The sequence below is a fragment of the Betta splendens genome, chromosome 17 (assembly GCF_900634795.4).
Source record: "Betta splendens chromosome 17, fBetSpl5.4, whole genome shotgun sequence".
Classification (NCBI taxonomy): domain Eukaryota; kingdom Metazoa; phylum Chordata; class Actinopteri; order Anabantiformes; family Osphronemidae; genus Betta; species Betta splendens.
In genome coordinates this window covers 2,497-115,754 of record NC_040897.2, presented here as the reverse complement: position 1 = coordinate 115,754, position 113,258 = coordinate 2,497, and the positions used below count along the sequence as shown (strand labels likewise).

At 46.8% G+C, this 113,258-nt stretch overlaps 28 non-coding genes across 28 annotated transcripts; 17 read left to right on the top strand and 11 right to left on the bottom strand.

Moving 5' to 3' along the window:
- Positions 1–20,295: 20,295 nt before the first annotated feature.
- trnaf-gaa (transfer RNA phenylalanine (anticodon GAA)) lies at positions 20,296–20,368 on the bottom strand. Its single transcript has one exon. It is a non-coding gene; the product is annotated as a tRNA-Phe (tRNA).
- A 1,997-nt stretch (positions 20,369–22,365) lies between these two features.
- Positions 22,366–22,438, bottom strand: trnaf-gaa (transfer RNA phenylalanine (anticodon GAA)). Its single transcript has one exon. It is a non-coding gene; the product is annotated as a tRNA-Phe (tRNA).
- A 1,477-nt stretch (positions 22,439–23,915) lies between these two features.
- On the bottom strand, positions 23,916–23,988 carry trnav-aac (transfer RNA valine (anticodon AAC)). Its single transcript has one exon. It is a non-coding gene; the product is annotated as a tRNA-Val (tRNA).
- Positions 23,989–35,903: 11,915 nt separating this feature from the next.
- trnav-cac (transfer RNA valine (anticodon CAC)) lies at positions 35,904–35,976 on the top strand. Its single transcript has one exon. It is a non-coding gene; the product is annotated as a tRNA-Val (tRNA).
- Positions 35,977–38,711: 2,735 nt separating this feature from the next.
- On the top strand, positions 38,712–38,784 carry trnav-aac (transfer RNA valine (anticodon AAC)). Its single transcript has one exon. It is a non-coding gene; the product is annotated as a tRNA-Val (tRNA).
- Positions 38,785–40,136: 1,352 nt separating this feature from the next.
- Positions 40,137–40,209, top strand: trnav-aac (transfer RNA valine (anticodon AAC)). Its single transcript has one exon. It is a non-coding gene; the product is annotated as a tRNA-Val (tRNA).
- Positions 40,210–41,560: 1,351 nt separating this feature from the next.
- Positions 41,561–41,636, top strand: trnav-aac (transfer RNA valine (anticodon AAC)). Its single transcript has one exon. It is a non-coding gene; the product is annotated as a tRNA-Val (tRNA).
- A 3,931-nt stretch (positions 41,637–45,567) lies between these two features.
- trnav-aac (transfer RNA valine (anticodon AAC)) lies at positions 45,568–45,640 on the top strand. Its single transcript has one exon. It is a non-coding gene; the product is annotated as a tRNA-Val (tRNA).
- Positions 45,641–46,987: 1,347 nt separating this feature from the next.
- trnav-aac (transfer RNA valine (anticodon AAC)) lies at positions 46,988–47,060 on the top strand. The gene has a single exon. It is a non-coding gene; the product is annotated as a tRNA-Val (tRNA).
- Positions 47,061–49,459: 2,399 nt separating this feature from the next.
- Positions 49,460–49,532, bottom strand: trnaf-gaa (transfer RNA phenylalanine (anticodon GAA)). The gene has a single exon. It is a non-coding gene; the product is annotated as a tRNA-Phe (tRNA).
- A 1,480-nt stretch (positions 49,533–51,012) lies between these two features.
- trnav-aac (transfer RNA valine (anticodon AAC)) lies at positions 51,013–51,085 on the bottom strand. Its single transcript has one exon. It is a non-coding gene; the product is annotated as a tRNA-Val (tRNA).
- Positions 51,086–63,807: 12,722 nt separating this feature from the next.
- trnav-cac (transfer RNA valine (anticodon CAC)) lies at positions 63,808–63,880 on the top strand. The gene has a single exon. It is a non-coding gene; the product is annotated as a tRNA-Val (tRNA).
- A 1,035-nt stretch (positions 63,881–64,915) lies between these two features.
- trnaf-gaa (transfer RNA phenylalanine (anticodon GAA)) lies at positions 64,916–64,988 on the bottom strand. The gene has a single exon. It is a non-coding gene; the product is annotated as a tRNA-Phe (tRNA).
- An 898-nt stretch (positions 64,989–65,886) lies between these two features.
- On the top strand, positions 65,887–65,959 carry trnal-caa (transfer RNA leucine (anticodon CAA)). Its single transcript has one exon. It is a non-coding gene; the product is annotated as a tRNA-Leu (tRNA).
- Positions 65,960–67,455: 1,496 nt separating this feature from the next.
- Positions 67,456–67,528, top strand: trnav-aac (transfer RNA valine (anticodon AAC)). The gene has a single exon. It is a non-coding gene; the product is annotated as a tRNA-Val (tRNA).
- A 1,030-nt stretch (positions 67,529–68,558) lies between these two features.
- Positions 68,559–68,630, bottom strand: trnad-guc (transfer RNA aspartic acid (anticodon GUC)). The gene has a single exon. It is a non-coding gene; the product is annotated as a tRNA-Asp (tRNA).
- A 235-nt stretch (positions 68,631–68,865) lies between these two features.
- On the top strand, positions 68,866–68,938 carry trnav-aac (transfer RNA valine (anticodon AAC)). Its single transcript has one exon. It is a non-coding gene; the product is annotated as a tRNA-Val (tRNA).
- A 4,526-nt stretch (positions 68,939–73,464) lies between these two features.
- trnav-aac (transfer RNA valine (anticodon AAC)) lies at positions 73,465–73,537 on the top strand. The gene has a single exon. It is a non-coding gene; the product is annotated as a tRNA-Val (tRNA).
- Positions 73,538–75,471: 1,934 nt separating this feature from the next.
- trnaf-gaa (transfer RNA phenylalanine (anticodon GAA)) lies at positions 75,472–75,544 on the top strand. The gene has a single exon. It is a non-coding gene; the product is annotated as a tRNA-Phe (tRNA).
- A 14,018-nt stretch (positions 75,545–89,562) lies between these two features.
- On the bottom strand, positions 89,563–89,634 carry trnad-guc (transfer RNA aspartic acid (anticodon GUC)). Its single transcript has one exon. It is a non-coding gene; the product is annotated as a tRNA-Asp (tRNA).
- A 245-nt stretch (positions 89,635–89,879) lies between these two features.
- On the top strand, positions 89,880–89,952 carry trnav-aac (transfer RNA valine (anticodon AAC)). The gene has a single exon. It is a non-coding gene; the product is annotated as a tRNA-Val (tRNA).
- A 1,030-nt stretch (positions 89,953–90,982) lies between these two features.
- trnad-guc (transfer RNA aspartic acid (anticodon GUC)) lies at positions 90,983–91,054 on the bottom strand. The gene has a single exon. It is a non-coding gene; the product is annotated as a tRNA-Asp (tRNA).
- Positions 91,055–92,045: 991 nt separating this feature from the next.
- Positions 92,046–92,118, top strand: trnav-aac (transfer RNA valine (anticodon AAC)). Its single transcript has one exon. It is a non-coding gene; the product is annotated as a tRNA-Val (tRNA).
- Positions 92,119–93,150: 1,032 nt separating this feature from the next.
- On the bottom strand, positions 93,151–93,222 carry trnad-guc (transfer RNA aspartic acid (anticodon GUC)). Its single transcript has one exon. It is a non-coding gene; the product is annotated as a tRNA-Asp (tRNA).
- A 244-nt stretch (positions 93,223–93,466) lies between these two features.
- On the top strand, positions 93,467–93,539 carry trnav-aac (transfer RNA valine (anticodon AAC)). Its single transcript has one exon. It is a non-coding gene; the product is annotated as a tRNA-Val (tRNA).
- Positions 93,540–95,619: 2,080 nt separating this feature from the next.
- Positions 95,620–95,692, top strand: trnaf-gaa (transfer RNA phenylalanine (anticodon GAA)). The gene has a single exon. It is a non-coding gene; the product is annotated as a tRNA-Phe (tRNA).
- A 2,007-nt stretch (positions 95,693–97,699) lies between these two features.
- Positions 97,700–97,772, top strand: trnaf-gaa (transfer RNA phenylalanine (anticodon GAA)). Its single transcript has one exon. It is a non-coding gene; the product is annotated as a tRNA-Phe (tRNA).
- Positions 97,773–98,808: 1,036 nt separating this feature from the next.
- Positions 98,809–98,881, bottom strand: trnav-cac (transfer RNA valine (anticodon CAC)). Its single transcript has one exon. It is a non-coding gene; the product is annotated as a tRNA-Val (tRNA).
- Between the last annotated feature and the right edge of the window lie 14,377 nt (positions 98,882–113,258).

Genomic DNA, 113,258 nt, shown 5'->3' with positions numbered 1-113,258 from the left:
AATACTGTGTTACTGATGCCCTGCTGACCTGTCCAGGTGGCCCCGTATTTTGTTCCGATTGACAGCTGGGCCCATGACCCTAAGCAACAAAATGTTCACACTAACTTTTATAATCGTCGACTAATGTTTTAGCTGCGGGTCCGAGTGGATGTTCAGATAACACCTGCACTGAAGCAGGGTAAAATAAAGATGAAGGAAAGCCTGAACCTTATCCCGTTTAAACATTTAAGGCTTTTAAGATGACTATCAGTAACTGTATTTCAGCATTCATTCATATCCACAAATGTATTCTGACTTGGCAGAAGTAGAGTTTTAGGGTCCGTGCATGAAGTGCAATTCATTATTCATGTGTAAAATGAAAATTGAATAACGACTTTTATGCTGTGTTTTGTTTCCCTAAGTCGGTAAAACACATTTGCGATATACTGATCTCCACTTTCAAAACGAAATAAGAAAAAGGGAAACCGGGGGCGGGGCCAGTCGCCGGACATTCACAATAAAACGCCCAACAGCATTTGAAGTGCAACATCGACAAATATTTGTAACTCTTGAAGGATTGCGGTCGTGTTTTGACACACAATGAGACCCACATTGTTAACATTAATCAACGTAACAATTATTTATTTAGCCCGTCTCAGTGCTGACAACTGTCGATTACGTTACGACTCATGGCGTTTGCTAAAGGAATGACAGGTCCGTCAGCTCGCCACCGTCGGGCTACTTACACAATCACTTGCCAACAAAGCTAAGATCCAGCTTCATTAGACTGCAGTGACATCACGACCTTGTCGACACCTGATGAGGAAGGATTTAGCGCATCTGTTCCGGTGATTTTCAGTTTATGATGAGACTGAAATCATGTCCTCCTGCTTGGAGGCCCAGGAAGACGCTCTAATGTTGTGCCGATCTTTGCAAGTATTCTAAACAGTGATTTATTACAGTTTATTGTGGCTGTTTAGATGTGCTCCATCATTGGACTTCCTGTCTCAGAGCCTGCTTTACCTGCGGGAGAATAACAGCCACTCAACCTGCCTCACAATAACTGAACTCATTGTGAGCCATGACTGCCCTAATGTGCATTGCATCATCTTTGTGAGGCAGATTCTGTGGCAAAGTGTGTGTGATCAGATGATACGTCACGCAACATCAAGGTGTTACTGTATGTACAGAGCAGATGAGTGCCTGCAGAGGATCTTTTTATTTTCCACCACCTACCTTCGGTATTGGTTTAGTAGTCATCATACCTTGCATTGAACATCATGTGCAGATGACAGATGAATCAGAAACAACAGTGCATCCTGGAACACTGTGGGTTCACCTCTTGTAATGCAGTCCCAAATCATAGCAGAGATAATATAGCCCACTTTCGAACAACTCGGGTTTTGAAAGCTCTAGGTCAAAGGTCACTGGATCTTTTCACCCGTGAACTTGCCATGTCTGAGTGCACTTGATCTTTAACCCAGAGTGTCAGAGTGCACTTGATCTTTAACCCCGAAAGTCAAAGTGTACCTGTATTTTGACCCCGAATGTCAAAGTGTACCTGTTCTTTGACCCCGAGAGTCATAGGTCCGCCGAACTTTAATCCACCGTGTTAAAGGGCGATGCGAATATTGGAACGTTGTTATGTATGCAGATATTTTATATATATATATGAGCCACCGGTGCTTTCTGTGTATCCTCCTTTAGGCTGTGCTCTCTGTATCACTGGGGTCTCGCATTCCTCTGCGTGTGTATCTGAGTTCACAGTCCTGCGGTGGCCTGGTATCCTTCTACAGTCCTCCTTCCCCCCGTCTGGGTTTATGCGTCAAGTCGGCCCTGTGTCGTTTTAGAAAGAGCAGATTTTGAAACAATTGCAACATCTGCAACTTGCAATGCATATACCCTTTCATCGTTGATAGTCCTCTGTGTTGTTGGTCTGCAGTCATATGGCATTTTTGGCAGACACACACACACACACACACACACACACACACACACACACACACACACACACACACACATACACACACACACACACACACGGCGTGGATTTTTCCCAATTTCAGGACCTGCTGGACGGCGCTGTTCACTCCAATATGGAAGTGTTGACGGACAGCAGCTTGGAGCTGGTGATTCAGGTGGCGCGCAACCCCTGAGGGGGTGGTAAAAGGCTGTTGGCAAAGACCCTAGACTGCGAAATTGTTCAAAAGAAGCAGAGGTTCATGTACATCAACAATCGTAATAATAAGCTCTGTTTTGCCATCAACCTGGCGCATCTGCTCTATCCAGGAATCACAGACGCCGAGGCTGAAAGGAGGGGGCACGATCTTCAGCAACGGGCAACAGCGCAGACGCCGGTGTGTTTCACGGACGTGGAGAAGTTTGAAGAGCTTGTTCAGCGTCGGATTGTAATCTTTTACAGAACAGATTTGAAGCGCCTCAACACGTTTCACACTGCAAAGCCGCGGCCTGGTAAACCTTTATACATGTTTCTTTTCGAGAATCATTATTACGGTCTAAAGAACGCCTGCGCTTTCATAGGAACGAAATAATTGTGCAGTCATTGCTACACCGGTTATGATGGGTTGCTGAATCATAAATGCGAGTGGCGTTGTAACGTGTGTCTTGATGCCGCGTGTGCGCCGGTGGGGGCGTAGTGTGTGAATATTGTAACCACTGGTGTGCCTCGGCCTTTTGTCTTGCAAAACACAGGGAGAAGGTGTGGCGCCCCGTGGCTCAGAAGCACGCGAGCATTTGTGACATGCACAAGAAATGTCACCGCTGCGGCCTCTTGTATTACGTCTCACTGATTAAAATACCAAAACCGCACGAATGCCCGTACGTTAAATGCTGCATCTGTGGCGGGGTCAAATATGCAGGGGCGACCGAGCCTCACCGGTGCTACATACAAAGTCTACCGACTCCTGAAACCACCACAGACGTTATTCCAGATAAGAAGTTGTTGTTCTATGACTTTGAGACGTATCCTGATGAGAATGGCACACACGTGCCCTTTTACGTCTGCGTGATGAGGGGCAATAATAGCCGCCCGTGGGGCTGTTACAGGCCCGACTGCGCCGTAAAGCTTCTCAGGCGCTACAGGGCTAAAAAGTACAAAGATTCAGTGTTTTTGGCTCACAATGCGAAAGGTTTTGATGGGCATATGATGGGCGCCATGGTGTCGCTGGGGATTAGCCCTCACGTTGTAATGCAGGGGTCTAAACTGGTATTGTTTACAGAGCCTCATTATAATCTCAAATTTATAGATTCCATGAGCTTTCTACCTTTCCCTTTGGCCTCCCTGCCAAAAGCTCTGGGCTTTGAGGATGCTGAAAAGGGTCACTTCCCTCACAAGTTCAGCTCTAAGGAGAATCTGAATTATGTTGGGCCATACTCAGCTCCTGAATATTACGGTTGTCAGCAAATGACTCCAAAGAAATGCGAGGATTTCATGGCGTGGTACACCCTAGTCTCCGGCGGGTCGTTTAATTTTAAAGCGGAGGCAAAGCGCTACTGCCAAAATGACACAGAGATTCTCATGAAAGCGTGCTTTGTATTTAGAGAGTGTCTTGTGAACAAGACGGCTCTAGACCCCTTTAAGCGAGCAACCATCGCCTCCACGTGTATGTTTGTTTTCAGAACATGTTTTCTTAAAGAAAACACTCTCGCCATTCCCTGTCCGTACGACGCTTGTCCGTACAAGCGCTTCTCAAACGCCTCTGTGCAATGGTTAGAATGGGTGATGTTCAGAGACGGAGTGTTTATCCAGCACACTCTAAACAGAGGTGAATGGAGCTTTGGACGCTTCCGGGTGGACGGCTATTGTGAGTCAGGCGGGGTGAAGGTCGCGTATGAATTTCTGGGCTGCTTCTAACAGGGCTGCTTGGAGTGTTTCACAGGTAGCCGCGTTCACGCCTTAACGGGGACAACTTTTAAAAGAATGCACGTTGAGACGCAGGAGAGATTGACAGAGTTGAGTTCAGAGTATGGGCTTTGTGTGATTACCATGAAGGAGCACGACTGGGATCTGCTGAAAACGTCGCACCAGGGTGTGAAAGCGTTCCTGAAAGCTTACAAGGCCCCCTGAGCCTCTAGCCCCATGCGATGCTCTGTACGGGGGATGCACATGCCCCGTGATGTTGAGATACTCTGCAGGAGAAGATGAGGTTGTGAGATACGTTGATTTTACATCCCTGTATCCTTACATCAACTACACGTGTCCTTATCCTCTTGGACACCCGGAGATCATATTCAGAGATTTCCAGTATCTGGAATCTTATTTCGGGCTCATTAAGGCGACCTTGTATCCTCCCCGCGGCCTGTTTTTCCCTGTGCTTCCTTACAGATCCGGCAAAGGGCCCTAGTGTTTACCCTATGCAGAAGTTGTGCTGAGCTGAACCGTCAGGACGGCCCCTGTGACCATAGTAACGCGGAGCGGGCTCTGACAGGAGTCTGGCCTTCCCCCGAGATTCTGAAAGCGCTGGAGAAGGGTTACAGAGTAACGGAGGTCATAGAAGTGTGGCATTTCAAAGAGCAGAGTACCTCTCTCTTTAAAGAATACATCTCAACCTTTCTCAAGGGGGAAGCAGGAAGCCAGCGGCTATCCTGCGGATGCTACGCACTGCGTAAACAACAACACTGCAGCAGCAAGCGGGTCGTAGCTCGTCGCAATCGGTCAGACAACGTATTTGTCGCCGCTTTGACCACTTGTTACGCCCGGCTGAAATTGTACAGCTGCCTGGAGCGGCTTGAGAGGCGCGTTCTGTATTATGACACCAATAGCGTAATCTACTGTTCAAAACCTGGCGAAACCGAGCTCCTGCTGGGTAATTACCTGCGTGATTTGACGGATGAGCTAAAGTCTGACTCTATTAAAGAATTTGTCTCTGCAGGACCTAAAAGCTACGAGTATCAGACGCGTGGAGGCAGAGTGACGGTTAAAGTCAAGGGCATCACACAGACGACGACAAGTGTTGTAAGAGCATCAATTTTGACTGTTAAAAACCTGGTGGAGAACTATATTGAAACGGGCGAGAGTGGGATTCTGACGACTCCTCAATACAACATTGCCCGCGACAAAAAGAGCTTTGATTTAAAAAAACATCTCGGTCGACAAGAAATTCAGAGTGGTGTTTGACAAGCGCCGACTGCTTCCCGGAGGGTCCAGCGTCCCTTTTGGTTATTAGGGCCATGCAGGAGGTGGAGGAGGGATTTGTCCCGGGCCTGAAAGCCCCGTTCTCCTGCCTTATAGCGGGCCCTAGTGGCGCGGGTAAAACGTTTTTTGTGAAAAGTTTATTGGAGAATTGTAAACATGTAACCGATAATGTGCCTGATAACATTGTGTGGATATATACGTCTTTTCAACCCATGTACGAGGAATTGCGGAGGATGAATAAAGGAATAAAATTTGTGGAAGGACTGCCTGATTCTTTCAACGACGAGACGCTGTTTCCGCGAGGGCAGAGTCATTTAATCATTTTGGACGATGTGTTGTTTCAAGCTCTGGAGCACCCCTAAGTGGTTAAAATCTTTACCCAATACAGACATCATCGAAACATGTCCGTAATGTTTTTAACTCAAAATGTTTTTCAAAAGGGTAAACACGGGCGAACGCTGAGTCTAAACAGCACGCAAATTATTTTATTTAAAAATCCCTGCGATAAACTGCAAACGGCGACGCTGGCTCAGCAGATATTTCCTTGGCAGAAGCCGTATTTTATGGAAAGTTTTGAAGACGCCACCAGGCAGCCGCACGGATACTTACTGGTTGACCTGACGGCCGGCTGCCCAGACGAGTTCAGGCTGAGGACGGGTGTGCAAGGTGCCTGTCTTGACCGGAGGCAGAGCTCCCCCCTTCTCCTCCAGGGCCACGTTGAACGCGTAAAGCGTATAACCTTGCTCATAATCTCTTCTATTAACGGAATGGAGAATGTTTTAACATTGACGCGCGAGAGCGGGTACAAAGGGCTGCCCTTGGTCAGTGCGGATGAGTGTCCTATGCGCACAGCGGGGGACACGGTCACTTTCTTTACAAACAGAGAGGCGCCCAGCACATGCAGCTTAAAATCGGCGTTTGCCGCGTGCATCAGTCAAAAGGCGTTGCTGGCTCTTGTGAGTTTAACTCTCAAATCGACAGAATTTAAGAGCAGCCTCTCGCAGAAAAAGATATCCGCGTATAGGGGGCCCAGGAGATGGAATTTGCGCGACTGAGCACTGAACCTGGCCCTCGCAACAAAGCCGCTGTTTGGCCCGTTATTCACCACGTGAGAGTCCAAGGCACCTGCCGTGTCCTGATAAAACAGGCCGACGCTGAACTGACTTTCAGAGATTCTGGGGAGTAATTCAGCAAAGCCTCAATCAGGGATCTGTAAGCGTGAGTGGCGCTTGACTGGGAGATCAGCCGATCCCCCAGAGTCACGTCGCATTGGCTAAATATTGTATTCAGAGGGTAATTGATGATGCCCACATCCGCGCCCGCCGCTAAATCGGTTCCATCCGCGTTCGTAATTTTCAGCCTTAAAAACAGCCGAGTGTCGTTGAGATCCATGTAACGCCCCCCCTCCGCCGCTACATAAAATTCAATAGGACCGCTGTCGGTGATGGAGGAGATTGGAGAAATCTCCACATATTGTTTGTCCTCTATGCTCAGTTGTGAAAACGGACAAAAAAACAAATCCAACTCTGACATGACGCATTCCGACGACTCATGTAAAAGAGCCATGCTGTTCAGAAAATATCCCCGCTCTTTACAGAAGACCTCCGCTTTTTACGACCGCCGGGATGACTGAATTTTTATTATGAGCGGGAGGGAGACGCTGCGGGGGGCGTTTCCTGGCTCTACAGGCTAAAACCATAATACCGTAGCCCTCCTGCGGCTCTTCAGACCGGCCGCCGGTGAACCTCCTAACAGCTTTCCTCACGACGTCGGTGGCTATGTTTTTAGCGGCCGTTGCTAGTTGGGGCTTGGCCACTCTAAATCCACTTTTTACCAGAGGCATTACAAAACGAAACAGTTTGGAAAACATTGAGCCTATGCCTCTACCGTACTGCGCGGGGGCTCTGGCAAAGCCTGAAAGGGCGGACCCCACCTGATCGTCATAATACCTGACAAATCTATACGGGTCCGCGTTATAACTCCGGCGCATCATGTTTTTACCGGCCTAAATTGCAGCGTGAGTATCGTCTTGCCGTACACAAATTTGACGGGATTGTTTTAATCGTTTTTAATTTCCACGTAGACGTTGTCTATATGATGCTTGGACAGTGGCAGGTAGTGCGGAGGATTGAACGTCTTTGTGATGACATCTCCGTATTGACCCTCGATCGTCACGCAGCGCAGGAGAGGAGCGAACAAGTCACCAACCACCTGGTGCCTCACTATATCCGAATAACAGTATAAATGGTAAAATCCGCACTTTAAAAAACTCTCGATTCACCTCGTGGTTTGCCTCGGCATCGGTGGCGGGGTGCTCTGGGTTCTCTGAGGGTTCAAGCGGGGCTGTATCTATCCAGTTAAAATAGGCGCAGCCGTGAGTTATTGTCGACCATGTATGCATGTATGACAGGTCTGTCAGAGCAACTTCCCAAGCTCCTTTTAAATCTATATGCTGCGCCAGATTGGCACGAAATACAGAGGGGGTGTTGTCCGGGAACAGCTCAACACCTGCGTTGGACGGCAGGATGATGTAAAAACCATCCTTGTCCATATTTGATACGTTTACAATCTCCGACGCCTTTATATAACTGTTAAACTTTTCGGGCCAGTTCAACCATTTAACCAGAATGTGCTACACCCCTCCAATTTTGCGTTTGCCCAGAATTTTCTCCACCTTGAACGCCTTGGCGCCGGACACCGTCACTTTTTGCAATTCTGCCTCATAAAAGGATCCTTCGACGGGCTCGCCGTCGTAATCGCATAGTTTGTAGACCGGCGGTATCCTAGGAACGCATTCTGCTATCTTAAAAAGCTCGTCGGTGAACCCCTGGGTATATTTCTCGTCAAAAACGCCTCTCAGCTTCGATATGCGCACAATATCACCGACTTTAAAATTCAACTTTAAGGCCTTCTCTTGTCTCAAAGGAAAGGAAACCTCCACATATCTTAGGGTGTTTTTACCCGTAAAGTAGCGGTACAATTTATATTTTAAGGTTTTATTATAGCGCTCCACGACCGACGCTTTGACCTTGCTGGATGTACTGAAATGCGTGATTTCATGTTTTTTCATCACAGCCATAGCTTGTTGTAAAACTCTTTTCCCTGATCCGTCTGATCACGTTTAGGGATTCCACTCTCGGCAAGAACGGATTTAAAAGTCAACTCAACTCCCCCGTGGGGTAGCAAAACACATAGCCGAGAGAGCCCGACGCTAGCTTAAGCTCGCCCTTGAGAGACGCGGGAAGCGCTCTCTGCACTCTGCACAACCGCAACTCCGTTTTCTTAGGAGCGACCGCTCTGAAACCGGTTCTCCACCGCAACCCCAACGTTCATGCTGTCAGAATCCTCTACCGCTGGAGAATCGGCCATTTTCCTGTTTTTCTCCCACACACTACAGTCTCTGATCACTACAAAACCCCCCATAGCAACATCTTTATAAAGCCGCACGTTCGAGGAGGCGGCTGATAGAGGACGTGTCACACAACTGTTGCGTTCCGATGATCACAACGCCCCTTTAACACGGAGGATGGAAGATCAACGGACCTATGACTCTCGGGGTCAAAGACCAGGTACACTTTGACACACGGGGTCAAAGAACAGGTACACTTTGACACTCAGGGTTAAAGATCAAGTCCACTCTGACACTCGGGGTTAAAGATCAAGTGCCCTCTGAACCTCGGGGTTAAAGATCAAGTGCACTCTGACATGGCAAGTTTACGGGTGAAAAGATCAAGTGACCTTTGACCTAGAGCTGTCAAAACCCGAGTTGATCGAAAGTGGGCTATATTATCTCTCTCATAGCTCTGCATGCTGTTGTTCTTCTGGGGTGTGGAAGGGATTTTGGCCAAAAGAGGACATTCGTGTCAATGATGACTGTCTCTCAGCCTCATATAGGTCATAGGACTGCATTACAAGAGGTGAAACCACAGTGTTCCGGGATGCACTGTTGTTTCTGATTCATCGGTCATCCTGATCTGAGGAAAACAGTCTGTAGCTCTTTTAGCAACATGTTTTCAAATAATTAGGCCATTGTTTTATATATTTCTATGCTGATAGATAATATTACATTTTACATGTTCTATAAAGTTCAACCTTGAAGATGTTATTTTGTGAGTTGGCAGATTTAAAATTGGTAAATAAACATTGGTTAAAAAAAACATATGGGCAGTTCTGACTACAAATGTTTTGTGAAAAAAAAAGGACTGCTGCTTTACTTGTCAGGCTTTTGCAGATATCGGACCCACATGCACAGCGCGGACAGGTTGGTGGTTTAAGAGGTGACAGTCTTTATGTAACTTAAGGCAAGGCAAGCAGAGTTATACACAGGTGCTCTCAGACGTGAGCACCAAAGGATCAGGCTCTAATCTTGGTCAAACGGTCAGGTACGTTACCAGTCTTTCCACGGCAATAGTACAGGCAAGGAGCAGGCAGGAATCCGAAGTCAAGGTATGAAACAAGATCACTGACAAGGTAAGCTATATGATACTGCTGGCAAGTGGTGAGTACACGCGTAACAATCTGGCGTCTAAATGGTGTGTGAGGTGGTGGCTAAATACTGGTGCTTGATTTCGAGATAACTGTCAGGTGTGCGTGATTAACTGGGAATGACATGGAAACAGCTGAGACGTGGGTGGGACAAGAAGTGCTTCAAATTAAAACCGGAAACAGGACTAAGACATGACATTACTATCATAGGAACATGCACATTAGATATTAAAGTGACTGGTGCAATTGCTCTGGAGATGTAGCGTGTGTGTGGCAGTGTGGTAGAAGTGTGCACCATGTTATAATTGTTCATTATAAAGTCTGACAGCAGCAGGAAGGAAAGATCTGCGGAATCTCTCCTTCCCACAGCGAGGGTGGATCAGTCTGTCACTGCATCTGCTCTCCAGGGCAGACAGTGTGTCCTGCTGTGGGTGAGACTCGTGGTCCACCATAGATGTGAATTTTGCCAGAACCCTTCTGTTTCCCACCTCCCTCACTGACTCCAGAGTGCAGCCCAGGACAGAGCTGGACTTCTTAATGACCTGATCCAGCTTCTTCCTCTCCCTCTCTGTGATGCTGCTGCTTCAGCAGACCACACTGTACAGGATGGCTGATGACACCACAGAGTCAAAGAGAGTCCTCAGGAGTGTCTCCTTCAGTCAGATTACGTTACGACACATGGCGTTTGCTAAAGGAATGACAGGTCAGTCAGCTCCCACCGTCGGGTCACTTACAGAATCACATGCCAACAAATCTAAGTTTTCGGGTTAGATTATTACATTAGACTGCAGCGATATCACGACCTTGTCGACACCTGATGAGGAAGAATTTAGCGCATCTGCAGTGTTCCGGTGATTTTCGTGATTTTTCTGAAATCGCGTCCTTCTGCTTGGCCGGTTGATGCTCTTATGCCCAGGAAGACGCTCTAATGTTGTGGCGATCTTTGCAAGTATTCTAAACAGTGATTTATTACACTTTATTGTGGCTGTTTAGACATGCTCTATCATTGGACCTCCTGTCTCAGAGCCTGCTTTACCTGCGGGAGAATAACAGCCACTCAACCTGCCTCACAATAACTGAACTTATTGTGAGCCATGACTGCCCTAATGTGCATCGCATCATCTTTGTAAAACACTCTGACCTGCATTGTGGGAGCCCCCCAGGGGACTGTCCTGGCCCCCTTCCTCTTCACCCTCTACACTGCAGACTTCATACACAACTCATCTGGCTGTGTTCTGCAGAAGTTCTCAGATGACTCTGCAATTGTTGGACCTATCACTGACAATGATGACGCAGAGTACAGAGAACTGACACAGAACTTTGTGGACTGGTGTCAGCAGAACCACCTTCTAATCAATGCAGGGAAGACAAAGGAGATGGTGGTGGACTTCCGCAGATGTCAGTCTACACCCCCTCCTCCAGTGAACATTCAGGGAATGAACATCCAGACAGTACCTGGGTTTTCACCTTAACAACAAACTAGACTGGACTAACAACACAGATGCACTATACAGGAAGGGTCAGAGCAGACTCTACCTACTAAGAAGGCTGAGGTCGTTTGAAGTGAAGGGGTCACTCCTGAGTATTTTCTATGACTCTGTGGTGTCATCAGCCATCCTGTACAGTGTGGTCTGCTGAAGCAGCAGCATCACAGAGAGGGAGAGGAAGAAGCTGGATAAGGTCATTAAGAAGTCCAGCTCTGTCCTGGGCTGCACTCTGGAGTCAGTGAGGGAGGTGGGAAACAGAAGGGTTCTGGCAAAATTCACATCTATGGTGGACCACGAGTCTCACCCACAGCAGGACACACTGTCTGCCCTGGAGAGCAGATGCAGTGACAGACTGATCCACCCTCGCTGTGGGAAGGAGAGATTCCGCAGATCTTTCCTTCCTGCTGCTGTCAGACTTTATAATGAACAATTATAACATGGTGCACACTTCTACCACACTGCCACACACACGCTACATCTCCAGAGCAATTGCACCAGTCACTTTAATATCTCACTCACTTTGTTTGGTGCAGTCACCTTATCTCATTGTTATATGTACATGATGTTGATAACCTGTGGAGTTCTAAGTTCTAATTTCTTATAATTATTATTGTGTTACTTCTTCTGTATATATGTCTATATGTGTCTGTGCTGTTGCAACATGGTAATTTCCCCATCGCGGGACAATAAAGGTATTCTATCTATCTATCTATCTACCTTGCATTGAATATCTTATGTGCATGTTCCTATGATAGTAATGTCATGTCTTAGTCCTTTTTTCGGGTTTTATTTTGAAGCACTTCTTGTCTCACTCACGTCTCAGCTGTTTCCATGTCATTCCCAGTCAATCACGCACACCTGACAGTTATCTCGAAATCAAGCACCAGTATTTAGCCGCCACCTCACACACCAGTCAGACCCAGATTGTTATGCGTGTACTCACCGCTTTCCAGCAATACCGTATAGCTTACCTTGTCAGTGATCTTGTTTCATACCTTGACTTCGGATTCCTGCCTGTTCCTTGCCTGTACTTTTGCCGTGGAAAGACTGGTAACGTACCTGACCGTTTGACCAAGATTAGAGCCTGATCCTTTGGTGCTCACGTCTGAGAGCACCTGTGTATAACTCTGCTTGCCTTGCCTTAAGTTACGTAATAAAGACTGTCACCTCTTAAACCACCAACCTGTCCGCGCTGTGCATGTGGGTCCGATATCTGCAAAAGCCTGACAAGTAAAGCAGCAGTCCTTTTTTTTTTCACTAAACATTTGTAGTCAGAACTGCCTTTATGTTTTTTAACCAATGTTTATTTACCAAGTTTAATTCTGCCAACTCACAAAATCTTCAACATCTTCAAGGCTGAACTTTATAGAACATGTAAAATGTAATATTATCTATCAGCATAGAAACATATAAAACAATGGCCTAATTATTTGAAAACTCTTTTGCTAAAAGAGCTACAGACTGTTTTCCTCAGATCAGGATGACAGATGAATCAGAAACAACAGTGCATCCTGGAACACTGTGGGTTCACCTCTTGTAATGCAGTCCTATGACCTATATGAGGCAGAGAGACAGTCATCATTGACACGAATGTCCTCTTTCGTGCGGAAATCAATTTCTGGCAGACAGTCACTTTTTGGCACGACACCTGTCTTTGGAAGTATTCTAAACAGTGATTTATTACAATTTATTGCTACTGCTGTTTGTTGCGTGACGGATCATCTGATCACACACACGCCACAGAATCTGCCTCACAAAGATGATGCGATGCACATTAGGGCAGTGATGGCTCACAATAAGTTCAGTTATTGTGAGGCAGGTTGAGTGGCTGTTATTCTCCCGCAGGTAAAGCAGGCTCTGAGACAGGAAGTCCAATGATGGAGCATGTCTAAACAGCCACAATAAAGTGTAATAAATCACTGTTTAGAATACTTGCAAAGATCGGCACAACATTAGCACTAGTGTAGTAAAATTGATCATTGCTTATGAGAGAAATACATAGAGTAGATGGGTTCGTGTGTTTGCTTAAACTGAGTTCACAGAGTCTGTGTTCGCAGAATCTGTTGTCTAACAATAGTTATCTGAGTTATTCAAAATGTCACGCCGACCTGGGAAAGGAACTGAGAGGTTGAAGCTGGGCCAGATCTGGGAGCCGGACAGATAACACGGCCCAGCGCCAGGACCTTCCAAGTAGCCTTATTTGGACATGTGGAAAGACTTTAGGTGGTGGTTATAAGCAGGCCTTCACAGGCTGGGGTTTTCAGAGCGCTTCGCAGAGGGTCCGCTGGTAGCACACAGCGGACCTTTTCCGACCTCTCAGTTCTCTCTGCAGAGGAACAAGCAGGTGAATTCGGTCTCTGCCTCTCTTGTTATTACTCTTTTGTACTCATTATCTGATTGTGTTAATTTGTCATATAATAAACCTGTATGCTATTGGATTAAACTTCAAAGTTGTGTTCGTGTGAAATCTCTGCCGTGATTGAAGAAAAGAAAATACACGACACTAGAACTACTAAAGGACGTACACCTTTACATATACCTCTACCAACGGCTGGGTGTTCACTTGTCCAGCACGCTCCAGCTGGCACCCTGCCAAGAGCCGCTTTTGTTACGTAAAGAGGGCCATCACCGACGCACTCTGTGGGGTGGGACGCATGGGCTTGCTGACCCTGCTACATCAACAATACAATAAGACAGTTTTGCTGCTTTGCTTATTTACAAAAAAAAACCTAAATAAAGCTCACACATTATTGCACTGTAACGTTGCCAAAAATTACAGAAAAGACGACAGTACACTGCTCACCCATCTAGTTTTAACATATGTGCAATTAAAAATATATTATAAACCAAAAACGCTTGAAAGCGTTTCGGTTTTATATTCCGTTTATTTCGTTATTTCCCCTTTCACCTGTACCACATAATAAGTCATTGTAGAGCTACAGCCATGTTTCACCAGCCGCTTTCGGCAGTGAGTCATAGACGGACGTTGTTCTGCCCGCTTTCATGTAGACACGGAACTCTTCAAAGTTTTTTTCAAACGTAGATTTTGTTAATTTTGTTATTCATATATGTGACCTCTGATGTCATGTCTTCTGTCTGTCTTTTTTCTTTGCTTTGTGAATGACCACTCGGAGCTGCTCTAGATGTTGGTAACAGCAGGTTTATTCAGCAACTGTAGTTTCACAAGGGAAAAGGGAAAAAGGCAAAACAGGATCATGTGCTGTGGGCACTCTGCTTGTACACGCTCCGTCTCTGGGGAAATCCTTCGCGCTTCTCCAGATTATCCATACATAGTTCACAACTGTCTATAATGAAATCATATAGTGGACTGTGTGTTTATGAATAAGATAAAAATAAATAAACAAAAATGATCCTAACCTTACAGCAGTAAAGAATAATTAATACGAAATAAAACATACCTACAGTGTAGCTTACACTGTACTGTTACCCTTCTTATATTTTCATACAATATAAAACACTTAACAACAAATTACAGCTCCAATTAAAACATGTAACTGGGCCAGATAACAAATATAATATCTAGCAATAATGACATACCTGTAGTTTCACAAGGGAAAAGGGAAAAAGGCAAAACAGGATCATGTGCTGTGGGCACTCTGCTTGTACACGCTCCGTCTGGAGAGACAGCACCACTAGAGTTAGCTAGCTAGCTAGCTTAAAGCTTCAACATTTTAAGCCCAAACACAGCCAAAATGGTTCATAAGTTAACAAAACCATGGCGAACACAATTAACATACAGCTACCATCAGCCTCATAGTACCGGTAAAACTTTCATACATATATTTTTTATAAAGTTTACACACTTTGCCCACGGGCACATTCACAGGCACGTTACCTCTGGGGAAATCCTTCGCGCTTCTGAAGATTACCCATAATCCCTTGTACATACATTTGGTATTAAATACAACACTTTACCAGCAGGTGGCGAATTGCCCTTTTTATTGGATGCCCCTGGATTTAACCAGCATACACTTTAACTATGTTACATATACAACAACATGCAAATGCTAAAAATTACTGAAAAGATGACAGTACACCCATCAAGTTTGGGTGAACAGAAAACGCTTGAAAGCGTTTCCGTTTTATATTCCGTTTATTTCGTTATTACTCCTTTCACCTGTACCACATAAAGTCTTTGCAGAGCTACAGCCGTGTTCCTACGAAGTTAACCAGCTGTTTATTTCGTTATTCCCTCTTTCAGGTCCGTCTGGTAAATGAAAGTGGGCGTGGCCATCCACGTCCCAGAGCGGTGACACTGGGGGAAGGGGAAACACGCATCAACACGCAGGACAAAGATCTGCGTTTCTCTGCCTGCTACAGCCTCGGCTGCTTTGGGTTGTTAGCGTCCCTTTCACCTCTACCATATGAAATGTGTTCCTATAAAGTTGATCAGCTGCTTTCAGAATCAGAATCGTTTTTATTCCCCAGGTTTGAACAGGGCAAACATGTTCCTATGAGTCTATGAGTGACATCCACTGTTACAATGTTCCACCGCTATGTGCTTGGATTTACAACGTGAAAGGACGAATATCATTGTTGCGGTCTCACGGAAGGAAGCAATAAAAAACATCAACAATACAATAAGACAGTTTTGCTACTTTGCTTATTCACAAAAAAACTAAATAACAGCACAGGTTCGAACAGGATTCGAACCTGTGCGGGGAAACCCCATTGGATTTTGTGTATTTTTTTCTTCAACCACGGCAGAGATTTCACACAAACTCAACATTAAAGTTTAAATCAATAGCATACAGGTTTATTATATATGACAAATTAATACAATTAGATAATGATTTCAAAAGAGTAATAGCAAGAGAGGCAGAGACCGAATTCACCTGCTTGTTCCTCTGCAGAGAGAACTGAGAGGTTGGAAAAGGTCAGCTGTGTGCTACCAGCGGACCCTCTGCGAAGCGCTCTGAAAAACCCAGCTTGTGAAGGCCTGCTTTTAACCACCACCTAAAATCTTTCCACATGTCCAAATAAGGACGTGTAGATGTTTTTCTCGGCTACTCGGAAAGTCCTGGCACTGGACCGTGTTATCTGTCCAGCTCCCTGATCCATCTGGCCCACCATCAACCTCCTAGTTCCTTTCCCAGGTGGGCGTGACATTTTGAATATTTCCTTAAGAACAGCTCGGATAAACATTGTTAGGCAACACCAGATTCTGCGAACCCAGTTTAAGCAAACTCTTTAACCCCAGTCACTGAGGACACACGAACCCAGCTACTCTCTGTATTTCTCTCATAAGCAATGATTAACTTTACTGCTAAAAGTAAATGTAAATGTCTGTTTCCTGGAGTCTATGCCAGATGCTCCCCAGACAACGACCCTGCCAAATTACAAGGGTTGCGGAACAGTCACTGCATCTTAACCTGACCAGAACAGATTGTTCACTACCTATATGATAATATATGATATGATACATAAATACACTACACTGGCACCCTGCCAAGGGCCGCTTTTGTTACGTAAAGAGGGCCATCACCGACCCACTCTGTGGGGTGGGACGCATGGGCTTGTTGACACTGCTGCTGCCTGCAAGGCAGAGCAGGGTTCCTACTCATGTTCCTATGAGTCTATGAGTGCCATCCACTGTTACAATGTTCCACCGCTATGTGCTTGGATTTACAACGTGAAAGGACGAGTATCATTGCTGCGGTCTCACCGAAGGAAGCAATAAAAAACATCAACAATACAATAAGACAGTTTTTTTTTTTACACTGTAACGTTACCAAAAATTACAGAAAAGACTACATCTAGTTTTAACAAATGTGCAATTAAAAATATAATATTCAATTCAATTTTCAATTCAATTTTATTCATATAGCGCCAAATCACAAGTTATTTCAAGGCACTTTACAAAGTAAGGTTTAAAACCTCACAACTAAACCCAACAAATCCCACATACAGCAAGCATTTAATTGACAGCAACAGTGGAGAGGAAAAACTCCCTCTCTAACGAGGAAGAAACCTCCAGCTGAACCAGACTGGATGTGGGCGGCCATCTGCCTCGACCAGTTAGGGTGAGAGGATAGAGAGAGAGAAAAGCACAGCAACAGCAACAAGCAACAACAGAGCACAGGCAGGATGGTAGGACCAGGGACTGGATGCAGGCAGGATTGGTTGGATCCGCAGCTGCCCATCACAGACACCAAACTTTGAGTCCAATGATACCTGTAGGTGAGGACAGAGAGAGAGAGAGAGAGAGAGAGAGAGAGAGAGAGAGAGAGAGAGAGAGAGAGAGAGAGAGAGAGAGAGAGAGAGAGAGAGAGGAGAGAAGCACAACTACTGGAGAGAAAGAGACAAGGTTAGTTAAACATGGGACAATGATGGGAGGTTATTGGATAGAAGAGGTAGAAGGAAACAGAGGAGCTCAGTGTATAAATTAAGTCCCCCAGCAGTCTATGTCTATTGCAGCTTAACTAAGAGATGGTTCCTGTGACTAACAATCAGTGCCAGTGACCTGAACCATCTCTAACTATAAGCTTTATAAAAAAGGAAGGTTTTAAGCCTAATCTTTAAGGTGGGGAGTGTCTCCCTCTTTCAGGTCCGTCTGGTAAATGAAAGTGGGCGTGGCCATCCACGTCCCAGAGCGGGGACACTGGGGGGAAAGGGAAAATGCGCATCAACACGCAGGACAAAGATCTGCGTTTCTCTGCCTGCTACAGCCTTGGCTGCGTTGGGTTGTTAGTGTCCCTTTCACCTGTACCATATGAAATGTGTTCCTGCGAAATTGATCAGCCGCTTTGAGAATCAGAATCATTTTTATTTCCCAGGTTTAAACGGGGCAAACACTATTTTTATTTACAAAAGAAAAAGTTCACATATGGTTTGCACTGTAACATCACCAAAATTACAAAAAACGACAGTACAGCCATGTAGTTTGAACAAATGTGCAAAAAAATATAAAGAGAAAACGCTTGAAAGTGTTTCCGTTTTATATTTCCGTTTATTTCGTTATTTTCCCTTTCACCTGTACCACATAAAGTCAGTCAAACGGAAACGGAAACCTCGGTTTGACAGCTTGGGTCCGGGCTGCTTGGAATGCAGGCTCTTGGTCCAGATTGGTTGTCTCTGGTAAAGTGAAAGCATTAGAATACAGAGTGAGTAAATAGATCAGAGAAATACTTGGAGAACATTGTAGTTGAATTTACCGTTGCTCATCTCCTGGTTCCCTCGTCTCCTTCTCATTATAAACCTGAATGTGAAGAAAGATGATTAATTTGTAGGATCACTTTAAATTTCAATGTAATACAAACATATTTTACTCAACTAATTTCTTTAAAATCAATTGTTGGACTAATAAGACCACAAGAGCAAATGACTGAATATAGCAATTATTCTGCAAAAACAACAGATCAATTAATGTTTACATTCAGCAGGAGCTGATTCTGGTTTGGTGTTGGCCTCAAACCTCCTCTCCTCTTTTAAGCCTACATGTAATAAAAAGCTCATTCATATTTAATCTCACATAAAATTTAACATAATAAAAATATATGTATTTCTATTCAACTACTTCCTTTTAAACTGTTAACCAATCCAAATCTTGTACTCACCTTTTGTCCACTGGACAGATAGACGTAATGGTCAGTAGCCATCAGTCACTGCTCCCTGTAGTGTGGAGCAGGATGAGGACTGCAGACAGCCATGTGCCCCCTCCATAACACATGACACTGCAGTCATCTGCCACCGAGGAGCTTCAGTAGGAGTTAACATGCGTCCCCAGTGCCACTGTGACTGAGCTGACCTTTTATTGCTGTGGAGGAAACATGATAGTTACCCTGCCAGACGCTAGGGCATCTTGCATGGGGGGGATCGACGGCCCTGCCAGGCGCTGAACTCAGCCTTCAGGGTGAAAGAAAAGTCCATCCAACCTCCATGCTAAAATATAAAAAACAGTAAAAACTGGCCCCATTGCCAGACACTACCTGGGACCTGACAACCGCCCAGCCAGACGCGAAAGCTAGTTCTCAGGGTAAAAATTAACATTTAAACTTGTGTTCATCCAGGAAAGAAAGAAAGGTCCTAGCGCCAGATGCTACCTGGGACCTGAAAACTGCCCAGCCAGACGCAAAAGCTAGTTCTCAAAGTTGGAATAAACATTTAAACTTATGATATAGAAATAAAACTAAAAAAACGGTGCCCTGGGGTCAAATCCAAGACTGGTTTTACTGTAGGAAACAGTGTCCCACAGTAGAGTCTTCCCAGAGCAGCCCCCTCCTCATCACTGTCTTCCTTACCTCTGCTGATGAGCTGCTGGATGAGCTCCTTCACTCTCTCCATCACAGGAGAGGGTAAAGGAGAATAAGGAAGGGCGTCAGAGCAACAAAGACAAGAGTAAGCAAAAGAGGGTGAGGAAGAAGAAGAAGAAGGAGTAGGAGAGGGTGAAGGAGAAAAAGAAAGGACATCAAAGGAAGTAGGAACAGGAGAGGGTGAAGGAGAAAAGGGAAAGGACAGCAGAGCAACTAGGATCAGGAGAGGGTGAAGGAGAAAAAGGAAGGACAGCAGAGCAACAAGTACCAGAGTAAGCAGAGGAGGGCGAGGAAGAATAAAAATGGGGAGTAGAAGCGGGGTAAGGAGAAAAAGGAGAGATGTCAGAGCACAGAGAAGCAGAGTAAGCGGAATAGAGAGAGGACGAAGAAGAAGAAAAAGAAGGAGTAGAAGAAGAAGCAGGATAAGGAGAAAAAGGAAAGATGTCAGAGCACCAAGTACCAGCAGAAGCACAAGAGAGTGAGGAAGAAGAAGAAGAAGAAGAAGAAGAAGAAGAAGAAGAAGAAGAAGAAGAAGAAGAAGAAGAAGAAGAAGAAGAAGAAGAAAAAGAAGGAGTAGGAGAGGGTGAAGGAGAAAAAAGCAAGGACATCAAAGCAACAAGGAACAGGAGAGGGTGAAGGATAAATAGAAGAACCAGCAGACCAAAAAAGAAGAAAGCGTGGAGGAGAAGGTGGATGGGGTGTGTATGAGTGACCCACCTGAGGAGTGGGTGAAGCATGGACGTGGACGGGGTTAGGCCCAAGCTTCCTCTGGTCCACCCTGGGTGGGACTTGCACTCAAAATGCCTGTCTTAAGAGGCCAGTGCCTTACAGATTGTGTCTCCATGGTATGTGTCGCCCCGCCTCCTCCTGTAAAGGTTTTCTTTTAAAGGATAAAGCAAAGAACAGGGGAATTACCTGCTGAAACCCGGGATTGAACCAGGGACCTTTAGATCTTCAGTCTAACGCTCTCCCAGCTGAGCTATTTCAGCACAAGCAAGCCACATGATGGTGGCAAAGAGTTTCAAATTTCAGGTTTTTAGACAAAACCTTGTAAAAGTTTTTCTTCCTGTGGCTTGATAACAAATAAAACCATTCCCGTTAAGGGAATTTACAGAGTCAAAGAACCTGAGAACAAGGCAAATAGCGAAACAGCGTCGTAACAGCTGCTGAATTTTCTACAATGTTGATTGGAGGATGAATCCAAAAGGAAAACGCATGTTTTTGGAGCCAACATCTATCAAGTGACTCCATATCAGATTGTGTGTGCTGTCCACTGTAACTAGTCATTGACACACAGCAATCAACTCTTGCTTTTTCTTGCAAAATTTACCGTGGTTACGAGGGTAAGCTGAGAAAATTCAAAAGCTCCCAGCTACAAGTAGCATTAGGTAGAAACCACTGGCTTTGGTTGTTGAGGTGTGTTACTGCTTCATGCAACAAAAAGGAATCTTTGAGTAGGCTTTAAGCAGCGCTAAAACATGTTTGTGTTTCCAGCAACTTGATTGAAATTGATTTTGGCAGATTCTGCTGTGCTACGCCAGGGCTGACCTGGAAAGATACCAAAACCTCCAGGCCTCTCCACTCCACTCAATCCTAACATGCTCAGGGGCAGCAATTTGTACTTGAGGAAGAATGTGGCTTAAGTTGGTAAATGGTTTTGAAAAGAGAGCAAATAACTTGAGGGCTGCAATGTTGGTGTGTCTGGCCAGAGCAGCTTTTGTTGGATTGCGTCTTATATTTTTGTCAGAGATTTAGGCTACAACAAATAATTTTCAAGGAACCATTAAATCTTTCTGATAAAGCAACAGCGAGTTTAAGTACTAGCTTTGACGAGGTGAGATACTGTACCAACTCTGCCATAACCAAAGCCCTAATCAGATCAAAGTTTCTGTAGTGTACCGGTTATCATGTTTGCTTCACACTCAAAAGGTCCCTGGTTCAATGCCAGGCAGAAACAGAGGATGTCCTTTTCTCTCACATTTGTACAAGCAGCACTAGTTTTTTTCTTTTTTTCAGTATTGCAACACACATGGTTGTGGTAGGGAGCGGGACATTGGTCGTTGAAACCCTGGATATGACCTGTAATCCCTGTCTTCAGAAGCCAGTGAACGCCTGTGAAAGTTGAATGGATTGAAATCAGAGAAGCAAGACTCACCATCAACCTGCAGCCTGAAATGGGACAATAATAAGTCTGAGCCCTGTTTGTGTGTTCATTTGGACTGTTGTCCTGTCTGTCACGCAGTCTGATCAGACACCCCAAGGTTTTAAGGGACAGTGAACCCAGCTGTGATTCCTGGGATTCCAAAGACATGCCGGGCCTTTAGGCCACTGCTCAGCCGCCACTGAGCATCATGGCCAAGCATTGGTGTCAGCCTTTCATCGTATGGAGCAGTTTTGTCGAGTGACATAACGTGGCCCCAGAGGGCACCAAACTTTTACCAAGAGCCCCCTGACCTTATCACTCATATGTAGACAAATGTATTTATTTGTAGCCTGGCTAGCTCAGCCAGATACGCTTAAAGCTGTCAATCTCAGGGTTCGAGCCCAACGTTGGTCAAGGTTCCTTTATTTTGGCTGGTGTGCTTTCACAGGTCTCTCTGTTAACAGTGATGGAACTCAAAGTCACACAGCTTTGAAAGTTGTTGCCTGGTATGTTCTTATCAGACTGTGTTTCTTTGCTGTAAAATTCTTATCAGAGCAATGAGTGTGTTCAGTCATTTATGCCTAGGATCAGCTACAGGCTCAAAGTTGATGACAACATAGGTGCTGATGGAAAAACTCTAGCAGAGGAGGGTTTTAATCCATCGACCTCTGGGTTATGGGCCCAGCAAGCTTCCTCTGCTCCACCCTGGGCGGGACTCGCAGTGAAAATGCCTGTCTTAAGAGGCCAGTGCCTTACAGATTGTGTTTCCATGGTATATCTCGCCCCGCCTCCTCCTGTAAAGGTTTTCTTTTATAGGATAAAGCAAAGAACAAGGGAATTACCTGCTGAAACCCCGGATTGAACCAGGGACCTTTAGATCTTCAGTCTAACGCTCTCCCAGCTGAGCTATTTCAGCACAAGCAAGCCACATGATGGTGGCAAAGAGTTTCAAATTTCAGGTTTTTAGACAAAACCTTGTAAAAGTTTTCCTTCCTGTGGCTTGATAACAAAGAAAACCATTCCCGTTAAGGGAATTTACAGAGTCAAAGAACCTGAGAACAAGGCAAATAGCAAAACAGCGTCGTAACAGCTGCTGAATTTTCTACAATGTTGATTGGAGGATGAATCCAAAAGGAAAACGCATGTTTTTGGAGCCAACATCTATCAAGTGACTCCATATCAGATTATGTGTGCTGTCCACTGTAACTAGTCATTGACACACAGCAATCAACTCTTGCTTTTTGTGTGTGTGTGACTTGGTGGCCTACAGACCACAAAATGGCAAATTTGGTCCTCGTCAGTATAGTGGCCAGTATCTCTGCTTGTCACGCGGAAGACCAGGGTTCGATTCCCTGACGTGGAGTGTTTTTCTTTGTCATCCCACCACATGACGCATGAATTTACTTTCTTTTATTAAAAAAAACAGCTGAGGATTGCTGCTTTTGACTACCACAAGGTAACTCTTTTTTGCTGGAGTAGCTCAGGCGGGAGAGTGTTAGACTGAAGATCTGCATCCTTCGGTTCATCCCAGGTTTCAGCAACAGATGTCCAAACTCTGAGATGCAAAACGCAACCATGTCCTCACGTTTGATTTGTTGCTTTTTAGAAGAATCGACAGATCATGTGCCATGCATTTCTACTATATAGATATTTTGAACATGGCTACAGTGGCATAAAAATTGCCCCTGCATGGAGAAAGTTGAAAGAAAAACGTATCTTTTTCTGCCTGGCATCAAACAAGGGACCTTTTGCGTGTGAAGCAAACGTGATAACCACTACATGACAGAAACCCATACCATGTTGCACATTGACTTCCTCTTTAAGCAGTATCTTCAACTCACTTTTTGAACAACATGACTTTGTGTTGCTCGTGCCTTGTCAGCAAGACGTGAAGGTTCCTGGACAGAAAATGGTCTAGTGCAGCCTTAAACCCTAACAGCTCTATGATCTGCATTCCAACACACACTGCTCTGGCCAGACACACCAACAATGGCAGCCACCCAAGATGGCTGCAACAGCTGACTGCTCTTTTCTCAAGACCCTTTTGCCCCCTTAATTATAGATTCTTCTCAAGTCCAATTTAGTGCGTCAGAGCATGCTAGCAAAAAGTGGAGCCATTGACAACCCTCCTCTGCAGTGTCTCTAGGAGCTTTGGAGTTCTGCCAGGTAAGCATTTTGTGTTCCGGTGCGTTTAAAAGTGAAAAGCAACCAATGATAGCCTGTCTTTTTGAAATGATAAGAGGACAGTCCTTTAGTGAACATAGACTTGCCAGTGCACTTTGCCATATCCTGGGGCTCTTTCACAGGAAATGCAGTTCCGACTGGCCATCTTGTGAACGCTCATGGACTGTCACGCACATTGATTATCTACATCGGACAAAACATTACGTGAAAGTTTCTGCCTGGTTTCGAACCAGGGGCCTTTTGCGTGTTAGGCAAACGTGACAACCACTACTCTACAGAAACCTGACAAGGCCTTGAGAGGCAGTTCTTGAGGAAGGAGAGTTCCAAAAAAACTTGTTGCAAGTGCCGACTATGCTTTCCATGGGTACATGTGAATCATTGGAGCTAAAGCAGAGCCTCCAAATGTTTTTGGTCACTTTGGAAAATACTTGAACCACAAACTTGCTTTGTTGCAGCTAAAATTCCACACAAAAATTGTGTGTCAAGTGTGACTTGGTGTCCCACAGACTACTAAATGGCAACTTTGGTCCTTTCAGTATAGTGGCCAGTTTCTCCGCTTGTCACGCGGAAGACCAGGGTTCGATTCCCTGACGGGGAGTGTTTTTCTTTGTCATCCCTCCACATGACGCATGAATTTAGTGTCTTTTATAAAAAAAAACAGCTGAGGATTGCTGCTTTTGACTACCACAAGGTAACTCTTTTTTGCTGGAGTAGCTCAGGCGGGAGAGTGTTAGACTGAAGATCTGCATACTTCGGTCCATCCCAGGTTTCAGCAACAGATGTCCAAACTCTGAGATGCAAAACGCAACCATGTCCTCGCGTTTGATTTGTTGCTTTTTAGAAGAATCGACAGATCATGTGCCATGCATTTCTACTATATAGATATTTTAAAATGGCTACAGTGGCACGAAAATTGCCCCTGCGTGGAGAAAGTTGAAAGAAAAACTTACCTTTTTCTGCCTGGCATCAAACAAGGGACCTTTTGCGTGTGAAGCAAACGTGATAACCACTACATGACAGAAACCCATACCATGTTGCACATTGACTTCCTCTTTAACCCTCACGCAGCCTTCGAGTGTATCAGTCTGACCCCACGAGACAAACTATGAAACTTTTGATTCTTTTTACTTTTTTTGGCCACAAGGCACCTAGCGTCGCAGGATCCGCGGCGGCTCGGTCACCCCTCCCTTCTTCTTCGTCACAGGCCCGTCCCTCGTCTTCTCGGGGTCCGGCGCGAGCCCGGCCCACGGAACGTGGGCGTTACCCCAGCTCCCTGTACCTCTCCGTCAGGTGTCCTCCCGGGGTCCGGCGCGACCCCAGCCCCCTGTACCTCCCCGTCCCGCATCCTCCCGGGGTCAGGCGCGACCCCAGCCCCCTGTACCTCCCTGCCCCTCGTCCTGCCGGGGTCAGGCGCGACCCCTGCCCAAAGAACCTCCCCGTCAGGCGTCCTCCCGGGGTCCGGCGTGACCCCAGCCCCCTGTACCTCCCTGTCCCTCGTCCTGCCGTGGTCCGGTGCGACCCCAGCCCACGAAACCTCCCCGTCAGGCGTCCTGCCGGGGTCCGGCGTGACCCCAGCTCCCTGTACCTCTCCGTCAGGTGTCCTCCCGGGGTCCGGCGCGACCCCAGCTCCCTGTACCTCCCCGTCCCGCATCCTCCTGGGGTCAGGCGCGACCCCTGCCCCCTGTACCTCCCCGTCCCTCGTCCTGCCGGGGTCCGGCGCGACCCCAGTCCACGGAACCTCCCCGTCAGGTGTCCTCCCGGGGTCTGGCGCGACTCCAGCCCCCTGTACCTCCCCGTCCCTCGTCCTCCCGGGGTCAGGCACGACCCCATTTTCTTTGTTTTTTATTTTTCCTTCTCCTTTCCTCCCTTCTACCTCCACCCGTGCCACAGGCCCACTGATGATGAACATGATGATGATGATGATGAACATGATGATGAACATGATGATGATGATGATGCAAGCAGACAGCTGCGTGCAAGGGCTGACCATTTTAAACGAAAAATAAAACAGACCAAACAGGCAAAACATTTGATTAAATGCCAAAAGTTTATTTAATAATATAAAACAGTTATGAAAGAAAGGAGTACAAGGCGCATTTCGTACAGTATAATTTAATTGGTACGCGTAAAGCAACAGAGGCAGGCGTAGAAAGAAATTGAATAGGGCCCTTTTTTTTTTAATCTTCATCAACGGTATTCTTGGCTCATCAAAACTTGACGCGAAGCAACTTTTGCCGCAGCGCCAGCATCAGCGTCCCGCAGCCGACATAGCCTTCCACGGCCTCCTTCAGCATCAACTTGGGGAACGCCACGTAGCCCCTTCTGTAACGCTCCTTGCCTATCATTTATTTCCGGACGCTTTCTTTGCCAGAGAACTTTTTCGCCAGGAAGTCGCACTCCTCCACTCCGGCAACGTGCACATGATACACATGCTCTCTCAGCATGTTGTTACCCGCTACGAAACGGGAAAGCCTGACGCCGCACGCATCACACACGTGAGTGTCTACGGTGTCCAGCTCATACGACATGCCCTCACGGCTGCCCAGCTCCCTGAACAGGTTGTCCGCAGTGCGAGGGCCGACCACGCTCCTCTCGCTCGGCATTTTCGTGTACAGCAGAGGCTTGCGCCTGTAGTCGTCGTCCAGCTGGGTGTCGGTCAGATACGCCGTGAATCTCTCGCAAACTTCTTTGCATCTGTCGCGGTGTCGTCTCCCTGCGCCAGCATAGATGACGCATCGCTTTACGTTTAGCAGGTGACATTTGCCCACCATGCCTTGGGCGAACCTGAGTTCGCCCAGGTCCAAGGCCAATTGATCCGTTGGCAGGTGGCGGTGTTTGTAATGAGCCTTGACACGAGCACACCGTCCGTCGCTGGCCAGGATGTGTTTGTCCAACAAGGCCCTCAAGGCACCCTCAGCGGCCAGAGCGTTCCCACACAAACAGTCGCACTCCAGACCTTCGTCTAGGCCTCCTTCCAGGTCTGGGAATCCGCTATGATCCAACAGCACGGGGTTCCCTCTTCTTCTACGCGAAGGCGCAGACAGTCTGTGGTCCGCTCGAGCCGCAGCTCGAACACAGCGCAGCCGTCGGTTTGCAGGTCACCTTCTTGAGAGGCCATAGCGTTGGAACCTTTCGACGAGACTGTGGATAAACGCTCGTTCCAAGCTTGTCAGGTGAAGTGGTACTGCGATGTATTCTCTCTGCGACTTTTAAGGTTCGCCGCACCTCCCTCCCCCGCACACAGGCACCCAACCCAAAATCTGGACCAGCGAGGGATCCTCCAATCGGCTCATCGTCATCTCACCGCCAGACAACTCCTCCTGAACCGTTCTCCACTTTGTCCAACGTGGAAAAAGTCCTCCGACCCGGGCAATTTATTCCCACCAGGAGGATCCTCCAACTCGGAAAAATCCTGGGAAACCTGGGAAATCGAGGGAAAACTTGTGTAAACTTGTGTAAAATTGGAAATGAGGCGGCGACTGGTCAATAGGTTCCACCGCAGCGCTCCTCACATTGAGACTGGTGGAATAGCGTTGACACAATAACGCAGACCTCCGTGCCCGCAGCAGCCACGCTCCCCATACATGTAAAAAAAAATATATACATTTCACCACCCCGTGAACACCGCGTCCTCCCGGGGTGTCTGACGCGACCCCACGCGCGCACACACACACACACACACACACACACACACACACACACACACACACACACACACACACACACACACACACATTATTTGAATATTATCATATTATGAGGGAGAAAATAAAGACCAAATAAGCAAAACTTTTGATTAAATACTAAATATTTATTAAATATAAAACAGTAATCAAAGAAAGGGGTACACAATGCATTCATATGCACTCATATTCATAATCATATTAAAACCTCAGAGAGACCGAAATCATCTCACCACCAGAGAACTCGGGAACCGTTCTCCACTTTATCCAACGTGAAAAATCCTCCAACGTGGCAGTTTATCCCACCGGAAGGATTCCTCCAACGTGGTGAAGATCCCTCCAACTTGGAAACTTGGTGTTTGTGTGTGTGCTTTCACCTGCAAATTATTTCACCACCACCCTCACGGCCCCCCTAGGTCCAACACGACCCCATGCGCCGCACACACACACACACACACACACACACACACACACACACACACACACACACACACACACACACACACACACACACACACACACACACACACACACACACACATATAGGTGCTGGATTTGGGGTGGAACCCTCCACGCATGGTGAGGAGCTTTCGTGTCTTAACATCTGTGGTCTGTATCTCTTCCTTTGGCCACCTTATTATTCCCGCAGGGTATCTGATCACTGGCAGGGCGTAGCTGTTTATTGCCCGGGATTTGTTCTTGCCATTGAGCTGGCTTCTTAGGACTTGCCTTACTCGTTGGAGGTATTTGGCTGTTGCCGCATTCCTTGTTGCCTGCTCAAGGTTGCCGTTTGCCTGTGGTATTTCAAGGTACTTGTAATTGTCCTCAATGTCTGCTATTGTTCCTTCTGGGAGTGAGACCCCTTCTGTGTGGATTACCTTGCCTCTCTTTGTCACCATCCTCCCACATTTCTCGAGCCCGAATGACATCCCGATGTCTGAGCTGTAGATCCTGGTGGTGTGGATCAACGAGTCGATGTCTCGCTCACTCTTGGCGTACAGCTTGATGTCATCCATGTAGAGGAGGTGACTTATGGTGGCCCCGTTCCGGAGTCGGTATCCATAGCCAGTCTTGTTTACTATTTGGCTGAGGGGGTTCAGACCTATGCAGAACAGCAGTGGGGACAGTGCATCTCCTTGGTATATGCCACATTTGATGGATACTTGGGCAAGTGGCTTCCCATTGGCTTCAAGGGTGGTTCTCCACAACCTCATCGAGTTTGCAATGAAGGCCCTTAGAGTTCTGTTGATGTTGTACAGCTCTTATTGTCAAATAAAACTTATTTAATCAAAGGTGTGTAATTGTGTTTCTCTCTGGATAATAATGTATAAGTGGCCTTGATGTGGCAAACATGTTTGATGTCCGATGTTATTAGAGCTGTATTTGTTCTTCTGCAACTCTGTTTATTACTACATTGAAGAGACATGTTTGTCAGTTAGTTTAATCAAAGACCTTTATTTCATTTTATTTTTCCACAGAACATGACTTTAATCACATTCTCTTTGGAGAAGAGCCGTTTGCACGGCCCTGATGTCTGACTAATAAAGATATTTGTATTGGAATTGCGACTTGTCAAAATGTAGTTTTAGTCTTTAATTACATTTTGAACTTGTCATAAATACATTACAGATGTCTGTAATGTGAAACCTGTGTATCTTACAGATCATCTATCATCTTATAGATCATCTCCGGACCGCTTGCCACGTTTATAAAGCTCTGCCATATTAAAACAACCGTCCGTTCAAAGTGCACTTAAGCCGCTCGGCAGTCACGTGACGTATCGACAACTCTCGCTCTCATTGGTCACGTGATTCGGAACGCGTTCGAGATTCTGCTTGACGACACTTCCGCTTCAAAAGATCGACGCTGAGTCGAGTGGGAGGTCTCGAGTTGGACATCTCTACCACCAGCCACTGTGCATCGTTGTTGTGTGATGCCTCCCTCTCCCATATCTTTTTCCAGAACTGTTCAGTTTCCAGCCTTGGTGGGTCTGCTCTGCTGTTATTACCCTGCCATTGAGAGTACACTTTCGCAGGTTGTGTTGCGAACAGCCGGTTTATTCGTCTGGTCTCGTTATCTCTGGTGTATCTCTTTAGGCAGCTGGCCAAGGCTTGTAGCCTTTGCTTGGCAGTCTCGAGTGCTTCAGGTATGGTCATCTGGCTGTACCTCTTAGGCATTGGTCTTTTCATTGCACTTCTCTGGGCCTCTGTCATTTAGGCTCCCTCCGAGCTGCCTTGATTTTTGCCTCCAACCTTCGTTTCCATGGTGGGTATTGTTTCTCATGGCTCCCATGGTTGCTCTTATATCCAAGCACCTCTAGGATCACTGATGCTGAAGCGTATATCAGCTCATTGGTTTCTGTGATTGTTGTGGTAGAGATCGCTCTCAATGCTGCATTCACATCTTCCATGAGACTTTCTGATGGTACTTCACTTAGCCGTTGTAGTGGGGTTCAGGGTTGCCTGTTCAATCTCGCCATGATCTTATCTTTCAGGTCAGTCTCTGTGCTCATTGGGGCTTCATACCCAATTTCCGGTTGGGGAGATGGTGAAATGTCCCTTCTGACCTGGCGTCCTGGCTCCCCCTTGCCGTAGCATTTGTGTTGTATCTCGTCAATCTCAAGTTGTGATAGCAGTTACTTGAGTGGTAGCATTCCAACCGAGCCTTGTTCTCGCATCTCAGCCATTTCTTTCTTGTTCCAGTAGCCCACTTCTCGCCAAGGTGCTCTGGTTCCCCAACACCTGACGCAGACCTTGTTAGACCGGGCGACGTCTGAGCTGTATCTCATGTGGTTCATTGTCTGGATCTTCATTGACTAGATGCTTATTCGCCCTAACGGGGATTCGAACCAAGAGCCAAGATATACATATATATATATATATATATATATGCCAAGGCATATATGCCAAGGCATATATCTTCTCCGTTAGGACCTCCATTTTCTCCCAGGTGGCGTTCAGGAGCGCCCAATTTCCCACGGGTCTGCGTTGCGAGACGTCAGGATGCGTGTCTCGCCAGACAGCGAACTTGTCATTGTCTCTCGCTTTTCCAGTGCCTTTAGAGAAGGTCTCTAAGATCTGAGCGACGGCGACAAGCTCAAACACACACACAGACACACACACAAAATTTTTCCACTTTATCCAACGTGAAAAATCCTCCAACACGGCAGTTTATCCCACCAGAAGGATTCCTCCAACATGGTGGGAAAAAAATCATCTAACCTGGGTTCGTCCAACGTGAAAATTCTCCAACCTGGCAGTTTATCCCACCAGAAGGATTCCTCCAACGTGGTGGGAAAAAAAATATCTAACCTAGGTTCGTCCAATGTGAAAAATCCTCCAACGCGGCAGTTTATCCCACCAGAAGGATTCCTCCAACGTGGTGGGAAAAAAATCATCTAACCTGGGTTCGTCCAACGTGAAAATTCTCCAACCTGGCAGTTTATTCCACCAGAAGGATTCCTCCAACGTGGTGGGGAAAAAATCATCTAACCTGGGTTCGTCCAATGTGAAAAATCCTCCAACGGGGCAGTTTATCCCACCAGAAGGATTCCTCCAACGTGGTGGAGATTCCTCCAACTTGGAAACAAGACCCCACACGCACGCACCCACACGCACACACACACACAAACACACACACAAACACACACACACACTTTCTCCACTTTATCCAACGTGAAAAATCCTCCAACACGGCAGTTTATCCCACCAGAAGGATTCCTCCAGCGTGGTGGGAAAAAATCATCTAACCTGGGGGGAGAGTCGGGACCTGTCACCGGTTCGTCCAACGTGAAAAATCCTCCAAAGCGGCAGTTTATCCCACCAGAAGGATTCCTCCAACGTGGTGGAGATTCCTCCAACTTGGAAACAAGACCCCAGACGCATGCACACACAAACACACACACACACACACTTTCTCCACTTTATCCAACGTGAAAAATCCTCCAACACGGCAGTTTATCCCACCAGAAGGATTCCTCCAACGTGGTGGAGATTCCTCCAACTTGGAAACTTGTGTTTGTGTGTGCTTTCACCTGCAAATTATTCACCACCCTCACGTAGCTTGGACTAAAAACAAACAAAAAAAGAGAAAACTGGTTGGTGTTAGGGAGACGCTTGCGTGCCCACGTTTCCTGCATGCTTGCGTGCCTGACCCCCTGCTCATTGGCCTGCCTGCCAGCTTGCCTGCCTGCCAGCTTGCCTGCCTGCCAGCTTGCCTGCCTGCCAGCTTGCCTGCCTGCCAGCTTGCCTGCCTGCCAGCTTGCCTGCCTGCCTGCCTGCCTGCCTGCCTGCCTGCCTGCCTGCCTGCCTGCCTGACAGCTTGCCTGCCTGACAGCTTGCCTGCCTGCCAGCTTGTCTGCCAGCTTTGCGCTCTCTCTTCATGGCCGCTGCTCGTTTCACCGCCGCACAGGTTCTAGAGCAGATTTTTTTAAGCAAATCAAATGACGACTCTGAACCAGAAGAGGAATCTGAGGAAGATGTGTCAAGTGAAGAAGAGAAAGAAAAATGAGAAGCAGAAGTAGCAGATACAGCAGGACCAGAAACAGATGAAGGACAAGAAGACAGCGAGGGATGGGATCTAAGGCTGGACTTCAGATGAAGAAGTTGATGATAAAGAATATAATGATGATGATGATGTTGATGATGAAGATGATGATGAAATAATAGAAAATGTACAAAGACTGGAGCAAAAAGAACTCGAGGAGGAGGAGGGGGAGGAGGAAGAGGATGAAGAAGAAGAAAAAGAAGAAGAAGAAGATAAAACTTTTATCTCTAAAGACGGGAAAATAAAATGGTCCTCCGCTGCATTTCGCAATGGCGAGGAAGCGAGGAACGTCCCTCTTACTCCTCTTTCTGCCCAGGGACCCACAGAGTACGCGGCGGCTCAGGCGGTCGACTTGGAATCGACCTTCCACATGTTTGTGACCCCGGCGGTGGAGAACACCAACCTGGAGGGCTCTCAAAAGCTCCTGAGCACCTGGAAGGGCATGGACGAAGTCGACCTGCGAGCCTATTTGGGCCTCCTGATTTTGTCCGGCGTCTACAGGTCCCGAGGGGAGGCCGTGGCCAGCCTGTGGGACGCCGAGAGCGGCGGGGCCATTTTTTGCGCCACGATGTCGCTCAAGGTGTTTCACGCTTACTCGAAGCTGTTGCGTTTCGACGATCGCCAAACTAGACCCGCCAGGCAAGCAACGGACAAACTGGCAGCCTTGAAAGAGGTCTGGGACGCGTGGGTGGAGCGGCTGCCCAGCCTCTACGGCCCGGGTCCTAACGTGACGGTGGACGAGCAACTGGTACCTTTCAGAATTAAAGCAAAAAAAAAAAAAAAAAAAACTACATCTCACACACGCAGACATGCAGACACAGACACAGACACACACTTGCAGGCACACACATACACACACACACACCCATACACACACACCCATACACACACACGCAGACATGCAGACACAGGCACACACACACACACACACACACACGCAGACATGCAGAAAACACGTAGCACGCAGGCTTTCTTTTTTTACCTCTGTAAAAAAATATATTTTTAGAAATCTCACCTTTATTTTTTGTAGGTCGTTGCTCTTTCAGACAGTACATGCCTAGCAAGCCAGCAAAATACGGCCTCAAGTTTTGGGTGGCGTGCGACGCCAAGTCCAGCTACGCTTGGAAGATGCAGCTTTACACAGGCAAGCCAGGAGGAGGAGGAGGAGGAGAAAAGACAGCTTCTGAAAAAAAGCAGGGCCAGCGGGTTGTGCTGGACGTCACAGAAGGGCTCGCCGGGCCTCGCAACGTGACGTGCGACAACTTTTTCACTTCCTACGAACTGGGCCAGCGGCTCCTGCGCAGGGAGCTCACCATGCTTGGTACGGTTTGCAAGAACAAGCCGGAATTGCCGCCGGCGCTCCTCTCGGTCAAAGGCAGGAGCGCCTTCTCCTCCGTGTTTGCCTTCACTCCCAGCACCGTCCTGGTGTCCTACGTGCCCAAGAAAAACAAAAACGTGATCCTGATAAGCACGCTACACTCGGCCGCCACGGCCGCCGACGATGTCCTCCTCGTCGACGCAGGACGGCACGACGGCAGGACAAAAAGCCCTTTGCCGTCCTAGACTACAACGCCACCAAGGGAGGCGTAGACAACCTGGACAAGGTGATAGGAACCTACAGCTGCAGGAGAAAGACGGCGCGCTGGCCCGTGGCGGTGTTTCACAACGTCCTAGACGTGTCTTGCTACAACGCTTTCGTCGTGTGGCGGGAGGCCCACCCGGACTGGATGCCCGGCAACCGCAGCAAGAGGAGGGTGTTTCTAGAGCAGCTGGGCAAGGCGCTCGTGACTCCTCTCATGCGCAGAAGGCGCCATCCGCCTCGCGGCGAACCGTCCGCCTCGCTCGTGCGGACGCTTCAGAAGGGGGTTCGGGACCCCCGTGCGGGTCTTCGTCCCGCTCCCTGTCCTGCTCTTCCGGACTCGGGGCAGCAGCAGCAGCAGCAGCAGCAGCAGCAGGAGCAGCAGCAGTAGCAGCAGTGGCAGCAGCAGCAGCAGCAGCAGGCCCTCACTGCAGACCTCGTCTGGGGTGAAGACGGGGACGATGAGGGTGACGGAGGAGAACACGACGGCCTCGGTTCCGCCGCTAGCAACCGGGCGCAAAAGGGCAAGAGGAAAAGGTGTCAAATTTGTCCGCGCGCGAGGGACCGCAAAACAAACAACGTTTGCCATCGGTGCGAGAGATATATCTGCAACAGACATTTGCTCTTCTGCTGCTCAGACTGTGCCCCTCGCTCCTGAAGATAATTTGTTTGTTCATTAGAAAATGAAATAATAATAATAATAATAATAACAATAATAACAATAATAATAATAATAATAATAATAATAATAATAATAATAATAATAATAATAATAATAATAATAATAATAATAATAATAATAATATTCTGTGTGTTTTATACGATTGTTGATGTTTTTGTTGTTGTCAGTGTAGTAACACTATTTACAAACAAAGTGTAATATGTAAAAGAAAAATAATTAATAAAATTAAGCAAAAGCATTTAATTTTTGGGTATTTTTTTGGGAAACACACAACGTCACGGCCCTCCTTATTCCCACACACACACACACACACACACACACACACACACACACACACACACACACACACACACACACACACACACACACACACACACACACAAATTCTCCAGACAGAGATTCTCCATCCTCCAACCTGTGGATCCTCCTAACCTGCACTTTCTGTGTCCTCGTGGGGTCCAGCGTGACCCACACCTCTCTCCTCCTAACCTGCACTTTCGGTGTCCTTGTGGGGTCCAGCGTGACCCCCTCCTCCTAACCTGCACTTTCGATGTCCTCGTGGGGTCCGGCATGACCCCCACCTCCCTCCTTCTAACCTGCACGTTCGCTTTCCTCCTGGGGTCCAGCGTGACCCCACCTCCCTCCTCCTAACCTGCACGTTCGCTTTCCTCCTGGGGTCCAGTGTGACCCCCACCTCCCTCCTCCTAACCTGCACTTTCGGAGTCCTTGTGGCGTCCGGCGTGACCCCCACCTCTCTCCTCCTAACCTGCACTTTCTGTGTCCTCGTGGAGTCTGGCGTGACCCCCTGTTCCCTCCTCCTAACCTGCACGTTCGCTTTCCTCCTGGGGTCCAGCGTGACCCCCTCTTCCCTCCTCCTAACCTGCACGTTCGCTTTCCTCCTGGGGTCCAGCGTGACCCCCACCTCCCTCCTCCTAACCTGCACTTTCGGTGTCCTCGTGGGGTCCGGCGTGACCCCCACCTCTCTCCTCCTAACCTGCACGTTCGCTTTCCTCCTGTGGTCCAGCGTGACCCCCACCTCCCTCCTCCTAACCTGCACTTTCGGTGTCCTCGTGGGGTCGGGCGTGACCCCCACCTCTCTCCTCCTAACCTGCACTTTCTGTGTCCTTGTGGGGTCAAGCATGACCCCCACCTCTCTCCTCCTAACCTGCACTTTCTGTGTCCTCGTGGGGTCTGGCGTGACCCCCTCCTCCCTCCTCCCAACCTGCACTTTCTGTGTCCTCGTGGGGTCCAGCGTGACCCAAACCACCACCCCCCACTGCACATCCTCACCCACTTGTGGGGTCAGATGTAAAACCCTCCTCCGTTGCCCTCGTGGGGTCTAAAAATGAAAGCTGCGTGAGGGTTAAAGCAAAAGCGAGTTTAAGTATTAGCTTTGAAGAGGTGAGATACTGTACCAACTCTGCTCAGGGGCAGCAATTTGTACTTGGAGAAGAATGTGGCTTAAGTTGGTTAATGGTTTTGAAAAGAGAGCAAATAACTTGAGTGGCTGCAATTGTTGGTGTGTCTGGCCAGAGCAGCTTTTGTTGGATTGCGTCTTATATTTTTGTCAGAGATTTAGGCTACAACAAATAATTTTCAAGGAACCATTAAATCTTTCTGATAAAGCAACAGCGAGTTTAAGTATTAGCTTTGAAGAGGCGAGATACTGTACCAACTCTGCCATAACCAAAGCCCGAATCAGATCAAAGTTTCTGTAGTGTAGCGGTTATCACGTTTGCTTCACACGCAAAAGGTCCCTGGTTCAATGCCAGGCAGAAACAGAGGATGTCCTTTTCTCACACATTTGTACAAGCAGCACTAGTTTTTTTCTTTTCTTCAGTATTGCAACACACGTGGTTGTGGTAGGGAGCGGGACATTGGTCGTTGAAACCCTGGATATGACCTGTACTCCCTGTCTTCAGAAGCCAGTGCACGTCTGTGAAAGTTGAATGGATTGAAATCAGAGAAGCAAGACTCACCATCAACCTGCAGCCTGAAATGGGACAATAATAAGTCTGAGCCCTGTTTGTGTGTTCATTTGGACCGTTGTCCTGTACGTCACGCAGTCTGATCAGGCACCCCAAAGTTTTTGAGGGACAGTGAACCCAGCTGTGATTCCTGGGATTCCAAAGACATGCCGGGCCTTTAGGCCACTGCTCAGCCGCCACTGAGCATCATGGCCAAGCATTGGTGTCAGCCTTTCATCGTATGGAGCAGTTTTGTCGAGTGACATAACGTGGCCCCAGAGGGCACCAAACTTTTACCAAGAGCCGCCTGACCTTATCACTCATATGTAGATATTTGTATTTATTTGTAGCCTGGCTAGCTCAGCCAGATACGCCTAAAGCTGTCAATCTCAGGGTTCGAGCCCAACGTTGGTCAAGGTTCCTTTATTTTGGCTGGTGTGCTTTCACAGGTCTCTCTGTTACCAGTGATGGAACTCAAAGTCACACAGCTTTGAAAGTTGTTGCCTGGTATGTTCTTATCAGACTAACGACTGTGTTTCTTTGCTGTAAAATTCTTATCAGAGCAATGAGTGTGTTCAGTCATTTATGCCTAGGATCAGCTACAGGCTCAAAGTTGATGACAACATAGGTGCTGATGGAAAACCTCTAGCAGAGGAGGGTTTTAATCCATCGACCTCTGGGTTATGGGCCCAGCAAGCTTCCTCTGCTCCAGCCTGGGCGGGACTCGCACTCAAAATACCTGTTTTAAGAGGCCAGTGCCTTACAGATTGTGTTTCCATGGTATGTCTCGCCCCGCCTCCTCCTGTATGTCTATGTTCACTGAAGGACTGTCCTGTCGAGGTACCTCCACCTCTTGCTGACAAGGCAAGAGCAACCCAAAGTCATGTTGTTCAAAGTTTGTGGTTCAAGTATTTTCCAAAGTGACCAAAAACATTTGGAGCTTTAGCTCCATTGATTCACATGTACCCATGGAAAGCATAGTCGGCACTTGCATCAAGTTTTTTTAGAACGCTCCTTCCTCAAGAAATGTTTCTCAAAGCCTTGTCAGGTTTCTGTAGTGTAGTGTTTATCACGTTTGCCTAACACGCAAAAGGCCCCTTGTTTGATGCCAGGCAGAAAAAGGTAAGTTTTTCTTTCAACTTTCTCCATGCAGGGGCAATTTTTTTGCCACTGTAGCCATGTTCAAAATATCTATATAGTAGAAATGCATGGCACATGATCTGTCGATTCTTCTAAAAAGCAACAAATCAAACGTGAGGACATGGTTGCGTTTTGCATCTCAGAGTTTGGACATCTGTTGCTGAAACCTGGGATGAACCGAAGGATGCAGATCTTCACTAAAGGACTGTCCTGTCAACATTTCAAAAAGACAGGCTATCATTGGTTGCTTTTCACTTTTAAACGCACCTGAACACAAAATGCTTACCTGGCAGAACTCCAAAGCTCCTAGAGACACTGCAGAGGAAGGTTGTCAATGGCTCCACTTTTTGCTAGCATGCTCTGGCGCACTAATTTGGACTTGAGAAGAATCTATAATTAAGCGGGCAAAAGGGTCTTGAGAAGAGAGCAGTCAGCTGTTGCAGCCATCTTGGGTGACTGCCATTGTTGGTGTGTCTGGCCAGAGCAGTGTGTGTTGCAATGCAGATCATAGAGCTGTTAGGGTTTAAGGCTGCACTAGACCATTTTCTGTCCAGGAACCTCCACGTCTTGCTGACAAGGCAAGAGCAACCCAAAGTCATGTTGTTCAAGAAGTGAATCGAAGATTCTGCTTAAAGAGGAAGTCAATGTGCAACATGGTATGGGTTTCTGTCATGTAGTGGTTATCACGTTTGCTTCACACGCAAAAGGTCCGTTGTTTGATGCCAGGCAGAAAAAGGTAAGTTTTTCTTTCAACTTTCTCCATGCAGGGGCAATTTTTATGCCACTGTAGCCATGTTCAAAATATCTATATAGTAGAAATGCATGGCACATGATCTGTCGATTCTTCTAAAAAGCAACAAATCAAACGTGAGGACATGGTTGCGTTTTGCATCTCAGAGTTTGGACATCTGTTGCTGAAACCTGGGATGAACCGAAGGATGCAGATCTTCAGTCTAACACTCTCCCGTCTGAGCTACTCCAGCAAAAAAGAGTTACCTTGTGGTAGTCAAAAGCAGCAATCCTCAGCTGTTTTTTTTTTTTTTTTATAAAAGAAAGTAAATTCATGCGTCATGTGGTGGGATGACAAAGAAAAACAGTCCCCGTCAGGGAATCGAAACCTGGTCTTCCGCGTGACAAGCGGAGATACTGACCACTATACTAAAAGGACCAAAGTTGCCATTTAGTAGTCTGTGGGACACCAAGTCACACTTGAAACACAATTTTGTGTGGAATTTAAGCTGCAACAAAGCAAGTTTGTGGTTCAAGTGTTTTCCAAAGTGACCAAAAACATTTGGAGGCTCCCATATCTCTATTGATTCACATGTACCCATGGAAAGCATAGTCGGCACTTGCATCAAGTTTTTTTGGAACGCTCCTTCCTCAAGAACTGTCTCTCAATGCCTTGTCAGGTTTCTGTAGTGTAGTGGTTATCACGTTTGCCTAACACGCAAAAGGCCCCTGGTTTGAAACCAGGCAGAAACTTTCACGTAATGTTTTGTCCGATGTAGATAATCAATGTGTGTGACAGTCCATGAGCCTTCACAAGATGGCCAGTCGGAACTGCATTTCCTGTGAACGAGTCCCGGGATATGGCAAAGTGCACTGGCAAGTCTATGTTCACTAAAGGACTGTCCTGTCAACATTTCAAAAAGACAGGCTATCATTGGTTGCTTTTCACTTTTAAACGCACCTGAACACAAAATGCTTACCTGGCAGAACTCCAAAGCTCCTAGAGACACTGCAGAGGAAGGTTGTCAATGGCTCCACTTTTTGCTAGCATGCTGTGGCGCACTAATTTGGACTTGAGAAGAATCTATGATTAAGGGGGCAAAAGGGTCTTGAGAAGAGAGCAGTCAGCTGTTGCAGCCATCTTGGGTGGCTGCCATTGTTGGTGTGTGTGGCCAGAGCAGTGTGTGTTGGAATGCAGATCATAGAGCTGTTAGGGTTTAAGGCTGCACTAGACCATTTTCTGTCCAGGAACCTCCACGTCTTGCTGACAAGGCACGAGCAACACAAAGTCATGTTGTTCAAAAAGTGAGTCGAAGATTCTGCTTAAAGAGGAAGTCAATGTGCAACATGGTATGGGTTTCTGTCATGTAGTGGTTATCACGTTTGCTTCACACGCAAAAGGTCCCTTGTTTGATGCCAGGCAGAAAAAGGTAAGTTTTTCTTTCAACTTTCTCCATGCAGGGGCAATTTTTATGCCACTATAGCCATGTTCAAAATATCTATATAGTAGAAATGCATGGCACATGATCTGTCGATTCTTCTAAAAAGCAACAAATCAAACGTGAGGACATGGTTGCGTTTTGCATCTCAGAGTTTGGACATCTGTTGCTGAAACCTGGGATGAACCGAAGGATGCAGATCTTCAGTCTAACACTCTCCCGCCTGAGCTACTCCAGCAAAAAAGAGTTACCTTTTGGTAGTCAAAATCAGCAATCCTCAGCTAGTTTTTTTTTTTTTATAAAAGAAAGTAAATTCATGCGTCATGTGGTGGGATGACAAAGAAAAACACTCCCCGTCAGGGAATCGAAGCCTGTTATTCAACGTGACAAGCGGAGGTACTGGCCACTATACTAACGAGGACCAAATTTGCCATTTTGTGGTCTGTAGGACACCAAGTATCACTTGACACACAATATTTGTGTGGAGTTTAAGCTGCAACAAAGCAAGTTTGTGGTTCAAGTATTTTCCAAAGTGACCAAAAACATTTGGAGGCTCCGCTTTAGCTCCATTGATTCACATGTACCCTTGGAAAGCAAAGTCGGCACTTGCATCAAGTTTTTTTGGAACGCTCCTTCCTCAAGAAATGTCTCTCGAAGCCTTGTCAGGTTTCTGTAGTGTAGTGGTTATCACGTTTGCCTAACACGCAAAAGGCCCCTGGTTCGAAACCAGGCAGAAACTTTCACGTAATGTTTTGTCCGATGTAGATAATCAATGTGTGTGACAGTCCATGAGCGTTCACAAGATGGCCAGTCGGTACTGCATTTCCTGTGAACGAGTCCCGGGATATGGCAAAGTGCACTGGCAAGTCTATGTTCACTAAAGGACTGTCCTGTCAACATTTCAAAAAGACAGGCTATCATTGTTTGCTTTTCACTTTTAAACGCACCTGAACACAAAATGCTTACCTGGCAGAACTCCAAAGCTCCTAGAGACACTGCAGAGGAGGGTTGTCAATGGCTCCACTTTTTGCTAGCATGCTCTGACGCACCAAATTGGACTTGAGAAGAATCTATAATTAAGGGGGCAAAAGGGTCTTGAGAAAAGAGCAGTCAGCTGTTGCAGCCATCTTGGGTGGCTGCCATTGTTGGTGTGTCTGGCCAGAGCAGTGTGTGTTGGAATGCAGATCATAGAGCTGTTAGGGTTTAAGGCTGCACTAGACCATTTCCTGTCGAGGAACCTCCACGTCTTGCTGACAAGGCACGAGCAACACAAAGTCATGTTGTTCAAAAAGTGAGTCGAAGATTCTGCTTAAAGAGGAAGTCAATGTGCAACATGGTATGGGTTTCTGTCATGTAGTGGTTATCACGTTTGCTTCACACGCAAAAGGTCCCTTGTTTGATGCCAGGCAGAAAAAGGTAAGTTTTTCTTTCAACTTTCTCCATGCAGGGGCAATTTTTATGCCACTATAGCCATGTTCAAAATATCTATATAGTAGAAATGCATGGCACATGATCTGTCGATTCTTCTAAAAAGCAACAAATCAAACGTGAGGACATGGTTGCGTTTTGCATCTCAGAGTTTGGACATCTGTTGCTGAAACCTGGGATGAACCGAAGGATGCAGATCTTCAGTCTAACACTCTCCCGCCTGAGCTACTCCAGCAAAAAAGAGTTACCTTTTGGTAGTCAAAATCAGCAATCCTCAGCTAGTTTTTTTTTTTTATAAAAGAAAGTAAATTCATGCGTCATGTGGTGGGATGACAAAGAAAAACACTCCCCGTCAGGGAATCGAAGCCTGTTATTCAACGTGACAAGCGGAGATACTGGCCACTATACTAACGAGGACCAAATTTGCCATTTTGTGGTCTGTAGGACACCAAGTATCACTTGACACACAATATTTGTGTGGAATTTAAGCTGCAACAAAGCAAGTTTGTGGTTCAAGTATTTTCCAAAGTGACCAAAAACATTTGGAGGCTCCGCTTTAGCTCCATTGATTCACATGTACCCTTGGAAAGCATAGTCGGCACTTGCATCAAGTTTTTTTGGAACGCTCCTTCCTCAAGAAATGTCTCTCGAAGCCTTGTCAGGTTTCTGTAGTGTAGTGGTTATCACGTTTGCCTAACACGCAAAAGGCCCCTGGTTCGAAACCAGGCAGAAGAAACTTTCACGAAATGTTTTGTCCGATGTAGATAATCAATGTGTGTGACAGTCCATGAGCGTTCACAAGATGGCCAGTCGGTACTGCATTTCCTGTGAACGAGTCCCGGGATATGGCAAAGTGCACTGGCAAGTCTATGTTCACTAAAGGACTGTCCTGTCAACATTTCAAAAAGACAGGCTATCATTGGTTGCTTTTCACTTTTAAACGCACCTGAACACAAAATGCTTACCTGGCAGAACTCCAAGCTCCTAGAGACACTGCAGAGGAGGGTTGTCAATGGCTCCACTTTTTGCTAGCATGCTCTGACGCACCAAATTGGACTTGAGAAGAATCTATAATTAAGGGGCAAAGGGTCTTGAGAAAAGAGCAGTCAGCTGTTGCAGCCATCTTGGGTGGCTGCCATTGTTGGTGTGTCTGGCCAGAGCAGTGTGTGTTGGAATGCAGATCATAGAGCTGTTAGGGTTTAAGGCTGCACTAGACCATTTCCTGTCGAGGAACCTTCACGTCTTGCTGACAAGGCACGAGCAACACAAAGTCATGTTGTTCAAAAAGTGAGTCGAAGATTCTGCTTAAAGAGGAAGTCAATGTGCAACATGGTATGGGTTTCTGTCATGTAGTGGTTATCACATTTGCTTCACATGCAAAAGGTCCGTTGTTTGATGCCAGGCAGAAAAAGGTAAGTTTTTCTTTCAACTTTCTCCATGCAGGGGCAATTTTTATGCCACTGTAGCCATGTTCAAAATATCTATATAGTAGAAATGCATGGCACATGATCTGTCGATTCTTCTAAAAAGCAACAAATCAAACGTGAGGACATGGTTGCGTTTTGCATCTCAGAGTTTGGACATCTATTCAATTCAATTCAATTTTATTTATATAGCGCCAAATCACAACAAAGTTATTTCAAGGCACTTTACAAAGTAAGGTTTAAAACCTCACACAACTAAACCCAACAAATCCCACATACAGCAAGCATTTAATTTGACAGCAACAGTGGAGAGGAAAAACTCCCTCTCTAACGAGGAAGAAACCTCCAGCAGAACCAGACTGGATGTGGGCGGCCATCTGCCTCGACCGGTTGGGGTGAGAGGATAGAGAGATAGAAAAGCACAGCAACAGCAACAAGCAACAACAAGCAACAACAGAGCACAGGCAGGATGGTAGGACCAGGGACTGGATGCAGGCAGGATGGTTGGATCCGCAGCTGCCCATCACAGACACCAAACTTTGAGTCCAATGATACCTGTGGGTGAGGACAGAGAGGGAGAAAGAGTGGGGGTGGGGGGGGGGGGGGGAGGAGAGAAGCACAACTACTGGACAGAAAGAGACAAGGTTAGTTAAACATGGGACAATGATGGGAGGTTATGGGACAGAGAAGGTAGAAGGAAACAGAGGAGCTCAGTGTATAAATTAAGTCCCCCAGCAGTCTATGTCTATTGCAGCTTAACTAAGAGATGGTTCCTGTGACTAACAATAATTGCCAGTGACCTGAACCATCTCTAACTATAAGCTTTATCAAAAAGGAAGGTTTTAAGCCTAATCTTAAAGGTGGAGAGTGTGTCAGCTTCTCGAACCTGAAGAGGGAGCTGGTTCCAGAGGAGAGGAGCTTGGTAGCTAAAAGCTCTGCCCCCTTTTCTACATTTAAACACTCTAGGAACCGCAAGTAGCCCAGCGCTCTGAGAACGAAGTGTTCTGCTGGGAGCATAAGGAACTATAAGGTCTTTAAGATAAGAAGGAGCTTTATCATTGAGTACTTTGTATGTGAGTAGGAGAATTTTAAATTCTATCCTACATTTTACAGGCAGCCAGTGCAGAGAAGCTAATGTAGGAGAAATGTGATCTCTCTTTCTAAGTCCTGTCAGAACTCTGGCTGCAGCATTTTGAATGAGCTGTAGGCTTTTTAAGGAGCTGTTAGGACATCCTATGAGTAAGGAGTTACAGTAGTCCAGCCTAGAGGTAACAAATGCATGGATCAGTTTCTCTGCATCGCTCTGAGAGAGGATGCTTCTGATTTTAACTATATTTCTAAGGTGGAAGTAGGCGGTTCTGGAGATTTGTTTAATGTATGATGTAAAAGAGAGATCCTGGTCAAACATGACACCAAGGTTCCTCACAGTAGAATCTGAAGCTAATGTTATGCCATCCAGGGTGGCTATCTGACTCAATAGTGTCTCTCTCAGATTTTTAGGCCCAACAATAAGAATCTCGGTTTTATCTGAGTTTAGTTGAAGGAAGTTTTGGGACATCCAGGATTTGATGTCTTTTAAACAACCCTGAATTTTGACTAGTTGATCTGTTTCATTTGGTTCCAAGGACATGTATAGATGAGTATCATCTGCGTAAAAATGAAAACTAATAGAATGCTTTCTAATAATCTCACCTAGAGGAGACATGTATAAGCTAAACAAAATTGGACCCAGCACAGAACCCTGTGGAACTCCATAGCTAATCCTTGTGCGTGTGGAGAATTTATCATTAACATGAACAAACTGGAATCTGTTCAACAAATAGGATTTAAACCATCCCAATGCTGTTCCATTAATCCCGATTCTATGTTCTAGTGTCTGTAATAGAATGTGATGATCAATTGTATCAAATGCAGCACTAAGATCTAACAGGACAAGGACAGAAACTAGACCATTGTCCGAAGCTAATAGAAGATCATTAGTGACTCTAACCAGAGCTGTTTCTGTGCTATGATGTTTTCTAAATCCTGACTGAAAATCTTCATACAGGTTATTCCCACTAAGGTGGTCAGATAATTGTTTAGCCACGATTTTTTCCAGAATCTTGGAAATAAAGGGTAAATTTGAAATGGGCCTATAGTTGGCTAGTTGTCCAGGGTCAAGGGTTGGTTTTTTCAATAGAGGTTTGACCACAGCCACCTTAAAAGCCTGTGGTACATAGCCTAGTTGTAAAGATTGGTTGATTTGATTTAATATGGTTGAGCTGATTAAAGGTAGAACTTCTTTGAGTAATCTGGTTGGGATTGGATCTAAAAGACAAGTGGACGACTTGGAAGAGTTAATTATTGAGGTTAACTCCATATGAGTCATGGGGGAGAAGCTGTCTAGGTAAGACAGAGGATTTAATAAATTTAAAGTTGATGGATCTAGACAGTGCTTTCTGTCATTTGGAAGAAGTCGCTGCTGAATGTTTTTTCTAATGATGATAATTTTATTAGTAAAGTAGTTCATAAAGTCATTGCTGCTGAGATTTAAGGGGATAGTAGACTCAATACAGCTATGACTCTTTGTCAGCCTGGCTACAGTGCTGAAAAGAAACCTGGGGTTGTTTTTGTTTTCCTCAATTAGGGAGGAATAATATGTTTTTCTAGCAGCACAAAGTGCTTTTTTATATTTCATTAGACTGTCCTTCCATGCAATGCAGTTTACATTTATTTTGTTGGAACGCCACTGTCTTTCTAGTTGTCTAGTCTTTTGCTTTAGACTGCGGATGTCTGAGTTATACCACGGAGCTAACCTCCTCTGATTCACTGTCTTCTTCTTCAGAGGAGCCACTGTGTCTAACATTGTACGTAGAGAAGCTGCAGCATCATCTACAAGACAGTCAACCTGTTCATAAGGATTAAGGTGACTGTTCTCTGTGTATCTGCAAGACATTGAGGCAAAAGATGATAGAATCATCTGCTTGAATCTGGCAACAGCATTGTCAGATAAACATCTGCTATAGTAACATTTCTTTCCAGCTGTTATAGGGTCAGTTGTGCTAAATTCAAAAGTTAATAAGAAATGGTCAGATAACAGAGGGTTTTGGGGAAGAACTATTAAATTATCAATTTCAACTCCATATGTCAGGACAAGATCTAGGGTGTGGTTAAAACGATGAGTGGGTTCATTTACCTGCTGTGTAAAACCAATAGCGTTTTTGGAACGCTCCTTCCTCAAGAAATGTCTCTCACAGCCTTGTCAGGTTTCTGTAGTGTAGTGGTTATCACGTTTGCCTAACATGCAAAAGGCCCCTGGTTCGAAACCAGGCAGAAACTTTCAAGTAATGTTTTGTCCGATGTAGATAATCAATGTGTGTGACAGTCCATGAGCCTTCACAAGATGGCCAGTCGGTACTGCATTTCCTGTGAACGAGTCCCGGGATATGGCAAAGTGCACTGGCAAGTCTATGTTCACTAAAAGACTGTCCTGTCAACATTTCAAAAAGACAGGCTATCATTGGTTGCTTTTCACTTTTAAACGCACCTGAACACAAAATGCTTACCTGGCAGAACTCCAAAGCTCCTAGAGACACTGCAGAGGAAGGTTGTCAATGGCTCCACTTTTTGCTAGCATGCTCTGACGCACCAAATTGGACTTGAGAAGAATCTATAATTAAGGGGGCAAAAGGGTCTTGAGAAAAGAGCAGTCAGCTGTTGCAGCCATCTTGGGTGGCTGCCATTGTTGGTGTGTCTGGCCAGAGCAGTGTGTGTTGGAATGCAGATCATAGAGCTGTTAGGGTTTAAGGCTGCACTAGACCATTTTCTGTCCAGGAACCTTCACGTCTTGCTGACAAGGCACGAGCAACACAAAGTCATGTTGTTCAAAAAGTGAGTCCAAGATACTGCTTAAAGAGGAAGTCAATGTGCAACATGGTATGGGTTTCTGTCATGTAGTGGTTATCACGTTTGCTTCACACGCAAAAGGTCCCTTGTTTGATGCCAGGCAGAAAAAGGTAAGTTTTTCTTTCAACTTTCTCTATGCAGGGGCAATTTTTATGCCACTATAGCCATGTTCAAAATATCTATATAGTAGAAATGCATGGCACATGATCTGTCGATTTTTCTAAAAAGCAACAAATCAAACGTGAGGACATGGTTGCGTTTTGCATATCAGAGTTTGGACATCTGTTGCTGAAACCTGGGATGAACCGAAGGATGCAGATCTTCAGTCTAACACTCTCCCGTCTGAGCTACTCCAGTAAAAAAGAGTTACCTTGTGGTAGTCAAAAGCAGCAATCCTCAGCTGTTTTTTTTTTATAAAAGAAAGTAAATTCATGCGTCATGTGGTGGGATGACAAAGAAAAACACTTCCTGTCAGGGAATCGAACCCTGGTCTTCCGCGTGACAAGCGGAGATACCGGCCACTATACTAACGAAGACCAAATTTGCCATTTTGTGGTCTGTAGGACACCAAGTCACAGTTGACACACAATTTTTGTCTGGAATTTAAGCTGCAACAAAGCAAGTTTGTGGTTCAAGTGTTTTCCAAAGTGACCAAAAACATTTGGAGGCTCCGCTTATCTCCATTGATTCACATGTACCTATGGAAAGCATAGTCGGCACTTGCATCAAGTTTTTTTGGAACGCTCCTTCCTCAAGAACTGTCTCTCAATGCCTTGTCAGGTTTCTGTAGTGTAGTGGTTATCACGTTTGCCTAACACGCAAAAGGCCCCTGGTTCGAAACCAGGCAGAAACTTTCACGTAATGTTTTGTCCGATGTAGATAATCAATGTGTGTGACAGTCCATGAGCGTTCACAAGATGGCCAGTCGGAACTGCATTTCCTGTGAACGAGTCCCGGGATATGGCAAAGTGCACTGGCAAGTCTATGTTCACTAAAGGACTGTCCTGTCAACATTTCAAAAAGACAGGCTATCATTGGTTGCTTTTCACTTTTAAACGCACCTGAACACAAAATGCTTACCTAGCAGAACTCCAAAGCTCCTAGAGACACTGCAGAGGAAGGTTGTCAATGGCTCCACTTTTTGCTAGCATGCTGTGGCGCACTAATTTGGACTTGAGAAGAATCTATGATTAAGGGGGCAAAAGGGTCTTGAGAAGAGAGCAGTCAGCTGTTGCAGCCATCTTGGGTGGCTGCCATTGTTGGTGTGTGTGGCCAGAGCAGTGTGTGTTGGAATGCAGATCATAGAGCTGTTAGGGTTTAAGGCTGCACTAGACCATTTCCTGTCGAGGAACCTCCACGTCTTGCTGACAAGGCAAGAGCAACCCAAAGTCATGTTGTTCAAGAAGTGAGTCGAAGATTCTGCTTAAAGAGGAAGTCAATGTGCAACATGGTATTGGTTTCTGTCATGTAGTGGTTATCACGTTTGCTTCACACGCAAAAGGTCCGTTGTTTGATGCCAGGCAGAAAAAGGTAAGTTTTTCTTTCAACTTTCTCCATGCAGGGGCAATTTTTATGCCACTGTAGCCATGTTCAAAATATCTATATAGTAGAAATGCATGGCACATGATCTGTCGATTCTTCTAAAAAGCAACAAATCAAACGTGAGGACATGGTTGCGTTTTGCATCTCAGAGTTTGGACATCTGTTGCTGAAACCTGGGATGAACCGAAGGATGCAGATCTTCAGTCTAACACTTTCCCGTCTGAGCTACTCCAGCAAAAAAGAGTTACCTTGTGGTAGTCAAAAGCAGCAATCCTCAGCTGTTTTTTTTTTTATAAAAGAAAGTAAATTCATGCGTCATGTGCTGGGATGACAAAGAAAAACACTCCACGTCAGGGAATCGAACCCTGGTCTTCCACGTGACAAGCGGAGATACTGGCCACTATACTAACGAGGACCAAATTTGCCATTTTGTGGTCTGTAGGACACCAAGTCACACTCGACACAGAATAATGGCGGATAGTTTGTCGCGCTGTTGTTTACTACCGGTGTCGCGCCGCCTTGTTGAATTTCTCGTGCTGTTCTCGCAGAGTCTCGCGTTCTCTCACAGCATCGTGTCTCTCAAAGCCTTAATCAGATCAAACTTTCTCTAGTGTAGCGGTTATCACGTTTGCTTCACACACAAAAGGTTCCTGGTTCAATGCCAGGCAGAAACAGAGGATGTCATTTTCTCTCACATTTGTACAAGCAGCACTAGTTTTTTTCTTTTCTTCAGTATTGCAACACACGTGGTTGTGGTAGGGAGCGGGACATTGGTTGTTGAAACCCTGGATATGACCTGTAATCCCTGTCTTCAGAAGCCAGTGCACGCCTGTGAAAGTTGAATGGATTGAAATCAGAGAAGCAAGACTCACCATCAACCTGCAGCCTGAAATGGGACAATAATAAGTCTGAGCCCTGTTTGTGTGTTCATTTGGACCGTTGTCCTGTACGTCACGCAGTCTGATCAGGCACCCTAAGGTTTTGAGGGACAGTGAACCCAGCTGTGATTCCTGGGATTCCAAAGACATGCCGGGCCAATAGGCCACTGCTCAGCCGCCACTGAGCATCATGGCCAAGCATTGGTGTCAGCCTTTCATCGTATGGAGCAGTTTTGTCGAGTGACATAACGTGGCCCCAGAGGGCACCAAACTTTTACCAAGAGCCCCCTGACCTTATCACTCATATGTAGACAATTGTATTTATTTGTAGCCTGGCTAGCTCAGCCAGATACGCCTAAAGCTGTCAATCTCAGGGTTCGAGCCCAACGTTGGTCAAGGTCCCTTTATTTTGGCTGGTGTGCTTTCACAGGTCTGTCTGTTAACAGTGATGGAACTCAAAGTCACACAGCTTTGAAAGTTGTTGCCTGGTATGTTCTTATCAGACTAACGACTGTGTTTCTTTGCTGTAAAATTCTTATCAGAGCAATGAGTGTGTTCAGTCATTTATGCCTAGGATCAGCTACAGGCTCAAAGTTGATGACAACATAGGTGCTGATGGAAAAACTCTAGCAGAGAAGGGTTTTAATCCATCGACCTCTGGGTTATGGGCCCAGCAAGCTTCCTCTGCTCCACCCTGGGCGGGACTCGCACTCAAAATGCCTGTCTTAAGAGGCCAGTGCCTTACAGATTGTGTTTCCATGGTATGTCTCACCCCGCCTCCTCCTGTAAAGGTTTTCTTTTATAGGATAAAGCAGAGAACAGGGGAATTACCTGCTGAAACCCGGGATTGAACCAGGGACCTTTAGATCTTCAGTGTAACGCTCTCCCAGCTGAGCTATTTCAGCACAAGCAAACCACATGATGGTGGCAAATAGTTTCAAATTTCAGGTTTTTAGACAAAACCTTGTAAAAGTTTTCCTTCCTGTGGCTTGATAACAAAGAAAACCATTCCCGTTAAGGGAATTTACAGAGTCAAAGAACCTGAGAACAAGGCAAATATCAAAACAGCGTCGTAACAGCTGCTGAATTTTCTACAATGTTGATTGGAGGATGAATCCAAAAGGAAAACGTATGTTTTTGGAGCCAACATCTATCAAATGACTCCATATCAGATTATGTGTGCTGTCCACTGTAACTAGTCATTGACACACAGCAATCAACTCTTGCTTTTTGTGTGTCAAGTGTGACTTGGTGTCCTACAGACCACAAAATGGCAAATTTGGTCCTCGTCAGTATAGTGGCCAGTATCTCCGCTTGTCAAGCGGAAGACCAGGGTTCGATTCCCTGACGTGGAGTGTTTTTCTTTGTCATCCCACCACATGACGCATGAATTTACTTTCTTTTATTAAAAAAAACAGCTGAGGATTGCTGCTTTTGACTACCACAAGGTAACTCTTTTTTGCTGGAGTAGCTCAGGCGGGAGAGTGTTAGACTGAAGATCTGCATCCTTCGGTTCATCCCAGGTTTCAGCAACAGATGTCCAAACTCTGAGATGCAAAACGCAACCATGTCCTCACGTTTGATTTGTTGCTTTTTAGAAGAATCGACAGATCATGTGCCATGCATTTCTACTATATAGATATTTTGAACATGGCTACAGTGGCATAAAAATTGCCCCTGCATGGAGAAAGTTGAAAGAAAAACTTACCTTTTTCTGCCTGGCATCAAACAAGGGACCTTTTGCGTGTGAAGCAAACGTGATAACCACTACATGACAGAAACCCATACCATGTTGCACATTGACTTCCTCTTTAAGCAGAATCTTCGACTCACTTTTTGAACAACATGACTTTGTGTTGCTCGTGCCTTGTCAGCAAGACGTGAAGGTTCCTGGACAGAAAATGGTCTAGTGCAGCCTTAAACCCTAACAGCTCTATGATCTGCATTCCAACACACACTGCTCTGGCCAGACACACCAACAATGGCAGTCACCCAAGATGGCTGCAACAGGTGACTGCTCTTTTCTCAAGACCCTTTTGCCCCCTTAATTATAGATTCTTCTCAAGTCCAATTTAGTGCGCCAGAGCATGCTAGCAAAAAGTGGAGCCATTGACAACCCTCCTCTGCAGTGTCTCTAGGAGCTTTGGAGTTCTGCCAGGTAAGCATTTTGTGTTCCGGTGCGTTTAAAAGTGAAAAGCAACCAATGATAGCCTGTCTTTTTGAAATGATAAGAGGACAGTCCTTTAGTGAACATAGACTTGCCAGTGCACTTTGCCATATCCTGGGGCTCTTTCACAGGAAATGCAGTTCCGACTGGCCATCTTGTGAACGCTCATGGACTGTCACACACATTGATTATCTACATCGGACAAAACATTACGTGAAAGTTTCTGCCTGGTTTTGAACCAGGGGCCTTTTGCGTGTTAGGCAAACGTGATAACCACTACACTACAGAAACCTGACAAGGCATTGAGAGACATTTCTTGAGGAAGGAGCGTCCCAAAAAAACTTGATGCAAGTGCCGACTATGCTTTCCATGGGTACATGTAAATCAATGGAGCTAAAGCGGAGCCTTCAAATGTTTTTGGTCAGTTTGGAAAATACTTGAACCACAAACTTGCTTTGTTGCAGCTAAAATCCCAAACAAAAATTGTGTGTCAAGTGTGACATACTGTCCCACAGACTACTAAATGGCAACTGTGGTCTTTTTAGTATAGTGGCCAGTATCTCCGCTTGTCACGCGGAAGACCAGGGTTCGATTCCCTGACGGGGAGTGTTTTTCTTTGTCATCCCTCCACATGACGCATGAATTTAGTGTCTTTTATAAAAAAAACAGCTGAGGATTGCTGCTTTTGACTACCACAAAGTAACTCTTTTTTGCTGGAGTAGCTCAGGCGGGAGAGTGTTACACTGAAGATCTGCATCCTTCGGTCCATCCCAGGTTTCAGCAACAGATGTCCAAACTCTGAGATGCAAAACGCAACCATGTCCTCGCGTTTGATTTGTTGCTTTTTAGAAGAATCGACAGATCATGTGCCATGCATTTCTACTATATAGATATTTTAAAATGGCTACAGTGGCACGAAAATTGCCCCTGCATGGAGAAAGTTGAAAGAAAAACTTGATCCAGGCAAATTGAAAATCTATATCTTCTCTCCTCAGGTCCAGGAGATTTATATATTGTAACACTCTAGGAATCAAAGGCAGAATGTCTTATTCACAGCTCACTTAAGCGCCAGCTCAATTATTCACTTTGGTGCTCTCCACCTATTCCCGTCTCACCCTGGGTTAGACGTTGTTTACTGTGGGAAAGGGAAATAAAAGCTATTTCTGCTGCCTGTGTAGCAGCAGAAGGAGATGTCAGCCGGCATGATGAAACATGTTAGGACAAAGCCCAACGCCGTCATTATCCTCCCCGTCGAATAGTACAGGTCAGGCTTTTTCACATTAAGGTTGTAGAACCTTTTTCTGCCTGGCATCAAACAAGGGACCTTTTGCGTGTGAAGCAAACGTGATAACCACTACATGAAAGAAACCCATACCATGTTCCACATTGACTTCCTCTTTAACCCTTACGCAGCCTTCGAGGGGGTCAGTCTGACCCCACGAGACAAACTATGAAACTTTTGATTCTTTTTACTTTTTTTGGCCACAAGGCACCTAGCGTCGCAGGATCCGCGGCGGCTCGGTCACCCCTCCCTTCTTCTTCGTCACAGGCCCGTCCCTCGTCTTCTCGGGGTCCGGCGCGACCCCGGCCCACGGAACCTCCCCGTCAGGCGTCCTGCTGGGGTCCGGCGTTACCCCAGCTCCCTGTACCTCTCCGTCAGGTGTCCTCCCGGGGTCCGGCGCGACCCCAGCCCCCTGTAACTCCCCGTCCCGCATCCTCCAGGGTCAGGCGCGACCCCAGCCCCCTGTACCCCCCTGCCCCTCGTCCTGCCGGGGTCAGGCGCGACCCCTGCCCAAGGAACCTCCCTGTCAGGCGTCCTCCCGAGGTCCGGCGTGACCCCAGCCCCCTGTACCTCCCCGTCCCTCGTCCTGCCGGGGTCCGGTGCGACCCCAGCCCACGGAACCTCCCCGTCAGTCGTCCTGCCGGGGTCCGGCGTGACCCCAGCTCCCTGTACCTCTCCGTCAGGTGTCCTCCCGGGGTCCGGCGCGACCCCAGCTCCCTGTACCTCCCCGTCCCGCATCCTCCTGGGGTCAGGCGCGACCCCAGCCCCCTGTACCTCCCCGTCCCTCGTCCTGCCGGGGTCCGGCGCGACCCCAGTCCACGGAACCTCCCCGTCAGGCGTCCTCCCGGGGTCTGGCGCGACTCCAGCCCCCTGTACCTCCCCGTCCCTCGTCCTCCCGGGGTCAGGCATGACCCCATTTTCTTTGTTTTTTATTTTTCCTTCTCCTTTCCTCCATTCTACCTCCACCCGTGCCACAGGCCCACTGATGATGAACATGATGATGATGATGATGAACATGATGATGAACATGATGATGAACATGATGATGATGATGATGCAAGCAGACAGCTGCGTGCAAGGGCTGACCATTTTAAACGAAAAATAAAACAGACCAAACAGGCAAAACATTTGATTAAATGCCAAAAGTTTATTTAATAATATAAAACAGTTATGAAAGAAAGGAGTACAAGGCGCATTTCGTACAGTATAATTTAATTGGTACGCGTAAAGCAAAGGAGGCAGGCGTAGAAAGAAATTGAATAGGGCCCTTTTTTTTTTAATCTTCATCAACGGTATTCTTGGCTCATCAAAACTTGACGCGAAGCAACTTTTGCCGCAGCGCCAGCATCAGCGTCCTGCAGCGTCGGTCGTGGCTCTCGCTCCGCCGCGAGCCGCACACGACGCAGGGCATCTCGTAGCCCAAGCCGACATAGCCTTCCACGGCCTCCTTCAGCATCAACTTGGGGAACGCCACGTAGCCCCTTCTGTAACGCTCCTTGCCTATCATTGATTTCCGGACGCTTTCTTTGCCAGAGAACTTTTTCGCCAGGAAGTCGCACTCCTCCACTCCGGCAACGTGCACATGATACACATGCTCTCTCAGCATGCTGTTACCCGCTACGAAATGGGAAAGCCTGACGCCGCACGCATCACACACGTGAGTGTCTACGGTGTCCAGCTCATACGACATGCCCTCACGGCTGCCCAGCTCCCTGAACAGGTTGTCCGCAGTGCGAGGGCCGACCACGCTCCTCTCGCTCGGCATTTTCGTGTACAGCAGAGGCTTGCGCCTGTAGTCGTCGTCCAGCTGGGTGTCGGTCAGATACGCCGTGAATCTCTCGCAAACTTCTTTTCATCTGTCGCGGTGTCGTCTCCCTGCGCCAGCATAGATGACGCATCGCTTTACATTTAGCAGGTAACATTTGCCCACCATGCCTTGGGCGAACCTGAGTTCGCCCAGGTCCAAGGCCAATTGATCCGTTGGCAGGTGGCAGTGTCTGTAATGAGCCTTGACACGAGCACACCGTCCGTCGCTGGCCAGGATGTGTTTGTCCAACAAGGCCCTCAAGGCACCCTCAGCGGCCAGAGCGTTCCCACACAAACAGTCGCACTCCAGACCTTCGTCTAGGCCTCCTTCCAGGTCTGGGAATCCGCTATGATCCAACGGGCACGGGGTTCCCTCTTCTTCTACGCGAAGGCGCAGACAGTCTGTGGTCCGCTCGAGCCGCGGCTCGAACACAGCGCAGCCGTCGGTTTGCAGGTCACCTTCTTGAGAGGCCATAGCGTTGGAACCTTTCGACGAGACTGTGGATAAACGCTCGTTCCAAGCTTGTCAGGTGAAGTGGTACTGCGATGTATTCTCTCTGCGACTTTTAAGGTTCGCCGCACCTCCCTCCCCCGCACACAGGCACCCAACCCAAAATCTGGACCAGCGAGGGATCCTCCAATCGGCTCATCGTCATCTCACCGCCAGACAACTCCTCCTGAACCGTTCTCCACTTTGTCCAACGTGGAAAAAGTCCTCCGACCCGGGCAATTTATTCCCACCAGGAGGATCCTCCAACTCGAAAAAATCCTGGGAAACCTGGGAAATTGAGGGAAAACTTGTGTAAACTTGTGTAAAATTGGAAATGAGGCGGCGACTGGTCAATAGGTTCCACCGCAGCGCTCCTCACATTGAGACTGGTGGAATAGCGTTGACACAATAACGCAGACCTCCGTGCCCGCAGCAGCCACGCTCCCCATACATGTAAAAAAATATATATATATTTCACCACCCCGTGAACACCGCGTCCTCCCGGGGTGTCTGACGCGACCCCACGCTCACACACACACACACACACACACACACACACACACACACACACACACACACACACACACACACACACACATTATTTGAATATTATCATATTATGAGGGAGAAAATAAAGACCAAATAAGCAAAACTTTTGATTAAATACTAAATATTTATTAAATATAAAACAGTAATCAAAGAAAGGGGTACACAATGCATTCATATGCACTCATATTCATAATCATATTAAAACCTCAGAGAGACCGAAATCATCTCACCACCAGAGAACTTGGGAACCGTTCTCCACTTTATCCAACGTGAAAAATCCTCCAACGTGGCAGTTTATCCCACCGGAAGGATTCCTCCAACGTGGTGAAGATCCCTCCAACTTGGAAACTTAGTGTTTGTGTGTGTGCTTTCACCTGCTAATTATTTCACCACCACCCTCACGGCCCCCCTAGGTCCAACACGACCCCATGCGCCGCACACACACACACACACACACACACACACACACACACACACACACACACACACACACACACACACACACACACACACACACACACACACACACACATATAGGTGCTGGATTTGGGGTGGAACCCTCCACGCATGGTGAGGAGCTTTCGTGTCTTAACATCTGTGGTCTGTATCTCTTCCTTTGGCCACCTTATTATTCCCGCAGGGTATCTGATCACTGGCAGGGCGTAGCTGTTTATTGCCCGGGATTTGTTCTTGCCATTGAGCTGGCTTCTTAGGACTTGCCTTACTCGTTGGAGGTATTTGGCTGTTGCCGCATTCCTTGTTGCCTGCTCAAGGTTGCCGTTTGCCTGTGGTATTTCAAGGTACTTGTAATTGTCCTCAATGTCTGCTATTGTTCCTTCTGGGAGTGAGACCCCTTCTGTGTGGATTACCTTGCCTCTCTTTGTCACCATCCTCCCACATTTCTCGAGCCCGAATGACATCCTGATGTCCGAGCTGTAGATCCTGGTGGTGTGGATCAACGAGTCGATGTCTCGCTCACTCTTGGCGTACAGCTTGATGTCATCCATGTAGAGGAGGTGACTTATGGTGGCCCCGTTCCGGAGTCGGTATCCATAGCCAGTCTTGTTTACTATTTGGCTGAGGGGGTTCAGACCTATGCAGAACAGCAGTGGGGACAGTGCATCTCCTTGGTATATGCCACATTTGATGGATACTTGGGCAAGTGGCTTCCCATTGGCTTCAAGGGTGGTTCTCCACAACCTCATCGAGTTTGCAATGAAGGCCCTTAGAGTTCTGTTGATGTTGTACAGCTCCAAGCATTCAGTGATCCATGTGCGTGGCATTGAGTCATAGGCTTTCTTGTAGTCGATCCAGGCTGTGCACAGGTTGGTGTGTCGCACTCTGCAGTCTTGGGCGACTGTTCTGTCAACCAGGAGTTGGTGTCTGGCTCCTCTGGTATCCTTACCAATGCCATTCTGTGCTTCGCTCATGTATTGACCAATGTGCCCACTTATCTTAGCTGCGATGATGCCTGACATGAGCTTCCATGTTGTGGAGAGACAGGTTATTGGCCGGTAGTTGGATGGGACTGTGCCCTTTGAGGGATCCTTCATTATCAGAATTGTTCGCCCTTCGGTTAGCCATTCAGGGTGAGTCCCATTCCTTAGCAGCTGGTTCATTTGTGCTGCCAAGCGCTCATGGATTGCAGTGAGCTTCTTTAGCCAGTAGGCGTGGATCATGTCAGGGCCAGGTGCTGTCCAGTTTTTCATACCTGAGACTCTTTGTTGGATGTCTGCCACTGTGATAGTCACTGGATTCTGTTCAGGGAGGTTGCTGTGATCTTCCCTCAGATCCACCAGCTAGAGATGGCGAAATCGAAGCCTCATGAATCACTGAGCAACTATGACACAGTTGGGCTGAAATCGACACACTGCTCGACACCATCATGACACAGTCAGAACAACGACATCTGCTGGTTGTGCGTGAGAACTGCTTGAGCAGACTGACCATCAAACCCTCTCTGATACGTGGTTGTTCAGGATCACAGTCTATGTTTTATTGTCAAATAAAACTTATTTAATCAAAGGTGTGTAATTGTGTTTCTCTCTGGATAATAATGTATAAGTGGCCTTGATGTGGCAAACATGTTTGATGTCCGATGTTATTAGAGCTGTATTTGTTCTTCTGCAACTCTGTTTATTACTACATTGAAGAGACATGTTTGTCAGTTAGTTTAATCAAAGACCTTTATTTCATTTTATTTTTCCACAGAACATGACTTTAATCACATTCTCTTTGGAGAAGAGCCATTTGCACGGCCCTGATGTCTGACTAATAAAGATATTTGTATTGGAATTGCGACTTGTCAAAATATAGTTTTAGTCTTTAATTACATTTTGAACTTGTCATAAATACATTACAGATGTCTGTAATGTGAAACCTGTGTATCTTACAGATCATCTATCATCTTATAGATCATCTCCGGACCGCTTGCCACGTTTATAAAGCTCTGCCATATTAAAACAACCGTCCGTTCAAAGTGCACTTAAGCCGCTCGGCAGTCACGTGACGTATCGACAACTCTCGCTCTCATTGGTCACGTGATTCGGAACGCGTTCGAGATTCTGCTTGACGACACTTCCGCTTCAAAAGATCGACGCTGAGTCGAGTGGGAGGTCTCGAGTTGGACATCTCTACCACCAGCCACTGTGCATCGTTGTTGTGTGATGCCTCCCTCTCCCATATCTTTTTCCAGAACTGTTCAGTTTCCAGCCTTGGTGGGTCTGCTCTGCTGTTATTACCCTGCCATTGAGAGTACACTTTCGCAGGTTGTGTTGCGAACAGCCGGTTTATTCGTCTGGTCTCGTTATCTCTGGTGTATCTCTTTAGGCAGCTGGCCAAGGCTTGTAGCCTTTGCTTGGCAGTCTCGAGTGCTTCAGGTATGGTCATCTGGCTGTACCTCTTAGGCATTGGTCTTTTCATTGCACTTCTCTGGGCCTCTGTCATTTGGCTCCCTCCGAGCTGCCTTGATTTTTGCCTCCAACCTTCGTTTCCATGGTGGGTATTGTTTCTCATGGCTCCCATGGTTGCTCTTATATCCAAGCACCTCTAGGATCACTGATGCTGAAGCGTATATCAGCTCATTGGTTTCTGTGATTGTTGTGGTAGAGATCGCTCTCAATGCTGCATTCACATCTTCCATGAGACTTTCTGATGGTACTTCACTTAGCCGTTGTAGTGGGGTTCAGGGTTGCCTGTTCAATCTCGCCATGATCTTATCTTTCAGGTCAGTCTCTGTGCTCATTGGGGCTTCATACCCAATTTCCGGTTGGGGAGATGGTGAAATGTCCCTTCTGACCTGGCGTCCTGGCTCCCCCTTGCCGTAGCATTTGTGTTGTATCTCGTCAATCTCAAGTTGTGATAGCAGTTACTTGAGTGGTAGCATTCCAACCGAGCCTTGTTCTCGCATCTCAGCCATTTCTTTCTTGTTCCAGTAGCCCACTTCTCGCCAAGGTGCTCTGGTTCCCCAACACCTGACGCAGACCTTGTTAGACCGGGCGACGTCTGAGCTGTATCTCATGTGGTTCATTGTCTGGATCTTCATTGACTAGATGCTTATTCGCCCTAACGGGGATTCGAACCGAGAGCCAAGATATACATATATATATATATATATATATATATATATATATATATATATATATATACATATATATATATATATATATATATATGCCAAGGCATATATGCCAAGGCATATATCTTCTCCGTTAGGACCTCCATTTTCTCCCAGGTGGCGTTCAGGAGCGCCCAATTTCCCACGGGTCTGCGTTGCGAGACGTCAGGATGCGTGTCTCGCCAGACAGCGAACTTGTCATTGTCTCTCGCTTTTCCAGTGCCTTTAGAGAAGGTCTCTAAGATCTGAGCGACGGCGACAAGCTCCGGTCCGTTAGAGAAGTTAGAGGTCTCTGCGTCCATGTCGGTGAGCTCTGTTCAGTTTAGAGGGACGGGAAGAGTAGCCATCCTCTTCTGTCTTCTGTGGGGTTTATATGAAACCGACCGTGGGAAGGTGGCAGGTCTGACCGGGGTCCAATCCCCGACCCTAACCTTGTTTTTGTTTTGTTTTTTCGTATTCTCTGGCGCCACATTTCCATCGCTGCCAAAGGCATCAAACCAAAATCATCTCACCACCAAAGAACTCGGAGCCGTTCCCCCCCTTATCCAACGTGAAAAATCCTCCAAGCTCCTCCAAGTTTATCCCACCAGAAGGATTTCTCCAACAAAAAAAAACATCTAACCTGGGGGGGGGGGGGGGGGGGGGGGGGAGATTCCTCCAACTTGGAAACTTGTGTTTGTGTGTGTGCTTTCAACGGCAGCTTATTTCACCACCACCCTCACGTCCCTCAACAAGACCCCACACGCACGCACACACACACACACACGCACACACACACCCCACACGCACACACACAAACACACACACACACAAACACACACACACACACACACACACTTTTTCCACTTTATCCAACGTGAAAAATCCTCCAACACGGCAGTTTATCCCACCAGAAGGATTCCTCCAACGTGGTGGAAAAAAAATCATCTAACCTGGGTTCGTCCAACGTGAAAATTCTCCAACCTGGCAGTTTATCCCACCAGAAAGATTCCTCCAACGTGGTGGGAAAAAAAATCATCTAACCTAGGTTCGTCCAATGTGAAAAATCCTCCAACGCGGCAGTTTATCCCACCAGAAGGATTCCTCCAAAAAATCATCTAACCTGGGTTCGTCCAATGTGAAAAATCCTCCAACGGGGCAGTTTATCCCACCAGAAGGATTCCTCCAACGTTGTGGAGATTCCTCCAACTTGGAAACAAGACCCCACACGCACGCACGCACCCACACGCACCGCACACACACAAACACACACAAAACACACACACACACACACTTTCTCCACTTTATCCAACGTGAAAAATCCTCCAACACGGCAGTTTATCCCACCAGAAGGATTCCTCCAGCGTGGTGGGAAAAAATCATCTAACCTGGGGGGAGAGTCGGGACCTGTCACCGGTTCGTCCAACGTGAAAAATCCTCCAAAGCGGCAGTTTATCCCACCAGAAGGATTCCTCCAACGTGGGGGAGATTCCTCCAACTTGGAAACAAGACCCCAGACGCATGCACACACAAACACACACACACACACACTTTCTCCACTTTATCCAACGTGAAAAATCCTCCAACACGGCAGTTTATCCCACCAGAAGGATTCCTCCAACGTGGTGGAGATTCCTCCAACTTGGAAACTTGTGTTTGTGTGTGCTTTCACCTGCAAATTATTCACCACCCTCACGTAGCTTGGACTAAAAACAAACAAAAAAAGAGAAAACTGGTCTTACTTATGAGTTGGTGTTAGGGAGACGCTTGCGTGCCCACGTTTCCTGCATGCTTGCGTGCCTGACCCCCTGCTCATTGGCCTGCCTGCCTGCCTGCCTGCCTGCCAGCTTGCCTGCCTGCCAGCTTGCCTGCCTGCCAGCTTGCCTGCCTGCCAGCTTGCCTGCCTGCCTGCCTGCCTGCCTGCCTGCCTGCCTGCCTGCCTGCCTGCCTGCCTGACAGCTTGCCTGCCTGACAGCTTGCCTGCCTGCCAGCTTGTCTGCCAGCTTTGCGCTCTCTCTTCATGGCCGCTGCTCGTTTCACCGCCGCACAGGTTCTAGAGCAGATTTTTTTAAGCAAATCAAATGACGACTCTGAACCAGAAGAGGAATCTGAGGAAGATGTGTCAAGTGAAGAAGAGAAAGAAAAAGGAGAAGCAGAAGTAGCAGATACAGCAGGACCAGAAACAGATGAAGGACAAGAAGACAGCGAGGGATGGGATCTAAGGCTGGACTTCAGATGAAGAAGTTGATGATAAAGAATATAATGATGATGATGATGTTGATGATGAAGATGATGATGAAATAATAGAAAATGTACAAAGACTGGAGCAAAAAGAACTCGAGGAGGAGGAGGGGGAGGAGGAAGAGGATGAAGAAGAAGAAAAAGAAGAAGAAGAAGATAAAACTTTTATCTCTAAAGACGGGAAAATAAAATGGTCCTCCGCTGCATTTCGCAATGGCGAGGAAGTGAGGAACGTCCCTCTTACTCCTCTTTCTGCCCAGGGACCCACAGAGTACGCGGCGGCTCAGGCGGTCGACTTGGAATCGACCTTCCACATGTTTGTGACCCCGGCAGTGGAAAGGATTGTCCTGGAGAACACCAACCTGGAGGGCTCTTGAAAGCTCCTGAGCACCTGGAAGGGCATGGACGAAGTCGACCTGCGAGCCTATTTGGGCCTCCTGATTTTGTCCGGCGTCTACAGGTCCCGAGGGGAGGCCGTGGCCAGCCTGTGGGACGCCGAGAGCGGCGGGGCCTTTTTTTGCGCCACGATGTCGCTCAAGGTGTTTCACACTTACTCGAAGCTGTTGCGTTTCGACGATCGCCAAACTAGACCCGCCAGGCAAGCAACGGACAAACTGGCAGCCTTGAAAGAGGTCTGGGACGCGTGGGTGGAGCGGCTGCCCAGCCTCTACAGCCCGGGTCCTAACGTGACGGTGGACGAGCAACTGGTACCTTCTAGAATTAAAGCAAAAAAAAAAAAAAAACACTACATATTACACACGCAGACATGCAGACACAGACACAGACACACACTTGCAGGCACACACATACACACACACACACCCATACACACACACCCATACACACACACAAAGGCACACACACACGCAGACATGCAGACACAGGCACAGACACACAGGCACAGACACACACCCATACACCCATACACACACATACACACACACAGGCATATAGACACACACACACACACACACACACACACACACACCCACACACACCCACACACACACACACACACACACACACACACACACACACACACACACAGAGACGCAGACATGCAGAAAACACGTAGCACGCAGGCTTTCTTTTTTTACCTCTGTAAAAAAATATATTTTTAGAAATCTCACCTTTGTTTTTTGTAGGTCGTTGCTCTTTCAGACAGTACATGCCTAGCAAGCCAGCAAAATACGGCCTCAAGTTTTGGGTGGCGTGCGACGCCAAGTCCAGCTACGCTTGGAAGATGCAGCTTTACACAGGCAAGCCAGGAGGAGGAGGAGGAGGAGAAAAGACAGCTTCTGAAAAAAACCAGGGCCAGCGGGTTGTGCTGGACGTCACAGAAGGGATCGCCGGACCTCGCAACGTGACGTGCGACAACTTTTTCACTTCCTACGAACTGGGCCAGCGGCTCCTGCGCAGGGAGCTCACCATGCTCGGTACGGTTTGCAAGAACAAGCCGGAATAATAATAATAATAATAATAATAATAATAATAATAATAATAATAATAATAATAATAATAATAATAATAATAATAATAATAATAATAATAATATTCTGTGTGTTTTATACGATTGTTGATGTTTTTGTTGTTGTCAGTGTAGTAACACTATTTACAAACAAAGTGTAATATGTAAAAGAAAAATAATTAATAAAATTAAGCAAAAGCATTTGAATTTGGGTATTTTGTTTTTTTTTTCTCCAACCTGGGATTTTCTCCAACCTGGAGACAACAAGTTTCCAACTTGGAAACACACAACGTCACGGCCCTCCTTGTATTCCCACACACACACACACACACACACACACACACACACACACACACACACACACACACACACACACACACACACACACACACACACAGACACACACACACACACACACACAGATTCTCCAGACAGAGATTCTCCATCCTCCAACCTGTGGATCCTCCTAACCTGCACTTTCTGTGTCCTCCTGGGGTCCAGCGTGACCCCCACCTCCCTCCTCCTAACCTGCACGTTCGCTTTCCTCCTGGGGTCCAGCGTGACCCCCACCTCCCTCCTCCTAACCTGCACTTTCGGTGTCCTTGTGGCGTCCGGCGTGACCCCCACCTCTCTCCTCCTAACCTACACTTTCTGTGTCCTCGTGGAGTCTGGCGTGACCCCCACCTCTCTCCTCCTAACCTGCACGTTCGCTTTCCTCCTGGGGTCCAGCGTGACCCCCTCTTCCCTCCTCCTAATCTGCACGTTCGCTTTCCTCCTGGGGTCCAGCGTGACCCCCACCTCCCTCCTCCTAACCTGCACTTTCGGTGTCCTCGTGGGGTCCGGCGTGACCCCCACCTCTCTCCTCCTAACCTGCACGTTCGCTTTCCTCCTGTGGTCCAGCGTGACCCCCACCTCCCTCCTCCTAACCTGCACTTTCGGTGTCCTCGTGGGGTCCGGCGTGACCCCCACCTCTCTCCTCTTAACCTGCACTTTCTGTGTCCTTGTTGGGTCAAGCATGACCCCCACCTCTCTCCTCCTAACCTGCACTTTCTGTGTCCTCGTGGGGTCTGGCGTGACCCCCTCCTCCCTCCTCCCAACCTGCACTTTCTGTGTCCTCGTGGGGTCCAGCGTGACCCAAACCACCACCCCCCACTGCACATCCTCACCCACTTGTGGGGTCAGATGTAAACCCTCCTCCGTTGCCCTCGTGGGGTCTAAAAATGAAAGCTGCGTGAGGGTTAAAGCAACAGCGAGTTTAAGTATTAGCTTTGAAGAGGTGAGATACTGTACCAACTCTGCTCGGGGGAGCAATTTGTACTTGAGGAAGAATGTGGCTTAAGTTGGTAAATGGTTTTGAAAAGAGAGCAAATAACTTGAGTGGCTGCAATTGTTGGTGTGTCTGGCCAGAGCAGCTTTTGTTGGATTGCGTCTTATATTTTTGTCAGAGACTTAGGCTACAACAAATAATTTTCAAGGAACCATTAAATCTTTCTGATAAAGCAACAGCGAGTTTAAGTATTAGCTTTGAAGAGCTGAGATACTGTACCAACTCTGCCATAACCAAAGCCTTAATCAGATCAAAGTTTCTGTAGTGTAGCGGTTATCACGTTAGCTTCACACGCAAAAGGTCCCTGGTTCAATGCCAGGCAGAAACAGAGGATGTCTTTTTCTCTCACATTTGTACAAGCAGCACTAGTTTTTTTTTTTTTCAGTATTGCAACACACGTGGTTGTGGTAGGGAGCGGGACATTGGTCGTTGAAACCCTGGATATGACCTGTAATCCCTGTCTTCAGAAGCCAGTGCACGTCTGTGAAAGTTGAATGGATTGAAATCAGAGAAGCAAGACTCACCATCAACCTGCAGCCTGAAATGGGACAATAATAAGTCTGAGCCCTGTTTGTGTGTTCATTTGGACCGTTGTCCTGTACGTCACGCAGTCTGATCAGGCACCCCAAAGTTTTTGAGGGACAGTGAACCCAGCTGTGATTCCTGGGATTCCAAAGACATGCCGGGCCTTTAGGCCACTGCTCAGCCGCCACTGAGCATCATGGCCAAACATTGGTGTCAGCCTTTCATCGTATAGAGCAGTTTTGTCGAGTGACATAACGTGGCCCCAGAGGGCACCAAGCTTTTACCAAGAGCCCCCTGACCTTATCACTCATATGTAGACAATTGTATTTATTTGTAGCCTGGCTAGCTCAGCCAGATACGCCTAAAGCTGTCAATCTCAGGGTTCGAGCCCACCGTTGGTCAAGGTTCCTTTATTTTGGCTGGTGTGCTTTCACAGGTCTCTCTGTTACCAGTAATGGAACTCAAAGTCACACAGCTTTGAAAGTTGTTGCCTGTTATGTTCTTATCAGACTAACGACTGTGTTTCTTTGCTGTAAAATTCTTATCAGAGCAATGAGTGTGTTCAGTCATTTATGCCTAGGATCAGCTACAGGCTCAAAGTTGATGACAACATAGGTGCTGATAGAAAAACTCTAGCAGAGGAGGTTTTTAATCCATCGACCTCTGGGTTATGGGCCCAGCAAGCTTCCTCTGCTCCAGCCTGGGCGGGACTTGCACTCAAAATACCTGTTTTAAGAGGCCAGTGCCTTACAGATTGTGTTTCCATGGTATGTCCCGCCCCGCCTCCTCCTGTAAAGGTTTTCTTTTAAAGGATAAAGCAAAGAACAGGGGAATTACCTGCTGAAACCTGGGATTGAACCAGGGACCTTTAGATCTTCAGTCTAACGCACTCCCAGCTGAGCTATTTCAGCACAAGCAAGCCACATGATGGTGGCAAAGAGTTTCAAATTTCAGGTTTTTAGACAAAACCTAGTATAAGTTTTCCTTCCTGTGGCTTGATAACAAAGAAAACCATTCCCGTTAAGGGAATTTACAGAGTCAAAGAACCTGAGAACAAGGCAAATAGTGAAACAGCGTCGTAACAGCTGCTGAATTTTCTACAATGTTGATTGGAGGATGAATCCAAAAGGAAAACGCATGTTTTTGGAGCCAACATCTATCAAGTGACTCCATATCAGATTGTGTGTGCTGTCCACTGTAACTAGTCATTGACACACAGCAATCCACTTTTGCTTTTTCTTGCAAAATTTACCGGGGGTTACGAGGGTAAGCTGAGAAAATTCAAAAGCTCCCAGCTACAGGTAGCATTAGGTAGAAACCACTGGCTTTGGTTGTTGAGGTGTGTTACTGCTTCATGCAACAAAAAGGAATCTTTGAGTAGGCTTTAAGCAGCGCTAAAACATGTTTGTGTTTCCAGCAACTTGATTGAAATTGATTTTGGCAGATTCTGCTGTGCTACACCAGGGCTGACCTAGAAAGATACCAAAACCTCCAGGCCTCTCCAATCCACTCAATCCTAACATGCTCAGGGGCAGCAATTTGTACTTGAGAAAGAATGTGGCTTAAGTTGGTAAATGGTTTTGAAAAGAGAGCAAATAACTTGAGTGGCTGCAATTGTTGGTGTGTCTGGCCAGAGCAGCTTTTGTTGGATTGCGTCTCATATTTTTGTCAGAGATTTAGGCTACAACAAATAATTTTCAAGGAACCATTAAATCTTTCTGATAAAGTAACAGCGAGTTTAAGTATTAGCTTTGAAGAGGTGAGATACTGTACCAACTCTGCCATAACCAAAGCCCTAATCAGATCAAAGTTTCTGTAGTGTAACGGTTATCACGTTTGCTTCAAACGCAAAAGGTCCCTGGTTCAATGCCAGGCAGAAACAGAGGATGTCATTTTCTCTCACATTTGTACAAGCAGCACTAGTTTTTTTCTTTTCTTCAGTATTGCAACACACGTGGTTGTGGTAGGGAGCGGGACATTGGTCGTTGAAACCCTGGATATGACCTGTAATCCCTGTCTTCAGAAGCCAGTGCACGCCTGTGAAAGTTGAATGGATTGAAATCAGAGAAGCAAGACTCACCATCAACCTGCAGACTGAAATGGGACAATAATAAGTCTGAGCCCTGTTTGTGTGTTCATTTGGACCGTTGTCCTGTACGTCACGCAGTCTGATCAGGCACCCCAAGGTTTTGAGGGACAGTGAACCCAGCTGTGATTCCTGGGATTCCAAAGACATGCCGGGCCTTTAGGCCACTGCTCAGCCGCCACTGAGCATCATGGCCAAGCATTGGTGTCAGCCTTTCATCGTATGGAGCAGTTTTGCCTTACAGATTGTGTTTCCATGGTATGTCTCGCCCCGCCTCCTCCTGTAAAGGTTTTCTTTTAAAGGATAAAGCAAAGAACAGGGGAATTACCTGCTGAAACCCGGGATTGAACCAGGGACCTTTAGTCTAACGCTCTCCCAGCTGAGCTATTTCAGCACAAGCAAGCCACACGATGGTGGCAAAGAGTTTCAAATTTCAGGTTTTTAGACAAAACCTTGTAAAAGTTTTCCTTCCTGTGGCTTGATAACAAAGAAAACCATTCCCGTTAAGGGAATTTACAGAGTCAAAGAACCTGAGAACAAGGCAAATAGCGAAACAGCGTCGTAACAGCTGCTGAATTTTCTACAATGTTGATTGGAGGATGAATCCAAAAGGAAAACGCATGTTTTTGGAGCCAACATCTATCAAGTGACTCCATATCAGATTGTGTGTGCTGTCCAGTGTAACTAGTCATTGACACACAGCAATCAACTCTTGCTTTTTCTTGCAAAATTTACCGGAGGTTACGAGGGTAAGCTGAGAATATTCAAAAGCTCCCAGCTACAGGCAGCATTAGGTAGAAACCACTGGCTTTGGTTGTTAAAGTGTGTTACTGCTTCATGCAACAAAAAGGAATCTTTGAGTAGGCTTTAAGCAGCGGTAAAACATGTTTGTGTTTCCAGCAACTTGATTGAAATTGATTTTGGCAGATTCTGCTGTGCTACGCCAGGGCTGACCTGGAAAGATACCAAAACCTCAAGGCCTCTCCACTCCACTCAATCCTAACATGCTCAGGGGCAGCAATTTGTACTTGAGGAAGAATGTGGTTTAAGTTGGTAAATGGTTTTGAAAAGAGAGCAAATAACTTGAGTGGCTGCAATTGTTGGTGTGTCTGGCCAGAGCAGCTTTTGTTGGATTGCGTCTTATATTTTTGTCAGAGATTTAGGCTACAACAAATAATTTTCAAGGAACCATTAAATCTTTCTGATAAACTAACAGCGAGTTTAAGTATTAGCTTTGAAGAGGTGAGATACTGTACCAACTCTGCCATAACCAAAGCCCTTGACAGATCAAAGTTTCTGTAGTGCAGTGGTTATCACGTTTGCCTAACACGCAAAAGGCCCCTGTTTCCAAACCAGGCAGAAACTTTCACGTAATGTTTTGTCCGATGTAGATAATCAATATGTGTGACAGTCCATGAGCGTTCACAAGATGGCCAGTCGGAACTGCATTTCCTGTGAACGAGTCCCGGGATATGGCAAAGTGCACTGGCAAGTCTATGTTCACTAAAGGACTGTCCTGTCAACATTTCAAAAAGACAGGCTATCATTGGTTGCTTTTCACTTTTAAACGCACCTGAACACTAAACGCTTACCTGGCAGAACTCCAAAGCTCCTAGAGACACTGCAGAGGAAGGTTGTCAATGGCTCCACTTTTTGCTAGCATGCTCTGGCGCACTAATTTGGACTTGAGAAGAATCTATAATTAAGCGGGCAAAAGGGTCTTGAGAAAACAGCAGTCAGCTGTTGCAGCCATCTTGGGTGGCTGCCATTGTTGGTGTGTCTGGCCAGAGCAGTGTGTGTTGCAATGCAGATCATAGAGCTGTTAGGGTTTAAGGCTGCACTAGACCATTTTCTGTCCAGGAACCTCCACGTCTTGCTGACAAGGCAAGAGCAACCCAAAGTCATGTTGTTCAAGAAGTGAGTCGAAGATTCTGCTTAAAGAGGAAGTCAATGTGCAACATGGTATGGGTTTCTGTCATGTAGTGGTTATCACGTTTGCTTCACACGCAAAAGGTCCCTTGTTTGATGCCAGGCAGAAAAAGGTAAGTTTTTCTTTCAACTTTCTCCATGCAGGGGCAATTTTTATGCCACTGTAGCCATGTTCAAAATATCTATATAGTAGAAATGCATGACACATGATCTGTCGATTCTTCTAAAAAGCAACAAATCAAACGTGAGGACATGGTTGCGTTTTGCATCTCAGAGTTTGGACATCTGTTGCTGAAACCTGGGATGAACGGAAGGATGCAGATCTTCAGTCTAACACTCTCCCGTCTGAGCTACTCCAGCAAAAAAGAGTTACCTTGTGGTAGTCAAAAGCAGCAATCCTCAGCTGTTTTTTTTTATAATAGAAAGTAAATTCCTGCGTCATGTGGTGGGATGACAAAGAAAAACACTCCCCGTCAGGGAATCGAACCCTGGTCTTCCACGTGACAAGCGGAGATACTGGCCACTATACTAACGAGGACCAAATTTGCCATTTTGTGGTCTGTAGGACACCAAGTCACAGTTGACACACAATTTTTGTATGGAATTTAAGCTGCAACAAAGCAAGTTTGTGGTTCAAGTGTTTTCCAAAGTGACCAAAAACATTTGGAGGCTCCGCTTATCTCCATTGATTCACATGTACCCATGGAAAGCACTTGCATCAAGTTTTTTTGGAACACTCCTTCCTCAAGAACTGTCTCTCAATGCCTTGTCAGGTTTCTGTAGTGTAGTGGTTATCACGTTTGCCTAACACACAAAAGGCCCCTGGTTCGAAACCAGGCAGAAACTTTCACGTAATGTTTTGTCCGATGTAGATAATCAATGTGTGTGACAGTCCATGAGCGTTCACAAGATGGCCAGTCGGTACGGCATTTCCTGTGAACGAATCCCGGGATATGGCAAAGTGCACTGGCAAGTCTATGTTCACTAAAGGACTGTCCTGTCAACATTTCATAAAGACAGGCTATCATTGGTTGCTTTTCACTTTTAAACACACCTGAACACAAAATGCTTACCTGGCAGAACTCCAAAGCTCCTAGAGACACTGCAGAGGAGGGTTGTCAATGGCTCCACTTTTTGCTAGCATGCTCTGACGCACTAATTTGGACTTGAGAAGAATCTATAATTAGGGGGGCAAAAGGGTCTTGAGAAAAGAGCAGTCAGCTGTTGCAGCCATTTTGGGTGGCTGCCATTGTTGGTGTGTCTGGCCAGAGCAGTGTGGGTTGGAATGCAGATCATAGAGCTGTTAGGGTTTAAGGCTGCACTAGACCATTTTCTGTCCAGGAACTTCCACGTCTTGCTGACAAGGCAAGAGCAACCCAAAGTCATGTTGTTCAAAAAGTGAGTCGAAGATTCTGCTTAAAGAGGAAGTCAATGTGCAACATGGTATGGGTTTCTGTCATGTAGTGGTTATCACGTTTGCTTCACACGCAAAAGGTCCCTTGTTTGATGCCAGGCAGAAAAAGGTAAGTTTTTCTTTCAACTTTCTCCATGCAGGGGCAATTTTTATGCCACTGTAGCCATGTTCAAAATATCTATATAGTAGAAATGCATGGCAGATGATCTTTCGATTCTTCTAAAAAGCAACAAATCAAACGTGAGGACATGGTTGTGTTTTGCATCTCAGAGTGTAGTGGTTATTATGTTTGCCTAACACGCAAAAGGCCCCTGGTTCGAAACCAGGCAGAAACTTTCACGTAATGTTTTGTCCGATGTAGATAATCAATGTGTGTGACAGTCCATGAGCGTTCACAAGATGGCCAGTCGGTACAGCATTTCCTGTGAACGAGTCCCGGGATATGGCAAAGTGCACTGGCAAGTCTATGTTCACTAAAGGACTGTCCTGTCAACATTTCAAAAAGACAGGCTATAATTGGTTGCTTTTCACTTTTAAACGCACCTGAATACAAAATGCTTACGTGGCAGAACTCCAAAGCTGCTAGAGACACTGCAGAGGAAGGTTGTCAATGGCTCCACTTTTTGCTAGCATGCTCTGGCGCACTAATTTGGACTTGAGAAGAATCTATAATTAAGCGGGCAAAAGGGTCTTGAGAAGAGAGCAGTCAGCTGTTGGAGCCATCTTGGGTGGCTGCCATTGTTGGTGTGTCTGGCCAGAGCAGTGTGTGTTGGAATGCAGATCATAGAGCTGTTAGGGTTTAAGGCTGCACTAGACCATTTTCTGTCCAGGAACCTCCACGTCTTGCTGACAAGGCAAGAGCAACCCAAAGTCATGTTGTTCAAGAAGTGAGTCGAAGATTCTGCTTAAAGAGGAAGTCAATATGCAACATGGTATGGGTTTCTGTCATGTAGTGGTTAACACGTTTGCTTCACACGCAAAAGGTCCGTTGTTTGATGCCAGGCAGAAAAAGGTAAGTTTTTCGTTCAACTTTCTCCATGCAGGGGCAATTTTTATGCCACTGTAGCCATGTTCAAAATATCTACAGATGGAGCGGTTCATTTTCGCTGATTTCAGTCGACTGTCAGTCACCTTTCTGACGCTGATCACACACTTATCACACCCTCATCAGCCGACTGTCAGCAGCCCCCCTCCTTGGTCTGTCTGGGGAAGGCGTTAAAAATGTTAATGAGGCCACCCCCATTTTAGCACCAAAGACGCAATTCCAGGGTAAAACCAAAAGGTGGAGCTTTAGTATCTGACCCATAGAGTTAGGGTCAAACAGCAAGTATAGGCACAGTTCTGAGAACAGGACATAGATCTGATAATGTCAGTTCTACACTGTTTGCTAGGGCAGACAGACAAACAAACAGACAATAGTCTGTCTAAACAGTCAACTAAAAAGTTGAGAAAACTTGAAAAGTTGACTTCATTTCAGAATTGAATGTTGTACTAACTTTTTTTTTAATTATAGATAAGCATCGGCAGCTCACGCTGCCACAGCTGCCAAACTACCTTCTGGAGGTTTATCAGTTACTGGCTGTATTAGGTTGAGTTGGACTTGGAGTTGAAATTATTAAATTCTCATTCTATATATTATTCTTATTCTCTTGAATGGAGTGTGTGTCAGTCTGCCTGCTTCAGGAGCTGTTTTAAATTAAAAAAAAAGAACATTTCAATGTTCTAATGAAGCTTAGATGAACATAACAATAGAGAGCCTCTTTTCTGACAGAACGACCAATCCACACCACCAGTTAGACTGGTTTCACACCGCCCCCTTCTCCCCAAAGCACCAGAGTCCTGCAGTGCTGTTACCTGATGTAACCAGATACATTTGTGAACTACTTCATCCATCCATCACTTATAAGAGCCTAGTGGTTAAAGCACACAACTTCTCACCCACAGTTTTTAAATAAACTGTTTTTGTTAATTGGTGGTTTAAAAAAGGGAAACTTTTATATCCTAAGGCCATAGACTTAACACTTTCTTTTTAACAAGTTTTATTTACAGATTTTATAAACGTCCAGTTCATTTGACCATTTCCTAAACCAAGTTGTCTGAAAGTTGGGTCACTACATTATTTTAGAGCAGAAATGTTTCTCAAGGAGCTTTTACATTATATGTTCTTCATGGGGGACATGGTCTTCACACCTTCTCACAGTCCTTTGTTCAACTGATGAGCCAGTTCTTTACAGGTGTGAAGTGAAGCCTATTGTAAATAGAGGATAGTGCCTTTACTCAGACTGAAGGTTCCTGCACTTTTGGTAATGTTTTAAGAAAAAACTGCTTTACGAAAAGTCTGTAAGTTAACTTGAAAGTTATTAAGCATTCACAATCAGCCGATTGCGGTGACATTTGGCAGTAAAAGGTGACTAAAATGAACTGAAAGAATATCAGCTGGCATAACTCATAACACATATGTATGCAGATCTCTGTATTTTGCGTCACTTGAATTTGTGTAGTAAACAAAAGACACCAGAGGCAAGTTTACACCAGGAGTCTCTAGCTGGGAGCTTCTGTGCCTTAACCACTAGGCTGTTGATCCTCTGAGGGAGACCTACTGTATGGACAGTAACTAAATTCCTCCATACAGCATTATGTTAACAGAGCCTTGATTTGAGTGGAACCTTTAACCTTTACAAATATATCTGGTTTTCATGGCTCAGGTAAAGTTGTGTGGAAGTTGAGTCATGTCAACTCTTTCAGTCTGGTGTCCTTCTTGGGGGAGGGTTCATCACACCTACTCACTTTTGTGTCTTTTGTTCACGTAACGAGCCAGTTCTTTGCAAGTGTGAAGTGAAGCCAAACTGGAGGATGATATGGAACCTCCCTCAGACTGAGGAAGCTTTTAGTCTTTGTCAGTTGTCAAAAAATGCCAGTACATTTAGAACTAAACATTACAATACAGTAATACATACAATACAGTATAATTAAAACAAATAAAATATCCATGTGGATGTTGACTGAATGTTTGACTAAAGGACATTGTATTCATAACAGCTGTAATTTTCTACTTGCTTAGACATAAATAACTTTAAAATCAGTTATAAACTACTTTACATTTAAGACGCTCATTTCTGTTCTCTCTCTCCAATCTGCCTGTGGGCCTGGATTACACATCACTGCTCCACCTGGTGCATGGATGTGCAATTGCAGGTCATTTCTTAAAAAAGGTTTAGGGGGCGTTAACAAGGCAGCCACGCATTAAGTACATCACAGTGGGGGGTCATGACTGGTGTAGGGGGGCTTGGTGGAATGGTACCTAAGTCATGCTAATGTCATGACAAGATCAGTGTGAAATCCTGCAGCAACGAGGCAACGAAAATTTGCCGCTCCATCTGTATATAGTAGAAATGCATGGCACATGATCTGTCGATTCTTCTAAAAAGCAACAAATCAAACGTGAGGACATGGTTGCGTTTTGCATCTCAGAGTTTGGACATCTGTTGCTGAAACCTGGGATGAACCGAAGGATGCAGATCTTCAGTCTAACACTCTCCCGTCTGAGCTACTCCAGCAAAAAAGAGTTACCTTGTGGTAGTCAAAAGCAGCAATCCTCAGCTGTTTTTTTTTTTTTATAAAAGAAAGTAAATTCATGCGTCATGTGGTGGGATGACAAAGAAAAACACTCGCCGCCAGGGAATCAAACCCTGGTCTTCCACGTGACAAGCGGAGATACTGGCCACTATACTAACGAGGACCAAATTTGCCATTTTGTGGACACACAATTTTTGTGTGGAATTTAAGCTGCAACAAAGCAAGTTTGTGGTTCAAGTGTTTTCCAAAGTGACCAAAAACATTTGGAGGCTCCGCTTATCTCCATTTATTCACATGTACCCATGGAAAGCATAGTCGGCACTTGCATCAAGTTTTTTTGGAACGCTCCTTCCTCAAGAACTGTCTCTCAATGCCTTGTCAGGTTTCTGTAGTGTAGTGGTTATCATGTTTGCCTAACACGCAAAAGGCCCCTGGTTCGATAACAGGCAGAAACTTTCACGTAACGTTTTGTCCGATGTAGATAATCAATGTGTGTGACAGTCCATGAGCGTTCACAAGATGGCCAGTCGGAACTGCATTTCCTGTGAACGAGTCCCGGGATATGGCAAAGTGCACTGGCAAGTCTATGTTCACTAAAGGACTGTCCTGTCAACATTTCAAAAAGACAGGCTATCATTGGTTGCTTTTCACTTTTAAACGCACCTGAACACAAAATGCTTACCTAGGAGAACTCCAAAGCTCCTAGAGACACTGCAGAGGAGGGTTGTCAATGGCTCCACTTTTTGCTAGCATGCTCTGGCGCACTAATTTGGACTTGAGAAGAATCTATGATTAAGGGGGCAAAAGGGTCTTGAGAAGAGAGCAGTCAGCTGTTGCAGCCATCTTGGGTGGCTGCCATTGTTGGTGTGTCTGGCCAGAGCAGTGTGTGTTGGAATGCAGATCATAGAGCTGTTAGGGTTTAAGGCTGCACTAGACCATTTCCTTTCGAGGAACCTCCACGTCTTGCTGACAAGGCAAGAGCAACCCAAAGTCATGTTGTTCAAGAAGTGAGTCGAAGATTCTGCTTAAAGAGGAAGTCAATGTGCAACATGGTATGGGTTTCTGTCATGTAGTGGTTAACACGTTTGCTTCACACGCAAAAGGTCCGTTGTTTGATGCCAGGCAGAAAAAGGTAAGTTTTTCTTTCAACTTTCTCCATGCAGGGGCAATTTTTATGCCACTATAGCCATGTTCAAAATATCTATATAGTAGAAATGCAAGGGGGCGGCACGGTGGTGCGGTGGGTAGCACTGTAGCCTCACAGTAAGAAGGTTCTGGGTTCGATTCCCGGAGGGCCGCCTCTGGGAAAGCGAGTAAATTCATGCGTCATGTGGTGGGATGACAAAGAAAAACACTCCCCGTCAGGGAATCGAACCCTGGTCTTCCACATGACAAGCGGAGATACTGGCTACTATAAGCCAAACAGTATCCCAGTGGTTTCTACCTTATGCTACCTGTAGCTGGGAGCGTTTTTTTCTCAGCTTACCCTCGTAACCCGCGGTAAATTTTGCAAGAAAAAGCAAGAGTTGATTGCTGTGTGTCAATGACTAGTTACAGTGGACAGCACACACAATCTGATATGGAGTCACTTGATAGATGTTGGCTCCAAAAACATGCGTTTTCCTTTTGGATTCATCCTCCAATCAACATTGTAGAAAATTCAGCAGCTGTTACGACGCTGATTCGCTATTTGCCTTGTTCTCAGGTTCTTTGACTCTGTTCCTTGAAAATTATTTGTTGTAGCCTAAATCTCTGACAAAAATATAAGACGCAATCCAACAAAAGCTGCTCTGGCCAGACACACCAACAATTGCAGCCACTCAAGTTCAGGTCAGCCCTGGTGTACCACAGCAGAATCTGCCAAAATCAATTTCAATCAAGTTGCTGGAAACACAAACATGTTTTAGCGCTGCTTAAAGCCTACTCAAAGATTCCTTTTTGTTGCATGAAGCAGTAACACACCTCAACAACCAAAGCCAGTGGTTTCTACCTAATGCTACTTGTAGCTGGGGGCTTTTGAATTTTCTCAGCTTACCCTCGTAACCACGGTAAATTTTGCAAGAAAAAGCAAGAGTTGATTGCTGTGTGTCAATGACTAGTTACAGTGGACAGCACACACAATCTGATATGGAGTCACTTGATAGATGTTGGCTCCAAAAACATGCGTTTTCCTTTTGGATTCATCCTCCAATCAACATTGTAGAAAATTCAGCAGCTGTTACAACGCTGTTTCGCTATTTGCCTTGTTCTCAGGTTCTTTGACTCTGTAAATTCCCTTAACGGGAATGGTTTTCTTTGTTATCAAGCCACAGGAAGGAAAACTTTTACAAGGTTTTGTCTAAAAAGCTGAAATTTGAAACTCTTTGCCACCATCATGTGGCTTGCTTGTGCTGAAGTAGCTCAGCTGGGAGAGCGTTAGACTGAAGATCTAAAGGTCCCTGGTTCAATCCCCGGTTTCAGCAGGTAGTTCCCCTTTTCTTTGCTTTATCCTTTAAAAGAAAACCTTTACAGGAGGAGGCAGGGCAAGACATACCATGGAAACACAATCTGTAAGGCACTGGCCTCTTAAGACAGGCATTTTGAGTGCGAGTCCTGCCCAGGCTGGAGCAGAGGAAGCTTGCTGGGCCCATAACCCAGAGGTCGATGGATTAAAACCCTCCTCTGCTAGAGTTTTTCCATCAGCACCTATGTTGTCATCAACTTTGAGCTTGTAGCTGATCCTAGGCATAAATGACTGAACACACTCATTGCTCTGATAAGAATTTTACAGCAAAGAAACACAGTCGTTAGTCTGATAAGAACATACCAGGCAACAACTTTCAAAGCTGTGTGACTTTGAGTTCCATCACTGTTAACAGAGAGACCTGTGAAAGCACACCAGCCAAAATAAAGGAACCTTGTCCAACGTTGGGCTCGAACCCTGAGATTGACAGCTTTAGGCGTATCTGGCTGAGCTAGCCAGGCTACAAATAAATACAAATATCTACATATGAGTGATAAGGTCAGGGGGCTCTTGGTAAAAGCTTGGTGCCCTCTGGGGCCACGTTATGTCACTCGACAAAACTGCTCCATACGATGAAAGGCTGACACCAATGCTTGGCCATGATGCTCAGTGGCGGCTGAGCAGTGGCCTAAAGGCCCGGCATGTCTTTGGAGTCCCAGGAATCACAGCTGGGTTCACTGTCCCTCAAAACCTTGGGGTGCCTGATCAGACTGCGTGACGTACAGGACAACAGTCCAAATGAACACACAAACAGGGCTCAGACTTATTAATGTCCCATTTCAGGCTGCAGGTTGATGGTGAGTCTTGCTTCTCTGATTTCAATCCATTCAACCTTCACAGGCGTGCACTGGCTTCTGAAGACAGGGATTACAGGTCATATCCAGGGTTTCAACGACCAATGTCCCGCTCCCTACCACAACCACGTATGTTGCAATACTGAAGAAAAGAAAAAAACTAGTGCTGCTTGTACAAATGTGAGAGAAAATGACATCCTCTGTTTCTGCCTGGCATTGAACCAGGGACCTTTTGCATGTGAAGCTACACTACAGAAACTTTGATCTGATTCAGGCTTTGGCTTTGGCAGAGTTGGTACAGTATCTCACCTCTTCAAAGCTAATACTTAAACTCGCTGTTGCTTTATCAGAAAGATTTAATGGTTCCTTGAAAAATTATTTGTTGTAGCCTAAATCTCTGACAAAAATATAAGACGCAATCCAACAAAAGCTGCTCTGGCCAGACACACCAACAATTGCAGCCACTCAAGTTATTTGCTCTCTTTTCAAAACCATTCACCAACTTAAGCCACATTCTTCCTCAAGTACAAATTGCTGCCCCTGAGCAGAGTTAGTACAGTATCTCACCTCTTCAAAGCTAATACTTAAACTCGCTGTTGCTTTAACCCTCACGCAGCTCTCATTTTTAGACCCCACGAGGGCAACGGAGGAGGGTTTTACATCTGACCCCACAAGTGGGTGAGGATGTGCAGTGGGGGGTGGTGGTCGGGGTCACGCTGGACCCCACGAGGACACAGAAAGTGCAGGTTGGGAGGAGGGAGGAGGGGGTCAGGCCAGACCCCACGAGGACACAGAAAGTGCAGGTTAGGAGGAGAGAGGCGGGGGTCACGCTCGACCCCACGAGGACACAGAAAGTGCAGCTTGGGACGAGGGAGGAGGGGGTCACGCCAGACCCCACAAGGACACAGAAAGTGCAGGTTAGGAGGAGAGAGGTGGGGGTCACGCCGGACCCCACAAGGACACCGAAAGTGCAGGTTAGGAGGAGGGAGGTGGGGGTCACGCTGGACCCCACGAGGACACAGAAAGTGCAGGTTGGGACGAGGGAGGAGGGGGTCACGCCAGACCCCACAAGGACACAGAAAGTGCAGGTTAGGAGGAGAGAGATGGGGGTCACGCTGGAACCCACGAGGACACCGAAAGTGCAGGTTAGGAGGAGAGAGGTGTGGGTCACGCTGGACCCCACGAGGACACAGAAAGTGCAGGTTAGGAGGAGGGAGGTGGGGGTCACGCTGGACCCCAGGAGGAAAGCGAACGTGCAGGTTAGGAGGAGGGAAGAGGGGGTCATGCTGGACCCCAGGAGGAAAGCAAACGTGCAGGTTAGGAGGAGGGAATAGGGGGTCACGCCAGACCCCACGAGGACACAGAAAGTGCAGGTTAGGAGGATCCACAGGTTGGAGGATGGAGAATCTCTGTCTGGAGAATTTGTGTGTGTGTGTGTGTGTGTGTGTGTGTGTGTGTGTGTGTGTGTGTGTGTGTGTGTGTGTGTGTGTGTGTGTGTGTTTGTGTGTGTGTGTGTGTGTGTGTGTGTGGGAATACAAGGAGGGCCGTGACGTTGTGTGTTTCCAAGTAGGAAACTTGTTGTCTCCAGGTTGGAGAAAATCCCAGGTTGGAGAAAAAATAAACAAAATACCCAAATTCAAATGCTTTTGCTTTATTTTATTTATTATTTTTCTTTTACATATTACACTTTGTTTGTAAATAGTGTTACTACACTGAAAAACATCAACAATCCTTATTATTATTATTATTATTATTATTATTATTATTATTATTATTATTATTATTATTATTATTATTATTATTATTATTATTATTATTATTATTTCATTTTCTAATGAACAAACAAATTATCTTCAGGAGCGAGGGGCACAGTCTGAGCAGCAGAAGAGCAAATGTCTGTGGCAGATGTATCTCTCGCACCGATGGCAAACGTTGTTTGTTTTGCGGTCCCTCGCGCACGGACAAATTTGACACCTTTTCCTCTTGCCCTTTTGCTCCCGGTTGCTAGCGGCGGAACCGAGGGCGTCGTGTTCTCCTCCGTCACCCTCATCATCCCCGTCTTCACCCCAGACGAGGTCTGCAGTGAGGGCCTGCTGCTGCTGCTGCTGCTGCCCCGAGTCCGGAAGAGCAGGACAGGGAGCGGGAGGAAAACCCGCACGGGGGTCCGGAACCCCCTTCTTAAGCGTCCGCACGAGCGAGGCGGACGGTTCGCCGCGAGGCGGATGGCGCCTTCTGCGGATGAGAGGAGTCACGAGCGCCTTGCCCAGCTGCTCTAGAAACACCCTCCTCTTGCTGCGGTTGCCGGGCATCCAGTCCGGGTGGGCCTCCCGCCACACGACGAAAGTGTTGTAGGAAGACACGTCTAGGACGTTGTGAAACACCGCCACGGGCCAGCGCGCCGTCTTTCTCCTGCAGCTGTAGGTTCCTATCACCTTGTCCAGGTTGTCTACGCCTCCCTTGGTGGCGTTGTAGTCTAGGACGGCAAAGGGCTTTTTGTCCTGCCGTCCTGCGTCGACGAGGAGGACATCATCGGCGGCCGTGGCGGCCGAGTGTAGCGTGCTCATCAGGATCACGTTTTTGTTTTTCTTGGGCACGTAGGACACCAGGATGGTGCTGGGAGTGAAGGCAAACACGGAGGAGAAGGCGCTCCTGCCCTTGACCGAGAGGAGCGCTGGCGGCAATTCCAGCTTGTTCTTGCAAACCGTACCGAGCATGGTGAGCTCCCTGCGCAGGAGCCGCTGGCCCAGTTCGTAGGAAGTGAAAAAGTTGTCGCACGTCACGTTGCGAGGCCCGGCGAGCCCTTCTGTGACGTCCAGCACAACCCGCTGGCCCTGCTTTCTTTCAGAAGCTGTCTTTTCTCCTCCTCCTCCTCCTCCTGGCTTGCCTATGTAAAGCTGCATCTTCCAAGCGTAGCTGGACTTGGCGTCGCACGCCACCCAAAACTTGAAGCCGTATTTTGCTGGCTTGCTAGGCATGTACTGTCTGAAAGAGCAAGGACCTACAAAAAATAAAGGTGAGATTTCTAAAAATATATTTTTTTACAGAGGTAAAAAAAGAAAGCCTGCATGCTACGTGTTTTCTGCATGTCTGCGTGTGTGTGTGTGTGTGTGTGTGTGTGTGTGTGTGTGTGTGTGTGTGTGTGTGTGTGTGTGTGTGTGTGTGTTTATGTGCCTGTGTGTGTGTATGTGTGTGTATGGGTGTATGGGTGTGTGTCCAGTTTGGCGATCGTCGAAACGCAACAGCTTCGAGTAAGCGTGAAACACCTTGAGCCACGGCCTCCCCTCGGGACCTGTAGACGCCGGACAAAATCAGGAGGCCCAAATAGGCTCGCAGGTCGACTTCGTCCATGCCCTTCCAGGTGCTCAGGAGCTTTCGAGAGCCCTCCAGGTTGGTGTTCTCCAGGACGATCCTTTCCACCGCCGGGGTCACAAACATGTGGAAGGTCGATTCCAAGTCGACCGCCTGAGCCGCCGTGTACTCTGTGGGTCCCTGGGCAGAAAGAGGAGTAAGAGGGACGTTCCTCGCTTCCTCGCCATTGCGAAATGCAGCGGAGGACCATTTTATTTTCCCGTCTTTAGAGATAAAAGTTTTATCTTCTTCTTCTTCTTTTTCTTCTTCTTCATCCTCTTCCTCCTCCTCCTCCTCGAGTTCTTTTTGCTCCAGTCTTTGTACATTTTCTATTATTTCATCATCATCTTCATCATCAACATCATCATCATCATTATATTCTTTATCATCAACTTCTTCATCTGAAGTCCAGCCTTAGATCCCATCCCTCGCTGTCTTCTTGTCCTTCATCTGTTTCTGGTCCTGCTGTATCTGCTACTTCTGCTTCTCCTTTTTCTTTCTCTTCTTCACTTGACACATCTTCCTCAGATTCCTCTTCTGGTTCAGAGTCGTCATTTGATTTGCTTAAAAAAATCTGCTCTAGAACCTGTGCGGCGGTGAAACGAGCAGCGGCCATGAAGAGAGAGCGCAAAGCTGGCAGACAAGCTGGCAGGCAGGCAAGCTGGCAGGCAGGCAGGCAGGCAGGCAGGCAAGCTGGCAGGCAGGCAGGCAGGCAGGCAGGCAGGCCAATGAGCAGGGGGTCAGGCACGCAAGCATGCAGGAAACGTGGGCACGCAAGCGTCTCCCTAACACCAACTCATAAGTAAGACCAGTTTTCTCTTTTTTTGTTTGTTTTTAGTCCAAGCTACGTGAGGGTGGTGAAATAATTTGCAGGTAAAAGCACACACAAACACAAGCTTCCAAGTTGGAGGAATCTCCACCACGTTGGAGGAATCCTTCTGGTGGGATAAACTGCCGTGTTGGAGGATTTTTCACGTTGGATAAAGTGGAGAAAGTGTGTGTGTGCGTGTGGGGTCTTGTTTCCAAGTTGGAGGAATCTCCACCACGTTGGAGGAATCCTTCTGGTGGGATAAACTGCTGCTTTGGAGGATTTTTCACGTTGGACGAACCGGTGACAGGTCCCGACTCTCCCCCCAGGTTAGATGATTTTTTCCCACCACGCTGGAGGAATCCTTCTGGTGGGATAAACTGCCGTGTTGGAGGATTTTTCACGTTGGATAAAGTGGAGAAAGTGTGTGTGTGTGCGTGTGTTTGTGTGTGTGTTTGTGTGTGTGCGTGTGGGTGCGTGCGTGTGGGGTCTTCTTCCAAGTTGGAGGAATCTCCACCACGTTGGAGGAATCCTTCTGGTGGGATAAACTGCCGCGTTGGAGGATTTTTCACATTGGACGAACCCAGGTTAGATGATTTTTACATACATAAGCGAAGCACAGAAGGGCATTGGTAAGGATACCAGAGGAGCCAGACACCAACTCCTGGTTAACAGAACAGTCGCCCAAGACTGCAGAGTGCGACACACCAACCTGTGCACAGCCTGAATCAACTACAAGAAAGCCTATGACTCAATGCCACGCACATGGATCACTGAATGCTTGGAGCTGTACAACATCAACAGAACTCTAAGGGCCTTCATTGCAAACTCGATGAGGTTGTGGAGAACCACCCTTGAAGCCAATGGGAAGCCACTTGCCCAAGTATCCATCAAATGTGGCATATACCAAGGAGATGCACTGTCCCCACTGCTGTTCTGCATAGGTCTGAACCCCCTCAGCCAAATAGTAAACAAGACTGGCTATGGATACCGACTCTGGAACGGGGCCACCATAAGTCACCTCCTCTACATGGATGACATCAAGCTGTACGCCAAGACTGAGCGAGACATCGACTCGCTGATCCACACCACCAGGATCTACAGCTCGGACATCGGGATGTCATTCGGGCTCGAGAAATGTGGGAGGATGGTGACAAAGAGAGGCAAGGTAATCCACACAGAAGGGGTCTCACTCCCAGAAGGAACAATAGCAGACATTGAGGACAATTACAAGTACCTTGAAATACCACAGGCAAACGGCAACCTTGAACAGGCAACAAGGAATGCGGCAACAGCCAAATACCTCCAACGAGTAAGGCAAGTCCTAAGAAGCCAGCTCAATGGCAAGAACAAATCCCGGGCAATAAACAGCTACGCCCTGCCAGTGATCAGATACCCTGCGGGAATAATAAGGTGGCCAAAGGAAGAGATACAGACCACAGATGTTAAGACACGAAAGCTCCTCACCATGCATGGAGGGTTCCACCCCAAATCCAGCACCCTAAGACTGTACGCTAGCCGCAAGGAAGGAGGCCGAGGACTAGTGAGTGTGAGAGCCACTATATGTGTGTGTGTGTGTGTGTGTGTGTGTGTGTGTGTGTGTGTGTGTGTGTGTGTGTGTGTGTGTGTGTGTGTGCGGCGCATGGGGTCGTGTTGGACCTAGGGGGGCCGTGAGGGTGGTGGTGAAATAATTTGCAGGTGAAAGCACACACACAAACACGAAGTTTCCAAGTTGGAGGGATCTTCACCACGTTGGAGGAATCCTTCCGGTGGGATAAACTGCCACGTTGGAGGATTTTTCACGTTGGATAAAGTGGAGAACGGTTCTCGAGTTCTCTGGTGGTGAGATGATTTCGGTCTCTCTGAGGTTTTAATATGATTATGAATATGAGTGCATATGAATGCATTGTGTACCCTTTTCTTTGATTACTGTTTTATATTTAATAAATATTTAGTATTTAATCAAAAGTTTTGCTTATTTGGTCTTTATTTTCTCCCTCATAATATGATAATATTCAAATAATGTGTGTGTGTGTGTGTGTGTGTGTGTGTGTGTGTGTGTGTGTGTGTGTGTGTGTGTGTGTGTGTGTGTGCGCGCGAGGGGTCGCGTCAGACACCCCGGGAGGACGCGGTGTTCACGGGGTGGTGAAATATATATATTTTTTTTACATGTATGGGGAGCTTGGCTGCTGCGGGCACGGAGGTCTGCGTTATTGTGTCAACGCTATTCCACCAGTCTCAATGTGAGGAGTGCTGCGGTGGAACCTATTGACCAGTCGCCGCCTCATTTCCAATTTTACACAAGTTTACACAAGTTTTCCCTCGATTTCCCAGGTTTCCCAGGATTTTGTCGCAGAGAGAATACATCGCAGTACCACTTCACCTGACAAGCTTGGAACGAGCGTTTATCCACAGTCTCGTCGAAAGGTTCCAACGCTATGGCCTCTCAAGAAGGTGACCTGCAAACCGACGGCTGCGCTGTGTTCGAGCTGCGGCTCGAGCGGACCACAGACTGTCTGCACCTTCGCGTAGAAGAAGAGGGAACCCCGTGCCCGTTGGATCATAGCGGATTCCCAGACCCGGAAGGAGGCCTAGACGAAGGTCTGGAGTGTGACTGTTTGTGTGGGAACGCTCTGGCCGCTGAGGGTGCCTTGAGGGCCTTGCCATCCTGGCCAGCGACGGACGGTGTGCTCGTGTCAAGGCTCATTACAAACACCGCCACCTGCCAACGGATCAATTGGCCTTGGACCTGGGCGAACTCAGGTTCGCCCAAGGCATGGTGGGCAAATGTTACCTGCTAAACGTAAAACGATGCGTCATCTATGCTGGCGCAGGGAGACGACACTGCGACAGATGCAAAGAAGTTTGCGAGAGATTCACGGCGTATCTGACCGACACCCAGCTGGACGACGACTACGGGCGCAAGCCTCTGCTGTACATGAAAATGCAGAGCGAGAGGAGCGTGGTCGGCCCTCGCACTGCGGACAACCTGTTCAGGGAGCTGGGCAGCCGTGAGGGCATGTCGTATGAGCTGGACACCGTAGACACTCACGTGTGTGATGCGTGCGGCGTCAGGCTTTCCCGTTTCGTAACGGGTAACAACATGCTGAGAGAGCATGTGTATCATGTGCACGTTGCCGGAGTGGAGGAGTGCGACTTCCTGGCAAAAAAGTTCTCTGGCAAAGAAAGCGTCCGGAAATCAATGATAGGCAAGGAGCGTTACAGAAGGGGCTACGTGGCGTTCCCCAAGTTGATGCTGAAGGAGGCCGTGGAAGGCTATGTCGGCTTGGGCTACGAGATGCCCTGCGTCGTGTGCGGCTCGCGGCGGAGCGAGAGCCACGACCGACGCTGCGGGACGCTGATGCTGGCGCTGCGGCAAAAGTTGCTTCGCGTCAAGTTTTGATGAGCCAAGAATCCCGTTGATGAAGATTAAAAAAAAAAGGGCCCTATTCAATTTCTTTCTACGCCTGCCTCTGTTGCTTTACGCGTACCAATTAAATTATACTGTACGAAATGCGCCTTGTACTCCTTTCTTTCATAACTGTTTTATATTATTAAATAAACTTTTGGCATTTAATCAAATGTTTTGCCTGTTTGGTCTGTTTTATTTTTCGTTTAAAATGGTCAGCCCTTGCACGCAGCTGTCTGCTTGCATCATCATCATCATCATCCTCATCATCATGTTCATCATCATCATCATCATCATGTTCATCATCATGTTCATCATCAGTGGGCCTGTGGCACGGGTGGAGGTAGAAGGGAGGAAAGGAGAAGGAAAAATAAAAAACAAAGAAAATGGGGTCGTGCCTGTGTCATGATCGGGGTTTTTGTTCTAGTTGTTTCCTGTTGTCACGCCATGTCCTGTTTTATTTTGTTAAACTTCCTGTTCTCTGTCAGCTGTCACTTACCTGTTCCCAGTATCCACACCTGTCAGTAATTACGTAATCACTCTGTGTATTTAGCCACCACCTGTTCCCATAGTCCTTGGCCAGATTGTCGAGTTTCCCGAGTTTCATGAGTTTTGTGTTCCGTGTTCCTCGTGTTTTGTTCCCGTTTGCTTTCACCGTCGTTTCCTGCCTGACCCTGGACTACTATCTGACCATGAGTTTTGCTTTATCCCTGCTTGTACTTTTGCCGTGACCTCCCGTGTATCGAACCTCGCCTACGTACTGGACTCGAGATCGCCTGCCCCCCTTTGTACCTTTTGCTGAGCCTTTTGTGTATGACCTGGACCGTCTGACTCCGCTTATAGCAATAAACCTTTGTTTGATCATTATCCTGCCTCGGTGCTGTGCATGTGGGTCCTTTATCTGCCGTTCCATGACAGAACAATCTGGCCAGACTTGGACCCAGCCAGCACTCAGTCTCCGGTCAGGTCAGTGACTGTTTTTCTCGTTTCTTTTTTTTTAAACGGCGAGTATTATTCACCCGAGGGAGCATGGAGTTTACCTGCGCCGAGCTACCTAGCGAACTACAAGTTTATTTTAAGATCCTCGCGGAGGATTACCGAGGGGCGGTTAACCCGGAAAACCAGCGCAGCGCCGTGGAGGTGGCGATACTGACTCTGGAGGACGAGGACAGCGTGTTAGACCGCCCCAGTGTTCGTCGCCTCTATGAGCGGTTGTGCGCAAGGTTCGAAGAGCTAAGCGACGCGCTCCGCACCACGCCAGCGCCGGTCGCACCGCCGATGGTTTCGGTTTCCTCCTCCCAGCCCCGTCGGACCGTCGTGTCTGCACAACCTGCCCAGCTCCATGTTTGTTCCGCTGGGAGGATTTCCTGCACTCATGCGGTCCCCCGTCTCCAGCCCAGCCGCGCGCTGTTCAGTCTCCAGCCCAGCCGCGCGCTGTTCAGTCTCCAGCTCAGCAGCGCGCTGTTCAGTCTCCAGCCCAGCCGCGAGCTGCTCAGTCTCCGGTCAAGACGCGAGCTGCTCAGTCTCCAGCTCAGTCGTGTTTTGCCCAGTCTCCAGCTCAGTCGTGTTTTGCCCAGTCTCCAGCTCAGTCGTGTTTTGCCCAGTCTCCAGCTCAGTCGTGTTTTGCCCAGTCTCCAGCTCAGTCGTGTTTTGCCCAGTCCCCAGCTCAGTCGTGTTTTGCCCAGTCCCCAGTTCAGCCGTGTTTTGCCCAGTCCCCAGTTCAGCCGTGTTTTGCCCAGTCCCCAGTTCAGCCATGCTCCGCTCAGGTTCCAGTCGCCGTTCAGTTTCGCCACGCTCATGCTCTAGTGCAGCCCTGTCACGCTCAGGTTCCAGCCCCAGTCCAGTCGAGCCCAGTCCAGGCTTCAGCCCAGTCGAGCCCAGTCCAGGCTTCAGCCCAGTCGAGCCCAGTCCAGGCTTCAGCCCAGTCGAGCCCAGTCCAGCCGAGCCCAGTTCAGGTCTCAGTCCCAGTCCAGTCGAGCCCAGTCCAGGTCTCAGTCCCAGTCCAGTCGAGCCCAGTTCGGGTTCCAGCCCAGTCGAGCCCAGTCCGGGCTTTAGCCCCGCTCCAGTCGAGCCCAGTCCAGTCGAGCCCAGTCCAGGTCTCAGTCCCAGTCCAGTCGAGCCCAGTCCAGGTCTCAGTCCCAGTCCAGTCGAGCCCAGTCCAGGTCTCAGTCCCAGTCCAGTCGAGCCCAGTCCGGGCTCTAGCCCCGCTCCAGTCGAGCCCAGTCCAGTCGAGCCCAGTCCAGTCGAGCCCAGTCCAGGTCTCAGTCCCAGTCCAGTCGAGCCCAGTTCGGGTTCCAGCCCAGTCGAGCCCAGTCCGGGCTCTAGCCCCGCTCCAGTCGAGCCCAGTCCAGTCGAGCCCAGTCCAGTCGAGCCCAGTCCAGTCGAGTCCAGTCCAGTCGAGTCACGGTCCAGTCCAGTCGAGTCACGTCCATTCGAGTCACGGTCCAGTCCAGTCGAGTCACGTCCCAGTCCAGTCCAGTCACGCTCAGTCCTTGTCCCAGTCAGAGGGCACCGTCCGTCTGACAACTGTTAGTTCCACCCAATCAGGCCCGACGTCTCCTCCGTCGAGCTCGGCAGCTGTAAGCAGTCATGCCGGCTCCGGAGGGGACGCCGTCCCAGTTCCTGTCGACCCGTTAGGGGTCGTTCCTGTCCCCGTCGGCTCCAGTAAGGACGCCGTTTCAGTCCCTGCCGGCTCTTGTGAGGAGCCTGAGGGCAGCGCCGCCGGCTCCTGTGAGGAGCCTGAGAGCAGCGCCGCCGGCTCTAGTAAGGACGCCGTTCTTGTTCCTGTCGGCCATGTTGAGGCCGTTCCTGTTCCTGTCGGCCATGTTGCGGCCGTTCCTGTTCCATTCGGCCATGTTGCGGCCGTTCCTGTTCCTGTCGGCCATGTTGCGGCCGTTCCTGTTCCTGTCGGCCATGCTGCGGCCGTTCCTGTTCCTGTCGGCCATGTTGCAGCCGTTCCTGTTCCTGTCGGCCATGTTGAGGCCGTTCCTGTTCCTGTCGGCCATGTTGAGGCCGTTCCTATTCCTGTCGGCCATGTTGAGGCCGTTCCTGTTCCTGTCGGCCATGTTGAGGCCGTTCCAGTCCCTGTCGGCCATGTTGAGGCCGTTCCAGTCCCTGTCGGCCATGTTGAGGTCGTTCCTGTCCCTGTCTGTTCCGTAGTTCCTGTCGGCCCGAGAGAGGTCGTTCCAGTCCCTGTCACCCTCGGAGCCGCAGCGCCCGCCGGCCTCCAGGAGGAGGCGGCGCCAGCTGCAGTCCCTGCGCACCTCCAGGAGGGGGTCGCGCCCGTCGCAGTCCCGGCGGACCTCCAGGAGGGGGTCGCGCCCGTCGCAGTCCCGGCGGACCTCCAGGAGGGGGTCGCGCCCGTCGCAGCCCCGGCGGACCTCCAGGAGGGGGTCGCGCCCGTCGCAGTCCCGGCGGACCTCCAGGAGGGGGTCGCGCCCGTCGCAGCCCCGGCGGACCTCCAGGAGGGGGTCGCGCCCGTATCACCTGCATACTGGCGGCACCGGCTCCGGCCCCGCACCTGCATCGGTTCCTGGCGGCCCGGCTCCGGCCGCATCAGCATCGGGTCCCTGGCGGCCCGGCTCCGGCCGCATCAGCATCGGTTCCTGGCGGCCCGGCTCCGGCCGCATCAGCATTGGTTCCTGGCCGCGGTGGTCCAAGGAAGACGCCGCTGGTTCCTGGGTCTCGTCGCGGAGGTCCAAGGAGGACGCCGCTGGTTCCTGGGTCTCGTCGCGGAGGTCCAAGGAGGACGTCTCCGGTTCCTGCCTTGTCCTTGTCTCGGCTGCCGGACGGGTGGCCTCGCCTTCGGCGCCTCCTGCTGCGTGGATGGCGCTGCCTCCTACGGCGACGTCCGCCTCGACTCCTCAGCCTCTCGGATCGGCGTCCGCCTGGAGGACATCGCCATTCGGGGTGGTCGGCCCAGCTCAAGGGCACAAAGAGGGCCACCTGGGCTCAGCGGCGGCTGAGCAGGATCTCGCCACGCCTTCACCCCCCGTGAGGGAATCCCTGGACTTCGTGTCTTCCCCGTTCATGGACTTTGTTATGTGGACTCTTGTTTGGCCCTCCTCCGGTCCTCCCTCCACCCACCCTGCTCGTTCCCCGTGAGGGGAAGGGATTCGGTCCCTCCTCCTGGGACCACCCTCCGCCCGCCCTGGTTTGGGGGGGGGGGGGGATTCCGTGGGCGCCGTGGAAGGCGCCAAAGGGGGGGGGGTACTGTCATGATCTGGGTTTTTGTTCTAGTTGTTTCCTGTTGTCAAGCCATGTCCTGTTTTATTTTGTTAAACTTCCTGTTCTCTGTCAGCTGTCACTTACCTGTTCCCAGTATCCACACCTGTCAGTAATTACGTAATCACTCTGTGTATTTAGCCACCACCTGTTCCCATAGTCCTTGGCCAGATTGTCGAGTTTCCCGAGTTTCATGAGTTTTGTGTTCCATGTTCCTCGTGTTTTGTTCCCGTTTGCTTTTACCGTCGTTTCCTGCCTGACCCTGGACTACTATCTGACCGTGAGTTTTGCTTTATCCCTGCCTGTACTTTTGCCGTGACCTCCCGTGTATCGAACCTCGCCTACGTACTGGACTCGAGATCGCCTGCCCCCCTTGTACCTTTGCTGAGCCTTTTGTGTATGACCTGGACCGTCTGACTCCGCTTATAGCAATAAACCTGTGTTTGATCATTATCCTGCCTTGGTGCTGTGCATGTGGGTCCTTTATCTGCCGTTTCGTGACAGCCTGACCCCGGGAGGATGCGGGACGGGGAGGTACAGGGGGCTGGGGTCGCGCCTGACCCCGGGAGGATGCGGGACGGGGAGGTACAGGGAGCTGGGGTCGCGCCGGACCCTGGCAGGACGCCTGACAGGGAGGTTCCGTGGGCTGGGGTTGCACCGGACCCCGGCAGGACGATGGACGGGGAGGTACAGGGGGCTGGGGTTGTGCCGGACCCTGGGAGGACGCCTGATGGGGAGGTTCCATGGGCCGGGGTCGCGCTGGACCCCGAGAAGACGAGGGACGGGCCTGTGACAAAGAAGAAGGGAGGGGAGACCGAGCCGCCGCGGATCCTGCGACGCGTAGGTGCCTTGTGGCCAAAAAAAGTAAAAAGAATCAAAAGTTTCATAGTTTGTCTCGTGGGGTCAGACTGACCCCCTCGAAAGCTGCGTGAGGGTTAAAGAGGAAGTCAATGTGCAACATGGTATGGGTTTCTGTCATGTAGTGGTTATCACGTTTGCTTCACACGCAAAAGGTCCCTTGTTTGATGCCAGGCAGAAAAAGGTAAGTTTTTCTTTCAACTTTCTCCATGCAGGGGCAATTTTCATGCCACTGTAGCCATTTTAAAATATCTATATAGTAGAAATGCATGGCACATGATCTGTCGATTCTTCTAAAAAGCAACAAATCAAACGCGAGGACATGGTTGCGTTTTGCATCTCAGAGTTTGGACATCTGTTGCTGAAACCTGGGATGGACCGAAGGATGCAGATCTTCAGTCTAACACTCTCCCGCCTGAGCTACTCCAGCAAAAAAGAGTTACTTTGTGGTAGTCAAAAGCAGCAATCCTCAGCTGTTTTTTTTTATAAAAGAAAGTAAATTCATGCGTCATGTGGTGGGATGACAAAGAAAAACACTCCCCGTCAGGGAATCGAACCCTGGTCTTCCGCGTGACAAGCGGAGATACTGGCCACTATACTAACGAGGACCAAATTTGGCATTTTGTGGCCTGTAGGACACCAAGTCACACTTGACACACAATTTTTGTGTGGAATTTAAGCTGCAACAAAGCAAGTTTGTGGTTCAAGTATTTTCCAAAGTGACCAAAAACATTTGGAGGCTCCGCTTTAGCTCCATTGAATTACATGTACCCATGGAAAGCATAGTCGGCACTTGCATCAAGTTTTTTTGGAACGCTCCTTCCTCAAGAACTGTCTCTCAATGCCTTGTCAGGTTTCTGTAGTGTAGTGGTTATCACGTTTGCCTAACACGCAAAAGGCCCCTGGTTCGAAACCAGGCAGAAACTTTCACGTAATGTTTTGTCCGATGTAGATAATCAATGTATGTGACAGTCCATGAGCGTTCACAAGATGGCCAGTCGGAACTGCATTTCCTGTGAACGAGTCCCGGGATATGGCAAAGTGCACTGGCAAGTCTATGTTCACTAAAGGACTGCCCTGTCAACATTTCAAAAAGACAGGCTATCATTGGTTGCTTTTCACTTTTAAATGCACCTGAACACAAAATGCTTACCTGGCAGAACTCCAAAGCTCCTAGAGACACTGCAGAGGAAGGTTGTCAATGGCTCCACTTTTGCTAGCATGCTCTGGCGCACTAATTGGACTTGAGAAGAATCTATAATTAAGCGGGCAAAAGGGTCTTGAGAAGAGAGCAGTCAGCTGTTGCAGCCATCTTGGGTGACTGCCATTGTTGGTGTGTCTGGCCAGAGCAGTGTGTGTTGCAATGCAGACCATAGAGCTGTTAGGGTTTAAGGCTGCACTAGACCATTTTCTGTCCAGGAACCTCCACGTCTTGCTGACAAGGCAAGAGCAACCCAAAGTCATGTTGTTCAAGAAGTGAATCGAAGATTCTGCTTAAAGAGGAAGTCAATGTGCAACATGGTATGGGTTTCTGTCATGTAGTGGTTATCACGTTTGCTTCACACGCAAAAGGTCCGTTGTTTGATGCCAGGCAGAAAAAGGTAAGTTTTTCTTTCAACTTTCTCCATGCAGGGGCAATTTTTATGCCATTGTAGCCATGTTCAAAATATCTATATAGTAGAAATGCATGGCACATGATCTGTCGATTCTTCTAAAAAGCAACAAATCAAACGTGAGGACATGGTTGCGTTTTGCATCTCAGAGTTTGGACATCTGTTGCTGAAACCTGGGATGAACCGAAGGATGCAGATCTTCAGTCTAACACTCTCCCGTCTGAGCTACTCCAGCAAAAAAGAGTTACCTTGTGGTAGTCAAAAGCAGCAATCCTCAGCTGTTTCTTTTTTTATAAAAGACACTAAATTCATGCGTTATGTGGAGGGATGACAAAGAAAAACACTCCCCATCAGGGAATCGAACCCTGGTCTTCCGCGTGACAAGCGGAGATACTCGCCACTATACTAACGAGGACCAAATTTGCCATTTTGTGGTCTGTAGGACAACAAGTCACACTTGACACACAATTTTTGTGTGGAATTTAAGCTGCAACAAAGCAAGTTTGTGGTTCAAGTATTTTCCAAAGTGACCAAAAACATTTGGAGGCTCCGCTTTAGCTCCATTGATTCACATGTACCCATTGGAAACCATAGTCGGCACTTGCATCAAGTTTTTTTGGAACGCTCCTTCCTCAAGAAATGTTTCTCAAAGCCTTGTCAGGTTTCTGTAGTGTAGTGGTTATCACGTTTGCCTAACACGCAAAAGGCCCCTTGTTTGATGCCAGGCAGAAAAAGGTAAGTTTTTCTTTCAACTTTCTCCATGCAGGGGCAATTTTTTTGCCACTGTAGCCATGTTCAAAATATCTATATAGTAGAAATGCATGGCACATGATCTGTCGATTCTTCTAAAAAGCAACAAATCAAACGTGAGGACATGGTTGCGTTTTGCATCTCAGAGTTTGGACATCTGTTGCTGAAACCTGGGATGAACCGAAGGATGCAGATCTTCAGTCTAACACTCTCCCGTCTGAGCTACTCCAGCAAAAAAGAGTTACCTTGTGGTAGTCAAAAGCAGCAATCCTTAGCTGTTTTTTTTTTTTATAAAAGAAAGTAAATTCATGCGTCATGTGGTGGGATGACAAAGAAAAACACTCCCCGTCAGGGAATCGAAACCTGGTCTTCCGCGTGACAAGCGGAGATAGTGGCCACAATACTAAAAGGACCAAAGTTGCCATTTAGTAGTCTGTGGGACATCGAGTCACACTTGACACACAATATTTGTGTGGAATTTAAGCTGCAACAAAGCAAGTTTGTGGTTCAAGTATTTTCCAAAGTGACCAAAAACATTTGGAGGCTCCGCTTATCTCCATTGATTCACATGTACCTATGGAAAGCATAGTCGGCACTTGCATCAAGTTTTTTTGGAACGGTCCTTCCTCAAGAACTGTCTCTCAATGCCTTGTCAGGTTTCTGTAGTGTAGTGGTTATCACGTTTGCCTAACACGCAAAAGGCCCCTGGTTCGAAACCAGGCAGAAACTTTCACGTAATATTTTGTCCGATGTAGATAATCAATGTGTGTGACAGTCCATGAGCGTTCACAAGATGGCCAGTCGGAACTGCATTTCCTGTGAACGAGTCCCGGGATATGGCAAAGTGCACTGGCAAGTCTATGTTCACTAAAGGACTGTCCTGTCAACATTTCAAAAAGACAGGCTATCATTGGTTGCTTTTCACTTTTAAACGCACCTGAACACAAAATGCTTACCTAGCAAGACTCCAAAGCTCCTAGAGACACTGCAGAGGAGGGTTGTCAATGGCTCCACTTTTTGCTAGCATGCTCTGACGCACTAAATTGGACTTGAGAAGAATCTATAATTAAGGGGGCAAAAGGGTCTTGAGAAAAGAGCAGTCAGCTGTTGCAGCCATCTTGGGTGGCTGCCATTGTTGGTGTGTCTGGCCAGAGCAGTGTGTGTTGGAATGCAGATCATAGAGCTGTTAGGGTTTAAGGCTGCACTAGACCATTTTCTGTCCTGGAACCTCCACGTCTTGCTGACATGGCAAGAGCAACCCAAAGTCATGTTGTTCAAAAAGTGAGTCGAAGATTCTGCTTAAAGAGGAAGTCAATGTGCAACATGGTATGGGTTTCTGTCAAGTAGTGGTTATCACGTTTGCTTTACACGCAAAAGGTCCGTTGTTTGATGCCAGGCAGAAAAAGGCAAGTTTTTCTTTCAACTTTCTCCATGCAGGGGCAATTTTCATGCCACTGTAGCAATTTTAAAATATCTATATAGTAGAAATGCATGGCACATGATCTGTCGATTCTTCTAAAAAGCAACAAATCAAACGCGAGGACATGGTTGCGTTTTGCATCTCAGAGTTTGGACATCTGTTGCTGAAACCTGGGATGAACCGAAGGATGCAGATCTTCAGTCTAACACTCTCCCGTCTGAGCTACTCCAGCAAAAAAGAGTTACCTTGTGGTAGTCAAAAGCAGCAATCCTCAGCTGTTTTTTTTTTTTATAAAAGAAAGTAAATTCATGCGTCATGTGCTGGGATGACAAAGAAAAACACTCCCCGTCAGGGAATCGAACCCTGGTCTTCCGCGTGACAAGCGGAGATACTGGCCACTATACTAACGAGGACCAAATTTACCATTTTGTGGTCTGTAGGACACCAAGTCACAGTTGACACACAATTTTTGTGTGGAATTTAAGCTGCAACAAAGCAAGTTTGTGGTTCAAGTGTTTTCCAAAGTGACCAAAAACATTTGGAGGCTCCGCTTATCTCTACTGATTCACATGTACCCATGGAAAGCATAGTCGGCACTTGCATCAAGTTTTTTTGGAACGCTCCTTCCTCAAGAACTGTCTCTCAATGCCTTGTCAGGTTTCTGTAGTGTAGTGGTTATCACGTTTGCCTAACACGCAAAAAGCCCCTGGTTCGAAACAAGGCAGAAACTTTCACGTAATGTTTTGTCCGATGTAGATAATCAATGTGTGTGACAGTCCATGAGCCTTCACAAGATGGCCAGTCGGAACTGCATTTCCTGTGAACGAGTCCCGGGATATGGCAAAGTGCACTGGCAAGTCTATGTTCACTAAAGGACTGTCCTGTCAACATTTCAAAAACACAGGCTATCATTGGTTGCTTTTCACTTTTAAACGCACCTGAACACAAAATGCTTACCTGGCAGAACTCCAAAGCTCCTAGAGACACTGCAGAGGAAGGTTGTCAATGGCTCCACTTTTTGCTAGCATGCTCTGGCGCACTAATTTGGACTTGAGAAGAATCTATAATTAAGCGGGCAAAAGGGTCTTGAGAAGAGAGCAGTCAGCTGTTGCAGCCATCTTGGGTGACTGCCATTGTTGTTGTGTCTGGCCAGAGCAGTGTGTGTTGCAATGCAGATCATAGAGCTGTTAGGGTTTAAGGCTGCACTAGACAATTTTCTGTCCAGGAACCTCCACGTCTTGCTGACAAGGCAAGAGCAACCCAAAGTCATGTTGTTCAAAAAGTGAGTCGAAGATTCTGCTTAAAGAGGAAGTCAATGTGCAACATGGTATGGGTTTCTGTCATGTAGTGGTTATCACGTTTGCTTCACACGCAAAAGGTCCCTTGTTTGATGCCAGGCAGAAAAAGGTTAGTTTTCTTTCAACTTTCTCCATGCAGGGGCAATTTTTATGCCACTGTAGCCATGTTCAAAATATCTATATAGTAGAAATGCATGGCACATGATCTGTCGATTCTTCTAAAAAGCAACAAATCAAACGTGAGGACATGGTTGCGTTTTGCATCTCAGAGTTTGGACATCTGTTGCTGAAACCTGGGATGAACCGAAGGATGCAGATCTTCAGTCTAACACTCTCCCGTCTGAGCTACTCCAGCAAAACAGAGTTACCTTGTGGTAGTCAAAAGCAGCAATCCTCCGCTGTTTTTTTTTTTTTATAAAAGTAAATTCATGCGAGTAAATTCATGCGTCATGTGGTGGGATGACAAAGAAAAACACTCCCCCTCAGGGAATCAAACCCTGGTCTTCCGCATGACAAGCGGAGATACTGGCTACTATAAGCCAAACAGTATCCCAGTGGTTTCTACCTTATGCTACCTGTAGCTGGGAGCGTTTGAATTTTCTCAGCTTACCCTCGTAACCCCTGGTAAATTTTGCAAGAAAAAGCAAGAGTTGATTGCTGTGTGTCAATGACTAGTTACAGTGGACAGCACACACAATCTGATATGGAGCCACTTGATAGATGTTGGCTCCAAAAACATGTGTTTTCCTTTTGGATTCATCCTCCAATCAACATTGTAGAAAATTCAGCAGCTGTTACGACGCTGATTCACTATTTGCCTTGTTCTCAGGTTCTTTGACTCTGTTCCTTGAAAATTATTTGTTGTAGCCTAAATCTCTGACAAAAATATAAGACGCAATCCAACAAAAGCTGCTCTGGCCAGACACACCAACAATTGCAGCCACTCAAGTTCAGGTCAGCCCTGGTGTACCACAGCAGAATCTGCCAAAATCAATTTCAATCAAGTTGCTGGAAACACAAACATGTTTTAGCGCTGCTTAAAGCCTACTCAAAGATTCCTTTTTGTTGCATGAAGCAGTAACACACCTCAACAACCAAAGCCAGTGGTTTCTACCTAATGCTACTTGTAGCTGGGAGCTTTTGAATTTTCTCAGCTTACCCTCGTAACCACGGTAAATTTTTGCAAGAAAAAGCAAGAGTTGATTGCTGTGTGTCAATGACTAGTTACAGTGGACAGCACACACAATCTGATATGGAGTCACTTGATAGATGTTGGCTCCAAAAACATGCGTTTTCCTTTTGGATTCATCCTCCATCAACATTGTAGAAAATTCAGCAGCTGTTACGACGCTGTTTCGCTATTTGCCTTGTTCTCAGGTTCTTTGACTCTGTAAATTCCCTTAACGGGAATGTTTTTCTTTGTTATCAAGCCACAGGAAGGAAACTTTTACAAGGTTTTGTCTAAAAACCTGAAATTTGAAACTCTTTGCCACCATCATGTGGATTGCTTCTGCTGAAATAGCTCAGCTGGGAGAGCGTTAGACTGAAGATCTAAAGGTCCCTGGTTCAATCCCGGGTTTCAGCAGGTAATTCCCCTTTTCTTTGCTTTATCCTTTAAAAGAAAACCTTTACAGGAGGAGGCGGGGCGAGACATACCATGGAAACACAATCTGTAAGGCACTGGCCTCTTAGACAGGCATTTTGAGTGCGAGTCCCGCCCAGGCTGGAGCAGAGGAAGCTTGCTGGGCCCATAACCCAGAGGTCGATGATTTAAAACCCTCCTCTGCTAGAGTTTTTCCATCAGCACCTATGTTGTCATCAACTTTGAGCCTGTAGCTGATCTAGGCATAAATGACTGAACACACTCATTGCTCTGATAAGAATTTTACAGCAAAGAAACACAGTCGTTAGTCTGATAAGAACATACCAGGCAACAACTTTCAAAGCTGTGTGACTTTGAGTTCCATCACTGGTACAAGGAGAGACCTGTGAAAGCACACCAGCCAAAATAAAGGAACCTTGACCAACGGTGGGCTCGAACCCTGAGATTAACAGCTTTAGGCTTATCTGACTGAGCTAGCCAGGCCTACAAATAAATACATTTGACTACATATGAGTGATAAGGTCAGGGGGCTCTTGGTAAAAGTTTGGTGCCCTCTGGGGCCACGCTATGTCACTCGACAAAACTTCTCCATATGATGAAAGGCTGACACCAATGTTTGGCCATGATGCTCAGTGGCCGCTGTGCATTGGCCTAAAGGCCCGACATGTTTTTGGAATCCCAGGAATCACAGCTGGGTTCACTGTCCCTCAAAACCTTGGGGTGCCTGATCAGACTGCGTGACGTACAGGACAACGGTCCAAATAAACAACAAACAGGGCTCAGACCTTATTATTGTCCCATTTCAGGCTGCAGGTTGATGGTGAGTCTTGCTTCTCTGATTTCAATCCATTCAACTTTCACAGACGTGCACTGGCTTCTGAAGACAGGGAGTACAGGTCATATCCAGGGTTTCAACGACCAATGTCCCGCTCCCTACCACAACCACGTGTGTTGCAATACTGAAGAAAAGAAAAAAACTAGTGCTTGCTTGTACAAATGTGAGAGAAAATGACATCCTCTGTTCTGCCTGGCATTGAACCAGGGACCTTTTGCGTGTGACGCAAACGTGATAACCGCTACACTACAAGAAACTTTGATCTGATTAAGGCTTTGGTTATGGCAGAGTTGGTACAGTATCTCACCTCTTCAAAGCTAATACTTAAAACTCGCTGTTGCTTATCAGAAAGATTTAATGGGTTCCTTGAAAATTATTTGTTGTAGCCTAAATCTCTGACAAAAATATAAGACGCAATCCAACAAAAGCTGCTCTGGCCAGACACACCAACAATTGCAGCCACTCAAGTTATTTGCTCTCTTTTCAAAACCATTTACCAACTTAAGCCACATTCTTTCTCAAGTACAAATTGCTGCCCCTGAGCATGTTAGGATGAGTGGATTGGAGAGGCCTGGAGGTTTTGGTATCTTTCCAGGTCAGCCCTGGCGTAGCACAGCAGAATCTGCCAAAATCAATTTCAATCAAGTTGCTGGAAACACAAACATGTTTTAGCGCTGCTTAAAGCCTACTCAAAGATTCCTTTTTGTTGCATGAAGCAGTAACACACCTCAACAACCAAAGCCAGTGGTTTCTACCTAATGCTACTTGTAGCTGGGAGCTTTTGAATTTTCTCAGCTTACCCTCGTAACCACGGTAAATTTTGCAAGAAAAAGCAAGAGTTGATTGCTGTGTGTCAATGACTAGTTACAGTGGACAGCACACACAATCTGATATGGAGTCACTTGATAGATGTTGGCTCCAAAAACATGCGTTTTCCTTTTGGATTCATCCTCCAATCAACATTGTAGAAAATTCAGCAGCTGTTACGACGCTGTTTCGCTATTTGCCTTGTTCTCAGGTTCTTTGACTTTGTAAATTCCCCTAACGGGAATGGTTTTCTTTGTTATCAAGCCACAGGAAGGAAAACTTTTACAAGGTTTTGTCTAAAAACCTGAAATTTGAAACTCTTTGCCACCATCATGCAGCTTGCTTGTGCTGAAATAGCTCAGCTGGGAGAGCGTTAGACTGAAGATCTAAAGGTCCCTGGTTCAATCCTGGGTTTCAGCAGGTAATTCCCCTTTTCTTTGCTTTATCCTTTAAAAGAAAACCTTTACAGGAGGAGGCGGGGCGAGACATACCATGGAAACACAATCTGTAAGGCACTGGCCTCTTAAGACAGACATTTTGAGTGCGAGTCCCGCCCAGGCTGGAGCAGAGGAAGCTTGCTGGGCCCATAACCCAGAGGTCGATGGATTAAAACCCTCCTCTGCTAGAGTTTTTCCATCAGCACCTATGTTGTCATCAACTTTGAGCCTGTAGCTGATCCTAGGCATAAATGACTGAACACACTCATTGCTCTGATAAGAATTGTACAGCAAAGAAACACAGTCGTTAGTCTGATAAGAACATACCAGGCAACAACTTTCAAAGCTGTGTGACTTTGAGTTCCATCACTGGTAACAGAGAGACCTGTGAAAGCACACCAGCCAAAATAAAGGAACCTTGACCAACGGTGGGCTCGAACCCTGAGATTAACAGCCTTAGGCTTATCTGACTGAGCTAGAGAGGCTACAAATAAATACATTTGACTACATATGAGTGATAAGGTCAGGGGGCTCTTGGTAAAAGTTTGGTGCCCTCTGGGGCCACGCTATGTCACTCGACAAAACTTCTCCATATGATGAAAGGCTGACACCAATGTTTGGCCATGATGCTCAGTGGCCGCTGTGCATTGGCCTAAAGGCCCGACATGTTTTTGGAATCCCAGGAATCACAGCTGGGTTCACTGTCCCTCAAAACCTTGGGGTGCCTGATCAGACTGCGTGACGTACAGGACAACGGTCCAAATGAACACACAAACAGGGCTCAGACTTATTATTGTCCCATTTCAGGCTGCAGGTTGATGGTGAGTCTTGCTTCTCTGATTTCAATCCATTCAACTTTCACAGACGTGCACTGGCTTCTGAAGACAGGGAGTACAGGTCATATCCAGGGTTTCAACGACCAATGTCCCGCTCCCTACCACAACCACGTGTGTTGCAATACTGAAGAAAAGAAAAAAACTAGTGCTGCTTGTACAAATGTGAGAGAAAATGACATCCTCTGTTTCTGCCTGGCATTGAATCAGGGACCTTTTGCGTGTGAAGCAAACATGATAACCGCTACACTACAGAAACTTTGATCTGATTAAGGCTTTGGTTATGGCAGAGTTGGTACAGTATCTCACCTCTTCAAAGCTAATACTTAAACTCGCTGTTGCTTTATCAGAAAGATTTAATGGTTCCTGAAAATTATTTGTTGTAGCCTAAATCTCTGACACAAAATATAAGACGCAACCAACAAAAGCTGCTCTGGCCAGACACACCAACAATTGCAGCCACTCAAGTTATTTGCTCTCTTTCAAAACCATTTACCAACTTAAGCCACATTCTTTCTCAAGTACAAATTGCTGCCCCTGAGCATGTTAGGATTGAGTGGATTGGAGAGGCCTGGAGGTTTTGTATCTTCCAGGTCAGCCTGGCTTGCACCGCATAATCGTGCCTCCAATCACTTTCAATCAGTTGCTGGAAAAACAACAAACATTTTTTAGCGGCTTGCTTAAAGCCCCCTACCAAAGATTCCTTTTTGTTGCATGAAGCAGTAACACACCTCAACAACCAAAGCAGTGGGTTTCTAACCTAATAGCTACTTGTAGCTGGAGCTTTTGAATTTTCTCCAGCTTTACCCTCGACCACTGTAAATTTTGCAAGAAAAAGCAAAGAGTTGATTGCTGTGTGTCACTGACTAGTTTACGTGGACATCACACAGCATCTTGATATGGGTCACTGATAGAGTTGGCTTCCAAAACATGCGTTTCCTCCTTTTGGATTCATCCTCCAATCACATTGTCAAATTCAGCAGCTTTTTCGACGCTGTTTCGCTATTTGCCTTGTTCTCAGGTTCTTTGACTCTGTAAATTCCCTTACCGGGAATGGTTTTCTTTGTTATCAAGCCACAGGAAGGAAAACTTTTACCAGGTTTTGTCTAAAACCTGAAATTTAGAAACTCTTTTCCACCATCATGTGGGCTTCTTGTCTGAACTAGCTCAGCGGGAGAGCGTTAGCCTGAGATTAAGGTCCCTGGTTCAATCCGGGTTTCAGCAGGTAATTTCCCCTTTTCTTTGCTTTATACAATCCTTAAAAGAAACCTTACAGAAGCGGGGCGAGACTACCTGGCAACACATCTGTAAGCCCTGGCCCTTAGACGGCATTTTTGATGCGAGTCACGCCCAGGCTGGAGCATAGGAAGTTGCTGGCCCATAACCCCAGAGGTCGATGGATTAAAACCCTCCTCTGCTAGAGGTTTTTTTTTCATCAGCACCTAGGTTGTCATCACTTTGAGCCTGTAGCTATCCTAGGCATAATGACTGAACACACTCATTGCCTCTGATAAGCACTTTTACAGCAGAAACACAGTCTTATCTATAAGAACTCCCCCGGCACCAAACTTTCAAGCTGTGTGACCTTTGAGTTCATCACTGGTAACAGAGCGACCTGTGACAGCACACACCAGCCAAAATAAAGGAACCTTGACCAACGGTGGGCTCTAACCCTGAGATAACAGCTTAGGCTTACTCTGGACTGATCTAGCCAGGCTACAATATACATGTGACTACTATGAGTGATAAGGTCAGGGCTCTTGTAAAATTTGGTGCCCTCTGTGGTCCACGCTAGTCCACTTGACAAAACTTCTCCCATATTGATGAAAGGCTTGACCCAATGTTTGGGCCATGATGCTCAGTGGCCCGCCTGTGCCATTGGCCTAAAGGCCGACATGTTTTTGGAATCCAGGATCACAGCTGGGTTCACTGTCCTCAAAACCTTTGGGTGCCTGATCAGACCTGCTGCTACCGACAACGGTCCAATGAACACACAACGGGCTCAGACTTATTATTTTCCCATTTCAATTCAGGCTGCAGGTTATGGTGAGTCTTCTTCTCGATTTTCAATCCATTCAACTTTCACAGACGTGGCACTTGCTTCTGAGACAGGGAGTACAGGTCCTATCCAGGGTTTCAACGACCAATGTCCCGCTACCCTACCACCCCCACGTGTTTGCAATACGAGAAAGAACACTCGTGCGCTGTACCAATGTGAGAGAAAATGACATCCTCTTTCTGCCTGGCATGGAACCAGGGACCTTTTGCGTGTGAAGCAAACACGTGATAAACCTCGACACTTACAGAAACTTTGATCTGGTTAAGGCTTTGGTTATGGCATAGTTGGTACAGTATCTCACCTCTTCAAAGCTAATATTAAACTCGCTGTTGCTTTATCAGAAAGATTATGTTCCTTGAAAATTATTTGTTGTAGCCTAATCTCTGACAAAAATAAGACTCAATCCAACAACTGCTCTGGCCAGAACCACCACAATTGCCGGCCATCCAAGTTATTTGCTCTCTTTTTCAAAACCATTTACCACTAAGCCACATTCTTTCTCAAGTACAAATTGCGCCACCGAGCATGTTGGATTGAGTGATTGGAGAGGCCCTGGAGGTTTTTTGGGATCTTTCCAGGTCATCCCTGGTTTAGCACAGCAGAATCGGCCAAAACAATTTCAATCAAGTTTGGCTGAAACACAAACTGTTTTAAAAGCGCTGGCCTTAAAGCCTACTCAAAAGATTCCTTTTTGTTTGCCATTAAGCATTCCACACCACACCTCACACCAAAGCAGTGTTTTCTTCACCTAAGCTACTTTAGCTGGGAGCTTTTGAATTTACTTAGCTTACCCTCGTGACGCCCGGTAATTTTTTGCAAGACAAGAGGCAAATTCTGATGCTGTGTGTCATAGACTAGTTTACAGTGGACAGCACACATCAATCTTATATGGAAGTCACTTGATAGATTTTGGCTCCAAAACATGCGTTTTCCTTTTGATTCATCCTCCAATCAACCTTGTAGAAAATTCAAGCAGGCTGTACGATGCGGTTTCGCTATTTGCCTTGTTCTCATGTTCTTTGGCTCTGTAATCCCTAAAACGGGAATGGTTTCTTTTTGTTTCAGCCACAGGAGAAAACTTTTACAAAGGTTTTGTCTAAACACCTGAATTTTGAAACTCTTTGCCACCATCATTGGCTTGCTTCTGCTGAAATAGCTCACTGGAGAGCGTAGACTGAAGATCTAAGGTCCCGGTTTCAACAATCCTTGTTTTCAGCAGGTAATTTCCCTTTTCTTGCTTTATCTTTTAAAGGCACAACCTTTACAGGAGAGGCGGTGGGTCGAGCCTACCATGGAACACAATCTGTAAGGCACTGGCCTCTTAAGACAGGCATTTTGAAGTCGCGTCCCGCCAGTCTGGAGCAGAGGAGCTTGCTGGGCCATAACCCAGAGGTCGATGATTAAAACCCTTCCTTGCTAGAGTTTTTTCCATCAGCCCCTATTGTCCCATCAACTTTGAGCCTGTGCTGATACTAGGCATAAGGACTGAACACACTCATTGCTCTGATAAGAATTTACCGCACAGAACCAGTCGTTAAGTCTGATAAGAATCCCAGGCCACAACTTTTCAAAGCTGTGTGACTTTGATTTCCATCACTGGTACAGAGAGACCTGTGAAGCACACCAGCCAATAGGACCCTTGACACCGGTGGGCTCGAACACCTGAGATTAACAGCCTTAGGCTTATCTGACTGAGCTAGAGAGCGTACAAATAAATACATTTGACTAATCTGAGTGATAAGGTCAGTGGGCTCTTGGTAAAAGTTTGGGCCCTCTGGGGCCCACGCTATGTCACTCGACAAAACCTTCTCTATATGAGGACAGGCTGACACCATGTTATGGTCATGAGCTCAGTGGCCGGCTGTGGCATTTGCCGAACGGGCCCGACATGTTTTAGGAAATCCAGGACATCACACTGGGTTTCACTGTCCCTCAAAACCTTGGGGTGCCTGATCAACTGCGTGACGTACAGCAACGCCAAATGACACCAAACAGGGGCTCCAGACTTATTATTGCCCATTTCAGGCTGCAGGTTTATGGTGAGTCTGCTTCTCTGATTTCAATTCATCCATTCCACTTTCTCACAGACGTGCCTTGGCTCTGAAGACCGGGAGTACAGTCATATTCCGGGTTTCAACGACCAAGGTCCCGCCCCTACCACAACCACGTGTGTTGCAATACTGAAGAAAAGAAAAAACTAGTGCTGCTTGTACCAATGGAGAGAAAAATGACATCCTCTGTTTCTGCTGGATTGAACCAGGGACCTTTTGTCGTGTGAATTCAAACGTGATAACCGCTACACTACAAAACTTTGATCTGATTAAGGCTTTGGTTAGGCAGAGTGTGGTACAGTATCTCACCTTTCAAAGCTAATACTTAAACTCACTGTTATGCTTTTATCAAGAAAGATTTAATGGTTCCTTAAATTATTGTTGTAGAAAGCCTTAAATCTTCTGACACAATCTAAGACGCAATCCACAAAGCTGTTTTGGCAGACAACACCAACATTGCAGCCACTTCAAGTTATTTGCTCTCTTGTCAAAACCATTTTACCAACGAGCCACTTCTTTCTCAAGTACAATTGCGGCCCCTGAGCAATGTTAGGATTGAGTGGTTGGAGAGCCTGGAGGTTTTGGTATCCTTTCCAGTCAGCCCTGCGTAGCACAGCCAATCTGCCAAATCAATTTCAATCAAGTTGCTGAACCAAACATGTTTAGCGCTGCTAAAGCCTCACTCTAAGATTCTTTTGTGTCATGAACAGTACACACCTCAACAACCAAAGCCAGTGGTTTCTACCTAATGCTACTTGTAGCTGGGAGCTTTTGAATTTTCCAGCTACCCTCGTAACCACGGTAAATTTTGGCAAGAAAGCAAGAGTGATTGCCTGTGTGTCCATGACTAGTTAACAGTGACACACACACAATCTGACTATGAGTCACTGCTAGATGTTGGCTCCAAAAAATGCTTTTCCCTTTTGGATTCATCCTCCAATCAACCTTGTAGAAAATTCCAGCATCTTTTTTACGACGCTTTTTTCGCTATTTGCCTTGTTTCTCGGATCTTTGACTTCTGTAAATTCCCTAACGGAATTGTTTTTCTTTGTTATCAAGCCCCCAGGAAGAAACTTTGACAAGTTTTGTCTAAAAACCTGAAATTTGACTCTTTGCCACGCGATCTGTGGCTTGCTATTGCTGAAATAGCTCGCTGAGAGCATTATTTTGTTAGACTGCAGATCTAAAGGTCCCTGGTTCAATCCCGGTTTCCAGCGTATCTCCCCTTTTCTTTGTCTTATTCCTTTAAAAGACAACCTTTACAGGAGAGGCGGGGCGAGGACATCCATGGAAACACAATCTGTAAGGCACTGGCCTCTTAAGACGACATTTTGAGTGCGAGTCCCGCCCAGGCCTGAGCAGAGGAGCTTGCTGGGCCCATACCCAGAGGTCGATTGATTAAAACCCTCCTCTGCTAGAGTTTTTTTCATCAGCACCTATGTTGTCAATCAACTTGAGCCTGTAGCTGAATCCTTAGGCATACCTGACTGAACACCCGCATTGCTCTGATAGCATTTTACCGCAAAGAAACACAGTCGTTAGTCTATCAGACATACCAGAGGCAAACAACTTTCAAAGCTTGTGACTTTGAGTCATCACTGGTACAGAGAGAGCCTGTGAAATCACACCAGCCAAAATAAAGGACCTTGACCACGTGGCTCGAACCCTGAATTAACAGCTTTAGGCTTATCTGCTGAGCTAGCCAGCTATCACATAAATACATTTTACACATAATGAGTGATAATGCAGGGGGCTCTTGGTAAAGTTTGGTGCCCTCTGGGGCCACGCTATGTCACGTTTACAAAACTTCTCACATGATTAAAGGCTGACCACCATGTTGGCCATCGATGCTCAGTGTGGCCGCTGGACAGTGGCCTAAGGCCGACATGTTTTTTGGAATCCAGGAATCCAGCTTGGTTCCTGTCCCTCAAAACTTGGGGTGGCCTGATCAGACTGCGTGACGTCTCAGGAACAGGTCCAAATGCACACACAAACAGGGCTCAACTTATATATGTCCATTTCATCAGGCTGCAGGTTGTGGTGAAGTCTTGGCTTCTCTGATTTTCCAATCCATTCAACTTTCTACAGGACTGCACTGGCTTCCTGAAGACATGGGAGTACAGGTCAATCCAGGGTTTCAACGCCAGTCCCGCGCCCTACCACAACCCTGTTTTACAATCTGAAGAAAAGAAAACAACTGTGCTGTCTTTGTAAAAACTGTGAGAGAACTGACATCCTATGTTTCTGCCTGGCATTGACCCGGGAGCTTTTCTTGTGACGCAACGTGATAACCGCTACAACTACAGAAACTTTGATCTGATTAAGGCTTTGGTTATGCAGAGTTGGTACATTATCTCACCTCTTCAAAGCTAATACTTACACTCGCGTTGCTTTTTATCAAAAGATTTAATGGTTCCTTGAATTATTTAGTTGTAGCCTAAATCTCTGACAAAAATATAAGACGCAATCCACAAAGCTGCTCTGTCCAGACACACACAATGCACCCTCAGTTATTTGCTCTCATTTTTTTCAACCATTTACCAACTTTAAGCACATTCTTTCTCAAGTCCAAATTGCTCCCTGACATGTAGGATTGAGTTGGATTGGGAGAGGCCTGGAGGTTATGGTATCTTTCCATGTCGCCTGGCCGTAGCACAGCAGAATCTCCAAATCATTTCATCAGTTGCTGCAACACAACATGTTTTAGCGCTGCCTTAAGCCTACTCAAAGATTCCTTGTTTTGCATGAAAGCCTAACACAACACACCTCAACAACCAAGCCAGTGTTTTCTACCTAATCTACTGTAGCTGGAGCTTTGCAATTTTTCTCAGCTTACCCTCGTAACGCCCGGTAAATTTTTGCCAAGAAAAAAGCAAGAGTTGATTGCTGTGGTGTCAATGAACTATTTACAGTGGACAGCACCACAATCTGAATGGAGTCACTTTGATAGATGTTTGGCTCAAAAATGCGTTTCTCCTTTTGGTTCATCCTCCATCAACATTGTAGAAAATTCACAGCTGTTTACGATGCTGTTTCGTCTATTTGCCCTGTCTCTCATATTCTTTGACTCTGTACATTCCCTAACGGGAATGGCTTTTCTTTGTCTTATCAAGCCACAGGAGACCGAAACTTTTACATGTTTGGTCTAAAAACCGGAAATTGAAACCTTTGCCACATATGTGGCTTGCTTGTGCTGAAATAGCTTCAGCTGGGAGAGCGTTAGACTGAAGATCTAAGTCCCTCCCTTGGTTCAATCCGGGTTTCAGCAGGTAATTCCCTTTTCTTTGCTTTAATCCTTTAAAGAAACCTTTACAGTAGGAGGCGGGGCGAGACATACCATGTGAAAACAATCTTTAGGCACTGGCCTCTTAAGAACAAGGGCCTTTTTGAGTTGGAGTCCCGCCCAGGGGAGCCATGAAGCTTGCTGGCCCCTAACCCAGAAGTGCGATGATTAAAAACCCTCCTCTGCTAGAGTTTTTTCCATCAGCACCTATATGTCATCAACTTTGAGGCCTGTAAAGCTGATCCGAGCATAAATGACTGAACACGCATGCTCTGAATAATTTTTACAGCAAGAAACACAGGTCGTTAGTCTGATCATAACATACAGCAACACTTTCAAAGCGTGTGACTGTTGAGTTCCATCACTGGTAACAGAGAGACCCTGTGAAGACACACCAAAATAAAGGAACCTTGACCACCGGTTGGGCTCGAACCGAGATTACACCTTAGGCTTATCTGACTGAGCTATAGGCTACAAATAATCCATTTGACTACATATGATTGCTAAGGTCAAGGGGCTCTGGGTAAAAGTTGGTGCCCTCATGGGGCCACGCTAGTGGTCACTCACAAAACTTCTCCATATGATGAAAGGCTTACACCATTTTTGGCCATGCTGCCTCAGTGGCGCTGTTCTTGGCCTAAAGTCCGACTTTATTGGAATCCCAGGAATCCAGCTGTTCACTTGTCCCTAAAAACCCTTGGGGCCCTGATCAGCACTGCGTGACTTACAGATCAGCACGGTCCAATGAACACACCAACAGGGCTCAGACTTATATTAGTGTCCCATTTCATGCTGCAGGTTGATGTGAGCTCTTGCTTCTCTGATTTTCAATCCATTCAACTTTCACAGAGTGCACTGGCCTTCTGAAGACAGGGAGTACAGTCATATCCAGGGTTTCCAACTTACATCACCGCCACTGTCCCGCTCCCTAGCCACAACCACGTGTGGTCCAATACTGAAGAAAGGAAAAAAAACTAGTGCTGCTTGTAACAATGTTAGAGAAAATGACATCCTCTGTTTCTCCCTGGCATTGAAACCAGTGTACCTTTGCGTGTGAAGCAACGTGATAACCGCTACACTAAGAAAATTTGATCTGATTAAGGCTTTGTTATGGCAGAGTTGTACATTATCCTCCACTCACCTCTTCAAGCTAATACTTAAACCCCGCTGTTGCTTTAGCAAAGATTTAATGGTTCTTGAATTATTTGTTTAGCCTAAATCCTCTGAACAAAACTATAAGACCAACCACAAAGCTTCTCGGCCAGACACAGACCACAATGCAGCCACTCAGTTATTTGCTCTCTTTTCAAACCATTTAACCAACGTAAGCCACATTCTTTCTAAGTACAAATTGCCTGCCCCTGAGCATGTTAGATTGAGTGGATTGGAGAGGCCTGGGGTTTGGTATCTTTCCGGGTCAGCCCTGGTGTAGCACAGCCGAATCTGCAAAATCAATTTCAATCAGTTGCTGTAACACAAACCTGTTTTAGCCTGCTTAAAGCCTACTCCAAAGATCCTTTTGTTGCATGAAGCATGTAACACCCCTCAACAACCAAAGCCATGTTTCTACCTAATGCTACTTGTAGCTGGGAGGCTTTTGAATTTTCTCAGCTACCCTCGTAACGCCCGTAAATTTTGACCAGAAAAGCAAGAGTTGATTGCTGTTTGCAATGACCTATTACAGTTGACAGCACACACATCTGATATGGCGTCACTTGATAGATGTTGGCTCCCAAAAACTATGCTTTTTCCTTTGGATTCATCCTCCAATCAACAGTGTAGAAATTCCAGCAGCTGTTACGACGCTAGTTTCGCTATGGCCTTGTTCTCAGGTTCTTTGACTCTGTAAATTCAAAAACTAACGGGAATGGTTTCTTTGTTATCACACGGAAGGAAACTTGTACAGGTTTTTGCTAAAACCTTAAATTTGAACTTCTTGCCACCCTCAAAAAAAAAATGTGGCTGCTATTGCTGAATAGCTCAGCTTGGAGAGCTCGTTAGACTGAAGATCTAAGGTCCGTGGTCAACAATCCCGGGTTTCAGCGGTACTTCCCCTTTTCTTTGCTTTATCCTTAAAAGAAACTTACAGGAGGAGGGCGGTGCGGACTACCATGGAAACACAATCTGTACGGCACTGGCCTCTTAAGGAAGACATTTTGAATTGGCGAGTCGCCGCCCAGCTGGAGCAAGGAAGCTTGCTGGGCCCTAACCCAGAGGTCGATGGATTAAAACCCTCCCTGTAGAGTTTTTCCATCAGCACCTATTTTGTCATCAACTTTTGAGCCTGTCTGATCCTAGGCATAAAAGACTTGAACACACTCATTGCTCTGATAAGACTTTTACAGGCAAAGAACACAGGGTCGTTTTAGTCTGATAAGAACATACCAGGCACAACTTTCAAAGCTGTGTGACTTTGAGAGTTCCATCACTGTAACAGAGAGACTGTGAAAGCCACACCAGCAACTAAGGACCTTGACCAACGTGGCTCGAACCCTGAGATTAACAGCTTTAGGCTTAGCTGACTGAGCTAGCCATGCTACAAATAAAAAATACATTGACTACATATGAGTGATAAGGTCATGGGGCCTCTGTAAATGTTTGGTGCCTCTGGGGGGCCACGCTATGTCACTTGAAAAACTTCTCCTAGATGAAGGCTACACCAATGTTTGGCCCATGATGGCTTCAGTGGCCGCTGTGATTGGCCTAAAGGCCCGACCTTGTTTGAATCCCAGGAATCACAAGCTGGTTCACTTCCCTAAACCCTTGGGTGCCCTGATCAGACTGCGTGACGTACAGGACAACGGTCCAACTATGAACACACCAACATGCTCAGACTTATTATTGTCCCATTAGGCTGCATGTTGATGGTGAGTCTGCTTCTCATGATTGCAATCCACTTTCACTTTCACAGACGTGCACTGGCTTCTGAGACAGGAGTACAGTCATATCCAAGGGTTTCACGACAATGTCCCCGCTCCCTACCACACCACGGGTGTTTGCAATACTGAGAAAAGAAAAAAACTGTGCTGCTTGTACAAATGTGAGAGAAAATGACTCATCTGTTTCTGCCTGGCATTGAACCAGGGGACCTTTTGCGTGTGAAAGCAAACGGGATAAACCGCTACCACTATACAGAAACTTGATCTGATTTAAGGCTTTGGTTTTAGGGCAGAGTGGTCAGTATCTCACTACACCAACGTATAGGTTCTTCAAACTCTCTACTTAACTAAACTCGCGTTTTTATCAGAAAGATTTAATGGTTCACTTGAAATTATTTGTGTACAGGTGGAAAACCCTAATCTCTGACAAAAATATAGAACGCATCCAACACAAGCTGCTCTGGCAGAACACCAACAATTGCACCACTCAAGTTATTTGCTCTCTTTTTCAAACCATTCCAACTTACCGCCACATTCTTTTCAGTACAATTGATTGCTGCCCCTGAGCCAATGTTAGGATTGAGTGGATTGAGAGGCCCTGGAGGGTTTGGTATCTTTCCAGGTCAGCCTGGTCGTGCCAGCAGCGAAGATCTGCCAAAATCAATTCACTACAAGCTGCATGCTGGAACACCAACACATGTTTTCACGACTGCTTAAAGCCTACTCAAAGATTCTTTTTGGTGCAATGAAGACTAACACAGACCTCACACACCAAAGCCAGATGGTTATCTACTCTAATGCTACTTGTAGCTGGGAGTTTTTGAATTTTCTCAGCTACCCTCGTAACCACGAGAAATGTTTTGCAAGAAAAAGCAAGAGTTGATTGTGGTGTGTCAATGACTCGTTACTGACGACAGCACAACACATCTGCTATGGAGAGGGGCGGTCCACTTGATAGATGTTGGCTCAAAAACCATGCGTTTTCCTTTTGGATTCATCCTCAATCAACATTTGTAGAAATGCAGCAGCTGTACGAACGCTGTTTCGCTATTTGGCCTATGTTCTCAGGTTCTTGACTCTCGTAAAATTCCACTTAACGGGATAGGTGGTCATTTATCGTGTAATCACAACACGGAAGGAAAACTTTGACAAGTTTTGTCCAAAAACCATGACATTTGAAACATCTTTGCCACCATCATGTGGCTTGCTTCTGCTGGCTGAAAGTAAGCTGCTGGGAGAGGTTAGACTGAAGATTTAAAGGTCCAGCTGGTTTCAAATCGCGTGCGTTTACACACGTTAGATTACCCTTTTCCTTGCTTTATCCTTTAAAAGAAAAACCTTTACAGGAGGAAGCTGCGGCGGGAGCAGAGACGAAGCCTACCATGAGGAAAACACAATCTGTAAAGGAACTGGCCTAACTTAAGACAAGGCACTTTTGAGTGCGAGTTTCCCGCCCAGGACTGGAGCAGAGGAAGCTTTGTGCTGGGCCCATATACCAGAAAGTTTCGATGATTAAAACCCTCCTCTGCTAGAGTTTTTCATCAGCACCTATGTTGTCATCACTTTGACCGTAAGCTCTGATCCTAGCATAAAATGACTGAACACCACTCTTGCTCTGCAATAAGATTTTACAGCAACAGAACACACAGATGATAGTCTGATAGAACATACCAGCAGCCAAACAACTTTCAAAGCTGGTGACTTGAGTCCATCACTGGTAACAGAGAGACCTGGAGAAGCACCACAGCCACAAATAAAGGAACCTTGACCACGGTGGGCTCGAACCACTGAGATAACAGCTAGGCTTATCTGACTGAGATACGCCGGTAAAATAATACATTTGACTACATTGAGTGATAAAGGTAGGTGGGCTCTTGAAAGTTTGGTGCCTCTGGGGCCACGCTATGTCACTCGCCAACTTCTCCATATGATGAGAAAGGCTGACACCAGATGGTTGGCCATGTACTGCTCAGTAGGGCCGCTGGGGCATTGGCCTAAAGTTCCCAGGACATGTTTATGGGAATCCCCAGGAATCACAGCTGGGTTCACTGTACCCCAAACCTTGGGGTTGCCTGCATCAGACTGCGTGACGCACAGCGACAAATCAGTCAAATAAACAGACACACACAAACAGGGCTCAGACTTATTATTGTCCAATGTTAGGCGCAGGTTGGATGGTGAGTCTTGCTTCTTCTGCATTTCAAATCCCATCACCTTGCACAGACGTGCACTGGATCTGAAGACGAAGCTGGAGTACAGGTCATATCCAGCGTTTCAACGACCAATGTTCCACGCTCCCTACCAACACCACGTGTGTTGCAATACTGAGAAGAAAAAAACACTAGTGCATGCCTTGTAAACTTGGAGAGAAAATGCACTCCTCTGTTCTGCCTGGCATTGAACCAAGGGAGCTTTTGCGTGTGACGAGATCAACGTGGTAACGCTACATACAAGAAACTTTGATACTGATGTAGGTTTGTTATGGCAGAGTTGGTACAGTAATCTACCTCTCAAAGCTAATACTTAAAATCGCTGTTTTTTGCCATTTATAGAAAGATTTAATGGTTCCTTGAAAGAATTATTTGTTTCAGCCTAAATCTCTGAAAACAATTACGAGCCAACACAACACACTGCATCTGGCCAGACACAACCAACAATTGCCGCCACTCAAGTTTTGCTCTCTTTTCAAAAAACCCATTTACCAACTTAGCCCACATTACTTTCATCAATACAAAATTCGCCCCTGAGCATGTTAGGATTGAGTGGATGTGGAAGTGGCCTGAAGGTTTTGGTATCTTTCCACGGTCAGCCCGGCAGTAGCATCAGCAGGAAAATCCTTGCCAAGAATCCATTTCAATCAATTGCTGGAAACAAAACTGCTTTTTAGCGCTTGTTAAAGCCAACTCAAGACTTTCCGTCATAGTTGCTAAGCTAACACACCCTCACAACACAGCAAGCCGTGGTTCTACATAATGCTACTCATGACAGAGACAATGAGGGTCGTTTTTTGAATTTTCTCAGCATTACCCTCGTAACCACCAGGGTTAAATTTTGCAAGAAAAAGCAAGAGTTGATTGCTGGTGTCAATGACTAGATCAGGGGACCAGCACAACACAATCTGATTATGGAGTCACTTGATAGATGTTGGCTCCAAAAACTATGGTTTTCACTTTGATTGCATACCTCCCTCAACCTGTAAGAAAATTCAGCAAGCTCGTTTACGAACGTCTCTGTTTCGCTATTTGCCTTGTTCGCAGGTTCTGTTGCTCTGTAATCTCCCTAACGGGAATGGGTTTTTCGTTGTTATCAAGCACAGGAAGAAACACACTTTTAACAAGGTTTCTGTCTAAAAACCTGAAATTGAAAACTCTTTGCCAACACCCACCCCCCCCCCACCCCCCCATCATGTGGCCTTGCTTGACCTGAAATAACCTCAGCTGGGAGAGAGCGTTAGACTGCAAGATCTAAATGGTCCCTGGTTCATCCCGGGTTTCAGCAGTAATCCCCTTGTATCTTTGCGTTTATCCTTTAAAGAAACCTTCAGAGTAAGGCTGGGGCGGGAGCGAGACAAATACCTGGAACACAATCTGTTAAGCAATGCCTTCTTAAGACAGCATTTTGTGCGGCAGAGTACCCGCACAGGCTGGTAAGAGAGGAAGTTGCTTGGTGCGCCGATAACCCAGAGGGTCGATGATTTAAAACACTCCTCTGCTAGAGTTTTTTCCAATCAGCAACCTATGTGATGCCATCAAACTATTGAGCCTGTAGGTCCTGGCATAAATGACTGAACACACTCATTGCTCTGATAAGAATTTTACAGCAAAGAAAACACAGTCGTTGTTGATAAGAACATACAGTAGCAACAACTTTCAAAGTGTGTGACTTGAGTTCCATCACTGGTACAGAGAGACCTGTTAAAGCACACACCAGCCAAAAAGAAAAGGAACCCTTGACCAACGGTGGGCTCGACCTGCTAGATTACAGCCTTAGGCTTACTGAAAGGGAGCTAGAGAGGCTACCATTAATAACATTTAACTACATATGAGTGATAAGGTCGGGGGGGCGTCCTTGGTAAAAGTTTGGTGACCGTCTGGGCGGCCAACGCTCATGTCGCTACCGACAAAACTTCTCCATAGATGAAAGGTGACAACCAAGTTTGGCCATGATGTTCAGTCTGGCCGTGTGGCAGCTGGCCTAAGGCACCGACGTTTTTGGGGGGGGGGAGAATCCCGGAATCACAGCTGGGTTACTTCCTCAACACCTTGGGTGCCTGATCAACTGGTGACGTACGGACAACCGGTCCAATATGCACAGCACAACGGGCTACAGACCTTATTATATGCCCTTTCAGGTGCAGGTTGATG